This window comes from Engystomops pustulosus, unplaced genomic scaffold (assembly GCF_040894005.1).
Source record: "Engystomops pustulosus unplaced genomic scaffold, aEngPut4.maternal MAT_SCAFFOLD_94, whole genome shotgun sequence".
NCBI classification, from domain to species: Eukaryota; Metazoa; Chordata; class Amphibia; order Anura; family Leptodactylidae; genus Engystomops; species Engystomops pustulosus.
This window is the reverse complement of record NW_027284980.1, coordinates 1-117,520: the sequence shown is the minus strand read 5'-3', so window position 1 is coordinate 117,520 and position 117,520 is coordinate 1. Positions and strand designations below refer to the sequence as shown.

The window sequence follows — 117,520 nt, the reverse complement described above, 5'->3', positions numbered from 1 at the left end:
TTCCCACTGCACCACATAAAGAAGGCACTGACATTATAGAAATCATCTAGATAGGTAGTCAGTAATTACAGTTACATGTGACATGTCTTCTCCTTTAATACTGAACTGCACGAAGACTCCTCCTTGTTTTTACTCATCACTGGAGAATTCTCCACCAGATATCTTCAGCTCTGGGTGGCACATCTCCACACTGTGCAACTAAAAATATCACAGTCACTACAATATAAAGTCACCTGGATAACAATGTAAAATATATCCTAAATAATATTTACACAACTGACCACATTGTGCCCCCCACAAATATCAAATAACAAAACCATATTGTGCCCTCTCCATAAATCAAATATTACATTGTGACTCCTCAGTATAATACAATATACACTATAGCCATTATACAACTAATAATTTAAATTGGACAACATTCATTCCCATAATTTATTACAAAATACAGCATATAATTTCCGATTTATCATTTTATCCACACAGTCTTACGGTGCTCCTACTTATTATGTTTTATATAATGCTCTCCCTAATTAGTCTTCTTATATTTAGTGCCCCTCTTATCAAATACTTAATATGAAAGTCCTAACACAGCACAGTACTACTACTCCTCTCCTGTATATATGTACACAGCACAGTACTACTACTCCTATCCTGTATATAAGGGCACAGCACAGTACTACTACTACTATCCTGTATATATGGGCACAGCACAGTACTACTACTACTATCCTGTATATATGGGCACAGCACAGTACTACTACTCCTATCCTGTATATATGTACACAGCACAGTACTACTACTCCTATCCTGTATATATGAGCACAGCACAGTACTACTACTCCTCTCTTGTATATATGTACACAGCACAGTACTACTACTCCTATCCTGTAAATAAGGGCACAGCACAGTACTACTACTACTATCCTGTATATATGGGCACAGCACAGTACTACTACTACTCTCCTGTATATATGTACACAGCACAGTACAACTACTCCTATCCTGTATATATGTACACAGCACAGTACTACTACTCCTATCCTGTATATATGGGCACAGTACTACTACTCCTATCCTGTATATATGGACACAGCACAGTACTACTACTCCTCTCCTGTATATATGTACACAGCACAGTACTACTACTACTCTCCTGTATATATGTACACAGCACAGTACTACTACTCCTATCCTGTATATATGTGCACAGCACAGTACTACTACTCCTAACCTGTATATATGGGCACAGCACAGGACTACTACTCCTCTCCTGCATATATGTACACAGCACAGTACTACTACTACTCTCCTGTATATATGTACACAGCACAGTACTACTACTCCTATCCTATCCTGTATATATGTACACAGCACAGTACTACTACTCCTCTCCTGTATATATGTACACAGCACAGTACTACTACTCCTATTCTATATATATGGGCACAGCACAGTACTACTACTCCTATTCTGTATATATGGGCACAGCACAGTACTACTACTCCTATTCTGTATATATGGGCACAGCACAGTGCTACTACTCCTATTCTGTATATATGGGCACAGCACAGTACTACTACTCCTATTCTGTATATATGGGCACAGCACAGTACTACTACTCCTATTCTGTATATATGGGCACAGCACAGTACTACTACTCCTCTCCTATCCTGTATATATGGGCACAGCACAGTACTACTACTCCTATTCTGTATATATGGGCACAGCACAATACTACTACTCCTATCATGTATATATGGGCACAGCACAGTATTACTACTCCTCTCCTATCCTGTATATATGCGCACAGCACAGTACTACTACTCCTATTCTGTATGTATGGGCACAGCACAGTACTACTACTCCTATCATGTATATATGGGCACAGCACAGTACGACTACTCCTCTCCTATCCTGTATATATGGGCACAGCACAGTACTACTACACCTATCCTGTATATATGGGCACAGCACAGTACTACTACTCCTCTCATATCCTGTATATATGGGCACAGCACAGTACTACTACTCCTATTCTGTATATATGGGCACAGCACAGTGCTACTACTCCTATCCTGTATATATGGACACAGCACAGTACTACTACTCCTATCCTCCTATCCTGTATATATGGGCACAGCACAGTACTACTACTCCTATCCTGTATATATGTACACAGCACAGTACTACTACTCCTCTCCTATCCTGTATATATGGGCACAGCACAGTACTACTACTCCTATTATGTATATATGGGCACAGCACAGTACTACTACTCCTATCCTGTATATATGGAAACAGCACAGTACTACTACTCCTATCCTGTATATATGGGCACAGCACAGTACTACTACTCCTATCCTGTATATATGGGCATAGCACAGTACTACTACTCCTATTCTGTATGCATTGACACAGCACAGTACTACTACTCCTATGTTGTATATATGGGGAACAGCACAGTACTACTACTCCTATCCTGTATATATGGGGAACAGCACAGTACTACTACTCCTATCCTATATTTATGGGCACAGCAAAGTACTACTACTCCTATCCTGTATATATGGGCACAGCAAAGTACTACTACTCCTATCCTGTATATATGGGCACAGCACAGGACTACTACTCCTATCCTATATATATGGGCACAGCACTGTACTACTACTCCTATCCTGTATATATAGACACAGCACAGTACTACTACTCCTATCCTGTATATATGTACACAGCACAGTACTACTACTCCTATCCTGTAAATAAGGGCACAGCACAGTACTACTACTACTATCCTGTATATATGTACACAGTACAGTACTACTACTACTCTCCTGTATATATGTACACAGCACAGTACTACTACTCCTATCCTATCCTGTATATATGTACACAGCACAGTACTACTACTCCTATCCTATCCTGTATATATGTACACAGCACAGTACTACTACTCCTCTCCTGTATATATGTACACAGCACAGTACTACTACTCCTATTCTATATATATGGGCACAGTACTACTACTCCTATCCTGTATATATGGGCACAGTACAGTGCTACTACTCCTATCCTGTATATATAAGCACAGCACAGTACTACTACTCCTATCCTGTACTTATGTACACAACACAGTACTACTACTCCTTTCCTGGATATATGGGCACAGCACAGTACTACTACTCCTATCCTGTATATATGGGGACAGCACAGTACTACTACTCATATCCTGTATATAAGGGCACAGCACAGTACTACTACTCCTATCCTGTATACATGTACACAGCACAGTATTACTACTCCTATCCTGTATATATGTAAACAGCAGAGTACTACTACTCCTATCCTGTATACATGTACACAGCACAGTATTACTACTCCTATCCTGTATATATAGGCACAGCACAGTACTACTACTCCTATCCTGTATATATGGGCACAGCACAGTACTACTACTCCTATCCTGTATATATGGGCAGAGCACAGTACTACTACTGCTATCCTGTATATATAGATACAGCAAAGTACTACTACTCCTATCATGTATATATGGGCACATCACAGTACTACTACTCCTATCCTGTATATATTGGCACAGCATAGTACTACTACTCCTATCCTGTATATATGAGCACAGCACAGTACTACTACTCCTATCCTGTATATATGTACACAGCACAGTACTACTACTCCTATCCCATATATATGGGCACAGCACAGTACTACTACTCCTATCCTGTATATATAGATACAGCACAGTACTACTACTCCTATCATGTATATATGGGCACATCACAGTACTACTACTCCTATCCTGTATATATTGGCACAGCATAGTACTACTACTCCTATCCTGTATATATGAGCACAGCACAGTACTACTACTCCTATCCTGTATATATGGGCACAGCACAGTATTACAACTCCTATTCTGTATATATGTGCACAGCACAGTACTACTACTCCTATCCTGTATATATGTACACAGCAGAGGAACCACTACTCCTATCCTGTATCTATGGGTACGGCACAGTACTACTACACCTATCCTGTATATATGTACACAGCACAGTAATACTACTCCTATCCCGTATATATGGGCACAGCACAGTACTACTACTCCTATCCTGTATATATGTACACAGCACAGTACTACTACTCCTCTCCTGTATATATGAGCACAGCACAGTACTACTACTCCTATCCTGTATATATGGGCACAGCACAGTACTACTACTCCTATCCTGTATATATGGGCACAGCACAGTACTACTACTCCTATCCTGTATATATGGACACAGCACAGTACTACTACTCCTATTCTGTATATATGTGCACAGCACAGTTCTACTAATCCTATCCTGTATATATGTACACAGCACAGTACTACTACTCCTATCCTGTATATATAGGAGTAGTAGCCATGTAAGGGGGTTATATACAGGAGAGGATACAAGCCATGTGAGGGGTTATATACAGGAGAGGATACAAGCCATGTGAGGGGTTATATACAGGAAAGGATACAAGACATGTGAGGGGGTTATATACAGGAGAGGATACAAGCCATGTGAGGGGTTATATACAGGAGAGGATACAAGCCATGTGAGGGGTTATATACAGGAGAGGATACAAGCCATGTGAGGGGTTATATACAGGAGAGGATACAAGCCATGTGAGGGGTTATATACAGGAGAGGATACAAGCCATGTGAGGGGTTATATACAGGAGAGGATACAAGCCATGTGAGGGGTTATATACAGGAGAGGATACAAGCCATGTGAGGGGTTATATACAGTAGAGGATCCAAGCCATGTGAGGGGTTATATACAGGAGAGGATCCAAGCCATGTGAGGGGTTATATACAGTAGAGGATCCAAGCCATGTGAGGGGTTATATACAGGAGAGGACATAAGCCATGTGAGGGATTATATACAGGAGAGGATACAAGCCATGTGAGGGGTTATATACAGGAGAGGACACAAGCCATGTGAGGGGGTATATACAGGAGAGGATACAAGCCATGTCAGGGGTTATATACACGAGAGGATACAAGCCATGTGAGGGGTTATATACACGAGATGATACAAGCCATGTGAGGGGTTATATACAGGAGAGGATACAAGCCATGTGAGGTGTTATATACAGGAGAGGATACAAGCCATGTGAGGGGTTATATACAGGAGAGGATACAAGCCATGTGAGGGGTTATATACAGGAGAGGATACAAGCCATGTGAGGTGTTATATACAGGAGAGGATACAAGCCATGTGAGGTGTTATATACAGGAGAGGATACAAGCCATGTGAGGGGTTATATACAGTAGAGGATCCAAGCCATGTGAGGGGTTATATACAGGAGAGGATCCAAGCCATGTGAGGGGTTATATACAGTAGAGGATCCAAGCCATGTGAGGGGTTATATACAGGAGAGGACATAAGCCATGTGAGGGATTATATACAGGAGAGGATACAAGCCATGTGAGGGGTTATATACAGGAGAGGACACAAGCCATGTGAGGGGGTATATACAGGAGAGGATACAAGCCATGTCAGGGGTTATATACACGAGAGGATACAAGCCATGTGAGGGGTTATATACACGAGATGATACAAGCCATGTGAGGGGTTATATACAGGAGAGGATACAAGCCATGTGAGGTGTTATATACAGGAGAGGATACAAGCCATGTGAGGGGTTATATACAGGAGAGGATACAAGCCATGTGAGGGGTTATATACAGGAGAGGATACAAGCCATGTGAGGTGTTATATACAGGAGAGGATACAAGCCATGTGAGGTGTTATATACAGGAGAGGATACAAGCCATGTGAGGGGTTATATACAGGAGAGGATACAAGCCATGTGAGGGGTTATATACAGGAGAGGATACAAGCCATGTGAGGGGTTATATACAGGAGAGGATACAAGCCATGTGAGGGGTTATATACAGGAGAGGATACAAGCCATGTGAGGGGTTATATACAGGAGAGGATACAAGCCTTGTGAGGGGTTATATACAGGAGAGGATACAAGACATGTGAGGAGTTATATACAGGAGAGGATACAAGCCATGTGAGGGGTTATATACAGGAGAGGATACAAGCCATGTGAGGGGTTATATACAGGAGAGGATACAAGCCATGTGAGGGGTTATATACAGGAGAGGATACAAGCCATGTGAGGTGGTTATATACAGGAGAGGATACAAGCCATGTGAGGGGTTATATACAGGAGAGGATACAAGCCTTGTGAGGGGTTATATACAGGAGAGGATAGAAGCCATGTGAGGGGTTATATACAGGAGAGGATACAAGCCATGTGAGAGGTTATATACAGGAGAGGACACAAGCCATGTGAGAGGTTATATACAGGAGAGGATTCAAGCCATGTGAGAGGTTATATACAGGAGAGGATACAAGCCATGTGAGGGGTTATATACAGGAGAGGATTCAAGCCATGTGAGGGGTTATATACAGGAGAGGATACAAGCCATGTGAGGTGTTATATACAGGAGAGGATACAAGCCACGTGAAGGGTTATATACAGGAGAGGATTCAAGTCATGTGAGAGTTTATATACAGGAGAGGATAAAAGCCATGTGAGGGGTTATATACAGGAGAGGATTCAAGTCATGTGAGAGGTTATATACAGGAGAGGATTCAAGTCATGTGAGGGGTTATATACAGAAGAGGATACAACCCATGTGAGGGGTTATACACAGGAGAGGACACAAGCCATGTGAGGAAGTTATATACAGGAGAGGATACAAGCCATGTGAGAGGTTATATACAGGAGAGGATACAAGTCATGTGAGAGGTTATATACAGGAGAGGACACAAGCCATGTGAGGAAGTTATATACAGGAGAGGATACAAGCCATGTGAGGGGTTATATACAGGAGAGGATACAAGCCATGTGAGGGGTTATATACAGGAGAGGATACAAGCCATGTGAAGGGGTTATATACAGGAGAGGACACAAGCCATGTGAGGGGTTATATACAGGAGAGGATACCAGCCATGTGAGGGGTTATATACAGGAGAGGACACAAGCCATGTGAGGAAGTTATATACAGGAGAGGATACAAGCCATGTGAGAGGTTATATACAGGAGAGGATACAAGTCATGTGAGAGGTTATATACAGCATCAGCAGCGGCAACCGGAGGTCACAAAGTAGCACAATGATAAGAGTGTGGAAGTGGCGGCAGCAGCATCAGCAACAGGAGGCCACAGGTGGAAGCAACATGGAAAGCCACAGAGTGGTCCAATGACAGAGTGTGGAGGTGGCGGCAGCAGCAGCATCAGCTGCAGCAACAGGAGGCCACAATGATAAGAGTGTGGAGGTGGCGGCAGCAGCAGGAGCCCACAGGTGGCAGCAACATGGTGGCAGCAACAGGGAAAGCCACAGAGTGGCACAATGATATAGTGTGGAGGTGGCATCAGTATCAACAGGAGCCCCCAGGGTGGCACAATGATATAGTGTGGAGGTGGCATCTGCAGCAGCAGAAGCCCACAGCAGAGGAGGCCACATTGTGGCACAACGATGAAGTTTGAAATGAATTTGAATACATAATACATTACATTTTTCCTTAAAATATCAGGTCTTTGACGAAAAAAGAACTCCAAAGGTGGCACCAGCAGCAGCAGCATGAGGTCAGAGGTGTGAAGGTGGCGGCAACATGGTAGGCCACAGGATGGCACAATGATATAGTGTGGAGGTGGCATCAGTAGCAGCAGGAGCCCGCAGAGTGGCACAATGATATAGTGTGGAGGTGGCATCAGTAGCAGCAGGAGCCCACAGAGTGACACAATGATATAGTGTGGAGGTGGCCTCAGTAGCAGCAGGAGCCCACAGAGTGACACAATGATATAGTGTGGAGGTGGCCTCAGTAGCAGCAGGAGCAGGAGTCCGCAGAGTGGCACAATGATATAGTGTGGAGGTGGCCTCAGTAGCAGCAGGAGCAGGAGTCCGCAGAGTGGCACAATGATATAGTGTGGAGGTGGCATCAGTAGCAGCAGGAGCCTGCAGAGTGGCACAATGATATAGTGTGGAGGTGGCCTCAGTAGCAGCAGGAGCAGGAGTCCGCAGAGTGGCACAATGATATAGTGTGGAGGTGGCATCAGTAGCAGCAGCTGCAGGAGCCTGCAGAGAGGCACAATGATATAGTGTGGAGGTGGCATCAGTAGCAGCAGGAGCAGGAGTCCGCAGAGTGGCACAATGATATAGTGTGGAGGTGGCATCAGTAGCAGCAGGAGCCCGCAGAGTGACACAATGATATAGTGTGGAGGTGGCCTCAGTAGCAGCAGGAGCAGGAGTCCGCAGAGTGGCACAATGATATAGTGTGGAGGTGGCATCAGTAGCAGCAGCTGCAGGAGCCTGCAGAGAGGCACAATGATATAGTGTGGAGGTGGCATCAGTAGCAGCAGGAGCAGGAGTCCGCAGAGTGACACAATGATATAGTGTGGAGGTGGCATCAGTAGCAGCAGGAGCAGGAGTCCGCAGAGTGGCACAATGATATAGTGTGGAGGTGGCATCAGTAGCAGCAGGAGCCCGCAGAGTGGCACAATGATATAGTGTGGAGGTGGCCTCAGTAGCAGCAGGAGCAGGAGTCCGCAGAGTGGCACATTGATATAGTGTGGAGGTGGCATCAGTAGCAGCAGCTGCAGGAGCCTGCAGAGAGGCACAATGATATAGTGTGGAGGTGGCATCAGTAGCAGCAGGAGCAGGAGTCCGCAGAGTGGCACAATGATATAGTGTGGAGGTGGCATCAGTAGCAGCAGGAGCCCGCAGAGTGGCACAATGATATAGTGTGGAGGTGGCATCAGTAGCAGCAGGAGCAGGAGTCCGCAGAGTGGCACAATGATATAGTGTGGAGGTGGCATCAGTAGCAGCAGGAGCCCGCAGAGTGGCACAATGATATAGTGTGGAGGTGGCATCAGTAGCAGCAGGAGCCCGCAGAGTGGCACAATGATATAGTGTGTAGGTGGCATCGGTAGCAGCTGGAGCCCGCAGAGTGGCACAATGATATAGAGTGGAGGTGGCATCAGTAGCAGCAGCAGCAGGAGCCCGCAGAGTGGCACAATGATATAGAGTGGAGGTGGCATCAGTAGCAGCAGGAGCCCGCAGAGTGGCACAATGTTATAGTGTAAAGATCGCATCAGTAGCAGCAGGAGTCTGCAGAGTGGCACAAAGATATAGTGTGAAGGTGGCATCCAGGGCCGGATTATGGGTGGTGGGGGCCCCTGGGTGCTAACTGGTGGGGCCCTTCCATCAATGTCTTTGGAAAAGCCAGCCCCTGTAGTATATAGCCTGCAGCCCCTGTAGTATATTGCCTGTAAGCTCCTGTAATATATTGCATGCTAGCCCCCTGTAGTATATAGCCAGCCAGCCCCCTATATACCATCAACATAGACAAAGCTTCTTTACTGTGAGAGCAGTGAGACTGTGGAATTCTCTGCCACGGGAGGTTGTTATGGTGGACTTTATGTACATGTTCAAGAGAGGCCTGGATGCCTTTCTAGAGAGAAAAAATATCACGGGTTATGGGGATAAAACATTTATTTAATTCTTAAAGGTTGGACTTGATGGACTTGTGTCTTTTTCCAGCCTTATATACTATGATACTAGTATATAGCCAGCCCCCTGTAGTATATAGCCTACCAGCCCCCTGTAGAAAATAGCCTGCCAACCCCCTGTAGTATACAGCCGCCAACCCCCAGTAGAATACAGCCGCCAGCCCCATGTAGCATACATCTGCCAGTCCCATGTAGTATACAGCCACCAGACCCCTGCATTTGCGATCTCCCCCAGCGATGGCAACTGTGTCTCATTGACACAGCTGACATCCTAGACCCCTATGTGTGATGTGGATGGCCACGGGCCACTGCCCATTGTACAAAGAGACAGTCAGCGACTCTGGTGGGGGCCCCTTTAAAAGTGAAAGTGGTGGGGGCCCCGGGGCTCGAGCCCCGGAAGCCCCTCCTTTAATCCAGCCTTGGTGGCATCAGTAGCAGCAGCAGCAGGAGCCCGCAGAGTGGCACAATGAAATAGTGTGAAGGTGGCATCAGTAGCAGCAGCAGAAGGAGCCCACAGAGTGGCACAATTATATCGTGTGGAGGTGGCATCTGCAGCAGCAGGAGCCTGCAGAGTGGCACCTTGATATAGTGTGGAGGTGGCGGACAATTCCAGTCCCTGGTAAAGATAGTAGGAGGCAGATGGAGCAACTGGCAGCAGATGTGTGGCATCAGGCGGGTGGCAGCATCAGAATAGTGGCTGCCCAGTAGTCCATGGGAACCTCTACCTGAGGTCGGAAAGTGCTGTCTAAGTAGGCCACTACCTGCTGGTGCAGGATCTGCTCCATGTCCTGCTGCTTCTGCTGGTTGCGGCTACCCTCCTTAGTAGGCGGGTGAAGGAAGTTGCTCAATAAGGAATCCAGAGTTAAGCTGCTGCTGATAGAGCTGCCACTGCTCCTGCCCCCCAGCTCCCCACAGCAGCCGTGGCAGTAGTACGCGACCAATGACTGCCAGGAATCCCCCAGTCAGACCTGAAAGAGGATGGACAATGTCGCACATAGGCAGCAGCCAACTGTGTGCACAGTATTTCTTTATAGTATGCCAGTTGTTCCTTCCTCTCAGCAGAAGGAAAAAAGTCACCCATTTTTGCAAGGGTCCAAGAAGGTCCAAGAGGGTGGAGAGCCAAAAGTCGTACCTATGGTGGATGTTGACTATTCGGCTGTCACTAGTTAGGCAAAGCAGCATGCTGCGGGCCATCTGTGCAAGTGACTCTGAGGGACTCCTGGCCTTCATCTCCACTGTATACTGCCACGGTGCCTCTGGGTCATCTGCCTCGTCTTCTACCTCCTCCGGATGCTCCTGCTCCTCCTCTCTTTCACTTCCACTCACCTGAGTAAAAAAAACACTGATTTCACCAGACTCTGCTTATGCTCCAATGTCCTCCTCCTCATCCTCCTCCAGTTTAGCCCCCACCGGACTCATGTGGCCATGAGATGTAGTCTCCACTTCTCCAGTGCCCTGACCAGACAGATTTTGCAGCATGAGTTCAAGGACATGAAGCAGTGGAATGAGGTTATTCATCCCGCAGTCCTGGCGACTGACAAATAACGTGGCCTCTTCAAAGGGCCTGAGCAAACGGCAGGTGCCACGCATGAGCTGCCAGTGGCTGAGATCAAAGTTACACTGGAGCACTCCGGTCCACTTACATCATCAAAAAATCATTAATGGCTTTTCTCTGTTCATACAGACAGTCTAACATATGGAGGCTGGAAATCCAACGGGTGGAAACATCGCATATCAGACTATGTTGGGAGAGGCCGTTCTGACGCTGCAACTCGAGGAGGGTGTGCTTGGCTTTGTAAGAATGGCTGAAGTGCGTGCACAGTGTTCTGGCCATTTTTGGAATGTCTTGCAGATAAATGGAAGACTTCAGGAACTTGTTGACTACCAGATTGAACACATGCTACACCCAGCTCTCATGTGCTACATCATCGTCAATTTGCGTTTCCTGGTCACTGCTACACTCCTCACCGGTGTCAGTATACACAGCCTGCCTACTGCAGGAAGCAGCGGAAATCTGCCCCACCTCTTCACTGCCAAGCAGCTGCTGACTGTCCTCAAATACTTTGTCCTCGCTGAATAGTGGCGCTGAGCCCAGACCACCTAGTAGCTCTCTGGCTGCGTGAAAGGAACAGTACAGAGGCTGGTGGAGGACAGGTGAGGGTCTCTGACCTGCTCCTGGGCCATGCCAACTAATTGTTGTATCTAAGGAACCCATGCACATGCACAGTACAAGCAGCTGGACACTACAGACGGCACATGCACAGTACAAGCAGCTGGAGGCTACAGGCGGCACACGCACAGTACAAGCAGCTGGAGGCTACAGACGGCACATGCACAGTACAAGCAGCTGGAGGCTACAGGCAGCACATGCACAGTACAAGCAGCTGGAGGCTACAGACAGCACATGCACAGTACAAGCAGCTGGAGGCTACAGGCAGCACATGCTCAGTACAAGCAGCTGGAGGCTACAGGCAGCACATGCTCAGTACATGCAGCTGGAGGCTACAGGCAGCACATGCACAGTACAAGCAGCTGGAGGCTACAGGCAGCACATGCACAGTACAAGCAGCTGGAGGCTACAGACGGCACATGCACAGTACAAGCAGCTGGAGGCTACAGACAGCACATGCACAGTACAAGCAGCTGGACGCTACAGGCAGCACATGCACAGTACAAGCAGCTGGAGGCTACAGACGGCACATGCACAGTACAAGCAGCTGGAGGCTACAGGCAGCACATGCACAGTACAAGCAGCTGGAGGCTACAGGCAGCACATGCACAGTACAAGCAGCTGGAGGCTACAGGCAGCACATGCACAGCACAAGCAGCTGGAGGCTATAGACAGCACACGCACAGTACCAGCAGCTGGACGCTACACACAGCACATGCACAGTACAAGCAGCTGGAGGCTACAGGCAGCAGGTGCACAGTACAAGCAGCTGGAGGCTACAGGCAGCACATGCACAGTACAAGCAGCTGGACACTACAGACAGCACACGCACAGTACAAGCAGCTGGACGCTACAGGCAGCACATGCACAGTACAAGCAGCTGGAGGCTACAGAGAGCACATGCACAGTACAAGCAGCTGGAGGCTACAGGCAGCACATGCACAGTACAAGCAGCTGGAGGCTACAGAGAGCACATGCACAGTACAAGCAGCTGGACACTACAGACAGCACACGCACAGTACAAGCAGCTGGAGGCTACAGACAGCACATGCACAGTACAAGCAGCTGGAGGCTACAGAGAGCACATGCACAGTACAAGCAGCTGGAGGCTACAGGCAGCACATGCACAGTACAAGCAGCTGGAGGCTACAGAGAGCACATGCACAGTACAAGCAGCTGGAGGCTACAGAGAGCACATGCACAGTACAAGCAGCTGGAGGCTACAGACAGCACATGCACAGTACAAGCAGCTGGAGGCTACAGGCGGCACATGTACAGTACAAGCAGCTGGAGGCTACAGAGAGCACATGCACAGTACAAGCAGCTGGAGGCTACAGAGAGCACATGCACAGTACAAGCAGCTGGAGGCTACAGGCGGCACATGCACAGTACAAGCAGCTGGAGGCTACAGGCAGCACATGCACAGTACAAGCAGCTGGAGGCTACAGGCAGCACATGTACAGTACAAGCAGCTGGAGGCTACAGACAGCACATGCACAGTACAAGCAGCTGGACGCTACAGGCAGCACATGCACAGTACAAGCAGCTGGAGGCTACAGGCAGCACATGCACAGTACAAGCAGCTGGAGGCTACAGACAGTACATGTACAGTACAAGCAGCTGGAGGCTACAGGCAGCACATGTACAGTACAAGCAGCTGGAGGCTACAGGCGGCACATGCACAGTACAAGCAGCTGGAGGCTACAGGCAGCACATGCACAGTACAAGCAGATGGAGGCTACAGACAGTACATGTACAGTACAAGCAGCTGGAGGCTACAGGCAGCACATGCACAGTACAAGCAGCTGGAGGCTACAGGCAGCACATGCACAGTACAAGCAGCTGGACACTACAGACAGCACACGCACAGTACAAACAGCTGGAGGCTACAGGCAGCACATGTACAGTACAAGCAGCTGGAGGCTACAGGCGGCACATGCACAGTACAAGCAGCTGGAGGCTACAGGCAGCACATGCACAGTACAAGCAGCTGGAGGCTACAGACAGCACATGTACAGCACAAGCAGCTGGAGGCTACAGACATCACATGCACAGTACAAGCAGCTGGACGCTACAGACAGCACATGCACAGTACAAGCAGCTGGACACTACAGACAGCACATGCACAGTACAAGCAGCTGGAGGCTACAGGCAGCACATGCACAATATAAGCACCTGGAGGCTACAGGCAGCACATGCACAGTACAAGCAGCTGGAGGCTACAGACAGCACATGCACAGTACAAGCAGCTGGAGGCTACAGACAGCACATGCACAGTACAAGCAGCTGGAGGCTACAGGCAGCACATGCACAGTACAAGCAGCTGGAGGCTACAGACAGTACATGCACAGTACAAGCAGCTGGAGGCTACAGGCGGCACATGCACAATACAAGCAGCTGGAGGCTACAGACAGTACATGCACAGTACAAGCATACAAGCAGCTGGACACTATAGTACTGCCCCCTATGTACAAGAATATAGCTACTATAATACTGCCCCTATGTACAAGAATATAACTACTATAATACTGCCCCCTATGTACTAGAATATAACTACTATAATACTGCCCCCTATGTACAGGAATATAACTACTATAATACTGCCCCTATGTACAAGAATATAACTACTATAATACTGCCCCCTATGTACTAGAATATAACTACTATAATACTGCCCCCTATGTACAAGAATATAACTACTATAATACTGCCCCCTATGTACAAGAATATAACTACTATAATACTGCCCCCTATGTACAAGAATATAACTACTATAATACTGCCCCCTATGTACAAGAATATAACTACTATAATACTGCCCCCTATGTAAAAGAATATAGCTACTATAATACTGCCCCCTATGTACAAGAATATAACTACTATAATACTGCCCCCTATGTACAAGAATATAACTACTATAATACTGCCCCCTATGTACAAGAATATAACTACTATAATACTGCCCCCTATGTACAAGAATATAACTACTATAATACTGCCCCCTATGTACAAGAATATAACTACTATAATACTGCCCCCTATGTACAGGAATATAACTACTATAATACCGCCCCCTATGTACAAGAATATAACTACTATAATACCGCCCCCTATGTACAAGAATATAACTACTATAATACTGCCCCCTATGTACAGGAATATAACTACTATAATACTGCCCCCTATGTACAGGAATATAACTACTATAATACTGCCCCCCTATGTACAAGAATATAACTACTATAATACTGCCCCCTATGTACAGGAATATAACTACTATAATACTGCCCTCTATGTACAAGAATATAACTACTATAATACTGCCCCCTATGTACAGGTATATAACTACTATAATACTGCCCCCTATGTACAAGAATATAACTACTATAATACTGCCCCCTATGTACAGGGATATAACTACTATAATACTGCCCCCTATGTACAAGAATATAACTACTATAATACCGCCCCTTATGTACAAGAATACAACTACTATAATACTGCCCCCTATGTACAGGAATATAACTACTATAATACTGTCCCCTATGTACAGGAATAACTACTATAATACTGCCCCCTATGTAAAGGAATATAACTATAATACTGCCCCCTATGTAAAGGAATATAACTATAATACTGCCCCCTATGTACAGGAATATAACTACTATAATACTGCCCCCTATGTACAGGAATATAACTACTATAATACTGTCCCATATGTACAGGAATATAACTACTATAATACCGCCCCCTATGTACAGGAATATAACTACTATAATACTGCCCCCTATGTACAGGGATATCACTACTATAATACTGCCCCCTATGTACAGGAATATAACTACTATAATACTGTCCCATATGTACAGGAATATAACTACTATAATACTGCTCCCTATGTACAAGAATATAACTACTATAATACTGCCCCTATGTACAGGAATATAACTACTATAATACTGCCCCCTATGTACAAGAATATAACTACTATAATACTGCCTCCTATGTACAGGTATATAACTACTATAATACTGCCCCCTATGTACAAGAATATCACTACTATAATACTGCCCCCTATGTACAGGAATATAACTACTATAATACTGTCCCATATGTACAGGAATATAACTACTATAATACTGCCCCCTTGCTGAGAGGTTGTGTGCAGTGTGAGCTCCTGAGGTCTCCTCATGTCTGGAGCTAGCCCAGGGCGGGGCCACCCTGGGTGGGGATCTTCCCCATGCAAGGCCCAGGCTCCAAGGCCTAATCTGGGAAATAACTCCCAGACACCCAAACCAATGGATGAAAATCCAAAAGTCTCCAGTGCAGTAAGTCATGTCAGCGGCTGCAGTTCTGCCAGAAGTAGTGAAGATGTTGTGAAGAAAGAAGCAGCAGTAAGTTCCAGTTTGGTGAAGTCACCTACCAGTGTGAATGTGCAGCAGAAGCCAGTGAGTGGGAACACAATGTTGGGTCATCCAGGACAGAGGAGCGAGCAGGTTGTGCAGGAGCAGAGGAAGCCTCCAGCCCCGGCCTCACCTGTGCCGTGTACACCTCCATCATCCAGGCAGAGGAATCCTCCAGCCCCGGCCTCACCTGTGCCGTGTACACCTCCATCATCCAGGCAGAGGAATCCTCCAGCCCCGGCCTCACCTGTGCCGTGTACACCTCCATCATCCAGGCAGAGGAATCCTCCAGCCCCGGCCTCACCTGTGCCGTGTACACCTCCATCATCCAGGCAGAGGAATCCTCCAGCCCCGGCCTCACCTGTGCCGTGTACACCTCCATCATCCAGGCAGAGGAATCCTCCAGCCCCGGCCTCAGCTGTGCCGTGTACACCTCCATCATCCAGGCAGAGGAATCCTCCAGCCCCGGCCTCACCTGTGCCGTGTACACCTCCATCATCCAGGCAGAGGAATCCTCCAGCCCCGGCCTCACCTGTGCCGTGTACATCTCCATCATCCAGGCAGAGGAATCCTCCAGCCCCGGCCTCACCTGTGCCGTGTACACCTCCATCATCCAGGCAGAGGAATCCTCCAGCCCCGGCCTCACCTGTGCCGTGTACATCTCCATCATCCAGGCAGAGGAATCCTCCAGCCCCGGCCTCACCTGTGCCGTGTACACCTCCATCATCCAGGCAGAGGAATCCTCCAGCCCCGGCCTCACCTGTGCCGTGTACATCTCCATCATCCAGGCAGAGGAATCCTCCAGCCCCGGCCTCACCTGTGCCGTGTACACCTCCATCATCCAGGCAGAGGAATCCTCCAGCCCCGGCCTCACCTGTGCCGTGTACACCTCCATCATCCAGGCAGAGGAATCCTCCAGCCCCGGCCTCACCTGTGCCGTGTACACCTCCATCATCCAGGCAGAGGAATCCTCCAGCCCCGGCCTCACCTGTGCCGTGTACACCTCCATCATCCAGGCAGAGGAATCCTCCAGCCCTGGCCTCAGCTGTGCCGTGTACACCTCCATCATCCAGGCAGAGGAGAACATCTCTGGAGAAGCAGACCTTGCTGGAGAACCTGCAGCAGCCTGTACTGATCCGCTCTGAGCGCACAAGGTATGGGAGTGGAGGCAGCAAGGCCGAGACCAAACTAGCAGGGAGGCCTCAGGCTGCCACAAGTGCTGCTACTGGACAGTGTCATCCCCCCAGCAGTAAGAGCCGCAGCGCGCCAGAACCCAACAGTGGCGCAGAGGCCCGGACCCAGCAGAGTGCCATCACCTACCACCAGTAAGCAACCTGCAGCAACTCCATGTACAGCGGCTGAGCGTGCACCTGCAGCAACTCCCTATGTAGCGGCTGAGCGTGCACCTGCAGCAACTCCATCTGCAGCGGCTGAGCGTGCACCTGAGCTCCTCCTGGCTGATCAGATCACCTGAGTGAAGTTGGCCCCCCCACCTTGTTCAAATCAAACAAAATTGGTGTCAAACGTTTGTGCTACGTTTGTGCTGCAGAAATTTTTGTTTGTGCCGCCATAGTTTTCGAGATTTTAATGAAAGTTTCCAGAGGTCATCAGAGGTCAACCAGCCCCCCCACATTGCCCAAATCAAACAAAACTGGTGCTGAACAATTCTGCTACGTTTGTGCTGGTTTGTGCTGTGCAAATTTTTGTTTGTGCTGCTTTTGTTTTGAATATATGAACAAAAATTTAAAGTTCAAAAGGTCAAGCAGCCCCCCCACATTAACCAAATCAAACAAAACTGGTGTCAAATGTTAGTGCTACGTTTGTGCAGCAAAAATTTTTGTTTGTGCCTCTATAATTTTTAAGGTATGTTCAGGTGTAAAAAACAAACCTAGTGACATTTCCCTGGTTTGATCACCAGGGGGAGCTGGCAAACACATTATACTTTGGAAGAAATGAACTCTGATGACCTCTGCAAAAAAGTATGAATATATTAAAAATGATAGCGGCACCAACGAAAATTTTTGCTGCACAAACCAGCACAAACGTAGCACTAACGTTTGACACCCATTTTGTTTGATTCGGTTAATGTGGGGGGGCTGCTTGAACTTTTGAACTTAATTTTTTGTTCATATATTCAAAACAAGAGCAGCACAAACAAAAATTTGCGCAGCACAAACGTAGCAGAATTGTTCAGCACCAGTTTTGTTTGATTTGGGCAATGTGGGGGGGCTGGTTGACCTCTGATGACCTCTGGAAACTTTCATTAAAGTCTTAAAAACGATAGCGGCACAAACGAAAATTTCTGCTGCACAAACCAGCACAAAAGTAGCACAAACGTTTGACACCAATTTTGTTTGATTTGAACAAGGTGGGGGGGCCAACTTCACTCAGGTGATCAGATTCCAGCACTGGTAAAGAGACTGGGAAACCTGAAGGAACAAAAACTGTTGCTACAAAAAAACATTGACTGTGCCTACAAGCTCAAAGCAGCAAATCCAGAGAGACATGAGCTGTTAGACAAGAAGCTGACCACCCTGGCCAAGCAGCTCGCTGACAAAGTCGCCCAGACTGAGGCTGTCCTGGAGCAGATGGGTCGCCTGGCAGAGACCTACAGGAACCAGGAGCGCTTCCAGGCCCAGAGACATCATGGAGGGGCATCTAATCCGGCAACTGAGACCTGCGCTGGTGGTGTCCAGCAGACCCAGGGGAAACCTATACTCCAGCCTGCGACTTTCCCATACCAGCAAAGGGATCTCTACAAGAAAGATAAAGCCACGAATCAGCAACCACCCACAGCAGAGGCACCACAAGTCCCAGCAACCTGCAATCTGCAAAAGGATCACAGCCGTCCCTCTGATGCCACTAGAGCAGTGAAAACACCACATGTCCCAGCATTCAGCATGCAACGTGGACATCTGCCTGATGCTAGCGGTGGAGGAAAAGCACCACAAGTCCCAGATGACGGCTCATTGCAGCAGGACTGTGCACCTGATCCTGAAGGTAACACTGTGGCATCTGAGCAGGATCATCAGGACTCTGCTGGGACTGATTGTACTGACATTGGTGGGACTTCAGTGCCTGATACTGCTCATACATCAGTGCCTAATGCCTTTGCCCCTACAGTCTGTGGTACTGCCGCCCCTAATGTCTATGATACTGCCGCCCCTAATGTTGGTGATAATGCTGATTTATCTGCGTCTGTTCCTGTTACCAATGTTGATACCATTGTGTGTGATAATGTTCCAACAGAGGAAGCGCAGTCTGTGTGGGATGTTGCCATAGAGCAGGCAGAGCAGTGTATGGAGGCTGATGGTGGGGAGTGGGTAGTACAGTCTGATGCTCAGGACTTCCCCCCTCTAGTTGCTGAGGTAGCAGACCCTCAGAGTGCAGGAGCCCAGCGGCCCCCGCAGCGCCCCCAGACACAGCAGGGTACGGGCCCTCACCAGTCTTCTTCTGGCAACGCCTGGAGCCGGGGTGCACCATCTTTTTCATCCGGCTCTCATTACACCGGTCAGGCATTTAAGAGGAGGAATGTGGTGAGATTTAGGCACAGAGGGGCCAAGGAGGACCTACCTGACAGGCGGTTTGTGGTCAGATCACTATTGTGTGAACAAATGGGGTTCTCGCCAAGTGACATTTTGGCAGTAATTAACCTCCCCGATCGCCAGGGATATGACGTGAGCTTTAAGCTGATGTGCAATCTGGACCGGTTTTGGGCCATCTTCCCCAGGTTTAGAGATGCAGAGGGGTGGAATAATTTCAGCTTCATCCCCATCTCTAAACTTGGTACAGTCACTGTCACAGTCATCTTCTGGAATGAGTCTGTCCCCCAGCAGGATATTGTCATCTGGCTCAAGAGGCACTGTGACCTCATGTCAGAGCTCACTAAGACCCGGGATGAGGACGGGATCTGGACAGGAGGGTGGAAGGTCCTGGTGAAGTTAAGACAATATAACAACATAACCCAGCATCTACCCAACTCCTTCTTCATTGGCCGGGAGAAGGGAGTATGCTTCTATCCAGGTCAGCCCCGTAGATGCTTCAAATGCGGTAGAGTCGGTCACATCGCCAGTAATTGCTCTGTGGTCAAGTGCAGCCTGTGTGGGGATATCGGCCATGTGAGTGCGGACTGCCAGAACATCAGGTGTAACCTGTGCGGTGAGATCGGCCATGCCCACAGGGATTGTCCCAATGCCTGGCACAACATATGTAAGAGCTTCCCTGATGAAGACCTATTGGCAGGGGCAGATGACCTGGGGGAGGAGGAGGCTTTGTTATTAGGGTCAGATCAGGCTACGCCAGAACCTCAGCAGGTCCTAGAATCAAGTGATGCTGTACCAACACCAGACCAGCCTCAGACCCAAACCACAGAGGGAGATATGGAAGTTGTCCAGCAGGTTGCACCAACCTCAGTGCTCATTCCCTCTTCAGCCACAACATCTGCTAATAAGAGGAGGAAAAAAGATAGGTCCACCCGGAAGCCTGAGGGTGAGTGGACCACAGTTCACAAGTCATCAAAGATCAGAGTGGACAGTGGAACAGACATGACTATGACAGTCAATAGATTCAGTGTCCTCTCAGAGTCAGACGCAGAGGAGGAGCTAGAGAAGGAACTGCAGAGGATGGTGGCAGAGTATGATGAGGATCCCGATGGTGACCCCCCCTCAAAACGGAGACCCCATAGGGTGGGGCCAGAGTCTGAATCAGACATGGAGACGGGTGGTGAAGAGGAGGGATCTGATCCAGATTTATGATGATGGGGACACTCTCTCTGCTTCTTGTTATAGCTCTAATGGCGAACTTTAATCTGAAAATAATATCTAGCAATGTCAACAGCATTAGGGCAAGAAGGACAAGACATGCGGTGTATGAACATCTACAATATCTCGATGCCGATGTCTTTTTCCTACAGGAGACTCATCTTAATAGTCTTAGTTTGTTAAAAGAAGCAGAGAGAGAATGGCGCTCCGGGCCGTCCGTCTGGTCACTGTCTGTGGAGCCGTGTGCCGGGGTCTCCATACTGTTTAATACCCACGATGTCACCATTCACAGACTAACCGAGGTGTCGATGGGAAGATGTTTGGTGCTGGAGGTTACTAACCGAGGTAGAAGGCTCCGGCTTATCAACATCTATGGTCCACAGACAGTGACTGACAGAGTCAATCTATTTAATGACGTGAAGCCCTATTTATTTACATCTCTCCCAGTCATCATGGCGGGTGATTTCAACGCCACTAGGACATTGAGTGACAGACCCACCGGTAGACCTCTTGCTAGAGACTCTAAGGTCTTAAATGATATTATAACACAGTCAGGTTTGTCTGATGTCTTTGTGCAGGGTGGTAGAAAACCCAAATTTACCTACTCCTGTGCTGGGAGGTATAGCAGAATAGACCTGGCGCTGGTGAGTCCCACAGAGGTCATTGGGGATAGAAGTGAGAAGTCTGTCCCATACTCGGATCACCTGGCCCTATACTTCTACTTGGGTAATACAGAACGGCCAGATATAGGAAGAGGCTTGTGGAGACTAAATTCTACCCTATTAGAAGAGGTTTTTGTCCAGGAACAAGTCCACTCTCTTATACAGGGGGAATTGGAGAGAGTGCATTTCTATAATCATACATCTGACTGGTGGGAGGATGTCAAGGAGGAGATCCGGTCCCTCTTAAAGAGACTGTCAGTAAAGAAGGGGAATAGTAAGAACAGCCAGTATCTCAAGCTGCGGAAAGAATTGGAGTCACTGTATTCGGCGGGTGGGGATGACAAACAAAAGATTGACCGACTGAAGTCTGAAATAAAGCAGTATGAGTACAGCCGCTACACGTCCCTGGTAATAGAAAGAGATTACGGGACTCTAGGCGTCCCTGATCCGTATGAAAATTGCCAGGAACGTGTGGCCAAGAAATCAAACACAGGTCTCACTGACTCCCAGGGAGTTTTACAGGAATCTCGGGAGGGTATCCTGGGGGTGGTGAGATCCTACTATGCTGAGTTATTTCAGAAGAAGGTTTTGGACAAAGACAAAATGGCTCAATTCTTGGAGGCAACTCCAGGTCCTGACACTAAAGATTTGGATTTCTCTCCTTTGACAGCAGGAATAACAGAGGAGGAGGTTAAAGAGGCCATTGATAAGTTACATCTGAAGAAGGCACCAGGTCCAGATGGTATTACAGCTGAATTCTATAAGAAGTTCAGAGACCTCTTAGCCCCGATCCTTGTGGATGTATTTACAAATTGTCTAGAAAATCACCTGATGCCTCCATCCATGAGAGTGTCCTCCCTTATTCTGCTGTCCAAAGGTAAGGAGCCTAGTGACATCAAGAACTGGAGGCCGATCGCCCTCCTGAATGTCGACCGGAAGATTCTGGCAAAAATTCTGTTTTCTAGGGTAGTCTGTTTGTCCCCGGCACTGTTGGCAGGCTCTCAGTACGGCACAGTAAAAGGGCGGAACATCTCTAGAGCAGTCATCTCGATAAGGGAGATGTTTGAGAGATGTAAAGCTCTGAGGTGTGGGAGATATGTTGTAGGTCTGGACCAGGCTAAAGCCTTTGACAGGGTTGATCACGATTATCTATGGGCCACTTTGTCAAAGTACGGTATTCCGGGACAATTTATTGATTGGCTGAGAACTTTGTACAGAGAGGCGAAGAGCTTTCCTCTGATCAATGGTTGGCAGGGGGACACTTTTGAAGTAGAGGCAGGGGTGCGACAGGGCTGCCCTCTGAGTCCACTGCTGTATGTGTTTGCCATAGACTTGTTTCTGCGATCACTGCAGCGGTGTGATTTTCAGGGGGTGCCTGTCCCCCATTGCTTGCCCCTGGATGTTGTTGCCTACGCGGATGATGTGACTGTGGTGATATCTGAGCCTCGTGAGGTGGAGATGTTGTCTGCAGCCATCAGAAGTTACTCTGAGGCCTCCGGGTCTTTGGTCAACATTGAGAAGAGTCAAGCTTTCTGGACATTGGATACTGCTCCTGGCTTTGATCTGCCACAGTTCGCCAAGGCCTCCACCCATATTAACATCCTTGGGGTTAAATTCGGGAGGGAAGATAATGCCAAACTAAATTGGGAAGAGAAATTGGAAGCCGGAAATGCAAAGGTTCAGCGATGGAAGAACTGGAGGCTGACCTATAGAGAAAGGGTTACTCTGATGAAGACTTACCTGGTCCCTGTCTTCCTCTATGTCTCTGTCGTTTTTCCTTTGCCAGAATCTTTCTCCGCTAGGCTCTTTAGCCTGTTCTTCCAACTTTTATGGGGCAACAGGTTGAACCCAGTAAAAAGAGGGATCACCTACCTGCAGAGGAGAGAGGGTGGACTGGATATGTTAAATCCAAGGGTCTTTTTTGACTCCATGTTTCTGAAAGTTAATTTTGGTTGCCTGGACTCAAACAATGGTCTCCTGTGGGTAAGTAGTGTCAGGGACTGGATATTGCCTTTTGCAGAGTCTTGGGTGCGAGGCGGCAGTCTCAAGAGGGGCCGATGGACTCCTGGCTTCCTCCCCCAGTATCTGGTATATGGTCTGAAGTGTGTCAGGATGTGGAAGCTGGAGAAGTCCTACATTGTCAGTAACACCAGGAGAGATCTCTATACTAGGATATGTCGGGCTTTCTACCACTCGCTCTCAGAGACTGTGTGACCACGACCTTACAGAAGAGTCTCAGGTTCCTCAATGCGAAGCGACTTCCCCCCAAGTTGTTTGATATTTCTTGGTTGTCACTACATGGGAAGTTATTTGTGAGAGGGAACCTAAAGTTTGTGAGTGTGGCAGATAGGAAGTGTCCCCTGGGGTGTCAGCAGGAGGAGACGATGGAGCATTTCATCTCTGAGTGCTGGGGAGGGAGGAATATCTGGAAGGAAGTATCTGACCTGCTGAACATCCCGAGGCTGCAATTCCTCCAGTACCCGGACATCATCTATGGCGTCCCATCTCCAGATGGTGATATAGATCCGGGAACCATGTATCTCATAATAACTGTAATCAAATATTACCAATGGCATGCTAGAACCCGGGTGTCCCTACATAGTGAGGACTATAACTACACGGCTGTGGTATCCCAGATATTGTCTGAGCTCCGGTGGATAAAATCACTGGAAGTCAGAAAAGACCAGAGAAATAGGAAATTATGGAGGAATATATCTGGTGTTTAATTTCTATATATATTGATTTTGCATTTTTCTTTTTCCTTTCCAGCAGCAGCAGCTATGGACTCTAAGTTACATTTACTCTGAGTTTATATTTGTTTGATTCCTAATTGTGTTATACAGAAGAATGTATTTATGATTTTGTTTAATTGTATTTTGTTGGTTTTTACAACAGGAATATAACTACTATAATACTGCCCCTATGTACAGGGATATAACTACTATAATACTGTCCCCTATGTACAGGAATATAACTACTATAATACTGCCCCCTATGTACAGGAATATAACTACTATAATACTGCCCCTATGTACAGGGATATAACTACTATAATACTGTCCCCTATGTACAGGAATATAACTACTATAATACTGCCCCCTATGTACAGGAATATAACTACTATAATACTGCCCCCTATGTACAGGAATATAACTACTATAATACTGCCCCCTATGTACAAGAATATAACTACTATAATACTGCCCCCTATGTACAGGAATATAACTACTATAATACTGCCCCCTATGTACAAGAATATAACTACTATAATACTGCCCCCTATGTACAAGAATATAACTACTATAATACTGCCCCCTATGTACAAGAATATAACTACTATAATACTGCCCCCTATGTACAAGAATATAACTACTATAATACTGCCCCCTATGTACAGGAATATAACTACTATAATACTGCCCCCTATGTACAGGGATATAACTACTATAATACTGCCCCCTATGTACAGGAATATAACGACTATAATACTGCCCCCTATGTACAAGAATATAACTACTATAATACTGCCCCCTATGTACAAGAATATAACTACTATAATACTGCCCCCTATGTACAAGAATATAACTACTATAATACTGCCCCCTATGTACAAGAATATAACTACTATAATACTGCCCCCTATGTACAAGAATATAACTACTATAATACTGCCCCCTATGTACAAGAATATAACTACTATAATACTGCCCCCTATGTACAAGAATATAACTACTATAATACTGCCCCCTATGTACTGGAATATAACTACTATAATACTGCCCCCTATGTACAGGAATATAACTACTATAATACTGCCCCCTATGTACAAGAATATAACTACTATAATACTGCCCCCTATGTACAAGAATATAACTACTATAATACTGCCCCCTATGTACAAGAATATAACTACTATAATACTGCCCCCTATGTACAGGAATATAACTACTATAATACTGCCCCCTATGTACAGGAATATAACTACTATAATACTGCCCCCTATGTACAGGAATATAACTACTATTATACTGCCCCCTATGTACAGGAATATAACTACTATAATACTGCCCCCTATGTACAGGAATAACTACTATAATACTGCCCCCTATGTACAGGAATATAACTACTATAATACTGCCCCCTATGTACAGGAATATAACTACTATAATACTGCCCCCTATGTACAGGAATATAACTACTATAATACTGCCCCCTATGTACAGGAATATAACTACTATAATACTGCCTCCTATGTACAGGAATATAACTACTATAATACTGCCCCCTATGTACAGGAATATAACTACTATAATACTGCCCCTATGTACAAGAATATAACTACTATAATACTGCCCCCTATGTACAGGAATATAACTACTATAATACTGCCCCTATGTACAAGAATATAACTACTATAATACTGCCCCCTATGTACAAGAATATAACTACTATAATACTGCTCCCTATGTACAGGAATATAACTACTATAATACTGCCCCCTATGTACAAGAATATAACTACTATAATACTGCCCCCTATGTACAGGAATATAACTACTATAATACTGCCCCCTATGTACAGGAATATAACTACTATAATACTGCCCCTATGTACAAGAATATAACTACTATAATACTGCATCCTATGTACAAGAATATAACTACTATAATAAATCAAAGAAAAAAAGTTTACGGTAACGGCTCACCCGCAGTTGGTTTCAATTTTGCAAGTGGAGTAATCCGGCCGGGTGCAGAGGGAATTCCTGTGACGCTGGTCCGGAAATCCAGGGTCAGGTATATAGAAACAAACAATGGCAAAAAGCAAAGGAAGGGAATCCAGCATTCAACATCCGATAGATCCAAAGGAAAAAGACTCGCTGTTAAAACATGTCCAAAAATTTATTCTTCATATCCTTAAAAAACAGAGGAAAAATTCCAATAGTAGAACAACATGGAAGTAACATGAATGGTAATCGCACAGGACTGACCAAAAATACAGCGGTTACGCGTTTCGGACTATAGTTTGTTAGTCCTTAATCAAGTTGCTGTGTCTCGCTCCAGACTTAAATGAGAGTGGATGCTGTATGCACAAGCAGACTTCCGGCGTGGGAGTGCCACACCCTGTAGGAGGTATGCCCTTAGCTCGTTAGTGTGGATGGTAACAGGTGATGTTTACAAAAAATGTTAACAGGTAATGTTAACGATTACATGCAAGTATTAGTGCATTAGATATGATTATGTCAATATATGTATAACAAATCCTGTTTATGATTCAATCAGTGTGAATGATAAAGGGTAATGTTTACAAAAATGTTAACATGTAATGTTAACGTTTACAAACAAGTATTTGTGCATTAAAAATGATTATGTCAATATATATATATATAACAAATACTGTTTGATTCAATCAGTGTGGATGGTAACAGGTAATGTTAACGATTGCATGCAAGTATTTGTGCATTAGAAATGATTATGTCAATATATGTATAACAAATCCTGTTTATGATTTAATCCCTTGGGAAAGCGAGTGTCCAGATTTAGAATCCAGAAAGCTTCTCGCATTAATAATAATTTTTTCCAGTTGCCACCTCTATTTGGGCGTGTGACATGCTCGATGGCCGTCACTATCATTCCACTCATGACCCCGGCGTGTTTATCCTTATAATGTCTCGAGATACCAGATAGATTACGTGAGCTGGAGATAGTGGTAGGATTTGCTCCTGTTACATGCTCGCTGACTGTACAGCCTACATACTGGAGGGAACATTTGGTGCAGTGTATGAGATAGACCACATGCCACGTCTCACAACTCATAGAAGTTTTGATCTGGTAAGAAATATTAGTAGTTACAGAAACGAAAGAAGTTTTTTTAGGAATGAATTTGCAGATGTTGCATCTAGACCCGCCGCAACAGTAACTACCTTTTGTTTGTAGCCACGTTTTAGTTACGGTATTAGTGGAAAAGGTATTTGGGGACAAAATATTGCCCAGTGTTCTGGCTCTGGACGAAACAAAGGCAACCCCTTCGGATAGCACTTCCCTGAGTATAGTGTCATGTTCTAATATAGGTAGATGTCTCTTAAGGACTTTGATAATATCATAGAACTGCGTGCTATACTGCGTAGTGAAAGTGATTTTGGATCTTTTCTGCGGTGTGGACCCTTTAGGTTGCAGAAAAGATGAGCGGGGTCTGCTCCTCACTATATTAAATGCTCTGTTACAAAGCTTTTTGGTGTATCCTCTGGCTTGTAAACGAGTGGTGATGGTGTGAGCTTCTTGTAAAAAGGTTTTTTCTGTGGTACAGGATCTCCTAGCCCGCACATATTCACCTATGGGGAGATTTTTGATGGTGTGTGGAGCATGGCAACTGGAAGAATGTAGTATAGTGTTGCCAGATGTTTTTTTGCGGTAGAGTGTGGTTTGGACCTTGCCACTTGTAATGTCCCCGATTAAGTTAATGTCAAGAAAAGAAATTTGGTTCGGTTGATATTCATAGGTAAATTTGAGATTATAGGAATTTTTGTTGATGTAATCGACAAACAGCCCGACCGTCTCCTGGTCCGAATTCCAGACCAGGAGACAGTCGTCTATATATCTGCCATACCAAACAATGCAGGGTAGAAAACCCTAACCCTAACTACTATAATACTGCCCCCTATGTACAAGAATATAACTACTATAATACTGCCCCCTATGTACAGGAATATAACTACTATAATACTGCCCCCTATGTACAGGAATATAACTACTATAATACTGCCCCCTATGTACAAGAATATAACTACTATAACACTGCCGCCTATGTACAAGAATATAACTACTATAATACTGCCCCTATGTACAGGAATATAACTACTATAATACTGCCTCCTATGTACAAGAATATAACTACTATAATACTGCCCCCTATGTACAGGAATATAACTCCTATAATACTGCCCCTATGTATAGGAATATAACTACTATAATACTGCCCCCTATGTACAAGAATATAACTACTATAATACTGCCTCCTATGTACAAGAATATAACTGCTATAATACTGCCCCCTATGTACAGGAATATAACTACTATAATACTGTCCCCTATGTACTAGAATATAACTACTATAAATACTGCTCCCTATGTACAGGAATATAACTACTATAATACTGTCCCCTATGTACTAGAATATAACTACTATAATACTGCCCCCTATATGCAAGAATATAACTACTATAATACTGCCCACTATGTACAAGAATATAACTACTATAATACTGCCCCTATGTACAAGAATATAACTACTATAATACTGCCCCCTATGTACAAGAATATAACTACCATAATACTGCCCCCTATGTTCAGGAATATAACTACTATAATACTGCCCCCTATGTACAGGAATATAACTACTATAATACTGCACCCTATGTACAAAAATATAACTACTATAATACTGCTCCTATGTACAAGAATATAACTACTATAACTACTATAATACTGCCCCCTATGTACAAGAATATAACTACTATAATACTGCCCCTATGTATAGGAATATAACTACTATAATACTGCCCCCTATGTACAGGAATATAACTACTATAATACTGTCCCCTATGTACTAGAATATAACTACTATAATACTGCTCCCTATGTACAGGAATATAACTACTATAATACTGCCCCTATGTACAGGAATATAACTACTATAATACTGCCCCCTATGTACAGGAATATAACTACTATAATACTGCCCCCTATGTACAGGAATATAACTACTATAATACTGCCCCCTATGTACAGGAATATAACTACTATAATACTGCCCCCTATGTACAGGAATATAACTACTATAATACTGCCCCCTATGTACAAGAATATAACTACTATAATACTGCTCCCTATGTACAGGAATATAACTACTATAATACTGCCTCCTATGTACAAGAATATAACTACTATAATACTGCCCCTATGTATAGGAATATAACTACTATAATACTGCCCCCTATGTACAGGAATATAACTACTATAATACTGTCCCCTATGTACTAGAATATAACTACTATAATACTGCTCCCTATGTACAGGAATATAACTACTATAATACTGCCCCTATGTACAGGAATATAACTACTATAATACTGCCCCCTATGTACAAGAATATAACTACTATAATACTGCTCCCTATGTACAGGAATATAACTACTATAATACTGCCCCCTATGTACAGGAATATAACTACTATAATACTGCCCCCTATGTACAGGAATATAACTACTATAATACTGCCCCCTATGTACAGGAATATAACTACTATAATACTGCCCCCTATGTACAAGAATATAACTACTATAATACTGCTCCCTATGTACAGGAATATAACTACTATAATACTGCCCCCTATGTACAGGAATATAACTACTATAATACTGCCCCCTATGTACAAGAATATAACTACTATAATACTGCCCCCTATGTACAAGAATATAACTACTATAATACTGCCTCCTATGTACAAGAATATAACTACTATAATACTGCCCCCTATGTACAGGAATATAACTACTATAATACTGCCCCCTATGTACAAGAATATAACTACTATAATACTGCCCCCTATGTACAGGAATATAACTACTATAATACTATCCCCTATGTACAGGAATATAACTACTATAATACCGCCTCCTATGTACAAGAATATAACTACTATAATACCGCCCCCTATGTACAGGAATATAACTACTATAATACTGCCCCTATGTACAGGAATATAACTACTATAATACCGCCCCCTATGTACAGGAATATAACTACTATAATACCGCCTCCTATGTACAAGAATATAACTACTATAATACCGCCCCCTATGTACAGGAATATAACTACTATAATACTGCCCCTATGTACAGGAATATAACTACTATAATACTGCCCCCTATGTACAGGAATATAAATACTATAATACTGCCCCCTATGTACAAGAATATAACTACTATAATACTGCCCCCTATGTACAGGAATATAACTACTATAATACTGCCCCCTATGTACAGGAATATAACTACTATAATACTGCCCCTATGTACAGGGATATAACTACTATAATACTGCCCCCTATGTACAGGAATATAACTACTATAATACTGCCCCCTATGTACAAGAATATAACTACTATAATACTGCCCCCTATGTACAGGAATATAACTACTATAATACTGCCGCCTATGTACAAGAATATAACTACTATAATACTGCCCCCTATGTACAGGAATATAACTACTATAATACTGCCCCCTATGTACAAGAATATAACTACTATAATACTGCCCCCTATGTACAGGAATATAACTACTATAATACTGCCCCCTATGTACAAGAATATAACTACTATAATACTGCCCCCTATGTACAGGAATATAACTACTATAATACTGCCCCCTATGTACAAGAATATAACTACTATAATACTGCCGCCTATGTACAAGAATATAACTACTATAATACTGCCCCCTATGTACAGGAATATAACTACTATAATACTGTCCCCTATGTACAGGAATATAACTACTATAATACTGCCCCCTATGTACAGGAATATAACTACTATAATACTGCCCCCTATGTACAGGAATATAACTACTATTATACTGCCCCCTATGTACAGGAATATAACTACTATAATACTGCCCCCTATGTACAGGAATAACTACTATAATACTGCCCCCTATGTACAGGAATATAACTACTATAATACTGCCCCCTATGTACAGGGATATAACTACTATAATACTGCCCCCTATGTACAAGAATATAACTACTATAATACTGCCCCCTATGTACAGGAATATAACTACTATAATACTGCCGCCTATGTACAAGAATATAACTACTATAATACTGCCCCCTTGCTGGGAGGTTGTGTGTGAGCTGAGCTCCTGAGACCTCTGCATGTCTGGAGCTAGCCCAGGGCGAGGCCACCCTGGGTGGGGAGATTCCCCAAGCAAGGCCCAGGCTTCCAGGCCTACACCGGGAGTGAACTCCCAATCAATTCTACAGATGGATGTAAATCCAAAAGTTTCCAGTCAGCAAGACAATCGACAGAATGAATGTAATGTTGATGTGAAGAAAGTGAGTGCAGCAAAGAATGAAGCAAGTTCCTCACCAGCCCAGCGTGGAGGAGCACAGGTGAAGCAGATAGTCAGACCAGCAGCAGGTGCACAGCCCCCCACTCCTGCACCCAGACAGAGGAGAACGTCCATAGAGAAGCAAACCCTGCAAGAAAACCTGCAGCAGAGGGATGTGGTGACCAGCATGGCCGCTCCAGGCCGCACCAGATCTGCTGTGAAGCCACAACATGTCCCTGCAAAGGCCGGTGCAAGCAGCAAGCCTGGAGATGTGACTCACAAGGAGACCGGTGGATGCACTCAGCCTGGAGGACTACAGCGACCAGCACGGCAGGTGAAGGAGACCACCCGAGCGCCTGAGCTAAGGCTAGCAGAGGAAATCCCAGCACTGGTAAGGAGGATGGGGGAGCTAAGTCACCATAAACAGATGCTGCAAATGCAAATAGACTGCATGTACTCACTAAAAACTGTGCACCCTGAGAGTAGCGCCCTGTATGACTCCAAGCTGCACTCACTGAGCAAAGAGCTGGCGGTGGTGGTGGGAGAGATGGACTGTGTCCTGGAGAAGATGGGGCCGCTGTCTGAGTCCTATAGGAACAAGGAACGCTTTGCCAGCCAGAACATTGCATCCATGTCCAGACCCTCTGACACTGCATCAGTGTCCAGCATGTCCCCTGATGAGAGAGGAACACGTCCCATACTACAAGCACCAAGTTTTGTGTTTCAAGAGGGCGAGAAGGGAAAACAGCAGCTGCCAAGGTCTGCAGCCGTCCATCAGCAGGAGCATGCACCCGCACCACAAGTCCCAGGAGGCACTACACCGCAGCAGGCACAGGCACCACAAGTCCCAGGAGGCACTACACCGCAGCAGGAGCAGGCACAGGCACCACAAGTCCCAGGAGGCACTACACCGCAGCAGGCACAGGCACCACAAGTCCCAGGAGGCACTACACCGCAGCAGGACAGTGGACATGCATCTATGTGTCAGGATGATGTGGTGATCCAGGACTGTTCTGCTGCTGGAGCAGACACTGGGGACACTGGTGGACATCATGATGTTCCTGAGGGGTCGGGGGATGGAGGGGACCCTCAATCTGTATGGGATGTGCAGCCACCTGAGGATAACATAGAGGTGGATGGGGGAAAGGGGGTACAGGATCATGTAAGTGACTTCCCCCCTATAACATCGAGCCCCCCAGTTGAGTCAGGTCGCTCTAGCTCAGACCCTCCCCCCAATACCCGGAGTGAACCCCGTCATGAACCTCCCAGAAATGCCTGGAGCCGCGGCGCTCCCTCCTTCACCTCCGGCGCACACTACACAGGGCAGGCGTTTAAGAGGAGGAACATGGTGCGCTTTAAAAACAGGGGCGCAAAGGAAGATCTCCCAGATACGAGGTTTGTGGTGCGAGATCTCCTGTGCAGCCAGATGGGGTTCTCCCCAGATGATATCCTGGCGGTCATCAACCTTCCAGATAGACAGGGCTATGATGTCAGCTTTAAGCTTATGTCCAGTCTGGATAGGTTCTGGGACAAACTCCCCCGGTTCAAGGAAAAGGACGGCTGGAATAAATTTACATTTGTCCCCATATCCAGGCCAGGTACCGTGGTGGTCAATGTGATATTTTGGAACGAGTCTGTTCCCCCTCAGGACATTCTAGTGTGGCTCAGGCGCCATTGTGATCCTGTGTCAGACCTCACTAAGAACAGAGACGCCGACGGCATCTGGACTGGAGGGTGGAAGGTGCTGGTAAAACTGAGGCAGTACAATAACATCACCCTACACCTCCCCAACTCCTTCTTTATAGGGAGAGAGAAAGGCGTCTGCTTTTATCCCGGGCAACCAAGAAAGTGCTTCAAGTGCGGAAAGATTGGGCACGTGGCCAATATATGTACAGTGGTGAAGTGTAACCTGTGCGGGGAGGTCGGCCATCTCAGTGCCACCTGTGAGAAGGTGAAATGTAACCTCTGCGGAGAGATTGGCCACCCGCACAAGGACTGCCCGGAGGCCTGGCATAACATCGCCAGGGACTTCTCAGATGATGAGATGGTGCAGGAGGCAGATGCCTTAGAGGAGGAGGCCTTGGTGTCAGGGCAAATTTTGACCAGGCGGGAGGTACAGGGGTCAGGTGATGCTGTACCAGCACCTCAGATGTCGGATGGTGCTCAGGGGAGTTTGGGGGTGGTAATTCAGGAGCAGCCTCAGGCAGCCACCTCTGTAGCTCATGGTGAATATGAGGAGGTGGAAAAAAACAAGAGAAAGAAAAAAGATAAATCCTCCCGTAAACCAGAGGAAGAGTGCAACTTAGGTCCAAAAACCAGGAAAAAGTCCAGTGGTGATGCCGGGGTCATGGTCTTATCTAACAGATATGATGTTCTGTCTGAGTCAGAAGGTGATTATGAGCGGGAGTTACAGCGCATTGATAATGAGTGTGAGGTGGACACAGGAGACCCCCCAACTAAGAAGAAGCCCCCTCCTGTAGATACCGCTGAGGAGTCAGACATGGAGACTGGTGGTGTACAGGGAGACTCTGACTCTGACATATGATGATGGAGATCGCTGCTCTGCTCTTTATCGTTGTAATGGCTGGATTCTCTCTAAAAGTTGCTTCCAGCAACGTCAACAGCATTAAAGTAAGAAGGACCAGACACGCCGTGTATGACCACCTGAGATATCTGGACGCTGATGTCATCTTCCTGCAGGAGACCCGTCTGACCACCTTAGGGCATCTCCGTGAGGCTGAGCGTGAGTGGCGGTCTGGTCCTTCTTACTGGTCACTGGCTGTGGAGCCGTACGCCGGGGTCGCCATACTGTTTAACACCACAGACGTAACGGTGCACAGGCTGACGGAGGTCGCTATGGGGAGGTGCCTGGTGCTAGAAGTGACCATCCATGGTAGGCGGCTCCGGCTGATCAACATCTATGGCCCACAGACAGTGACAGAGAGAATCCAGCTGTTCAATGAGGTAAAACAATATCTTTTTACCTCAATCCCTGTAGTATTGGCGGGCGACTTTAATGTTACCATGACATCAGGTGACAGGTCCTCGGGCAGAGCAGTGGTCAGAGACTCCAAAGTACTACAGAGCATAATATCACAGGCCCATCTATGTGATGTGTTCACCCTGGACGGGAGGAAACCTAAATACACCTACACATGTGCTGACAGGAACAGTAGAATTGACATGGCGTTTGTAAGTCCTTCAGAGACTGTTAGTGGGATGATTGAGAGGGTCGTTCCATATTCTGACCATCTTGTCTTATTGTTTCACCTAGGCGTCACTAACCGTTCTGATATTGGACGGGGGTTATGGAGGCTTAATTCCAGCATTCTGGATGATGTCTATGTCCAGAATTGTGTCCACTCCCTTTTTCAGGACCAGCTCCAGAGACAGGACCTCTATGAAAACATATCTGACTGGTGGGAGAACGTCAAGGAGGAGATCCGGTCCCTCTTGAAGAGACTGTCAGTGAAGAAGGGTAAGAGTAAGTACAGCCAGTATCTCAAACTGCGCAAAGAATTGGAGTCACTGTATTCGGCGGGGGGAGGGGGGGACAAACAAAAGATTGACCGACTGAAGTCTGAGATAAAGCAGTATCAGTACAGCCGCTACACGTCCCTGGTAATAGAAAGAGATTACGGGACTCTAGGCGTCCCTGATCCGTATGAAAATTGCCGGGAACGTGTGGCCAAGAAATCAAACACAGGTCTCACTGACTCCCAGGGAGTTTTACAGGAATCTCGGGAGGGTATCCTGGGGTGGTGAGATCCTACTATGCTGAGTTATTTCAGAAAAAGGTTTTGGATAAAAAGAAAATGGCTCAATTCTTGGAGGCAACTCCAGGTCCTGACACTAGAGATTTGGACTTTTCTCCTTTGACAGCAGAAATAACAGAGGAGGAGGTTAAAGAGGCTATTGATAAGTTACATCTGAAGAAGGCACCAGGTCCAGATGGAATAACATGTGAATTCTATAAGAAGTTCAGAGACCTCTTAGCTCCAATCCTTGTGGATGTATTTACAAATTGTCTAGAAAATCACCTGATGCCTCCATCCATGAGAGTGTCCTCCCTTATTCTGCTGACCAAAGGGAAAGAGCCTAGTGAAATCAAGAACTGGAGGCCGATCGCCCTCCTGAATGTCGACAGGAAAATTCTGGCAAAAATTTTGTTTTCTAGATTAGTCTGTTTGTCCCCGGCACTGTTGGCAGGCTCTCAGTACGGCACAGTAAAAGGGCGGAACATCTCTGGAGCAGTCATCTCGATAAGGGAGATGTTTGAGAGATGTAAAGCTCTGAGGTGTGGGAGATATGTTGTAGGTCTGGACCAGGCTAAAGCCTTTGACAGGGTTGATCACGATTATCTATGGGCCACTTTGTCAAAGTACGGTATTCCGGGACAATTTATAGATTGGCTGAGAACTTTGTACAGAGAGGCGAAGAGCTTTCCTCTGATCAATGGTTGGCAGGGGGACACTTTTGAAGTAGAGGCAGGGGTGCGACAGGGCTGCCCCCTGAGTCCACTGCTGTATGTGTTTGCCATAGACTTGTTTCTGCGATCACTGCAGCGGTGTGATTTTCAGGGGGTGCCAGTCCCCCATTGCTTGCCTTTGAAGGTAGTCGCCTACGCGGATGATGTGACTGTGGTGATATCTGAACCTCGTGAGGTGGAGATGTTATCCACAGCCATCAGAAGTTACTCAGAGGCCTCCGGGTCTCTGGTCAACCTTGAGAAGAGTCAAGCTTTCTGGACATTGGATACTGCTCCTGGCTTTGATTTGCCACAGTTCGCCAAGGCCTCCACCCATATTAAGATCCTTGGGGTGAAATTTGGGAGGGAAGATAATGCCAAACTAAATTGGGAGGAGAAGTTGGAAGCCGGAAATGCAAAGGTTCAGCGATGTAAGAACTGGAGGCTGACCTATAGAGAAAGGGTTACTCTGATGAAGACTTACCTGGTCCCTGTCTTCCTCTACGTCTCTGTCGTCTTTCCTTTGCCAGAATCTTTCTCCGCTAGGCTCTTTAGCCTGTTCTTCCAACTTTTATGGGGGAACAGGTTGAACCCAGTAAAAAGAGGGATCACCTACCTGCAGAGGAGAGAGGGTGGACTGGATATGTTAAATCCAAGGGTCTTTTTTGACTCCATGTTTCTGAAAGTTAATTTTGGTTGCCTGGACTCAAATAATGGTCTCCTGTGGGTAAGTAGTGTCAGGGACTGGATATTGCCTTTTGCAGAATCTTGGGTGCGAGGCGGCAGTCTCAAGAGGGGTCGATGGACTCTTGGCTTCCTCCCCCAGTATCTGGAGTATGGTCTCAGGTGCATGAAAAAGTGGAGAATAGATAAGTCCTATCTGGATAGTAAGACCAGGAAAGACCTTTATATGAGTGTCTGTAGGACGTTCTATACAGTACAGCCAGCTCTGAGGGACTGCACGACGGCCACCCTGCAGGAGAGCCTGAAGTTTCTGAATAGTCTGAGGCTTCCTGCAAAGTTTTTTGACATCACCTGGTTATCTCTGCATGGGAGGCTCTTTCTTAGGGGCAATTTAAAATTTCTGAGCGTCTCTGAGCGTATGTGCCCCCTAGGATGTCAGCAGGAGGAGACTATGGAGCACTTTACCACCGAGTGCCAGGGAGGGAGGCAGATATGGCAGGAGGTGTCCCGCAGGCTTAGGATACCACGTCTGCAGTCTCTTAGATTCCCAGAGATAATCTATGGGGTAACATCACACATAACGGACATTGACAGGGGGACCATGTACCTCATTATAACCATCATAAAGTATTACCACTGGCACAACAGGACCCGTGTCTCCATCCACAGCGAGACCTTCCAGCACATGACCGCAGTCACACTCATCATGTCTGAGCTCAGGTGGATCCGATCCATAGAGATAGGGAAAAGAGATGGGAATAGAAAGTTATGGAGAAATATATGTTTGGACTAATGCATCGTGTAATTATGTTTAATCCTTTTCCCTTTAACCAATGATGGACATTTAAGTTACTTATTATACATTTATTTATTAATTTCAATGTATGATTTCTGTTAAATTCTGATTGGAATGTACCATGTATTTTGTTTGTTTCTACTAATAAAAATTGCCCCCTATGTACAGGTATATAACTACTATAATACTGCCCCCTATGTACAAGAATATAACTACTATGAGGTTATTTAGTACATTACCCTGCTTCTTTGAAAGCTGCTGTCACCTCTGGCCTTCTCCACGCTGTAAATCTTCATGGGGTCCTGGGTTCTGCCATTCAGCCTGCAGCCGGGCCCGCGCATCGGAGCGCAGCACATAGTAAGTGCCGACACTCCTCCACGCTACACAGGTCGCGCAGTGACGTCACTAGCGCGACCTGTGTAGCTGACATACAGGCCAGGCGCGGTGGAAGGAATAGCTACTCCTCCCCTCTAGGAGGGAGCGATGCTCTGCAGCCAGTACTCTGTGCTCTGCAGCCAGTCGCTCCCAGCAGACTGTTCTTGTACTGGAGCGGGCAGCCACAGGTGCGGGCCGGCGGCACATTACTGCCACTGTTTTGCACATGACTGGAAGCGCTGCGATCGCAGCACAGCTGTCACTCATGTGACAGTTAACTTCCTGAGCTGACAGGAAGCATCGGCGCCCATGTGCAGCGCCGATGCAACTAAGTCTCTGGTACCCGTTACTTACTGTCTGTGTCGGCAGACATATAGTCAGCTGGTGGAGGCCCTCTGGGGGGGCAAGATGGTGGGGGCCCCGGGGCTTGCGCTCTGGAGCCCCGCCTATAATCCGGCCCTGGTGACATCACATAAGCCTGGCGGTCACTGATTGGCTTACAGGTCTGCACATATGATCGGGGGGGGGGGTCCTTTCTCCTTCCCAGAGTTCTCTGCCCCATGTAACACATTGTTCTCGTGCCCATTTAGGTGAAAAAAGAGGAAAAAAAACAACTTAGTTCCCGCGAATCAGCATAAACTTTGGCTTTGTGACGAATCAAATTTTTCCTGAAATTCTAACTGAAGTTAGAATCTTTAGAATCGATTCTCCCATCTCTAGTTACACCGTCTTTAGTATGTAGATTCCTTATTATTACTGTTGAAAGATTATCATGTGCAGAACCCAGGGCCGGTTCTAGAGAAAGTGGGGCCCTGGGCAAAACTAAAAGTGGGGCCCCAAAATAAAACTATTTTATGACCAGTAACAGTCAGTAAGAGGCTCCTTTAGTATGGTAAAACAAACTGTAATATGGGAGAATTTTATAGGAGATAGATAAATGATAGGGAGGCTTATAGGCAGCATGGTGGCTCCGTGATTAGCACTACAGCCTTGCAGCGCTAGTCAATATCTGCAAAGATTTTGTATGTTCTCTCTGTGTCTGCGTGGGTTTCCTCTGGGTCCTCCGGTTTCTTCCCACACTCCAAAAAATTACTGGTAGGTTGATTAAACTGTGAGGCCCATTGGGGAGAGGGACCGATATTTTCTGAAAGCAGACACTTGCCCCATTTTCAAAATTGCATCAAAGATTTTATAGACAAAGGCGCCTTCATGCAATTTTGATTCAAATTGAAACATTTTATTAAAAATACTTAAAATTTGACTTTGATGGCAAAAAATTTGATCCAAACATGGACATTTGTAGAGTTCACAAACGTGCCCTATTGATATGTTCACATAAATAAATCCACATAATATCACTAACACTGTAATAACTAGATATCTGCTTTTCAGCTAGACATTTTTAGACAGTCACAACCTGCAAAATATATCAATAAAACAGAATAAAAAGTAAAGGCGCCATAAAACCTATAGAATTTTTAAAGCAGACAACCAGGCGATTAACATTCAAAATTTCCTCTAAAATCTGTACAAATCCAGATACTTATATAAAGAAAATCTACTTTCCTAAAACAGATGAAAAAGATGTGAGGAGATGATACAGACCCCACATGTGGATATTAACCAAAATATGCAGCAAAGGGAACTGCAGAAAATTCACACAGATGTATCATTGTCTGTTCCTTACACAATGGTGACCCAAATAATAACTATATATCCATAAACCCCTCTAATGAGATAATAAAGTCACTATTAGATGTCGCCATTGTATTATCCGCACAATAACAGGACCCTCCGCGCTTCATAAGAATGAGAACGTCATAACATAGGTGTAAATAATGGAGGATGATGGGAAATAAAAACTTTATTCCAGGACATGTGTGCGTTTTTGGTGTTACATATAACTTTATGCAGGATTAGAGACCCCTGAGGAAGCTAGGCGACTAGCGATACGCGTGGGGTCTTCTCCCCAGCTCTTCTCCTTCCCCCAACCGCATTTTACGACAGGACTTTGCCATCTTTACAGGTAAAACCGAGCGTGGACCCTGGGCTAGCGCCCACCACACTCTTTTTAGTATCTTGGGTTTTTTTCCCCCCAGACTTTGTACATTTGTACACTTAGTCAAACCGCACCTTGGTTTTGGGACATAGCGAGGTTTTTTCCAACTGATTCATCATCGTACATTGCCTTACACTTGTGCAGAGGAAGGGGCTCTCTGCAGGTAGGGGGAGCTGGTGGTGTGCAGAGGAAGGGGTTCTCTGCAGGTAGGGGGAGCTGGTGGTGTGCAGAGGAAGGGGCTCTCTGCAGGTAGGGGGGAGCTGGTGGTGTGCAGAGGAAGGGGCTCTCTGCAGGTAGGGGGAGCTGGTGGTGTGCAGAGGAAGGGGCTCTCTGCAGGTAGGGGGGAGCTGGTGGTGTGCAGAGGAAGGGGTTCTCTGCAGGTAGGGGGAGCTGGTGGTGTGCAGAGGAAGGGGCTCTCTGCAGGTAGGGGGAGCTGGTGGTGTGCAGAGGAAGGGGCTCTCTGCAGGTAGGGGGGAGCTGGTGGTGTGCAGAGGAAGGGGCTCTCTGCAGGTAGGGGGAGCTGGTGGTGTGCAGAGCAACCAGCACTATCATATGCTGGGCTGCTCTGCCTGTTGAATTTGTGTGCTTTGCACACTTTTTAATGGTTTTTATTGTTGTTTGTTCTTGCTGTGCTCTTTTTGCATTATTAATAAAATTGTATATCTTTGGTCATATAGCGTACATCTGTGTTCATTTATAACATACAACTTTATGGACATGTTCTGGTCGCGGTGTAGTCACATTAGGCGAAGAGGATTGAATGTTCATCGTTTCAGTCAATTTTCCCAACAAAAAATAACTATCACAAAATAAAAGGGAATAAGAGAGAATGGGCCACATTTATCACTTTTGTGCGCCTAAGTGCAGTAGTTGCGCCTAAATTCTGGCGCACTGTTTTCCAGAATTATCACAAGCTACAACCATCTGTGATAAGGTAATTTCCTGCCTCTTATTAATCACTTTACTTTAACACAGTTTAGGCGTAATGTTAGATTCGGGCAGTTACATGTGATCCTCCTACTAGCTCCTCTCTGCTTCTCCCACAGCCCAGAATGAAGATAACACTCACAGCAGCACCCAGGTGTGTGACACCCTGCACCCAGTTACCTCCTCAGCAGCACCCAGGTGTGTGACACCCAGTGACCTCCTCAGCAGCATCCAGGTGTGTGACACCCTGCACCCAGTGACCTCCTCAGCAGCACCCAGGTGTGTGACACCCAGCACCCAGTGACCTCCTCAGCAGCACCCAGGTGTGTGACACCCTGCACCCAGTGACCTCCTCAGCAGCACCCAGGTGTGTGACACCCTGCACCCAGTTACCTCCTCATCAGGGGCTTCTCCTGGAGGGGATCCCCCAGTGCTGGTCTCCTGCTGCACCCCTGTAATTCTGCACAGTATCCCCCTCAGATACACTGGTGATACTGTGCAGAATTACATGGGAGTCACTTGTCTGTACTATGTGCAACATTCTGCAACGTTCTCTTCTCTCTTGCTGTGAGCTCAGGATTCTGCAGAATGTTTTGTAAATAGAAGGTGATGAACTGTAAATAGAGTCTGCAGCTCCTGTCTGTAATGTATCTCATGTCTGTATTATCTGTACTAGTGTCTGCAGAGTATCTCCTGTCTGTATGATCTGTTCTAGTGTCTGCAGAGTATCTCATGTCTGTATGATCTGTTCTAGTGTCTGCAGAGTATCTCATGTCTGTATAATCTGTTCTAGTGTCTGCAGCGTCTGGCTGAGCTTTGCTGCTAGAAATGAGCTCTTCTGCAAAGGGGCTTAGTGCTTTCTTCTCAGATAACGCCAGCTTCGGGCTGGAGTGTTTTTGCGCCCGTTTTTGCGCCTAAATGAAAAGTCGCAAGTGATGAATATCATTAGGCGCATCAAAACATCTGGATTGCTAGGATAAATGAGGGAAAGCTGGTTATTTTTGCTGCGCAGCTAGTTTGGCATTTAGTCGCAAAAATGGCACAAAAACGGTGCGCCTGAATGAAAAGGCGCAAAAACAACAGAAAAAAACGATTGATACATGTGGCCCAAAGTGTGTTCTTAGATTTGCATAGAGAAGGGTTAAAAACATGAATATTAGTTGATATTATCCATTCTCAAAATGTAGTACTAGTAACATATAAAGTGAATATTTCCATTATCTGTGAGGTGCAGCAGCTCCTGTGTGCAGCAAATTCTCCCTGCAGCCTGATGGCTAAGAATCTGAAGAGGGGGAGACACTTCAGGGGGCTGTATCTCTGGTTCTGTGACACATAGAACCTCACTCCTTTTTTCCTATGAAAGAAGAGAGTCTCCTCTTTTATATGAATCTAAATCTGTGTTTCTAAAATGTAGGAAAACGGAGATATTTATATATAAAAATGGCACCTGATATTCTCACTTTAAACCTGAATATCTCTGGATCCCTGGCACCTAGAAACACAATTCAAGATTCATTTGAAAGAAGAGATTCTCCCCTTTCTCCCTGGGGGCCCTGGGCAATTGCCACCTTTGCCTACCCATAGCGCCGGCCCTGGCAGAACCTTTAATTGCATTTCCTTCATCATTAGTTTCTTCCAGTATGTAGCACAAAGTCTTAGAAAGATATAGATGAAAAACCAAAGTCTCCGTAAGGAACATGTACTTGTGATATCCGTACAGCAGTCACCTCCTTGGAATTTACTTGACTCAAAATAATTATTGTCATTTGCGTTCCCCTGGGAGTCATCAGAGCTTCTTCACTGAAACACTGTGATAGCAAATGGAGTTTTTTCTATTCTAGTTTTCCTTCAATAAAATTGGACAAATATAAATAAAACTATATAAATGAGGCATCACCGTAATCGTAGTGATCCGTAGAATAAAGATAATATATTATTGTTATGCTACAGTGAACACCCCCCAAAAATATGCTAAAAATCCAAAACAAGAATTGGTGATTTTATTTTCCTCCGCACGAAAAGAGTTAATAAAATTGCTTCAATAATCTAGAAACCCACTAAAATGAAGGGTTTTTTTTACAGTGCATCTCGTCTCGCAAAAAATAAGTCCTTATTAGTCTAAATTGCCAAAACAATAAATAAAGATTGTATAGCCTATTCCCAACGCGCGTTGTCATAGAACGGTCTAGCGGGTAGTGACTTGCCAACACGGTTCAGACACCGTGATGGGGGCAAGATGGCGGCTGTTCCTGACGGTCACCATCCTGTCCCATGGACCAGAAGGGTTACGCCCACCCCCCAGTTCATAATCGCTGCTTTTGGCAGACACACATAGACAATGACACATATATGTATGGCCAAAGGTCCAGATATTATCATGTGTTATTCATGCAGCATCCAGGCAAACCAGGCAGCAGCATCTCTGTATGATAGACAAGTTATATAATCATATTTATCTCTAATTATCTTCAATTTATATAAGTTTTCTCTTATGTAAACATCATAATGAATATCTCTATCACATTAACACCAGAAGATCTTTACTGCATTGCTGCTTCTTTCCTTTATCTTTTTAAAGAGAAATAGGAACAATGTTAAAAATAGAGGTTATAGATTTTGGCTTTCACGCAAAAGAAGGAATGTGAGACTAGTCCCAGGTCATGTTCTTCATATCATCCTCAGTATAGAAGGAATGTGAGTCTAGTCCCAGGAGATGTTCTCCATATCATCCTCAGTATAGAAGGAATGTGAGTCTAGTCCCAGGTCATGTTCTTCATATCATCCTCAGTATAGAAGGAATGCGAGTCTAGTCCCAGGTGATGTTCTTCATATCATCCTCAGTATAGAAGGAATGTGAGACTAGTCCCAGGTCATGTTCTTCATATCATCCTCAGTATAGAAGGAATGTGAGACTAGTCCCAGGTCATGTTCTTCATATCATCCTCAGTATAGAAGGAATGTGAGTCTAGTCCCAGGTCATGTTCTTCATATCATCCTCAGTATAGAAGGAATGTGAGTCTAGTCCCAGGAGATGTTCTCCATATCATCCTCAGTATAGAAGGAATGTGAGTCTAGTCCCAGGTCATGTTCTTCATATCATCCTCAGTATAGAAGGAATGCGAGTCTAGTCCCAGGTGATGTTCTTCATATCATCCTCAGTATAGAAGGAATGTGAGTCTAGTCCCAGGTCATGTTCTTCATATCATCCTCTGTATAGAAGGAATGTGAGTCTAGTCCCAGGTGATGTTCTTCATATCATCCTCAGTATAGAAGGAATGTGAGTCTAGTCCCAGGTCATGTTCTTCATATCATCCTCAGTATAGAAGGAATGTGAGTCTAGTCCCAGGTCATGTTCTTCATATCATCCTCAGTATAGAAGGAATGTGAGTCTAGTCCCAGGTGATGTTCTTCATATCATCCTCAGTATAGAAGGAATGTGAGACTACTCCCAGGTGATGTTCTTCATATCATCCTCAGTATAGAAGGAATGTGAGTCTAGTCCCAGGTGATGTTCTTCATATCATCCCCAGTATAGAAGGAATGTGAGTCTAGTCCCAGGTCATGTTCTTCATATCATCCTCAGTATAGAAGGAATGTGAGTCTAGTCCCAGGTCATGTTCTTCATATCATCCTCAGTATAGAAGGAATGTGAGTCTAGTCCCAGGTCATGTTCTTCATATCATCCTCAGTATAGAAGGAATGTGAGTCTAGTCCCAGGTGATGCTCTTCATATCATCCCCAGTATAGAAGGAATGTGAGTCTAGTCCCAGGTGATGTTCTTCATATCATCCTCAGTATAGAAGGAATGTGAGTCTAGTCCCAGGTCATGTTCTTCATATCATCCTCAGTATAGAAGGAATGTGAGTCTAGTCCCAGGTCATGTTCTTCATAACATCCTCTGTATAGAATGAATGTGAGACTAGTCCCAGGTGATGTTCTTCATATCATCCCCAGTATAGAAGGAATGTGAGTCTAGTCCCAGGTGATGTTCTTCATATCATCCCCAGTATAGAAGGAATGTGAGACTAGTCCCAGGTGATGTTCTTCATATCATCCTCAGAATAGAAGGAATGTGAGTCTAGTCCCAGGTCATGTTCTTCATATGATCCTCAGTATAGAATGAATGTGAGACTAGTCCCAGGTCATGTTCTTCATATCATCCTCAGTATAGAAGGAATGTGAGTCTAGTCCCAGGTGATGTTCTTCATATCATCCTCAGTATAGAAGGAATGTGAGTCTAGTCCCAGGTGATGTTCTTCATATCATCCCCAGTATAGAAGGAATGTGAGTCTAGTCCCAGGTGATGTTCTTCATATCATCCTCAGTATAGAAGGAATGTGAGTCTAGTCCCAGGTGATGTTCTTCATATCATCCCCAGTATAGAAGGAATGTGAGTCTAGTCCCAGGTCATGTTCTTCATATCATCCTCAGTATAGAAGGAATGTGAGTCTAGTCCCAGGTCATGTTCTTCATATCATCCTCAGTATAGAAGGAATGTGAGTCTAGTCCCAGGTCATGTTCTTCATATCATCCTCAGTATAGAAGGAATGTGAGTCTAGTCCCAGGTGATGCTCTTCATATCATCCCCAGTATAGAAGGAATGTGAGTCTAGTCCCAGGTGATGTTCTTCATATCATCCTCAGTATAGAAGGAATGTGAGTCTAGTCCCAGGTCATGTTCTTCATATCATCCTCAGTATAGAAGGAATGTGAGTCTAGTCCCAGGTCATGTTCTTCATAACATCCTCTGTATAGAATGAATGTGAGACTAGTCCCAGGTGATGTTCTTCATATCATCCTCAGTATAGAAGGAATGTGAGTCTAGTCCCAGGTCATGTTCTTCATATCATCCTCTGTATAGAAGGAATGTGAGTCTAGTCCCAGGTGATGCTCTTCATATCATCCCCAGTATAGAAGGAATGTGAGTCTAGTCCCAGGTGATGTTCTTCATATCATCCTCAGTATAGAAGGAATGTGAGTCTAGTCCCAGGTCATGTTCTTCATAACATCCTCTGTATAGAATGAATGTGAGACTAGTCCCAGGTGATGTTCTTCATATCATCCTCAGTATAGAAGGAATGTGAGTCTAGTCCCAGGTCATGTTCTTCATATCATCCTCTGTATAGAAGGAATGTGAGTCTAGTCCCAGGTGATGTTCTTCATATCATCCTCAGTATAGAAGGAATGTGAGTCTAGTCCCAGGTCATGTTCTTCATATCATCCTCAGTATAGAAGGAATGTGAGTCTAGTCCCAGGTGATGTTCTTCATATCATCCTCAGTATAGAAGGAATGTGAGTCTAGTCCCAGGTCATGTTCTTCATAACATCCTCTGTATAGAATGAATGTGAGACTAGTCCCAGGTCATGTTCTTCATATCATCCTCAGTATAGAAGGAATGTGAGTCTAGTCCCAGGTCATGTTCTTCATATCATCCTCAGTATAGAAGGAATGTGAGTCTAGTCCCAGGTCATGTTCTTCATATCATCCTCAGTATAGAAGGAATGTGAGTCTAGTCCCAGGTGATGTTCTTCATATCATCCTCTGTATAGAAGGAATGTGAGTCTAGTCCCAGGTCATGTTCTTCATATCATCCTCAGTATAGAAGGAATGTGAGTCTAGTCCCAGGTGATGTTCTTCATATCATCCTCTGTATAGAATGAATGTGAGACTAGTCCCAGGTCATGTTCTTCATATCATCCTCAGTATAGAAGGAATGTGAGTCTAGTCCCAGGTGATGTTCTTCATATCATCCTCGGTATAGAAGGAATGTGAGTCTAGTCCCAGGTGATGTTCTTCATATCATCCTTAGTATAGAAGGAATGTGAGTCTAGTCCCAGGTGATGTTCTTCATATCATCCTCAGTATATCTCTACTTACCACTATAATCACACTGTCAGAAGCGCCCTAGATGAGATGGCACCACTCACTATCCGAAATTTTCAACACACACGCAGGCAACCTTGGCAGACTGAACAAACTCGTTTCCTTCGGCAGTGCTCCAGGATTGCTGAACGTCTGTGGAGAAAATCGCGCACATCTGCAGACTTTCTACACTTCAAATTTATGCTAAAAACGTATAACTCTGCCCTTCACCTCGCTAAACAGGTCTATTTTACTAATCTCATATCCTCTCTCTCTAACAACCCCAAAAGGCTCTTTGATACCCTTCACTCCTTACTAACACCAAAGGTGCAGCCACCGGTCACAGACCTCGGGGCTGAAGATCTGGCCGCCTACTTTAAGGATAAAATTGATTGTATCCGCCAGGAAATAATTGCTCAATCCACTCACCCCTCCAATCCCCTTCCCTCCCATAACTTATCTTGTTCACTCTCTTCCTTTGAGCCAGTCACAGAGGAAGAAGTGTCCCGGCTCCTTTCCTCTGCTCGCCCTACTACCTGCATCAGTGACCCCATCCCCTCACATCTGGTACAGTCTCTCTCCCCAGCAGTCACTTCTCACCTAACTAAAATTTTCAATCTCTCTCTCTCTCTTCTGGTGTCGTCCCCTCTTCTTTCAAGCATGCTATTGTTACCCCTTTACTAAAGAAACCTTCCCTGGACCCATCCAATGCTACCAACTACCGACCAGTTTCTAACCTCCCTTTCATCTCCAAACTCCTGGAACGCTTGGTCTATTCTCGACTAACCCGCTATCTCTCAGCTAACTCCCTCCTTGACCCCCTACAATCTGGGTTCCGCTCTATGTATTCCACTGAAACTGCTCTTTCTAAAGTCTCCAATGATCTCCTCACTGCAAAATCCAAAGGTGACTCTTCTCTCCTCATTCTCCTGGATCTATCGGCAGCGTTTGATACTGTGGACCACCAGCTCCTCCTTAGGATGCTTCACTCCATTGGCCTAAAGGACACTGCACTCTCTTGGTTTTCTTCCTATCTCTCTGACCGCACTTTCAGTGTCTCCTTTTCTGGATCTTTCTCTTCTCATCTTCCTCTCAGTGTCGGGTTCCTCAGGGATCAGTCCTAGGTCCTCTCCTCTCAGTGTCGGGGTCCTCAGGGATCAGTCCTAGGTCCTCTTCTCTTCTCATCTTCCTCTCAGTGTCGGGGTTCCTCAGGGATCAGTCCTAGGTCCTCTTCTCTTCTCTCTCTATACTGCCCCCATTGGACAAACCATCAGCAGATTTGGTTTCCAGTATCATCTTTATGCTGATGACACCCAGCTATATACTTCTGCACGTAACATCACCCCTGCCTTAATCCAGAACACTAGTGACTGTCTCTCTGCTGTCTCTAACATCATGTCCTCTCTCTTCTTGAAACTTAATCTTTCTAAGACTGAACTTCTTGTCTTTCCACCATCTACTAACCTAACCAACCCTGACCTCTCCATCTCGGTCTGTGGGATCACTATAGCACCGAGGCAGCAGGCCGCTGTCTTGGGGTTGTGCTGGACTCTGACCTCTCCATCTCGGTCTGTGGGATCACCATAGCACCGAGGCAGCAGGCCCGCTGTCTTGGGGTTGTGCTGGACTCTGACCTCTCCATCTCGGTCTGTGGGATCACCATAGCACCGAGGCAGCAGGCCCGCTGTCTTGGGGTTGTGCTGGACTCTGACCTCTCCTTTTTACCATATATTCAATCTCTTGCTCGCTCTTGCCGGATGCATCTCAGAAACATCTTCAGAATCCGGCCGTTTCTGACATTTGAAACTTCTAAAATGCTAATTGTTGCACTTATTCACTCTCGACTAGACTACTGTAACTCCCTACTAATTGGTCTTCCACTCTCTAAACTCTCTCCTCTACAATCTATTCTTAATGCAGCTGCCAGGCTCGTCTTTCAGGCCAAACGCTACACGGATGCCTCCAGTTTGTGCCAATCACTGCACTGGCTGCCTGTCTCCTTCCGTATTCACTTTAAAATAATAACCCTCATCCACAAATCTCTGAATAATGCTGCACCTCCCTATCTCTCTTCTCTCTTCTCAGTCTATCGCCCTTCCCGTGCTCTTCGATCTGCCAGTGACATTAGATTAATCTCTACCTTAATTCAAACCTCCCATGCACGTCTCCAGGACTTCTCCCGAGTTGCACCAATTCTCTGGAATGCCCTTCCCCAGACTCTGAGACAAATACCCACCCTCCAAAGCTTCAAACGTGCTCTTAAAACCCATCTCTTTAGGCAAGCCTATCACACTCGCTAACTGCATGAAATGTCAACTCTCCCTTTACTAATCCATCCTATGTACTATCCTATCTGTTATCGGGCAAACAGCTGATATATACCAAGCTCCAGGCTTCTCTGCAGTCTTTTTCACCTAGGACCCTGTAAATAAGATGGCGGCTGATGGCTGGTTCAAGCAGCAACATCGTTGTTTAGTAAATTATTTATTAAATTATTTTATATTGTTCCCTTATAAAGAATGGCTGGACCATTATACAACCTCTTGTGTCACCCCCTCATCCTCATAGTCTGTAAGCTCTTGTGAGCAGGGCCATCACTCCTATTGTTCCATAGGACTGTTTGTTCTTTGTAGTGTAATATAGTTGTATATGTCCCCTATGATTTGTAAAGCGCTACGTAATTTGATGGCGCTATATAAATAAAGATTATTATTATTATTATTATTATTATTATTATTATTATTATTATGAAGAACATCACCTGGGACTAGTCTCACATTCCTTCTATACTGAGGATGATATGAAGAGCATCACCTGGGACTAGACTCACATTCCTTCTATACTGAGGATGATATGAAGAGCATCACCTGGGACTAGTCTCACATTCCTTCTATACTGAGGATGATATGAAGAGCATCACCTGGGACTAGACTCACATTCCTTCTATACTGAGGATGATATGAAGAGCATCACCTGGGACTAGACTCACATTCCTTCTTTACTGAGGATGATATGAAGAGCATCACCTGGGACTAGACTCACATTCCTTCTATACAGAGGATGATATGAAGAACATGACCTGGGACTAGACTCACATTCCTTCTATACCGAGGATGATATGAAGAACATCACCTGGGACTAGACTCACATTCCTTCTATACCGAGGATGATATGAAGAACATGACCTGGGACTAGACTCACATTCCTTCTATACTGAGGATGATATGAAGAACATGACCTGGGACTAGACTCACATTCCTTCTATACCGAGGATGATATGAAGAACATGACCTGGGACTAGACTCACATTCCTTCTATACTGAGGATGATATGAAGAACATGACCTGGGACTAGACTCACATTCCTTCTATACTGAGGATGATATGAAGAACATCACCTGGGACTAGACTCACATTCCTTCTATACTGAGGATGATATGAAGAACATGACCTGGGACTAGACTCACATTCCTTCTATACTGAGGATGATATGAAGAACATGACCTGGGACTAGTCTCACATTCCTTCTATACCGAGGATGATATGAAGAACATCACCTGGGACTAGACTCACATTCCTTCTATACTGAGGATGATATGAAGAGCATCACCTGGGACTAGACTCACATTCCTTCTATACTGAGGATGATATGAAGAGCATCACCTGGGACTAGACTCACATTCCTTCTTTACTGAGGATGATATGAAGAACATGACCTGGGACTAGTCTCACATTCCTTCTATACTGAGGATGATATGAAGAACATGACCTGGGACTAGACTCACATTCCTTCTATACTGAGGATGATATGAAGAGCATCACCTGGGACTAGACTCACATTCATTCTATACAGAGGATGATATGAAGAACATCACCTGGGACTAGACTCACATTCCTTCTATACCGAGGATGATATGAAGAACATGACCTGGGACTAGTCTCACATTCCTTCTATACTGAGGATGATATGAAGAACATCACCTGGGACTAGACTCACATTCCTTCTATACCGAGGATGATATGAAGAACATGACCTGGGACTAGTCTCACATTCCTTCTATACAGAGGATGATATGAAGAACATGACCTGGGACTAGTCTCACATTCCTTCTATACTGAGGATGATATGAAGAACATGACCTGGGACTAGACTCACATTCCTTCTATACAGAGGATGATATGAAGAACATGACCTGGGACTAGTCTCACATTCCTTCTATACTGAGGATGATATGAAGAACATGACCTGGGACTAGACTCACATTCCTTCTATACTGAGGATGATATGAAGAACATGACCTGGGACTAGACTCACATTCCTTCTATACCGAGGATGATATGAAGAAAATCACCTGGGACTAGACTCACATTCCTTCTATACCGAGGATGATATGAAGAACATGACCTGGGACTAGACTCACATTCCTTTTATACTGAGGATGATATGAAGAACATCACCTGGGACTAGTCTCACATTCCTTCTATACTGGGGATGATATGAAGAACATGACCTGGGACTAGACTCACATTCCTTCTATACTGAGGATGATATGAAGAGCATCACCTGGGACTAGACTCACATTCCTTCTATACTGAGGATGATATGAAGAGCATCACCTGGGACTAGACTCACATTCCTTCTTTACTGAGGATGATATGAAGAACATGACCTGGGACTAGTCTCACATTCCTTCTATACCGAGGATGATATGAAGAACATGACCTGGGACTAGTCTCACATTCCTTCTATACAGAGGATGATATGAAGAACATGACCTGGGACTAGTCTCACATTCCTTCTATACAGAGGATGATATGAAGAACATGACCTGGGACTAGTCTCACATTCCTTCTATACTGGGGATGATATGAAGAACATCACCTGGGACTAGTCTCGCATTCCTTCTATACTGAGGATGATATGAAGAACATGACCTGGGACTAGACTCACATTCCTTCTATACCGAGGATGATATGAAGAACATGACCTGGGACTAGACTCACATTCCTTCTATACCGAGGATGATATGAAGAAAATCACCTGGGACTAGACTCACATTCCTTCTATACCGAGGATGATATGAAGAACATGACCTGGGACTAGACTCACATTCCTTTTATACTGAGGATGATATGAAGAACATCACCTGGGACTAGTCTCACATTCCTTCTATACTGGGGATGATATGAAGAGCATCACCTGGGACTAGACTCACATTCCTTCTATACTGAGGATGATATGAAGAACATGACCTGGGACTAGACTCACATTCCTTCTATACTGAGGATGATATGAAGAACATGACCTGGGACTAGACTCACATTCCTTCTATACTGAGGATGATATGAAGAACATGACCTGGGACTAGACTCACATTCCTTCTATACTGAGGATGATATGAAGAACATCACCTGGGACTAGTCTCACATTCCTTCTATACTGAGGATGATATGAAGAACATGACCTGGGACTAGACTCACATTCCTTCTATACTGAGGATGATATGAAGAACATGACCTGGGACTAGTCTCACATTCCTTCTATACCGAGGATGATATGAAGAACATGACCTGGGACTAGACTCACATTCCTTCTATACCGAGGATGATATGAAGAAAATCACCTGGGACTAGACTCACATTCCTTCTATACCGAGGATGATATGAAGAACATGACCTGGGACTAGTCTCACATTCCTTCTATACTGAGGATGATATGAAGAACATCACCTGGGACTAGTCTCACATTCCTTCTATACTGAGGATGATATGAAGAACATGACCTGGGACTAGACTCACATTCCTTCTATACTGAGGATGATATGAAGAACATCACCTGGGACTAGTCTCACATTCCTTCTATACTGAGGATGATATGAAGAACATGACCTGGGACTAGACTCACATTCCTTCTATACTGAGGATGATATGAAGAACATGACCTGGGACTAGTCTCACATTCCTTCTATACCGAGGATGATATGAAGAACATGACCTGGGACTAGACTCACATTCCTTCTATACTGAGGATGATATGAAGAACATGACCTGGGACTAGACTCACATTCCTTCTATACAGAGGATGATATGAAGAACATGACCTGGGACTAGTCTCACATTCCTTCTATACTGAGGATGATATGAAGAACATGACCTGGGACTAGACTCACATTCCTTCTATACTGAGGATGATATGAAGAACATGACCTGGGACTAGACTCACATTCCTTCTATACTGAGGATGATATGAAGAACATGACCTGGGACTAGTCTCACATTCATTCTATGCTGAGGATGATATGAAGAACATGACCTGGGACTAGACTCACATTCCTTCTATACTGGGGATGATATGAAGAACATCACCTGGGACTAGTCTCGCATTCATTCTATGCTGAGGATGATATGAAGAACATGACCTGGGACTAGTCTCACATTCATTCTATGCTGAGGATGATATGAAGAACATGACCTGGGACTAGACTCACATTCCTTCTATACTGAGGATGATATGAAGAACATGACCTGGGACTAGACTCACATTCCTTCTATACCGAGGATGATATGAAGAACATGACCTGGGACTAGACTCACATTCCTTCTATACCGAGGATGATATGAAGAAAATCACCTGGGACTAGACTCACATTCCTTCTATACCGAGGATGATATGAAGAATATGACCTGGGACTAGACTCACATTCCTTTTATACTGAGGATGATATGAAGAACATCACCTGGGACTAGTCTCACATTCCTTCTATACTGGGGATGATATGAAGAGCATCACCTGGGACTAGACTCACATTCCTTCTATACTGAGGATGATATGAAGAACATGACCTGGGACTAGTCTCACATTCCTTCTATACTGAGGATGATATGAAGAACATGACCTGGGACTAGACTCACATTCCTTCTATACTGAGGATGATATGAAGAACATGACCTGGGACTAGACTCACATTCCTTCTATACTGAGGATGATATGAAGAACATGACCTGGGACTAGACTCACATTCCTTCTATACTGAGGATGATATGAAGAACATCACCTGGGACTAGTCTCACATTCCTTCTATACTGAGGATGATATGAAGAACATGACCTGGGACTAGACTCACATTCCTTCTATACTGAGGATGATATGAAGAACATGACCTGGGACTAGTCTCACATTCCTTCTATACCGAGGATGATATGAAGAACATGACCTGGGACTAGACTCACATTCCTTCTATACCGAGGATGATATGAAGAAAATCACCTGGGACTAGACTCACATTCCTTCTATACCGAGGATGATATGAAGAACATGACCTGGGACTAGACTCACATTCCTTTTATACTGAGGATGATATGAAGAACATCACCTGGGACTAGTCTCACATTCCTTCTATACTGGGGATGATATGAAGAGCATGACCTGGGACTAGACTCACATTCCTTCTATACTGAGGATGATATGAAGAACATCACCTGGGACTAGTCTCACATTCCTTCTATACCGAGGATGATATGAAGAACATGACCTGGGACTAGACTCACATTCCTTTTATACTGAGGATGATATGAAGAACATCACCTGGGACTAGTCTCACATTCCTTCTATACTGGGGATGATATGAAGAGCATGACCTGGGACTAGACTCACATTCCTTCTATACTGAGGATGATATGAAGAACATCACCTGGGACTAGTCTCACATTCCTTCTATACTGGGGATGATATGAAGAGCATGACCTGGGACTAGACTCACATTCCTCCTATACTGAGGATGATATGAAGAACATCACCTGGGACTAGACTCACATTCCTTTTATACTGAGGATGATATGAAGAACATCACCTGGGACTAGTCTCACATTCCTTCTATACTAAGGATGATATGAAGAACATGACCTGGGACTAGACTCACATTCCTTCTATACTGAGGATGATATGAAGAACATGACCTGGGACTAGTCTCACATTCCTTCTATACCGAGGATGATATGAAGAACATGACCTGGGACTAGACTCACATTCCTTCTATACTGGGGATGATATGAAGAACATCTCCTGGGACTAGACTCACATTCATTCTATACTGAGGATGATATGAAGAACATGACCTGGGACTAGACTCACATTCCTTCTATACTGGGGATGATATGAAGAACATCTCCTGGGACTAGACTCACATTCATTCTATACTGGGGATGATATGAAGAACATGACCTGGGACTAGACTCACATTCCTTCTATACTGAGGATGATATGAAGAACATGACCTGGGACTAGTCTCACATTCCTTCTATACTGAGGATGATATGAAGAACATGACCTGGGACTAGACTCACATTCCTTCTATACTGAGGATGATATGAAGAACATGACCTGGGACTAGTCTCACATTCCTTCTATACTGAGGATGATATGAAGAACATGACCTGGGACTAGTCTCACATTCATTCTATACAGAGGATGTTATGAAGAACATGACCTGGGACTAGACTCACATTCCTTCTATACTGAGGATGATATGAAGAACATGACCTGGGACTAGACTCACATTCCTTCTATACCGAGGATGATATGAAGAACATGACCTGGGACTAGACTCACATTCCTTCTATACCGAGGATGATATGAAGAACATGACCTGGGACTAGACTCACATTCATTCTATACAGAGGATGATATGAAGAACATCACCTGGGACTAGACTCACATTCATTCTATACTGAGGATGATATGAAGAACATCACCTGGGACTAGACTCACATTCCTTCTATACTGAGGATGATATGAAGAACATGACCTGGGACTAGACTCACATTCCTTCTATACCGAGGATGATATGAAGAACATGACCTGGGACTAGTCTCACATTCCTTCTATACCGAGGATGATATGAAGAACATCACCTGGGACTAGACTCACATTCCTTCTATACTGAGGATGATATGAAGAACATGACCTGGGACTAGACTCACATTCCTTCTATACCGAGGATGATATGAAGAACATGACCTGGGACTAGACTCACATTCATTCTATACAGAGGATGATATGAAGAACATCACCTGGGACTAGACTCACATTCATTCTATACTGAGGATGATATGAAGAACATCACCTGGGACTAGACTCACATTCCTTCTATACTGAGGATGATATGAAGAACATGACCTGGGACTAGACTCACATTCCTTCTATACCGAGGATGATATGAAGAACATGACCTGGGACTAGTCTCACATTCCTTCTATACCGAGGATGATATGAAGAACATCACCTGGGACTAGACTCACATTCCTTCTATACTGAGGATGATATGAAGAACATGACCTGGGACTAGACTCACATTCCTTCTATACTGAGGATGATATGAAGAACATGACCTGGGACTAGACTCACATTCCTTCTATACCGAGGATGATATGAAGAACATGACCTGGGACTAGACTCACATTCCTTCTATACTGAGGATGATATGAAGAACATGACCTGGGACTAGACTCACATTCCTTCTATACTGAGGATGATATGAAGAACATGACCTGGGACTAGACTCACATTCATTCTATACTGAGGATGATATGAAGAACATGACCTGGGACTAGACTCACATTCCTTCTATACTGAGGATGATATGAAGAACATGACCTGGGACTAGACTCACATTCCTTCTATACTGAGGATGATATGAAGAACATCACCTGGGACTAGACTCACATTTCTTCTATACAGAGGATGATATGAAGAACATGATCTGGGACTAGACTCACATTCCTTCTATACTGAGGATGATATGAAGAACATGACCTGGGACTAGTCTCACATTCCTTCTATACTGAGGATGATATGAAGAACATGACCTGGGACTAGACTCACATTCCTTCTATACCGAGGATGATATGAAGAACATGACCTGGGACTAGACTCACATTCCTCCGATGATGCTGTTCTTGCTTGTGAGGTCTGAGGGCCTAGTTTTAGGGTTAGTTCATCCCATAGGCCTTGTACAATGTGTGGAGAAGTTGTCTCTTTTCTTCCTCATGTAAGAAGCTAGAATGGGCGGCATTTATATTCTGGAAACAATAAGAAAGTAGGATGTTAGTGACAGCAGGTAGTGGGGGCATTTCTGGAGAGGGAGGGGGTGGGAGAAGTGTAATGACCTGCCCAATGCAGTTTCATTATGAAATATTACTCCTATTACATTGCATGTGTCTTATAGGGTCTGATCTCCTCTGTCTATGTTTGGTATTGCAGCTTCTTAACATCTGCCTGAGAAGGACATGTTTACATTGTGACCAATCATTAAATGTTAATGGAAGAAGGCCCCTTGTTGGGCAATGGAACTTGCCACCCCCCCCCCCACCCCCCCAACTATATATATATTACTCCTTGTGGCTGGAAAGTTCTGCTTTCTGAGTCCAGAGAATACCTTGGAGCACTGCTACAGCAGCTCCGCATCTCACCAACCTAAAACTACAGAAACTTGACTGAGCACCCTTTCCCATATCCCTGGACTGGTGTGATCCCTGGAAGCCCCCCTCTACCATCTACCAGGGGATCCTCACACATACATACACCGGAACTGCCCAAGGGAGAACTGTCTCCATCCATCCATCCATCCACGGAATCTCCCTCCTTTTCTTCCAATCCACCAGTCAGACACCTGCCCGACGTGGACAAGCCTTGTTTTTCCGGACCAAGCAACCATAACCCAGTCAAGTGCTAGACTGCGCTCAAGCCAGCCACTCAGGAACCAGGGACACCAGCCGCACCAAAGCCAAAAGCCGCAGAGGATCTGGTCAGGTCTCTTTGTGGTTTCTTCCTAAATAGTGGCATTGGAGGATCTGCACTGGTTACTCTTCTATCAATTTATTTTCTATTCTGGGCTACTTTTGTGAAAAGGCAAGTTTTAACAGGGTTCAGCAGGGTTAATTATGGGTTTACCATGGGTAATTTATGTCATTACTGGGGTTTAGAAGCTTCGGGGTTAAGGCGTGCTAATTAGGTGCTTAGCAGGATTTAGTGGGTTTAGTGGGCTTGGAATGGTTAAGCAGGGTTAATTAGGGGTTTACCAGGGTTTAGTGGAGTTAATTAGGGTTTAGGAAAGGTTAACCTGGGTTAAGTGAAGCTTCACTAGGTTTAATGCGGGTCAGGAGGGTTTATGATGGTTTGGTTAGAAATTTCTATTAATTGTAGGGTTAATCTACATGGGGTTACATATGGCAGAGCTTTCCCTCTGTGGCCTTACCATGCGCATGAAATCATCTTCAGTAAATCCCATGTACGTCTTTGCAATGTTATAGTCCGTCTGGAGTGAGGCGCCCATGGGAAGGGGTCCATCGCTATTGATAGAGTAGTTGGCTCCATCTTGTTTAAGCCTGGATTCGAAAATAACAAATATTAATAAGGTTTTATTAACAGGGTTAAAGGAAATCCACCATTACATCCATCATGGATAAACCAGGAGCACGTACTCATAAATCCAGGCACCGGAACTGTGGGAATCTTCTTACATTTGTTATCCGTTGCCTTCTTCCTACTAAAATCAAGTTTTAAAATTCTGCTAATGATCCTGAAGGGCTCCCTGGGTTAGGGTTAGCTGTAGCTTCACAGGCTGTTACATTTTCCCCCTTCCCCTCTGCTCCCTCGGCACTTCCCCCTCCCTCTGCCTGATGTAACTTAAATGCAGAAGAGGAAGTGTAACAGTCTGTGAATCTGCAGCTTTCCAGGGGCTATGTTACAAATAAAAGAAAATTACCACAGTCACTGGGCCACATCTCTGCACCAGGGTGTCGGACTTTGCACTATACTCGCGCTCAGTCAGAACGTGCACATTTATCATGCACTGTCCGATATTGTGTCCCACGCCCTATGTTAAAGGTGCACCAAAAAAAAGTGGGTGTCCTCTGTCTGAGCAGTGCAAGAGGCTCCAGATTCATGCAGAACGGGCACCACAATTCAGGAACCTGGGGCCCCCTGCACACTCTTCACTCCAAGTAAAGGGGGCCCCCATGGCTCAGAACACTAATGGCGTCATATCTCTTTATCAGGTCCCCAGAGTTCACCTTCTTCTTCCTGGTGCATGTAAGTGCATTGTCCGTGTATAATGCGCTGTGCGGGGAGTCACTAAGATCCTGCACCCGATATCCTGCATGTGTCACTTCCCCGCTCAGGTCCCTGGAGTTCACCTTCTTCTTCCTGGTGCATGTAAGTGCATTGTCCGTGTATAATGCGCTGTGCGGGGAGTCACTAAGATCCTGCACCCGATATCCTGCATGTGTCGCTTCCCCGCTCAGGTCCCCGGAGTTCACCTTCTTCTTCCTGGTGCATGTAAGTGCATTGTCCGTGTATAATGCGCTGTGCGAGGAGTCACTAAGATCCTGCTTCCAATATCCTGCATGTGTCGCTTCCCCGCTCAGGTCCCCAGAGTTCACCTTCTTCTTCCTGGTGCATGTAAGTGCATTGTCCGTGTATAATGCACTGTGCGGGGAGTCACTAAGATCCTGCGCCCGATATCCTGCATGTGTCGCTTCCCCGCTCAGGTCCCCGGAGTTCACCTTCTTCTTCCTGGTGCATGTAAGTGCATTGTCCATGTATAATGCGCTGTGCGAGGAATCACTAAGATCCTGCGCCCGATATCCTGCATGTGTCGCTTCCCCGCTCAGGTCCCTGGAGTTCACCTTCTTCTTCCTGGTGCATGTAAGTGCATTGTCCGTGTATAATGCGCTGTGCGAGGAATCACTAAGATCCTGCGCCCGATATCCTGCATGTGTCGCTTCCCCGCTCAGGTCCCTGGAGTTCACCTTCTTCTTCCTGGTGCATGTAAGTGCATTGTCCATGTATAATGTGCTGCGCGGGGAGTCACTAAGATCCTGCGCCCGATATCCTGCATGTGTCACTTCCCCGTTCAGGTCCCAGGAGTTCACCTTCTTCTTCCTGGTGCATGTAAGTGCATTGTCCATGTATAATGTGCTGTGCGGGGAGTCACTAAGATCCTGCGCCCGATATCCTGCATGTGTCACTTCCCCGCTCAGGTCCCTGGAGTTCACCTTCTTCTTCTTGGTGCATGTAAGTGCATTGTCCGTGTATAATGCGCTGTGCGGGGAGTCACTAAGATCCTGTGCTCGATATCCTGCATGTGTCGCTTCCCTGCTCAGGTCCCCGGAGTTCACCTTCTTCTTCCTGGTGCATGTAAGTGCATTGTCCGTGTATAATGCGCTGTGCGGGGAGTCACTGAGATCCTGCGCTCGATATCCTGCATGTGTCGCTTCCCCGCTCAGGTCCCCGGAGTTCACCTTCTTCTTCCTGGTGCATGTAAGTGCATTGTCCGTGTATAATGTGCTGTGCAAGGAGTCACTAAGATCCTGCACCCGATATCCTGCATGTGTCACTTCCCCGCTCAGGTCCCCGGAGTTCACCTTCTTCTTCCTGGTGCATGTAAGTGCATTGTCCGTGTATAATGCGATGTGCGGGGAGTCCCTAAGATCCTGCGCCCGATATCCTGCATGTGTCGCTTCCCCGCTCAGGTCCCTGGAGTTCACCTTCTTCTTCCTGGTGCATGTAAGTGCATTGTCCGTGTATAATGCGCTGTGCGAGGAGTCACTAAGATCGTGCACCCGATATCCTGCATGTGTCGCTTCCCCGCTCAGGTCCCCGGAGTTCACCTTCTTCTTCCTGGTGCATGTAAGTGCATTGTCCGTGTATAATGCGATGTGCGGGGAGTCCCTAAGATCCTGCGCCCGATATCCTGCATGTGTCGCTTCCCCGCTCAGGTCCCTGGAGTTCACCTTCTTCTTCCTGGTGCATGTAAGTGCATTGTCCGTGTATAATGCGCTGTGCGGGGAGTCACTAAGATCCTGCGCTCGATATCCTGCATGTGTCGCTTCCCCGCTCAGGTCCCCAGAGTTCTCCTTCTTCTTCCTGGTGCATGTAAGTGCATTGTCCGTGTATAATGCGCTGTGCAGGGAGTCACTAAGATCCTGCGCTCGATATCCTGCATATGTCGCATGTGTCAGTCAGAACGTGCACATTTATCATGCACTGTCCGATATTGTGTCCCACGCCCTATGTTAAAGGTGCACCAAAAAAAAGTGGGTGTCCTCTGTCTGAGCAGTGCAAGAGGCTCCAGATTCATGCAGAACGGGCACCACAATTCAGGAACCTGGGGCCCCCTTCACACTCTTCACTCCAAGTAAAGGGGGCCCCCATGGCTCAGAACACTAATGGCGTCATATCTCTTTATCAGGTCCCTGGAGTTCACCTTCTTCTTCCTGGTGCATGTAAGTGCATTGTCCGTGTATAATGCGCTGTGCGGGGAGTCACTAAGATCGTGCACCCGATATCCTGCATGTGTCGCTTCCCCGCTCAGGTCCCCAGAGTTCACCTTCTTCTTCCTGGTGCATGTAAGTGCATTGTCCGTGTATAATCCGCTGTGCGGGGAGTCACTAAGATCCTGCCCCGATATCCTGCATGTGTCACTTCCCCGCTCAGGTCCCTGGAGTTCACCTTATTCCTGGTGCATGTAAGTGCATTGTCCGTGTATAATGCGCCGTGCGAGGAGTCACTAAGATCCTGCCCCCGATATCCTGCATGTGTCGCTTTCCGCTCAGGTCCCCGGAGTTCACCTTCTTTTTCCTGGTGCATGTAAGTGCATTGTCCGTATATAATGCGCTGTGCGGGGAGTCACTAAGATCCTGCCCCCGATATCCTGCATGTGTCACTTCCCCGCTCAGGTCCCCGGAGTTCACCTTCTTCTTCCTGGTGCATGTAAGTGCATTGTCCGTGTATAATGTGCTGTGCGGGGAGTCACTAAGATCCTGCGCCCGATATCCTGCATGTGTCGCTTCCCCGCTCAGTTCTCGGGGTTCACCTTATTCCTCCTGGTGCATGTAAGTGCATTGTCCGTGTATAATGTGCTGTGCGGGGAGTCACTAAGATCCTGCGCCCGATATCCTGCATGTGTCGCTTCCCCGCTCAGGTCCCTGGAGTTCTCCTTCTTCTTCCCGGTGAATGTAAGTGCATTGTCCGTGTATAATGCGCCGTGCGAGGAGTCACTAAGATCCTGCGCCCGATAGCCTGCATGTTTCGCTTCCCCGCTCAGGTCCCCGAGAGTTCACCTTCTTCTTCCTGGTGCATGTAAGTGCATTGTCTGTAAATAATGCGCCGTGCGAGGAGTCACTAAGATCCTGCGCCCGATAGCCTGCATGTGACGCTTCCCCGCTCAGGTCCCCGGAGTTCACCTTCTTCTGCCTGGTGCATGTAAGTGCATTGTCCGTAAATAATGCGCTGTGCGAGGAGTCACTAAGATCCTGCGCCCGATATCCTGCATGTGTCGCTTTCCGCTCAGGTCCCTGGAGTTCACCTTCTTCTTCCTGGTGCATGTAAGTGCATTGTCCGTGTATAATGTGCTGTGCAGGGAGTCACTTAGATCCTGCACCCGATATCCTGCATGTGTCACTTCCCCGCTCAGGTCCCCAGAGTTCACCTTCTTCTTCCTGGTGCATGTAAGTGCATTGTCCGTGTATAATGTGCTGTGCGGGAAGTCACTAAGATCCTGTGCCCGATATCCTGCATGTGTCACTTCCCCGCTCAGGTCCCTGGAGTTCACCTTCTTCTTCCTGGTGCATGTAAGTGCATTGTCCGTGTATAATGTGCTGTGCGGGGAATCACTAAGATCCTGCCCCCGATATCCTGCATGTGTCACTTCCCCGCTCAGGTCCCCGGAGTTCACCCTCTTCTTCTTGGTACATGTAAGTGCATTGTCCGTGTATAATGCGCTGTGTGGGGAGTCACTAAGATCCTGCCCCCGATATCCTGAATGTGTCACTTCCCCGCTCAGGTCCCCGGAGTTTACCTTCTTCTTCCTGGTGCATGTAAGTGTATTGTCCGTGTATAATGCGATGTGCGGGGAGTCCCTAAGATCCTGCGCCCGATATCCTGCATGTGTCGCTTCCCCGCTCAGGTCCCTGGAGTTCACCTTCTTCTTCCTGGTGCATGTAAGTGCATTGTCCGTGTATAATGCGCTGTGCGGGGAGTCACTAAGATCCTGCGCCCGATATCCTGCATGTGTCGCTTCCCCGCTCAGGTCCCTGGAGTTCACCTTCTTCTTCCTGGTACATGTAAGTGCATTGTCCGTGTATAATGCGCTGTGCGGGGAGTCACTGAGATCCTGCGCCCGATATCCTGCATGTGTCGCTTCCCCGCTCAGGTCCCCGGAGTTCATCTTCTTCTTCCTGGTGCATGTAAGTGCATTGTCCGTGTATAATGTGATGTGTGGGGAGTCACTAAGATCCTGCGCCCGATATCCTGCATGTGTCGCTTCCCCGCTCAGGTCCCCGGAGTTCACCTTCTTCTTCCTGGTGCATGTAAGTGCATTGTCCGTGTATAATGTGCTGTGCGGGGAGTCACTAAGATCCTGCCCCCGATATCCTGCATGTGTCGCTTCCCCGCTCAGGTCCCTGGAGTTCACCTTCTTCTTCCTGGTGCATGTAAGTGCATTGTCCATGTATAATGTGATGTGTGGGGAGTCACTAAGATCCTGCCCCCGATATCCTGCATGTGTCGCTTCCCCGCTCAGGCCCCCGGAGTTCACCTTCTTCTTCCTGGTGCATGTAAGTGCATTGTCCGTGTATAATGCGCTGTGCGGGGAGTCACTAAGATCCTGCACCCGATATCCTGCATGTGTTGCTTCCCCGCTCAGGCCCCCGGAGTTCACCTTCTTCTTCCTGGTGCATGTAAGTGCATTGTCTGTTTATAATGTGTGAGGAGTCACTAAGATTGTGCAACAGATATCCTGCATGTGTTGCTTCCCCACTCAGGTCCCCAGAGTTCACCATCTTTTTAGTTGTGCATGTAAGTCCTTGGGCTTGCGGCACAATTTAAAAGTCAAATCCCGTTCTCAGTCTGAATCAGTCGGAACGGCACGCGCCCCAAATTTGGGACGAATAAAAGCAGCGTAGCTGCGACGGAAACCAATCGCCTGCGACACAATCCTAGCGCAGACACCAGTTAAATACCTGTCCAAGCCTGCAAACCCAGAAAAAGGTGCAAAGTCCGACTAAAGTGCTGAGCGCGACCCTTAGTAAATGTTAAATATCAATATAAATAAATATTTCTTGCAATTCCTAATTTGAGAATTAGGAACCACGATGATGAGCAATGTTTCAAAAAATCAGAAGCGATCCTTCGTTCCAGATGAAAATTAAAAAGCATTTAATGGATTTCAACAAAAATAGAGTAACAATATACAATGAAAAATATAAATAAAAATAAAGTTACAAAAAGTAAAATAAAAATGAAATTAAAGAAACCTGGTGTGGAGCAAAGCTGGAGAGAGTGAAGAGTCTGTGTGTGGAGACAAGGAGACATAAGACGGATGGTGATGTCCAATGATGTGTCTCTCCTATCTCCCTCACTCTCACACCGTCTCCTCAGTCTCTAGTATAGTAACTCTCTCCTATCTCCCTCACTCTCACACCGTCTCCTCAGTCACTAGTATGGTAACTCTCTCCTATCTCCCTCACTCTCACACCGTCTCCCTCAGTCACTAGTATAGTAACTCTCTCCTATCTCCCTCACTCTCACACCGTCTCATCAGTCACTAGTATAGTAACTCTCTCCTATCTCCCTCACTCTCACACCGTCTCCTCGGTCTCTAGTATAGTAACTCTCTCCTATCTCCCTCACTCTCACACCGTCTCCTCAGTCTCTAGTATAGTAACTCTCTCCTATCTCCCTCACTCTCACACCGTCTCCCTCAGTCACTAGTATAGTAACTCTCTCCTATCTCCCTCACTCTCACACCGTCTCATCAGTCACTAGTATAGTAACTCTCTCCTATCTCCCTCACTCTCACACCGTCTCCTCGGTCTCTAGTATAGTAACTCTCTCCTATCTCCCTCACTCTCACACCGTCTCCTCAGTCTCTAGTATAGTAACTCTCTCCTATCTCCCTCACTCTCACACCATCTCCTCAGTCACTAGTATAGTAACTCTCTCCTATCTCCCTCACTCTCACACCGTCTCCTCAGTCTCTAGTATAGTAACTCTCTCCTATCTCCCTCACTCTCACACCGTCTCCTCAGTCTCTAGTATAGTAACTCTCTCCTATCTCCCTCACTCTCACACCGTCTCCTCAGTCTCTAGTATAGTAACTCTCTCCTATCTCCCTCACTCTCACACCGTCTCCTCAGTCTCTAGTATAGTAACTCTCTCCTATCTCCCTCACTCTCACACCGTCTCCTCAGTCTCTAGTATAGTAACTCTCTCCTATCTCCCTCACTCTCACATCGTCTCCTCAGGCACTAGTATAGTAACTCTCTCCTATCTCCCTCACTCTCACACCGTCTCCTCAGTCACTAGTATGGTAACTCTCTCCTATCTCCCTCACTCTCACACCGTCTCCTCGGTCTCTAGTATAGTAACTCTCTCCTATCTCCCTCACTCTCACACCGTCTCCTCAGTCACTAGTATAGTAACTCTCTCCTATCTCCCTCACTCTCACACCGTCTCCCTCAGTCTCTAGTATAGTAACTCTCTCCTATCTCCCTCACTCTCACACAGTCTCCTCAGTCTCTAGTATAGTAACTCTCTCCTATCTCCCTCACTCTCACACCGTCTCCTCAGTCTCTAGTATAGTAACTCTCTCCTATCTCCCTCACTCTCACACCGTCTCCTCAGTCTCTAGTATAGTAACTCTCTCCTATCTCCCTCACTCTCACACCGTCTCCTCAGTCTCTAGTATAGTAACTCTCTCCTATCTCCCTCTCTCTCACACCGTCTCCTCAGTCTCTAGTATAGTAACTCTCTCCTATCTCCCTCACTCTCACACCGTCTCCCTCAGTCTCTAGTATAGTAACTCTCTCCTATCTCCCTCACTCTCAAACCGTCTCCCTCAGTCTCTAGTATAGTAACTCTCTCCTATCTCCCTCACTCTCACACCGTCTCCCTCAGTCACTAGTACAGTAACTCTCTCCTATCTCCCTCACTCTCACACCGTCTCCTCGGTCTCTAGTATAGTAACTCTCTCCTATCTCCCTCACTCTCACACCGTCTCCCTCAGTCACTAGTATAGTAACTCTCTCCTATCTCCCTCACTCTCACACCGTCTCCCTCAGTCACTAGTATAGTAACTCTCTCCTATCTCCCTCACTCTCACACCGTCTCCTCAGTCACTAGTATAGTAACTCTCTCCTATCTCCCTCACTCTCACACCGTCTCCTCAGTCTCTAGTATAGTAACTCTCTCCTATCTCCCTCACTCTCACACCGTCTCCCTCAGTCTCTAGTATAGTAACTCTCTCCTATCTCCCTCACTCTCACACCGTCTCCCTCAGTCACTAGTATAGTAACTCTCTCCTATCTCCCTCACTCTCACAACGTCTCCTCAGTCTCTAGTATAGTAACTCTCTCCTATCTCCCTCACTCTCAAACCGTCTCCTCAGTCTCTAGTATAGTAACTCTCTCCTATCTCCCTCACTCTCACACCGTCTCCTCGGTCTCTAGTATAGTAACTCTCTCCTATCTCCCTCACTCTCAAACCGTCTCCTCAGTCTCTAGTATAGTAACTCTCTCCTATCTCCCTCACTCTCAAACCGTCTCCTCGGTCTCTAGTATAGTAACTCTCTCCTATCTCCCTCACTCTCACACCGTCTCCTCAGTCTCTAGTATAGTAACTCTCTCCTATCTCCCTCACACCGTCTCCTCAATCTCCCTCTCTCTCACACCGTCTCCTCAATCTCTAGTATAGTAACTCTCTCCTATCTCCCTCACTCTCACACCGTCTCCTCAGTCTCTAGTATAGTAACTCTCTCCTATCTCCCTCACTCTCACACCGTCTCCTCAGTCTCTAGTATAGTAACTCTCTCCTATCTCCCTCACTCTCACACCGTCTCCTCAGTCTCTAGTATAGTAACTCTCTCCTATCTCCCTCACTCTCACACCGTCTCCTCAGTCTCTAGTATAGTAACTCTCTCCTATCTCCCTCACTCTCACACCGTCTCCTCAGGCACTAGTATAGTAACTCTTTATACACAAACTAACATTTCCCAAGTGAATATTTCCAATCTCCTATTGGTTCATGTTAGTCCGTATACCATCTGCGGACCAAAGATGATCTCATTCTACTTCATAAATATGTAAACTTCCCTAATTCACTTATATATACATATGTTATTAACTGGTTCACGACCGCCCGCCGTGTATTCATGGCGGCGGTCGGGTCCTGCTGGATGGAGAGGGCTCACGGGCTGAGCCCTCTCCATAGCCGGTAAGTCTTTGCTGCATATTGCCGGTAACACCCGCGATCGGTGCTAGCACGGGTGATATCACAGCGATCACTGCCGGCAGCCTCAAAAAGATAGCGGCACATGGGCTCCACCATTTTGCCTAGAATCGTCGCTCCCCGTGACGTCATCGGGGAGGGGCGATCAGTCTCCATGGTAACCTCGGGTCTTCCGAAGACCCAAGGCTATTTCGTTTTAACCCCTTCATTACAATGTGCTGATAGCACATTATCCCCATATACTGTAGTATGGCAGTATATGATAGGATTGATCAGACAACCTAGGGTTAAAGTACCCTAGGGAGTCTGAAAAATAGTAAAAAGAAAATTATAATAAAAAAACCTAAAAATTCAAATCACCCCCCTTTCCCTAGAACTGATATAAATATAAATAAACAGTAAAAATCATAAACACATTAGGTATCGACGCGTCCGAAAATGCCCGAAATACCAAAATATATCAACGGTTTTTCAATGCGTTTAACCCCGTAACGGAAAATAGCGCCAAAAGTCGAAAATGGAACTTTTTTGCCATTTAGAAAAATATTAAAAAATTTATAAAAAGTGATCAGAAGGTCGTACAGTCCTAAAAATGATATCATTGAAAATATTAACAAATGTCACAAAAAGACACCACCCACAGCTCCCTACAACAAAGTATAAAAAAGTTATTAGCGCCAGAAGATGGCAAAATAAAAAAAAACATCATGTAAATGTCTGAAAACATTATAAAACCTATGCAAATTTGGTATCCCCGTAATCGTACCGACCCAAAGAATAATGTAGACATGTCATTTGGGGCGCTCAGTGAAAGCCGTAATATCCAAGCCCACAAGAAAATGGCAAAAATGCATTTTTTCCCCATTTTCACTGCATTTGGAATTTTTTCCCACTTCCGAGTACATGGCATGGAATATTCAATACCATCACTATGAAGTGCAATTTGTTACGCAGAAAAGAAGCCCTCGCACAGCTCTTTACGTGTAAAAATAAAAAAATTATAGATTTTTGAAGGTGGGGAGTGAAAAATGGAAATGAAAAAACAGGAAAGGGCCCTTAACCGGTTACCATAGAGACGTGCTAGTATGAAGGTTGCCTCGTCTAGCAGATACCAGTACTCCATGGGAACTCTGAGAGTATAATGTACCATGACAAGCCAAGAGAAATGACAATAGTTCAGAACAATAAAGGAATTTACATTTTACCAAAGGAAACTGACCATATACCATCTGCCATTAAAGTACAATGGAATATCCACAACTATCTAATTCAATGGGGGTCATTTACTAAGGGCCCGATTCGCTTTTTCCCGACGTGTTACCCGAATATTTCCGATTTGCGCAGATTTTCCATGTATTGCCCCTGTATTGCGATCGGATTGTGGCGCACCGGCGCTGGCATGCATGCGACGGAAATCGGGGGGCGTGGCCGAACGAAAACCCGACAGATTCGGATAAACCGCCGCATTTAAAAAAAAATGTGTCGCGGGACACGCGCTTACCTTCACCAAGTATAGGATAGTGCACTCTAGCGGACTTCGGGAACTTCAACGCAGCAACGACACCTGGTGGACGTCGGAGGGACTGCCTTAGTGAATCGCTGGAAGACCCGAATCCACCGCAGAGAACGTGCCGCTGGATCGCGAATGGACCGGGTAAGTAAATCTGTCCCAATGTGTACTCTATTCTCTAAGGGGACCTGAGGGAGCCACACCAGCTGCACATAGTACACACCCCCTGCACATAGTACACACCCGGGCCAATTGTGTTTTATATCCATCTCTCATCTCTGATCTGTCTCATCTGTTTCTCTGTGTCAGATACTAGTAGAATGTTCAGAAGCGAAATAAAAGTGTAGATAAACCCTGTTCCCTGATCATCTAAGCACATTGTCAGCACACGGCATCTTCCAGCATAGAGGGATCAGGAAGTGTCTGCTCACACTCTGGAATCTTACACTGGCCATCACTGAGTGATAGGAGCCAAAACAGCAATAACACTGAGTAACATTGTAACTAAGAGGTTAAAAATGGTCAAAAATTTGAGAAATTTCTTTCATGGGAAACCCCTTTACAGCTGAGCTTCTAGACCAGTGTTCCCCGCTCTGGGACGTTGCTCATCGGACGGATGTAACCACAAAATAAAACAATATCATGAATTGTAATATGAGGTGGGGAGAGGACACTTACTTGATGAGGGGGTGCTTTGTAAAGTCGGGGTCACAAGCACCGGTGATGTAACTGGACCAGGGGCACATCTGCAAAATAGGACAATGTTCAGACAGGAATGAAGACAAGTCTCTAATCCCAGGACATACAACGTCCTCCGCACAGATCTCCTCTACACAATCAAACATCCCCTGGTGATTGGTGGCCTGCAGGTCAGGTGACCACGATACGACCAGGGGCCCCAGGGGGGAACATGGTAACACAGTCTCCTAAAATGGCTCACATGGGTTCATTAACAAGGAGGATTGTATGTTGGCAATGAAAGGGTTAACGTCATTCTGAGGTAATTTCACGTTCTGTGTTTCCCGCTTTTTTCCATGAGGTACTTTTGTGCCAGATGTTTCTTTTCACAGATACTGCCTGCTGATTCGCTGAAGGTGAATGTCAGCTGTGATTGGTGAACAGCTGGATCTATGGCAGCACTGTAACCAGGCAAAATATGGCAGGCAGTCAGCTGATTGGTAGCTGGCTGCAGTAACTTAACCCATAAATGGAGCAGTCAGCAGGGTGTCTGGGCCCCGCCCCAATGGCTTATTTCTCCTGACCGTCGCTTATCAGTGGGGGCTCATGCAGCGGAGACAGAGTTATATAATATCGTTATCTTGTTAATCTGTAGTTTTGAATTATTCTGTTAATTTATTTAATAAAATTATTGATTTCATTTTTTATTTTGGTAACCCAATAATAAAGCATTGTGCCCAATTATTAATCCAACATGGTTTATGGCCTCTTTATTTATTTTATAAGTGGGATTTGTGTTACCATGTGAATGCAGGTCAGTCGGCCCTGTAGATGTGTTTAGGGGTGACACGGGGTACAAGCAGTGCCTCACTGTGCTGTATATGTGGGGGCTTCTCATGTGACACTGTGGGTGTGTCTGGGGGTGACATGGGGTACAGGGGTAGGTGCAGTGCCTCGCTGTGCTGTATATGTGGGGGCTCCTCATGGGACACTGTAGGTGTGTCTGGGGGTGACATGGGGTACAGGTGTAGTTGTAGTGCCTCGCTGTGCTGTATATGTGGGGGCTTCTCATGTGACACTGTAGTTGTGTCTGGGGGTGACATGGGGTACAAGCAGTGCCTCTCTGTGCTGTATATGTGGGGGCTCCTCATGGGACACTGTAGGTGTGTCTGGGGGTGACATGGGGTACAGGTGTAGGTGCAGTGCCTCGCTGTGCTGTATATGTGGGGGCTCCTCATGGGACACTGTGGGTGTGTCTGGGGGTGACATGGGGTACAAGCAGTGCCTCTCTGTGCTGTATATGTGGGGGCTCCTCATGGGACACTGTAGTTGTGTCTGGGGGTGACATGGGGTACAGGTGTAGGTGCAGTGCCTCGCTGTGCTGTATATGTGGGGGCTTCTCATGGGACACTGTGGGTTTGTCTGGGGGTGACATGGGGTACAGGTGTAGGTGCAGTGCCTCTCTGTGCTGTATATGTGGGGGCTTCTCATGTGACACTGTGGGTGTGTCTGGGGGTGACATGGGGTACAGGTGTAGATGCAGTGCCTCGCTGTGCTGTATATGTGGGGGCTCCTCATGGGACACTGTGGGTGTGTCTGGGGGTGACATGGGGTACAGGTGTAGGTGCAGTGCCTCGCTGTGCTGTATATGTGGGGGCTTCTCATGGGACACTGTGGGTGTGTCTGGGGGTGACATGGGGTACAGGTGTAGATGCAGTGCCTCGCTGTGCTGTATATGTGGGGGCTTCTCATGTGACACTGTAGTTGTGTCTGGGGGTGACATGGGGTACAGGTGTAGGTGCAGTGCCTCTCTGTGCTGTATATGTGGGGGCTTCTCATGTGACACTGTAGGTGTGTCTGGGGGTGACATGGGGTACAGGTGTAGGTGCAGTGCCTCGCTGTGCTGTATATGTGGGGGCTCCTCATGGGACACTGTGGGTGTGTCTGGGGGTGACATGGGGTACAAGCAGTGTCTCGCTGTGCTGTATATGTGGGGGCTTCTCATGGGACACTGTGGGTTTGTCTGGGGGTGACATGGGGTACAGGTGTAGGTGCAGTGCCTCTCTGTGCTGTATATGTGGGGGCTTCTCATGTGACACTGTAGGTGTGTCTGGGGGTGACATGGGGTACAGGTGTAGGTGCAGTGCCTCTCTGTGCTGTATATGTGGGGGCTTCTCATGGGACACTGTGGGTGTGTCTGGGGGTGACATGGGGTACAGTTGTAGGTGCAGTGCCTCGCTGTGCTGTATATGTGGGGGCTCCTCATGTGACACTGTAGTTGTGTCTGGGGGTGACATGGGGTACAGGTGTAGGTGCAGTGCCTCTCTGTGCTGTATATGTGGGGGCTTCTCATGGGACACTGTGGGTGTGTCTGGGGGTGACATGGGGTACAGTTGTAGGTGCAGTGCCTCGCTGTGCTGTATATGTGGGGGCTCCTCATGGGACACTGTGGGTGTGTCTGGGGGTGACATGGGGTACAGGTGTAGGTGCAGTGCCTCGCTGTGCTGTATATGTGGGGGCTTCTCATGTGACACTGTGGGTGTGTCTGGGGGTGACATGGGGTACAGGTGTAGGTGCAGTGCCTCGCTGTGCTGTATATGTGGGGGCTTCTCATGGGACACTGTGGGTGTGTCTGGGGGTGACATGGGGTACAGGTGTAGGTGCAGTGCCTCGCTGTGCTGTATATGTGGGGGCTCCTCATGGGACACTGTGGGTGTGTCTGGGGGTGACATGGGGTACAGGTGTAGGTGCAGTGCCTCTCTGTGCTGTATATGTGGGGGCTTCTCATGGGACACTGTGGGTGTGTCTGGGGGTGACATGGGGTACAGGTGTAGGTGCAGTGCCTCGCTGTGCTGTATATGTGGGGGCTCCTCATGGGACACTGTGGGTGTGTCTGGGGGTGACATGGGGTACAGGTGTAGGTGTAGTGCCTCTCTGTGCTGTATATGTGGGGGCTTCTCATGGGACACTGTGGGTGTGTCTGGGGGTGACATGGGGTACAGGTGTAGGTGCAGTGCCTTTCTGTGCTGTATATGTGGGGGCTCCTCATGGGACACTGTGGGTGTGTGTGGGGGTGACATGGGGTACAGGTGTAGGTGCAGTGCCTCGCTGTGCTGTATATGTGGGGGCTCCTCATGGGACACTGTGGGTGTGTCTGGGGGTGACATGGGGTACAAGCAGTGTCTCACTGTGCTGTATATGTGGGGGCTTCTCATGTGACACTGTGGGTGTGTCTGGGGGTGACATGGGGTACAGGTGTAGGTGTAGTGCCTCGCTGTGCTGTATATGTGGGGGCTTCTCATGTGACACTGTGGGTGTGTCTGGGGGTGACATGGGGTACAGGTGTAGGTGCAGTGCCTCGCTGTGCTGTATATGTGGGGGCTTCTCATGGGACACTGTGGGTGTGTCTGGGGGTGACACGGGGTACAGGTGTAGGTGCAGTGCCTCGCTGTGCTGTATATGTGGGGGCTTCTCATGGGACACTGTGGGTGTGTCTGGGGGTGACATGGGGTACAAGCAGTGTCTCACTGTGCTGTATATGTGGGGGCTTCTCATGTGGCACTGTGGGTGTGTCTGGGGGTGACATGGGGTACAGGTGTAGGTGCAGTGCCTCTCTGTGCTGTATATGTGGGGGCTTCTCATGGGACACTGTGGGTTTGTCTGGGGGTGACATGGGGTACAGGTGTAGGTGCAGTGCCTTTCTGTGCTGTATATGTGGGGGCTCCTCATGGGACACTTTGGGTGTGTCTGGGGGTGACATGGGGTACAGGTGTAGGTGTAGTGCCTCGCTGTGCTGTATATGTGGGGGCTTCTCATGTGACACTGTGGGTGTGTCTGGGGGTGACATGGGGTACAGGTCTAGGTGCAGTGCCTCGCTGTGCTGTATATGTGGGGGCTTCTCATGGGACACTGTGGGTGTGTCTGGGGGTGACACGGGGTACAGGTGTAGGTGCAGTGCCTCTCTGTGCTGTATATGTGGGGGCTTCTCATGGGACACTGTGGGTGTGTCTGGGGGTGACATGGGGTACAAGCAGTGTCTCACTGTGCTGTATATGTGGGGGCTTCTCATGTGGCACTGTGGGTGTGTCTGGGGGTGACATGGGGTACAGGTGTAGGTGCAGTGCCTCGCTGTGCTGTATATGTGGGGGCTTCTCATGGGACACTGTGGGTGTGTCTGGGGGTGACATGGGGTACAGGTGTAGGTGCAGTGCCTTTCTGTGCTGTATATGTGGGGGCTCCTCATGGGACACTGTGGGTGTGTGTGGGGGTGACATGGGGTACAGGTGTAAGTGCAGTGCCTCGCTGTGCTGTATATGTGGGGGCTCCTCATGGGACACTGTGGGTGTGTCTGGGGGTGACACGGGGTACAGGTGTAGGTGCAGTGCCTCGCTGTGCTGTATATGTGGGGGCTTCTCATGGGACACTGTGGGTGTGTCTGGGGGTGACATGGGGTACAGGTGTAGGTGTAGTGCCTCTCTGTGCTGTATATGTGGGGGCTCCTCATGGGACACTGTGGGTGTGTCTGGGGGTGACATGGGGTACAGGTGTAGTTGCAGTGCCTCGCTGTGCTGTATATGTGGGGGCTCCTCATGTGACACTGTAGGTGTGTCTGGGGGTGACATGGGGTACAGGTGTAGGTGCAGTGCCTCGCTGTGCTGTATATGTGGGGGCTTCTCATGGGACACTGTGGGTGTGTCTGGGGGTGACATGGGGTACAGGTGTAGGTGCAGTGCCTCGCTGTGCTGTATATGTGGGGGCTTCTCATGTATCACTGTGGGTGTGTCTGGGGGTGACATGGGGTACAGGTGTAGGTGCAGTGCCTCGCTGTGCTGTATATGTGGGGGCTTCTCATGGGACACTGTGGGTGTGTCTGGGGGTGACATGGGGTACAGGTGTAGGTGCAGTGCCTTTCTGTGCTGTATATGTGGGGGCTCCTCATGGGACACTGTGGGTGTGTGTGGGGGTGACATGGGGTACAGGTGTAAGTGCAGTGCCTCGCTGTGCTGTATATGTGGGGGCTCCTCATGGGACACTGTGGGTGTGTCTGGGGGTGACACGGGGTACAGGTGTAGGTGCAGTGCCTCGCTGTGCTGTATATGTGGGGGCTTCTCATGGGACACTGTGGGTGTGTCTGGGGGTGACATGGGGTACAGGTGTAGGTGTAGTGCCTCTCTGTGCTGTATATGTGGGGGCTCCTCATGGGACACTGTGGGTGTGTCTGGGGGTGACATGGGGTACAGGTGTAGTTGCAGTGCCTCGCTGTGCTGTATATGTGGGGGCTCCTCATGTGACACTGTAGGTGTGTCTGGGGGTGACATGGGGTACAGGTGTAGGTGCAGTGCCTCGCTGTGCTGTATATGTGGGGGCTTCTCATGGGACACTGTGGGTGTGTCTGGGGGTGACATGGGGTACAGGTGTAGGTGCAGTGCCTCGCTGTGCTGTATATGTGGGGGCTTCTCATGTATCACTGTGGGTGTGTCTGGGGGTGACATGGGGTACAGGTCTAGGTGCAGTGCCTCGCTGTGCTGTATATGTGGGGGCTTCTCATGGGACACTGTGGGTGTGTCTGGGGGTGACATGGGGTACAGGTGTAGTTGTAGTGCCTCTCTGTGCTGTATATGTGGGGGCTCCTCATGTGACACTGTAGGTGTGTCTGGGGGTGACATGGGGTACAGGTGTAGGTGCAGTGCCTCGCTGTGCTGTATATGTGGGGGCTTCTCATGGGACACTGTGGGTGTGTCTGGGGGTGACATGGGGTACAGGTGTAGGTGCAGTGCCTCGCTGTGCTGTATATGTGGGGGCTTCTCATGGGACACTGTGGGTGTGTCTGGGGGTGACATGGGGTACAGGTGTAGGTGTAGTGCCTTTCTGTGCTGTATATGTGGGGGCTCCTCATGGGACACTGTGGGTGTGTCTGGGGGTGACATGGGGTACAGGTGTAGGTGCAGTGCCTCGCTGTGCTGTATATGTGGGGGCTTCTCATGTGACACTGTGGGTGTGTCTGGGGGTGACATGGGGTACAGGTGTAGGTGCAGTGCCTCTCTGTGCTGTATATGTGGGGGCTTCTCATGGGACACTGTGGGTGTGTCTGGGGGTGACATGGGGTACAGGTGTAGGTGCAGTGCCTCGCTGTGCTGTATATGTGGGGGCTTCTCATGTGACACTGTGGGTGTGTCTGGGGGTGACATGGGGTACAGGTGTAGGTGCAGTGCCTCTCTGTGCTGTATATGTGGGGGCTTCTCATGGGACACTGTGGGTGTGTCTGGGGGTGACATGGGGTACAGGTGTAGGTGCAGTGCCTCTCTGTGCTGTATATGTGGGGGCTTCTCATGGGACACTGTGGGTGTGTCTGGGGGTGACATGGGGTACAGGTGTAGGTGCAGTGCTTCGCTGTGCTGTATATGTGGGTTACACATTCCCGCTGGTTATTTACCTCAAAGTGGACACCCAAGTGGAGAAGCCTCTGGTACAGGTTTGGGTCTTCCACACAATGATAGCCGTGTCCGATCCTTTCTGCCTTCAGGAGGTCCACGGCCTGCGGATACAACAAGTGATGACTGTCTGCTCAACAACCGTTTCCTAGGATGACCCTGTAGCAGTGGTGGCGAACCTATGGCACGCAGAGCCCTCTCTGCTGGCACGCACGCCATCGCCCCCCACCGTGTGTGTTTTATTAATGGAGCCCCGGCCAGACCACCAGCTGCTGCTACGTGCCGGAGCTCCAGTGCTTCTCTGGGCATTACAATCTCTGCTCTGCTAACCCTCCAGAGAGCAGCTTCTCAGTGCAGGCTGCAGCTGACCTGTTATTATGGGTCACTGTCTCCCTCATTACTCCCTCCTCCTGAACGACATCCCCCCTGACCCTATAACGCACCCCATACCCTATAGCACATCCCCCTGACCCTATAGCACATCCCCCTGACCATATAACACATCCCCCTGACCAGAGAGAGACAGCTCACACACTGCCCGACTCCAGGAGAGAGACGGCTCACACACTGCCCGACTCCAGGAGAGAGACGGCTCACACACTGCCCGACTCCAGGAGAGAGACGGCTCACACACTGCACAACTCCAGGAGAGAGAGACGGCTCACACACTGCCCGACTCCAGGAGAGAGAGATGGCTCACACATTGCCCGACTCCAGGAGAGAGACGGCTCACACACTGCCCGACTCCAGAAGAGAGAGACGGCTCACACAATGCCCGACTCCAGAAGAGAGAGACGGCTCACACACTGCCCGACTCCAGAAGAGAGAGACGGCTCACACACTGCCCGACTCCAGAAGAGAGAGACGGCTCACACACTGCCCGACTCCAGAAGAGAGATAGCTCACACAATGCCCGACTCCAGGAGAGAGACGGCTCACACACTGCCCGACTCCAGGAGAGAGACAGCTCACACACTGCCCGACTCCAGGAGAGAGACAGCTCACACACTGCCCGACTCCAGGAGAGAGACAGCTCACACACTGCCCGACTCCAGGAGAGAGACAGCTCACACACTGCCCGACTCCAGGAGAGAGACAGCTCACACACTGCCCGACTCCAGGAGAGAGAGAGCTCACACACTGCCCGACTCCAGGAGAGAGAGAGCTCACACATTGCCCGACTCCAGGAGAGAGACGGCTCACACACTGCCCGACTCCAGGAGAGAGATGGCTCACACACTGCCCGACTCCAGGAGAGAGACGGCTCACACACTGCCTGACCCCAGGAGACAGACAGCTCACACACTGCCCGACTCCAGGAGAGAGAGACGGCTCACACACTGCCCGACTCCAGGAGAGAGACAGCTCACACACTGCCTGACCCCAGGAGAGAGACAGATCACACACTGCCCGACTCCAGGAGAGAGACAGCTCACACACTGCCTGACTCCAGAAGAGAGACAGCTCACAAACTGCCCGACCCCAGGAGTGAGACAACTCACACACTGCCCGACTCCAGGAGAGAGACAGCTCACACACTGCACAACTCCAGGAGAGAGAGATCTCACACACTGCCCGACTCCAGGAGAGAGACAGCTCACACAATGCCCGACTCCAGAAGAGAGAGACGGCTCACACACTGCCCGACTCCAGGAGAGAGAGAGCTCACACAATGCCCGACTCCAGGAGAGAGAGAGCTCACACAATGCCCGACTCCAGGAGAGAGACGGCTCACACACTGCCCGACTCCAGGAGAGAGACAGCTCACACAATGCCCGACTCCAGGAGAGAGAGAGCTCACACACTGCCCGACTCCAGGAGAGAGACGGCTCACACACTGCCCGACTCCAGGAGAGAGACGGCTCACACACTGCCCGACTCCAGGAGAGAGACGGCTCACACACTGCCCGACTCCAGGAGAGAGATGGCTCACACACTGCCCGACTCCAGGAGAGAGACGGCTCACACACTGCCTGACCCCAGGAGACAGACAGCTCACACACTGCCCGACTCCAGGAGAGAGAGACGGCTCACACACTGCCCGACTCCAGGAGAGAGACGGCTCACACACTGCCCGACTCCAGGAGAGAGACGGCTCACACACTGCCCGACTCCAGGAGAGAGACGGCTCACACACTGCCCGACTCCAGGAGAGAGACGGCTCACACACTGCCCGACTCCAGGAGAGAGATGGCTCACACACTGCCCGACTCCAGGAGAGAGACGGCTCACACACTGCCTGACCCCAGGAGACAGACAGCTCACACACTGCCCGACTCCAGGAGAGAGAGACGGCTCACACACTGCCCGACTCCAGGAGAGAGACGGCTCACACACTGCCCGACTCCAGGAGAGAGACGGCTCACACACTGCCCGACTCCAGGAGAGAGACGGCTCACACACTGCCCGACTCCAGGAGAGAGACGGCTCACACACTGCCCGACTCCAGGAGAGAGACAGCTCACACACTGCCCGACTCCAGGAGAGAGAGAGCTCACACAATGCCCGACTCCAGGAGAGAGAGAGCTCACACACTGCCCGACTCCAGGAGAGAGACAGCTCACACACTGCCCGACTCCAGGAGAGAGACAGCTCACACACTGCCCGACTCCAGGAGAGAGACAGCTCACACACTGCCCGACTCCAGGAGAGAGACAGCTCACACACTGCCCGACTCCAGGAGAGAGACAGCTCACACACTGCCCGACTCCAGGAGAGAGACAGCTCACACACTGCCCGACTCCAGGAGAGAGACAGCTCACACACTGCCCGACTCCAGGAGAGAGAGAGCTCACACATTGCCCGACTCCAGGAGAGAGACGGCTCACACACTGCCCGACTCCAGGAGAGAGATGGCTCACACACTGCCCGACTCCAGGAGAGAGACGGCTCACACACTGCCTGACCCCAGGAGACAGACAGCTCACACACTGCCCGACTCCAGGAGAGAGAGACGGCTCACACACTGCCCGACTCCAGGAGAGAGACAGCTCACACACTGCCTGACCCCAGGAGAGAGACAGCTCACACACTGCCCGACTCCAGGAGAGAGACAGCTCACACACTGCCTGACTCCAGAAGAGAGACAGCTCACAAACTGCCCGACTCCAGGAGAGAGACAGCTCACACACTGCCCGACCCCAGGAGTGAGACAACTCACACACTGCCCGACTCCAGGAGAGAGACAGCTCACACACTGCACAACTCCAGGAGAGAGAGATCTCACACACTGCCCGACTCCAGGAGAGAGACAGCTCACACAATGCCCGACTCCAGGAGAGAGGCGGCTCACACACTGCCCGACTCCAGGAGAGAGACAGCTTACACACTGCCCGACTCCAAGAGAGAGACAGCTCACACAATGCCCGACTCCAGGAGAGAGACGGCTCACACACTGCCCGACTCCAGGAGAGAGATGGCTCACACACTGCCCGACTCCAGGAGAGAGACGGCTCACACACTGCCTGACCCCAGGAGACAGACAGCTCACACACTGCCCGACTCCAGGAGAGAGAGACGGCTCACACACTGCCCGACTCCAGGAGAGAGACAGCTCACACACTGCCTGACCCCAGGAGAGAGACAGCTCACACACTGCCCGACTCCAGGAGAGAGACAGCTCACACACTGCCTGACTCCAGAAGAGAGACAGCTCACAAACTGCCCGACTCCAGGAGAGAGACAGCTCACAAACTGCCCGACCCCAGGAGTGAGACAACTCACACACTGCCCGACTCCAGGAGAGAGACAGCTCACACAATGCCCGACTCCAGGAGAGAGAGAGCTCACACACTGCCCGACTCCAGGAGAGAGACGGCTCACACAATGCCTGCTTCTGGAGAGAGAGAGCTCACACACTGCCCGACTCCAGGAGAGAGACGGCTCACACACTGCCCGACTCCAGGAGAGAGACAGCTCACACACTGCCTGCTTCTGGAGAGAGACAGCTTGAGTGTCGCCTAAAAGAGGGATTTATCCTTGAGTCATCTGCCATATATACCCCATGTCCTGAGGGGAGAACATTATGAGGTAACAGGGGAGGGGGGAGAACACATCTTAAAGGCAAAGATCGCCAACCCTGTTAAGTACAATAGTAGCCAAACGTTTACCCCTTTGCATCTCATAACGTCAGCCCCCAGTCTAAGGGAACCTCCCTTAAACAGTTCGGTGTACCCCCCACACACATGGCCTGGTGCAGGGTCCTCACCTCTCTCACCACAGAGGCCGGCCCGGCCTCCCCTGCATGGACTGTCCTGTGGATTCCACTTCTTACGGCCTCCTACAGAAGAAGAAGGAAAGGTTAATAGTAGGGAAATGGAGGGGAGGCAGATTGTTAAGGAGATCGCACTGGTTTCGGACGCCATCTTGACTACTGTCCGCCATCTTAGATACAGCGGCCATGTTCCCTGACCATTGTCAAGTTAATGTCATGATTCAAACTTCATTTTATGTAACCTGTTTGTTGGCCTGTCATTTAATGAGAAGCCAGTCTGTCCTTGATTATATTGTAATTCTGGAGTCACTTATCTTCTAATTAGTATAAACAATATCTGTGTACAAGGTCTCTGAGAACTGAGCACAATTAATTCACTTTTTTCCCAGAATGTGCTGATGTCCAATAGAATCGAAGTGACTTATCTCCTTTCATACAACACCCAAAATGCTGATTTCTCTGTATTAAAATACAGCTGGGGTTTTTTGCAATAAACAGTTTTGATTTGAGTGCATCGGAAGACCGGACTGTGTCTTTCAGTCTGTCATCTCGCTGCCGGCAGCGATCGCATCCTCCCTCAAAGGGTTAATTAGGACTCGCCTTACAAAAGTCAAGAGGGCTGTTGGGGCCCTGCATAAAAAATCCCTATCACAGATCCATGCTGGGGGTCACTAGAAATGGTACTTACCTCATACGCTTGTAGGTGTCCCAGGGAGGTTTCACTCTTTAACCCTTCATCTCCAGCCAGGTCGATGGCTACCACAGTGTCCCCCTGATACCTCTTACAGAGCTCCACAATCTCCGAAGACCACCCTGATGGAAGTAGAGAAAGGAGAGACCCTCATCTGTAACCCACCTACCCGGAGCATAGGGGCACAGCTAATGGCACGCGGCACAGCTAACGACAAGGCACGCGGCACAGCTAATGGCAGGGCACGAGGCACAGCTAGTAGCATAAGGCACAGCTAGTAGCATAAGGCACAGCTAATGGCAAGGCACGAGGCACAGCTAGTAGCATAAGGCACAGCTAGTAGCATAAGGCACAGCTAATGGCAAGGCACGCGGCACAGCTAATGGCAAGGCACGCGGCACAGCTAATGGCAAGGCACGCGGCACAGCTAGTAGCATAAGGCACAGCTAGTAGTATAAGGCACAGCTAATGCCAAGGCACGCGGCACAGCTAATGGCAAGGCACGAGGCACAGCTAGTAGCATAAGGCACAGCTAGTAGCATAAGGCACAGCTAATGGCAAGGCACGCGGCACAGCTAATGGCAAGGCACGAGGCACAGCTAGTAGCATAAGGCACAGCTAATGGCAAGGCACGCGGCACAGCTAATGGCAAGGCACGAGGCACAGCTAGTAGCATAAGGCACAGCTAGTAGCATAAGGCACAGCTAATGGCAAGGCACGAGGCACAGCTAATGGCACGAGGCACAGCTAATGGCATGAGGCACAGCTACTGGCAATGCACAAGGCACAGCTAATGGCAAGGCACGAGGCACAGCTAGTAGCATAAGGCACAGCTAGTAGCATAAGGCACAGCTAATGGCAAGGCACGCGGCACAGCTAATGGCAAGGCACGCGGCACAGCTAATGGCAAGGCACGAGGCACAGCTAGTAGCATAAGGCACAACTAGTAGCATAAGGCACAGCTAATGGCAAGGCACGCGGCACAGCTAATGGCAAGGCACGAGGCACAGCTAGTAGCATAAGGCACAGCTAGTAGCATAAGGCACAGCTAATGGCAAGGCACGCGGCACAGCTAATGGCAAGGCACGAGGCACAGCTAGTAGCATAAGGCACAGCTAGTAGCATAAGGCACAGCTAATGGCAAGGCACGAGGCACAGCTAATGGCACGAGGCACAGCTAATGGCATGAGGCACAGCTACTGGCAATGCACAAGGCACAGCTAGTAGCACGAGGCACAGCTAATGGCAAGGCACGAGGCACAGCTAGTAGCATAAGGCACAGCTAATGGCACGCGGCACAGCTAATGGCAAGGCACGCGGCACAGCTAGTAGCATAAGGCACAGCTAGTAGCATAAGGCACAGCTAATGGCAAGGCACGCGGCACAGCTAATGGCAAGGCACGAGGCACAGCTAGTAGCATAAGGCACAGCTAATGGCAAGGCACGAGGCACAGCTAGTAGCATAAGGCACAGCTAGTAGCATAAGGCACAGCTAATGGCAAGGCACGAGGCACAGCTAATGGCACGAGGCACAGCTAATGGCATGAGGCACAGCTACTGGCAATGCACAAGGCACAGCTAGTAGCACGAGGCACAGCTAATGGCAAGGCACGAGGCACAGCTAGTAGCATAAGGCACAGCTAATGGCACGCGGCACAGCTAATGGCAAGGCACGCGGCACAGCTAGTAGCATAAGGCACAGCTAGTAGCATAAGGCACAGCTAATGGCAAGGCACGCGGCACAGCTAATGGCAAGGCACGAGGCACAGCTAGTAGCATAAGGCACAGCTAATGGCACGCGGCACAACTAATGGCAAGGCACGCGGCACAGCTAATGGCAAGGCACGAGGCACAGCTACTGGCAATGCACGAGGCACAGCTAGTAGCACGAGGCACAGCTAATTGCAAGGCACAAGGCACAGCTAGTAGCATAAGGCACAGCTAATGGCAAGGCACGCGGCACAGCTAATGGCAAGGCACAAGGCACAGCTAATGGCAAGGCACGAGGCACAGCTAGTAGCATAAGGCACAGCTAGTAGCATAAGGCACAGCTAATGGCAAGGCACGCGGCACAGCTAGTAGCACGAGGCACAGCTAGTAGCATAAGGCACAGCTAGTAGCACGAGGCACAGCTAATGGCAAGGCACGAGGCACAGCTACTGGCAATGCACGAGGCACAGCTAGTAGCACGCGGCACAGCTAATGGCAAGGCACAAGGCACAGCTAGTAGCATAAGGCACAGCTAATGGCAAGGCACGCGGCACAGCTAATGGCAAGGCACAAGGCACAGCTAATGGCAAGGCACGAGGCACAGCTAGTAGCATAAGGCACAGCTAGTAGCATAAGGCACAGCTAATGGCAAGGCACGAGGCACAGCTAGTAGCACGAGGCACAGCTAGTAGCATAAGGCACAGCTAATGGCAAGGCACGCGTCACAGCTAGTAGCACGAGGCACAGCTAGTAGCATAAGGCACAGCTAGTAGCACGAGGCACAGCTAGTAGCATAAGGCACAGCTAATGGCAAGGCACGAGGCACAGCTAGTAGCACGAGGCACAGCTAGTAGCACGAGGCACAGCTAGTAGCATAAGGCACAGCTAATGGCACGAGGCACAGCTAGTAGCATAAGGCACAGCTAGTAGCACGAGGCACAGCTAGTAGCATAAGGCACAGCTAATGGCAAGGCACGAGGCACAGCTAGTAGCATAAGGCACAGCTAATGGCACGAGGCACAGCTAGTAGCATAAGGCACAGCTAGTAGCACGAGGCACAGCTAGTAGCATAAGGCACAGCTAATGGCAAGGCACGAGGCACAGCTAGTAGCATAAGGCACAGCTAATGGCACGAGGCACAGCTAGTAGCATAAGGCACAGCTAATGGCAAGGCACGAGGCACAGCTAGTAGCACGAGGCACAGCTAGTAGCATAAGGCACAGCTAATGGCAAGGCACGAGGCACAGCTAGTAGCACGAGGCACAGCTAGTAGCACGAGGCACAGCTAATGGCACGAGGCACAGCTAATGGCAAGACACAGCTAGTGGGATTGGCACACTTAGATAAATGGCATGAGGCACCGAGGAATATAATAATTCTGTTTCAGTGTCAAAGCAAGAATAATTTTTTAGTAATCCACAAATTTACAGGTAACAAATGAGAACAAGACAAAATGAAAGGAAAAATAGTCCTGTCGTCTCTGTGGGCTTTTATGTCCCAAATGAAGATCCGGCTTCCATCCTACAACTTTTCCATAAGTGCTTAAGAGCAGGTGATAAAAATGGTGGCTCTCGGACCTCTCCTGGACTCAGCTCCTCCATTGTAGAAATGTCTCTCTGGTGGACACGTGGTGGGTTAATCATAAGTGACTGACCATTTATATTGGGAAATAATTCTGCCACATCCCCCCCCTGTGGCCTGACTTTTTTCTGGTGGCTGGAGGAAGCCGGGGTCCTGACTACTGGAGTGGCTGGCAGGGCGACCTTGTGGCCAGTGATGATCACGGGCTTGGTATCAGGAACGGAGACATTGTCCTGGCAGGTCTCCAGCAAGCGGTGGTGCAAGAAAATGGAGGGAGAGGCTGAGGGTATAGGTTTCTCTCTGGGGCTTCCCTGATGTATAGATAGGATCCCTGGAGATAAAGAATGGGGAGCCCGTGGTGGTAAACAGCCTAATCCAGGCATCACTCTGAGGCACGTTGGTGAAGAATAACTTACAGTTCTTTATTAAGCAAACAGCAGGCAATGGCCTTAAACATCAGCAGACTTCAGGGGGTTAGAGGGTGCTGATTGGAGCAGGTCTGCAGGAAGGTGGTTGCTCACAGCCTGGTAAGGTATTTTCTAGCTGGGCTGAAGTCCTGATGTAGACCTCTCTTCTGGTGTCAGGGCAGCTTGCCATGTGCTCCCATAAAAAGGGGTTTTATAAACTCCCCTTGTGAGGCATAGAGCACTTTGTCCAGCCAGCTTACTCCTTCCTTATGCAACATCCCCCACCGGGGCCTAGCCTTTTCTCGGGGCCTGGAGTCAGCCGGGGCCCGCAGTACCTGAGTGGCTGGCGGTTGCGGCCTAGGCACGCTATTGTCACGGTGCTTGGTATGGGGAACCGGAGGGCTGTCCTACAGCCTGGCAGGTCTCCATCAGGGTGGTGTTGGCAAGAAATGATGAGGGAGAGGCTGCTATAGCGGATCTCCCTGGGGCAACCCTTTGGTGTCTAGAGGGTGAGTCTCTGTGTGGTGGACAGGGTGCCTGTGATGATGGCAGCTGTAGTAGCAGGGACCAGACGGAGGCAGAGGTTGAACAGAAACAACTTACAGTTCTTTTATTGGGAACCGACAGGAACATCAGCAACGTGCCTTTAACAAGATGGTGGAGTACTGGAGAGGTATTTGGAGTGAGCCACAGGATGTAGATCACCAGCCTGGATGCAATGGCAGGCTGGGAGGTAGCTGTGTCCTGGAAGGATGCTTCAGCTTGATCCTGGATATCTTCAGGTACCACCCTTGAAGGTATGATGATACCCCTTTCCTCACTACCTAGCTATTAGCTCCACTTCAGGCAGGGGCTAGGCTCTTCCTGCTCTGGTCTGGTGTGCTAGCTGTACAGACTCCGAAGAGTCTGTACTGGAGAGACTCCAGTCTGCTTCTGAGCTACTGCTCAGCTAACTGCTCTCTAGAATATTCTTGGCCAGGGGTTTTATTATCTCCCCTTGGTCAGGTGGTGGCTGCTCCTCCAATTACCTCTCAGCTCACAGAGACAGGATGTAACACAGATCATTAGATACTAGACTCTTACATCATACACAGATTAACTTCTGCCTTGCCAGGCAGGATTAACCACTGCAATGTCCCCTGTGTGATGTGGTGACATGCTATGGGGCTTATTCGCCATTGCATCGGCGAGGGTGTTGCATACCCCCGGGGCAATTGAAAGAGCTGCCCTCGGCTCGACTACGGATTGGGGCGAAAAGGTGGATACGGGCACTTCGGGGAAGTGCAGGCTATGTGAGGTGTAGGGACAAACCGCCCATGGTCCTGGAGACAGGCACCTGGGTTGGTGTCGGACTAAGACAAAAACATGTAAGTGCTTGACAGTTGGTCGCTGACGCCATTAAACCGAACTGTACAGTAGGAAAGGTGTGGTGTCATGTCCTGTAATCCACTCCTTGCACCAAGGCCTGTATATTTGTTATATCAACACTTCTTCCCTGGCGGCAATTATATAGTGTGTATATCTGCATTGCGTTAGCATATGCGACACGAGTACCTCCTGACTGACATCCTTACCCATAGTATGAGTGGCATCCAGGTGCTATCTCTGTAACACCCCCGGTCCCCTAAGGACCCGCAGTTTACGGACTACCCCCATGTGCAAACCTCGGTTTGGGGGATAAGGTAGCGGTCAGTGTTTTACACAAAAAGACGGTCCGACACAGCCACACTACAACCTGTAAAGCCTATGAAAGGGTTAATGCAGACTACTGGCATATATGACAGTGTGCAAACATTTTGGTAAATTCTCATTGGCTTAGGAGCCCAATGGGTACACATCTTGAACGTTACAAACGTTACAGAGGTAGGCTACTCAGGGTAGCAGGATAAAATGTCTCTTTACCTAGAAAGGAAAAGGCATAAAAGTGCATGCAGAATGTCCATACCTAGAAGGAAGGCATTAAGTGCAAAATGATAATAAATTACATGGCAACTTTTCCTTGGAGTTGGCAAAAGTCTCACAGAAGGTCTTTAATGACAAAGTCCATCTTCTGGGTACAGCCCTTGAGGTGGGGAAAAGTGCACTAAGAAGCAAAGGGTCTCCTCTATGGGTAGAGGGACAGAGTCCTTTGAAAAGAATCTCTGCTGTGGCAGAGGAAGGGGTGCTCTCATAGCACATGACAGTGGAAAATCTCTGGACTGAGATAAATAAGGGTAAGAGTCTCAGGACAGTTTCTGGCTCTTTGGGATAAGGACAGAAATAAATATTTACAATGGACATAGTACCTGGAGAGGGCTACAGCCCTTCAGGGGTTAGTCAGATGCACCTTCGCTGGGTTCAGCAGGGACAGGATCCAAAGTCAGTAGGGAATCCTGTGCATCCTCAGCGGGAGTAGGTGCCGGCTGGGGACACCCGGTGGCAGTAGCGGGTACTGCAGGTGCAGCAACATCCTCCGGACCTTCAGGGGGAGGAGCGCTGTCGCCCGGGGTGTCGGCTGTTCCAGCCGGGGGCTCAACTGAGCCAGGGACCACGGAGGGGTCCAGAAAGACATAAATAGGAACCTGCGGCAGCGCCGCGGCTCCTTCCAGCTCCGGTTCTTCTGGGGCCGGGTCATCACCCCACTGGTAACCGGCAAGCGGAGAAGTGGGCCTCGTTGGAACCTCCGGACAAGGTTCACTAGCCGGGATGTCATCTCCCACAGAAGAGTCGCGGGACCTGGCAATGCTCCCGGCAGGGGAGACGGTGGGGGTGGCGCCCTGGATCATGCCCGGCCCATGGATGGCAATGGGACCCGTACTCACAATTACCGTGGATGGAGCATTCACGTGGGTCACCGCCCGGGGACTCGCAGCCGAGGAAGAAGAAGTGTTCGGGGATTCCGGCCACTCGTCGTCCTCATACAGCTCGTCGTACGGTGGATAGCGATCCTCATCGGAGTCCGGGATCCGGATCACACCAGCCGCCCATGGTCCTCGGGGCCCCTCCTGTAGGGAGAACTCGATGCACTCTCCTGGCTTCAGATTGTGCAGGCTCTCTGGCAAGTCAGGCCTCTTGACAGACCGGCGGGGAATAAATACCTCCCGTCCGGTGTAGTCCTGGGTGGCGAAGCCATAGCCACGTTGCTTGTCGAAGAACCGGACCATGCCGGTGGTGCGGTTCTTTTCTACCCAGGCTCCAGCTGCAGACCGGCCGGCCATGTAGCGTTGGGCCTCCTTCTCCTAGCGTCGCTGCTCCGAGACAGTGTCTCGGAGTCTCTGGCAAACGGCCTCACCTCGGCCTCGAGGCTGCGGAGGTGCCGGTGCTGGGGCTCGTGGCTCCGGTGCAGGCTCGGATCTCCGTGGTGGTCGGGCAGGTGCCGGAACAGGAGCAGGAGCAGCCGGAGGATCAGGAACCGTCACAGCAGGGCGAGCAGGCCGAGCAGCAGGGACAGTAGGCCTCGGAGCAGGTGGCACGGCAGCAGTAGGCCCAGGCGCTGGCTCAACAGGAGTCGGGGCCTCCCCACGTGGCGCCTTCACGTGGGCCCGCGGTACCGGCATGGTAACCGGGAGAGGCACGAGGAACCGCCCGGGTGGTAATTGGTACTACGTCACCGTCTGGACATACCTCCTGGTGACGAATGCTCGGGTCAGTCCTCGATGCAGCCGGTGCCCAGCAAAGGGCCTCCGAACCGGCTGCGCAGAGACCACCACCATGGTCTCCAACACTTCGAAAAACTCGGGACGCTCCACAGAAGGGAATGGCGGAGGACCCCACATGATGCTGACCTCACTGTCCAAGATCCGCACGAGTTCTGGCGTTTCGTTGAGGCGGAGCAGGAAGTCCGCTTCGCGCCAGAGGGAGGAGTCCAAGTCCTTCCCGCCAAGAGCTGTGGCGGGCTCTAATTTTTCCTGCGCCACAGGAGGCGGGGTTCGCGCCCTTCGCGCATGGGTGGAGCTTGGTGTGTTGTCTGGGTTTCCCGCCAGTGAAGGTTTTGGCGGGCTGGAATTACTTGCTGCGCCACAGTTTCTGAGGTAAATTCTTCAGGCGCGGCAGCGCCGGATGTAGCAGAGCTGACACAGTTCTTGCAAGGATTAACCTCTTGAGTGCTGGAGCGGTGCTCGACAGCGCGTGGCAGCATTAACAGAGTTCAATCCAGAAACACACAATCACTTGGGCCTAAACCCGGATGGCAGCAGGGTTAGGCAGCACAGTCTTTTAATAAAGGAAAGTCTTTAGTGCCAGAATAAGGCACAGAAGTATATATCCTGTTCATGACACCACTTGCAACATCCCCCACCGGGGCCTAGCCTTTTCTCGGGGCCTGGAATCAGCTGGGGCCCGCAGTACCTGAGTGGCTGGCGGTTGCGGCCTAGGCACGCTATTGTCACGGTGCTTGGTATGGGGAACCGGAGGGCTGTCCTACAGCCTGGCAGGTCTCCAGCAGGGTGGTGTTGGCAAGAAATGATGAGGGAGAGGCTGCTATAGCGGATCTCCCTGGGGCAACCCTTTGGTGTCTAGAGGATGAGTCTCTGTGTGGTGGACAGGGTGCCTGTGATGATGGCAGCTGTAGTAGCAGGGACCAGACGGAGGCAGAGGTTGAACAGAAACAACTTACAGTTCTTTTATTGGGAACCGACAGGAACATCAGCAACGTGCCTTTAACAAGATGGTGGAGTACTGGAGAGGTATTTGGAGTGAGCCACAGGATGTAGATCACCAGCCTGGATGCAATGGCAGGATGGGAGGTAGCTGTGTCCTGGAAGGATGCTTCAGCTTGATCCTGGATATCTTCAGGTACCACCCTTGAAGGTAGGATGATACCCCTTTCCTCACTACCTAGCTATTAGCTCCACTTCAGGCAGGGGCTAGGCTCTTCCTGCTCTGGTCTGGTGTGCTAGCTGTACAGACTCCGAAGAGTCTGTACTGGAGAGACTCCAGTCTGCTTCTGAGCTACTGCTCAGCTAACTGCTCTCTAGAACATTCCTGGCCAGGGGTTTTATTATCTCCCCTTGGTCAGGTGGTGGCTGCTCCTCCAATTACCTCTCAGCTCACAGAGACAGGATGTAACACAGATCATTGGATACTAGACTCTTACATCATACACAGATTAACTTCTGCCTTGCCAGGCAGGATTAACCACTGCAATGTCCCCTGTGTGATGTGGTGACATGCTATGGGGCTTATTCGCCATTGCATCGGCGAGGGTGTTGCATACCCCCGGGGCAATTGAAAGAGCTGCCCTCGGCTCGACTACGGATTGGGGCGAAAAGGTGGATACGGGCACTTCGGGGAAGTGCAGGCTATGTGAGGTGTAGGGACAAACCGCCCATGGTCCTGGAGACAGGCACCTGGGTTGGTGTCGGACTAAGACAAAAACATGTAAGTGCTTGACAGTTGGTCGCTGACGCCATTAAACCGAACTGTACAGTAGGAAAGGTGTGGTGTCATGTCCTGTAATCCACTCCTTGCACCAAGGCCTGTATATTTGTTATATCAACACTTCTTCCCTGGCGGCAATTATATAGTGTGTATATCTGCATTGCGTTAGCATATGCGACACGAGTACCTCCTGACTGACATCCTTACCCATAGTATGAGTGGCATCCAGGTGCTATCTCTGTAACACCCCCGGTCCCCTAAGGACCCGCAGTTTACGGACTACCCCCATGTGCAAACCTCGGTTTGGGGGATAAGGTAGCGGTCAGTGTTTTACACAAAAAGACGGTCCGACACAGCCACACTACAACCTGTAAAGCCTATGAAAGGGTTAATGCAGACTACTGGCATATATGACAGTGTGCAAACATTTTGGTAAATTCTCATTGGCTTAGGAGCCCAATGGGTACACATCTTGAACGTTACAAACGTTACAGAGGTAGGCTACTCAGGGTAGCAGGATAAAATGTCTCTTTACCTAGAAAGGAAAAGGCATAAAAGTGCATGCAGAATGTCCATACCTAGAAGGAAGGCATTAAGTGCAAAATGATAATAAATTACATGGCAACTTTTCCTTGGAGTTGGCAAAAGTCTCACAGAAGGTCTTTAATGACAAAGTCCATCTTCTGGGTACAGCCCTTGAGGTGGGGAAAAGTGCACTAAGAAGCAAAGGGTCTCCTCTATGGGTAGAGGGACAGAGTCCTTTGAAAAGAATCTCTGCTGTGGCAGAGGAAGGGGTGCTCTCATAGCACATGACAGTGGAAAATCTCTGGACTGAGATAAATAAGGGTAAGAGTCTCAGGACAGTTTCTGGCTCTTTGGGATAAGGACAGAAATAAATATTTACAATGGACATAGTACCTGGAGAGGGCTACAGCCCTTCAGGGGTTAGTCAGATGCACCTTCGCTGGGTTCAGCAGGGACAGGATCCAAAGTCAGTAGGGAATCCTGTGCATCCTCAGCGGGAGTAGGTGCCGGCTGGGGACACCCGGTGGCAGTAGCGGGTACTGCAGGTGCAGCAACATCCTCCGGACCTTCAGGGGGAGGAGCGCTGTCGCCCGGGGTGTCGGCTGTTCCAGCCGGGGGCTCAACTGAGCCAGGGACCACGGAGGGGTCCAGAAAGACATAAATAGGAACCTGCGGCAGCGCCGCGGCTCCTTCCAGCTCCGGTTCTTCTGGGGCCGGGTCATCACCCCACTGGTAACCGGCAAGCGGAGAAGTGGGCCTCGTTGGAACCTCCGGACAAGGTTCACTAGCCGGGATGTCATCTCCCACAGAAGAGTCGCGGGACCTGGCAATGCTCCCGGCAGGGGAGACGGTGGGGGTGGCGCCCTGGATCATGCCCGGCCCATGGATGGCAATGGGACCCGTACTCACAATTACCGTGGATGGAGCATTCACGTGGGTCACCGCCCGGGGACTCGCAGCCGAGGAAGAAGAAGTGTTCGGGGATTCCGGCCACTCGTCGTCCTCATACAGCTCGTCGTACGGTGGATAGCGATCCTCATCGGAGTCCGGGATCCGGATCACACCAGCCGCCCATGGTCCTCGGGGCCCCTCCTGTAGGGAGAACTCGATGCACTCTCCTGGCTTCAGATTGTGCAGGCTCTCTGGCAAGTCAGGCCTCTTGACAGACCGGCGGGGAATAAATACCTCCCGTCCGGTGTAGTCCTGGGTGGCGAAGCCATAGCCACGTTGCTTGTCGAAGAACCGGACCATGCCGGTGGTGCGGTTCTTTTCTACCCAGGCTCCAGCTGCAGACCGGCCGGCCATGTAGCGTTGGGCCTCCTTCTCCTAGCGTCGCTGCTCCGAGACAGTGTCTCGGAGTCTCTGGCAAACGGCCTCACCTCGGCCTCGAGGCTGCGGAGGTGCCGGTGCTGGGGCTCGTGGCTCCGGTGCAGGCTCGGATCTCCGTGGTGGTCGGGCAGGTGCCGGAACAGGAGCAGGAGCAGCCGGAGGATCAGGAACCGTCACAGCAGGGCGAGCAGGCCGAGCAGCAGGGACAGTAGGCCTCGGAGCAGGTGGCACGGCAGCAGTAGGCCCAGGCGCTGGCTCAACAGGAGTCGGGGCCTCCCCACGTGGCGCCTTCACGTGGGCCCGCGGTACCGGCATGGTAACCGGGAGAGGCACGAGGAACCGCCCGGGTGGTAATTGGTACTACGTCACCGTCTGGACATACCTCCTGGTGACGAATGCTCGGGTCAGTCCTCGATGCAGCCGGTGCCCAGCAAAGGGCCTCCGAACCGGCTGCGCAGAGACCACCACCATGGTCTCCAACACTTCGAAAAACTCGGGACGCTCCACAGAAGGGAATGGCGGAGGACCCCACATGATGCTGACCTCACTGTCCAAGATCCGCACGAGTTCTGGCGTTTCGTTGAGGCGGAGCAGGAAGTCCGCTTCGCGCCAGAGGGAGGAGTCCAAGTCCTTCCCGCCAAGAGCTGTGGCGGGCTCTAATTTTTCCTGCGCCACAGGAGGCGGGGTTCGCGCCCTTCGCGCATGGGTGGAGCTTGGTGTGTTGTCTGGGTTTCCCGCCAGTGAAGGTTTTGGCGGGCTGGAATTACTTGCTGCGCCACAGTTTCTGAGGTAAATTCTTCAGGCGCGGCAGCGCCGGATGTAGCAGAGCTGACACAGTTCTTGCAAGGATTAACCTCTTGAGTGCTGGAGCGGTGCTCGACAGCGCGTGGCAGCATTAACAGAGTTCAATCCAGAAACACACAATCACTTGGGCCTAAACCCGGATGGCAGCAGGGTTAGGCAGCACAGTCTTTTAATAAAGGAAAGTCTTTAGTGCCAGAATAAGGCACAGAAGTATATATCCTGTTCATGACACCACTTGCAACATCCCCCACCGGGGCCTAGCCTTTTCTCGGGGCCTGGAATCAGCTGGGGCCCGCAGTACCTGAGTGGCTGGCGGTTGCGGCCTAGGCACGCTATTGTCACGGTGCTTGGTATGGGGAACCGGAGGGCTGTCCTACAGCCTGGCAGGTCTCCAGCAGGGTGGTGTTGGCAAGAAATGATGAGGGAGAGGCTGCTATAGCGGATCTCCCTGGGGCAACCCTTTGGTGTCTAGAGGATGAGTCTCTGTGTGGTGGACAGGGTGCCTGTGATGATGGCAGCTGTAGTAGCAGGGACCAGACGGAGGCAGAGGTTGAACAGAAACAACTTACAGTTCTTTTATTGGGAACCGACAGGAACATCAGCAACGTGCCTTTAACAAGATGGTGGAGTACTGGAGAGGTATTTGGAGTGAGCCACAGGATGTAGATCACCAGCCTGGATGCAATGGCAGGATGGGAGGTAGCTGTGTCCTGGAAGGATGCTTCAGCTTGATCCTGGATATCTTCAGGTACCACCCTTGAAGGTAGGATGATACCCCTTTCCTCACTACCTAGCTATTAGCTCCACTTCAGGCAGGGGCTAGGCTCTTCCTGCTCTGGTCTGGTGTGCTAGCTGTACAGACTCCGAAGAGTCTGTACTGGAGAGACTCCAGTCTGCTTCTGAGCTACTGCTCAGCTAACTGCTCTCTAGAATATTCTTGGCCAGGGGTTTTATTATCTCCCCTTGGTCAGGTGGTGGCTGCTCCTCCAATTACCTCTCAGCTCACAGAGACAGGATGTAACACAGATCATTGGATACTAGACTCTTACATCATACACAGATTAACTTCTGCCTTGCCAGGCAGGATTAACCACTGCAATGTCCCCTGTGTGATGTGGTGACATGCTATGGGGCTTATTCGCAAGCACTCCTTCGCCATTGCATCGGCGAGGGTGTTGCACTTACAGTAATGACAGAGCATATCATTGGTTAAAGACCTAATGAGGTGATCAATCTCACCAGGTAGCTAATGACACTTTGCAACACCTACCTATCCCATGCATTGGCAGGGGTGTTGCACTTCTTACCAGGCAGATGTCGCAGACAGCAGAGGATGGACCTGACCTTGATATGGAAATCCTTCTCCCCTTGTTTTAGCCCTTGGTTGATGAGTTGCACCACTTCATCTGGAGTCAGATCTCCCCTTTAACATCAAACATTCAAACTGAACTTTATTCACATTCTATTATAAGTTTTATGTAAAAGTAAACATCCCTTATCAAGGTCCCTGATTGAAGACACCTGCTCATAAGTCCCCAGCCCCGACCTTGCCAGGAGTTTACCACCAGGTTCCTCTCTACATCCATCTTCTTCATTTTCCATCACTAGTCTAAGTTCTGTATAATGGTATGGTCCATGGATTTGATTTTACGAGCTAGAACCCAGGGCCAGCGGCAGCACTAGGCATACCCGGGCAAGTGCTGGGGCCCAGAGCTGCTATTTTAGTTTCTTGATTTTTAATGCCGCCACATGAGTTCACTGCAAAGGGGCATTCTAAGGCTCTGTCGCCAAGGGGCCTACTGAAACCTAGAGCCGACCCTGCTAAAACCTAAGAGAAGTCTAAACACAGACTCAGATTGGTACTTTTATATGGATGTCTACAATATAGTTTTCCTTTTTCCTCATTTACTATGACGCCTCACTCTCTTATTCATCTCTATTTTGTCCTTTAAACAAGTTATCCTCTTTTGAGCAGGATGTAGGTGAGTGCAGTTCGCCCTTGTGTTCTGAAGTAATGTCCACCTGACTGACATGGTCTTACTGGCGCATTCCATTTTGTTTTTTTCATGTCTACACAGATAACTTCATTCGCACATGTAAATACCATGGACACATCCACTGACTATGGATACAGATACAGACTATGGATGGCATCAAGGATCCAGCACTGGTATGATTGGCTATCCATGGAGAAGATGCAGGTGTGAAGAAGCCTCATATTCCCACAACCAGCAATATAAAAATAATTTTGAAGTCTAGAGCTCTAGAGAGAGTATCTCGCCCACTCCCTAGATGCAAGCAGAAATGTAACAGTAACAATACCGTTCTAGAGCTCTTTTACATTACAGTGGAAGGTTCCTGGTCCTACAGTCAGAGCTAGAAGGAGCCCAGAAGACAACTTCTCTCTATGATTGTCCTGTAGGCCAGGAGACACTGAGGGTACTCAATGTTTTAGAAATACTTACTCTTTCTGCCCAAACTGGAGAGGATCCACCTTGCTGTTGGCGAAGAGGTGAGGATTGTAGCGGACCTCCACATAGACCACCCCTTCTTTGGCCTTAGTCTCCACAAATTCATAGGCAATTCTTTTCACAGCTTCACGGTCACCCCTACATAGGGAGGATGAAGAAACCTCATAAACAGTAAGACTCTTCTAAATCAATATCTATCTAGGAAGTGGAGTCTGATCTGTGGTAAGGTATGAGAGGGGGCGGGGGTCTACCTACTGTGTCAGAAAGAGGGTCGGATTGGCCCACTTCACATCAACCCCAGACTCAAAATTGTTACGGACACTAAAGCCACAGTTGTAGACAACTTGGAGGCTGCTAGGAGTTATTTCTAGGGTATAATGCAGAGGTCAGGAAGCTTTTTGGCTGATAGAGCCATGAACGCCGCATATTTTAAAATATTATTCCGTAAGAGCCGTACCATAGGCAAATGACCCCAGTAGATAGGTAGTCTCAGTGTCAGTGGTGCATCTGCGATCTACATCTTGGATCGCAGGCACACCCGTGCCCCACCCGTGCCCCTCTCCGCTCACCACTTTCCGGTTTCCGGACCTGGCTGGCCAGCGCGTTTGCGCCGGTACTCGCATACTCCCAGTAGTTAGGTAGCCACAGCACATGCCCCCAAGTAGATAGGTAGCCACAGCACATGCCCCCTGTATATAGGTAGCCACAGCACATGTCCCCAGTGTATAGGTAGTCACAGCACATACCCCCAGTAGACATGCCTCCCATTAGATAGATAGCCACCGTGCATACTCCCAGTAGATAGGTAGCCACAGCACATGACCCCCCAGTAGACAGGTAGTCACAGCAAAAAAAAAAAAGAATATTCACTTACTAGCACTCCCTGCTGCCAGCTCACCATCGCTCCCACACTCTTCTCTTTGACCCAAGCTTAAACGATGGCGGCGATGGCACCTGGGTTGTGCAAAGGATGTAGGCAGCGGTAACAGTGCAGCCTGTGTCCAGTGATCAGACTAAGAGACACACAGCAGCCATCACTATGTATTAAAGATCTGTCTGAGGGCCAGACGCAGCCAACAAAGGAGCCATATCTGGCTCCCGAGCCATAGGTTCCCTACCCCTGGTATAATGAATGATGACCAGGAATCCCAGGCTAAAACTTGTTCTGAAATATCCTTCCTGCTATATATTTGAGCTGTATTAAGTCTTTGGTACCAAGGAGGTGAGTACAGCTGTATTATATAACCCTAACGTTTACACCCACGGATGCCACATTTTACACTGAGCATTAGTTAGAATGGAAAGATGGGAAACGTTCCCTGTTTCCCTCTCTCAACCCTCCATAACTCATTTATCATTCTACAGCCTTCATCACGTGCATTTATTTGGGTCTTTTTAAAGTTACGTAGTGGACAGTTACACTGGTTTGATCAGTTCTGAGGAGTGTTTTTGCGCCTAAGAATGGGCCCATTTGGATCTATGAAACATTAGTGTCTGCCAGTCCACCTCTGGAGCCCACTAGCTTTGTGGCTATGGGGTCCACCATGATCCTTGTGTACCCATCCACCCGAGTAGACCACTATTTTTGTGACTATGGGTCCACCATGATCTCTGTGTACCCATCTACCCCAGTAGACCACTATATTTGTGGCTGTGGGTCCACCATCATCCCTGTGTATCCATCCACACCAGAAGACCACTATATTGGTGGCTGTGGGTCCACCATGATCTCTGTGTACCCATCCACCCCAGTAGACCACTAGCTTTGTAACTATGGGTCCACCATAATCCCTGTGTACCCATCCACCCCAGTAGACCACTAGCTTTGTGACTATGGGTCCACCATGATCCCTGTGTACCCATCCACCCCAGTAGACCACTATCTTTGTGGTTATTGGTACACCATGATCTCTGTGTACCCATCCACCCCAGTAGACCACTATCTTTGTGGCTATGGGTCCCCCGTGATCTCTGTGTACCCATCGACCCCAGTAGACCACTAGCTTTGTGTCTATGGGTCCACCATGATCCCTGTGTACCCATCCACCCCAGGAGACCATTATCTTTGTTACCATGGGTCCACCATGATCTCTGTATACCCATCCACCCCAGTAGACCACTAGCTTTGTGACTATGGGTCCACCATGATCCCTGTGTACCCATCCACCTCAGTAGACCACTATCTTTGTGGCTATGGGTCCACCATTATACTTGTGTACCCATCCACCCCAGTAGACCACTAGCTTTGTGACTATGGGTCCACCATGATCTCTGTGTACCCATCCACCCCAGTAGACCACTATCTTTGTGACTATGGGTCCACCATGATCCCTGTGTACCCATCCACCCCAGTAGACCATTATCTTTGTGGCTATGGGTCCACCATGATCCCTGTGTGCCCATCCACCCCAGTAGACCATTAGCTTTGTAGCTATGGGTCCACCATGATCTCTGTGTACCCATCCACCACAGTGGACCACTAGCTTTGTGACTATGGGTCCACCATGATCCCTGTGTACCCATCCACCTCAGTAGACCACTAGCTTTGTGGCTATGGGTCCACCATTATACTTGTGTACCCATCCACCCCAGTAGACCACTAGCTTTGTGACTATGGGTCCACCATGATCTCTGTGTACCCATCCACCCCAGTAGACCACTATCTTTGTGACTATGGGTCCACCATGATCCCTGTGTACCCATTCACCCCAGTAGACCACTAGCTTTGTGGCTATGGGTCCACCATGATCCCTGTGTACCCATCCACCCCAGTAGACAACTAGCTTAGTGACTATGGGTCCACAATGATCCCTTTGTACCCATCCACCCAAGTAGACCACTGTCTTTGTGGCTATGGGGTCCACCATGATCTCTGTGTACCCATCCACCCCAGTAGACCACTATCTTTGTGGCTATGGGGTCCACCATGATCTCTGTGTAACCATCCACCCAGTAGACCACTAGCTTTGTGACTATGGGTCCACCATGATCTTTGTCTACACATTCACCCCAGGAGACCACTATCTTTGTGGCTGTGGGACCACCATGATCTCTGTGTACCCATCCACCCCAGTAGACCACTAGCTTTGTGACTATGGGTCCACCATGATCCCTGTGTACCCATCCACCTCAGTAGACCACTATCTTTGTGACTATGGGTCCACCATGATCCCTGTGTACCCATCCACCCCAGTAGACCACTAGTTTGTGACTATGAGTCCAACATGATCCCTGTGTACCAATCCACCCCAGTAGACCACTAGCTTTGTGGCTATGGGTCCACCATGATCCCTGTGTACCCATCCACCCCAGTAGACAACTAGCTTAGTGACTATGGGTCCACAATGATCCCTTTGTACCCATCCACCCAAGTAGACCACTGTCTTTGTGGCTATGGGGTCCACCATGATCTCTGTGTACCCATCCACCCCAGTAGACCACTATCTTTGTGGCTATGGGGTCCACCATGATCTCTGTGTAACCATCCACCCAGTAGACCACTAGCTTTGGGACTATGGGTCCACCATGATCTCTATGTACCCATCCACCCCAGGAGACCACTATCTTTGTAGCTGTGGGTCCACCATGATCTCTGTGTACCCATCCACCCCAGTAGACCACTAGCTTTGTGACTATGGGTCCACCATGATCTCTGTGTACCCATCCACCACAGTAGACCACTAGCTTTGTGACTATGGGTCCACCATGATCCCTGTGTACCCATCCACCTCAGCAGACCAATACCTTTGTGGCTATGGGTCCAACAAGATCTCTGTGTACCCATCACCCCAGTAGACAATTAGCTTTGTGACTATGGGTCCACCATGATCCATGTGTACCCATCCACCCTAGTACACCACTAGCTTTGTGACTATGGGTCCACCATGATCCCTGTGTACCCATCCACCCCAGTAGACCACTATCTTTGTGACTATGGGTCCACCATGATCCCTGTGTACCCATTCACCCCAGTAGACCACTAGCTTTGGGACTATGGGTCCACCATGATCTCTGTGTACCCATCCACCCCAGGAGACCACTATCTTTGTAGCTGTGGGTCCACCATGATCTCTGTGTACCCATCCACCCCAGTAGACCACTAGCTTTGTGACTATGGGTCCACCATGATCTCTTTGTACCCATCCACCACAGTAGACCACTAGCTTTGTGACTAGGGGTCCACCATGATCTCTTTGTACCCATCCACCACAGTAGACCACTATCTTTGTGACTATGGGTCCACCATGATCCCTGTGTACCCATCCACCCCAATAGACCACTAGCTTTGGGACTATGGGACCACGATGATCTCTGGGTACCCATCTTCCCCAGTAGACCACTAGCTTTGCGACTATGGGACCACGATGATCTCTGTGTACCCATCCACCCCAGTAGACCACTAGCTTTGTGACTATGGGTCCACCATAATCTCTGTGTACCCATCCACCACAGTAGACCACTAGCCTTGTGACTATGGGTCCACCATGATCCCTGTGTACCCATCCACCTCAGCAGACCACTATCTTTGTGGCTATGGGTCCAACAAGATCTCTGTGTACCCATCACCCCAGTAGACAATTAGCTTTGTGACTATGGGTCCACCATGAACTCTGTGTACCCATACACCCCAGTACACCACTAGCTTTGTGACTATGGGTCCACCATGATCTCTGTGTACCCATACACCCCAGTACACCACTAGCTTTGTGACTATGGGTCCACCATGATTTCTGTGTACCCATCCACCCCAGAAGACCACTAGCTTTGTGACTATGGGTCCACCATGATCTCTGTGTACCCATCCACCCCAGTAGACCACGAGCTTTGTTACTATGGGTCCACCATGATCTCTGTGTACCCATCCACCTCAGCAGACCACTATCTTTGTGGCTATGGGTCCAACAAGATCTCTGTGAACCCATCACCCCAGTAGACAATTAGCTTTGTGACTATGGGTCCACCATGATCCATGTGTACCCATACACCCCAGTACACCACTAGCTTTGTGACTATGGGTCCACCATGATCCCCGTGTACCCATCCACCCCAGTAGACAACTATCTTTGTGACTATGGGTCCACCATGATCCCTGTGTACTCATTCACCCCAGTAGACCACTAGCTTTGGGACTATGGGTCCACCATGATCTCTGTGTACCCATCCACCCCAGTAGACCACTAGCTTTGTGACTATGGGTCCACCATGATCTCTTTGTACCCATCCAGCCCAGTACACCACTAGCTTTGTGACTATGGGTCCACCATGATCCCTGTGTACCCATCCACCTCAGCAGACCACTATCTTTGTGGCTATGGGTCCAACAAGATCTCTGTGTACCCATCACCCCAGTAGACAATTAGCTTTGTGACTATGGGTCCACCATGATCCCTGTGTACCCATCCACCCCAGTAGACCACTATCTTTGTGACTATGGGTCCACCATGATCCATGTGTACCCATCCACCCCAGTAGACCACTATCTTTGTGACTATGGGACCACGATGATCTCTGTGTACCCATCCTCCCCAGAAGACCACTAGCTTTGGGACTATGGGACCACGATGATCTCTGTGTACCCATCCACCCAAGTAGACCACTATCTTTGTGACTATGGGTCCACCATGATCCCTGTGTACCCATCCACCCCAGTAGACCACTATCTTTGTGACTATGGGGCCACCATGATCTCTGTGTAACCATCCTCCCCAGTAGACCACTAGCTTTGGGACTATGGGACCACGATGATCTCTGTGTACCCATCCACCCCAGTAGACCACTAGCTTTGGGACTATGGGACCACGATGATACGCAAAAGAAGGAGGGTTAGTAGAGATTGGGAGAAGTGACCCTGCCATACTCTAGGACCCATGTCCTCATACATCAGGTATCACTTACACCACCGCTGGCATATAGAAGTCAAACTTGGAGAGAAACTCGGTGAGGTTGCCAGCCTGACTGCACACCGCTGAGGATAAGAGAGATTCCCGATTATTGTACCACGGAAAACGGAGATTTTTCTTTCTTTGGTATAAATAGAAACAGATAATGGACTATAAATAATTTGAAAACTCTTATTAGGAAAATTAGGAAAAAGATAACATAGAACACATGACTGGATTATAATAGATCAACCATATGTATACAGTGCAGGGCTGTGTGTATGTATGTAATGTATACAGTGCAGGGCTGTGTGTATGTATGTAATGTATACAGTGCAGGACTGTGTGTATGTATGTAATGTATACAGTGCAGGGCTGTGTGTGTGTATGTAATGTATACAGTGCAGGGCTGTGTGTATGTATGTAATGTATACAGTGCAGGGTTGTGTGTATGTATATAATGTATACAGTGCAGGACTGTGTGTATGTATGTAATGTATAGAGTGCAGGGCTGTGTGTAGGTATGTAATGTATACAGTGCAGGGCTGTGTGTATGTATGTAATGTATACAGTGCAGGGCTGTGTGTGTGTATATAATGTATACAGTGCAGGGCTGTGTGTGTATATATAATGTATATAGTGCAGGACTGTGTGTATGTATGTAATGTATACAGTGCAGGGCTGTGTGTATGTATGTAATGTATACAGTGCAGGGCTGTGTGTATGTATGTAATGTATACAGTGCAGAACTGTGTGTATGTATATGATGTATACAGTGCAGGGCTGTGTGTATGTATGTAATGTATACAGTGCAGGACTGTGTGTATGTATGTAATGTATACAGTGCAGGACTGTGTGTATGTATGTAATGTATACAGTGCAGGACTGTGTGTATGTATGTAATGTATACAGTGCAGGGCTGTGTGTATGTATGTAATGTATACAGTGCAGGGCTGTGTGTATGTATGTAATGTATACAGTGCAGGGCTGTGTGTATGTATGTAATGTAAACAGTGCAGGACTGTGTGTATGTATGTAATGTATACAGTGCAGGGCTGTGTGTGTATGTAATGTATACAGTGCAGGGCTGTGTGTATGTATGTAATGTGTACAGTGCAGGACTGTGTGTATGTATGTAATGTATACAGTGCAGAACTGTGTGTATGTATATAATGTATACAGTGCAGGACTGTGTGTGTGTGTATGTAATGTATACAGTGCAGGGCTGTGTGTATGTATATAATGTATACAGTGCAGGACTGTGTGTATGTATATAATGTATACAGTGCTGGGCTGTGTGTATGTATATAATTTATACTGTGCAGGACTGTGTGTATGTATGTAATGTATACAGTGCTGGGCTGTGTGTGTATATATAATGTATACAGTGCAGGATTGTGTGTATGTATGTAATGTATACAGTGCAGGGCTGTGTGTATGTATGTAATGTATACAGTGCAGGATTGTGTGTATGTATGTAATGTATACAGTGCAGGGCTGTGTGTATGTATATAATGTGTACAGTGCAGAGCTGTGTGTATGTATGTAATGTATACAGTGCAGGGCTGTGTGTATGTATATAATGTATACAGTGCAGGGCTGTGTGTATGTATATAATGTATACAGTGCAGGGCTATGTGTATGTATATAATGTATACAGTGCTGGGCTGTGTGTATATATAATGTATACAGTGCAGGGCTGTGTGTATGTATGTAATGTATACAGTGCAGGACTGTGTGTGTATGTAATGTATACAGTGCAGGGCTGTGTGTATGTATGTAATGTATACAGTGCAGGGCTGTGTGTGTATGTAATGTATACAGTGCAGGACTGTGTGTATGTATGTAATGTATAAAGTGCAGGACTGTGTGTATGTATGTAATGTATACAGTGCAGGACTGTGTGCATGTATGTAATGTATACAGTGCAGGGCTGTGTGTATGTATGTAATGTATACAGTGCAGGGCTGTGTGTATGTATATAATGTATACAGTGCAGGACTGTGTGCATGTATGTAATGTATACAGTGCAGGACTGTGTATGTATATAATGTATCCAGTGCTGGGCTGTGTGTATGTATGTAATGTATACAGTGCAGGGCTGTGTGTGTATATAATGTATACAGTGCAGGGCTGTGTGTATGTATATAATGTATACAGTGCAGGACTGTGTGTATATATAATGTATACAGTGCAGGGCTGTGTGTATGTATGTAATGTATACAGTGCAGGGCTGTGTGTATGTAAATAATATATACAGTGCAGGACTGTGTGTATGTGTGTAATGTATACAGTGCAGGGCTGTGTGTATGTATATAATGTATACAGTGCAGGACTGTGTGTATGTGTGTAATGTATACAGTGCAGGGCTGTGTGTATGTATGTAATGTATACAGTGCAGGACTGTGTGTATGTATATAATGTATACAGTGCAGGACTGTGTGTATGTGTGTAATGTATACAGTGCAGGACTGTGTGTATGTATATAATGTATACAGTGCAGGACTGTGTATGTATGTAATGTATACAGTGCAGAGCTGTGTGTATGTATATAATGTATACAGTGCAGAGCTGTGTGTATGTATGTAATGTATACAGTGCAGGGCTGTGTGTATGTATGTAATGTATACAGTGCAGGGCTGTGTGTATGTAAATAATATATACAGTGCAGGACTGTGTGTATGTATGTAATGTATACAGTGCAGGACTGTGTGTTTGTATGTAATGTATACAGTGCAGGGCTGTGTGTATGTATGTAATGTATACAGTGCAGGACTGTGTGTTTGTATGTAATGTATACAATGCAGGGCTGTGTGTGTGTATGTAATGTATAGAGTGCAGGGCTGTGTGTATGTATGTAATGTATACAGTGCAGGACTGTGTGTATGTATGTAATGTATACAGTGCAGGACTGTGTGTATGTATGTAATGTATACAGTGCAGGGCTGTGTGTATGTATGTAATCTATACAGTGCAGGGCTGTGTGTATGTATGTAATGTATACAGTGCAGGACTGTGTGTATGTATGTAATGTATACAGTGCAGGACTGTGTGTATATATAATGTATACAGTGCAGGACTGTGTGTATGTATGTAATGTATACAGTGCAGGGCTGTGTGTATGTATGTAATCTATACAGTGCAGGGCTGTGTGTATGTATGTAATGTATACAATGCAGGACTGTGTGTATGTATATAATGTATACAGTGCAGGGCTGTGTGTATGTATGTAATGTATACAGTGCAGGACTGTGTATGTATGTAATGTATACAGTGCAGGGCTGTGTGTATGTATGTAATGTATACAGTGCAGGGCTGTGTGTGTGTATATAATGTATACAGTGCAGGACTGTGTGTATGTATATAATGTATACAGTGCAGGGCTGTGTGTATGTATGTAATGTATACAGTGCAGGGCTGTGTGTGTGTATGTAATGTATACAGTGCAGGGCTGTGTGTGTGTATATAATGTATACAGTGCAGGACTCTGTATGTATGTAATGTATACAGTGCAGGGCTGTGTGTATGTATGTAATGTATATAGTGCAGGACTGTGTGTATGTATATAATGTATACAGTGCAGGGCTGTGTGTGTGTATGTAATGTATACAGTGCAGGAATGTGTGTATGTATATAATGTATACAGTGCAGGACTCTGTATGTATGTAATGTATACAGTGCAGGGCTGTGTGTATGTATGTAATGTATATAGTGCAGGACTGTGTGTATGTATATAATGTATACAGTGCAGGGCTGTGTGTGTGTATGTAATGTATACAGTGCAGGGTTGTGTGTGTGTATATAATGTATACAGTGCAGGGCTGTGTGTATGTATGTAATGTATACAGTGCAGGACTGTGTGTATGTATGTAATGTATACAGTGCAGGGCTGTGTGTATGTATGTAATGTATATAGTGCAGGGCTGTGTGTATGTATGTAATGTATACAGTGCAGGACTGTGTGTATGTATGTAATGTATACAGTGCAGGACTGTGTGTATGTATGTAATCTATACAGTGCAGGGCTGTGTGTATGTATGTAATGTATACAATGCAGGGCTGTGTGTGTGTATGTAATGTATACAGTGCAGGGCTGTGTGTGTGTATATAATGTATACAGTGCAGGAATGTGTGTATGTATATAATGTATACAGTGCAGGACTCTGTATGTATGTAATGTATACAGTGCAGGGCTGTGTGTATGTATGTAATGTATATAGTGCAGGACTGTGTGTATGTATATAATGTATACAGTGCAGGACTGTGTGTATGTGTGTAATGTATACAGTGCAGGACTGTGTGTATGTATATAATGTATACAGTGCAGGACTGTGTATGTATGTAATGTATACAGTGCAGAGCTGTGTGTATGTATATAATGTATACAGTGCAGAGCTGTGTGTATGTATGTAATGTATACAGTGCAGGGCTGTGTGTATGTATGTAATGTATACAGTGCAGGGCTGTGTGTATGTAAATAATATATACAGTGCAGGACTGTGTGTATGTATGTAATGTATACAGTGCAGGACTGTGTGTTTGTATGTAATGTATACAGTGCAGGGCTGTGTGTATGTATGTAATGTATACAGTGCAGGACTGTGTGTTTGTATGTAATGTATACAATGCAGGGCTGTGTGTGTGTATGTAATGTATAGAGTGCAGGGCTGTGTGTATGTATGTAATGTATACAGTGCAGGACTGTGTGTATGTATGTAATGTATACAGTGCAGGACTGTGTGTATGTATGTAATGTATACAGTGCAGGGCTGTGTGTATGTATGTAATCTATACAGTGCAGGGCTGTGTGTATGTATGTAATGTATACAGTGCAGGACTGTGTGTATGTATGTAATGTATACAGTGCAGGACTGTGTGTATATATAATGTATACAGTGCAGGACTGTGTGTATGTATGTAATGTATACAGTGCAGGGCTGTGTGTATGTATGTAATCTATACAGTGCAGGGCTGTGTGTATGTATGTAATGTATACAATGCAGGACTGTGTGTATGTATATAATGTATACAGTGCAGGGCTGTGTGTATGTATGTAATGTATACAGTGCAGGACTGTGTATGTATGTAATGTATACAGTGCAGGGCTGTGTGTATGTATGTAATGTATACAGTGCAGGGCTGTGTGTGTGTATATAATGTATACAGTGCAGGACTGTGTGTATGTATATAATGTATACAGTGCAGGGCTGTGTGTATGTATGTAATGTATACAGTGCAGGGCTGTGTGTGTGTATGTAATGTATACAGTGCAGGGCTGTGTGTGTGTATATAATGTATACAGTGCAGGAATGTGTGTATGTATATAATGTATACAGTGCAGGACTCTGTATGTATGTAATGTATACAGTGCAGGGCTGTGTGTATGTATGTAATGTATATAGTGCAGGACTGTGTGTATGTATATAATGTATACAGTGCAGGGCTGTGTGTGTGTATGTAATGTATACAGTGCAGGGTTGTGTGTGTGTATATAATGTATACAGTGCAGGGCTGTGTGTATGTATGTAATGTATACAGTGCAGGACTATGTGTATGTATGTAATGTATACAGTGCAGGGCTGTGTGTATGTATGTAATGTATATAGTGCAGGGCTGTGTGTATGTATGTAATGTATACAGTGCAGGACTGTGTGTATGTATGTAATGTATACAGTGCAGGACTGTGTGTATGTATGTAATCTATACAGTGCAGGGCTGTGTGTATGTATGTAATGTATACAATGCAGGGCTGTGTGTGTGTATGTAATGTATACAGTGCAGGGCTGTGTGTGTGTATATAATGTATACAGTGCAGGAATGTGTGTATGTATATAATGTATACAGTGCAGGACTCTGTATGTATGTAATGTATACAGTGCAGGGCTGTGTGTATGTATGTAATGTATATAGTGCAGGACTGTGTGTATGTATATAATGTATACAGTGCAGGGCTGTGTGTGTGTATGTAATGTATACAGTGCAGGGCTGTGTGTATGTATGTAATGTATACAGTGCAGGGCTGTGTGTATGTATGTAATGTATACAGTGCAGGACTGTGTGTATGTATGTAATGTATACAATGCAGGGCTGTGTGTGTGTATGTAATGTATAGAGTGCAGGGCTGTGTGTGTGTATGTAATGTATAGAGTGCAGGGCTGTGTGTGTGTATGTAATGTATAGAGTGCAGGGCTGTGTGTATGTATGTAATGTATACAGTGCAGGGCTGTGTGTATGTATGTAATGTATACAGTGCAGGGCTGTGTGTATGTATGTAATGTATACAGTGCAGGGCTGTGTGTATGTATGTAATGTATACAGTGCAGGGCTGTGTGTATATGTAATGTATACAGTGCAGGGTTGTGTGTGTGTATACAATGTATACAGTGCAGGGCTGTGTGTATGTATGTAATGTATACAGTGCAGGGCTGTGTGTGTATACAATGTATACATTATGTATATATTGCCTTGCAGTGTATTTATTGCAGTCAATCACCTTGCAAAATGCAGGACAGTTTCTGGCCGTATAGATGCATCCAGATGGACATGAAGCTCCACCTGTAAAATAAGTGAAGGTCAGTGAGCTCCATCTCAGCCCCACAATTGGGGGTCACTTATCTTTCGTCTGGGGATTTGTGTCGGGCTAATTTTGTTTTGCCCGTGTTCTCGTTTGTTTGTCGAGTCTGGGGGTTTTCTGCACCTTTTAAAAAACAAATCACAAAAGGGTTGAAAATCCTTCTGCCGCCTCTTCTAAGGATTCACCTGTGGCGGCTCAGGATTTTATTTGCCACAAAGATGCGACTTTTTACTGTGATGCGACTTTCTCATACCTTCACATATGTATTCTAAGGATTTATCAGGTGCAACAATGAAAAACTCTGGTACAACGAACAATGCTAATCCTAACCCTAATTTAACTGCAAATATGCAAATGAGAAAAAGTCTAAACCGTGATATTTTTGCTCTCTAGAAAGGCATCCAGGCCTCTCCTGAACATGTACATAGAGTCCGCCGTAACAACCTCCTGCGGCAGAGAGCTCCATAGTCTCACTGCTCTCACAGTAAAGAACCTTTGTCTATGGTGATGGTAGGACCTCCTCTCCTCTAGGTGTAGAGGATGCCTCCTGTCTATGGTGATGGTAGAACCTCCTCTCCTCTAGGTGTAGAGGATGCCCCCTGTCTATGGTGATGGTAGGACCTCCTCTCCTCTAGGTGTAGAGGATGCCCCCTGTCTATGGTGATGGTAGAACCTCCTCTCCTCTAGGTGTAGAGGATGCCCCCTGTCTATGGTGATGGTAGGACCTCCTCTCCTCTAGGTGTAGAGGATGTCTCCTGTCTATGGTGATGGTAGAACCGCCTCTCCTCTAGGTGTAGAGGATTCCCCCTGTCTATGGTGATGGTAGAACCTCCTCTCCTCTAGGTGTAGAGGATTCCCCCTGTCTATGGTGATGGTAGAACCTCCTCTCCTCTAGGCGTAGAGGATGTCCCCTGTCTATGGTGATGGTAGAACCTCCTCTCCTCTAGGTGTAGAGGATGCCCCCTGTTTATGGTGATGGTAGAACCTCCTCTCCTCTAGGTGTAGAGGATGTCCCCTGTCTATGGTGATGGTAGAGCCTCCTCTCCTCTAGGTGTAGAGGATGTCCCCTGTCTATGGTGATGGTAGAGCCTCCTCTCCTCTAGGTGTAGAGGATGCCCCCTGTCTATGGTGATGATAGAACCTCCTCTCCTCTAGGTGTAGAGGATGCCCCCTGTCTATGGTGATGGTAGAACCTCCTCTCCTCTAGGTGTAGAGGATTCCCCCTGTCTATGGTGATGGTAGAACCTCCTCTCCTCTAGGTGTAGAGCAGTGATGGCAAACCTTTTAGACACCGAGTGCCCAAACTACAACTAAAACCGTCATTTTTCGCAAAATGCCAATGCAACAATTTAAGCAGTAACTTATTACTCCCTGCTCTTTCACAGGTTTAAATGGTATAGGCCCCTGAGGACACCAATACAGTAGAAAGAAGAATTAGTTTGGATCCTGGGCTGCCTGGGACTGCAAGAGGCCTTGAGTCCCGTCTGACAAACTCTACCCTGGGGTGATGGCAAGGGTGCCCATAAAGAGGGCTCTGAGTGCCACCACTGGCACCCGTGCCATAGGTTCGCCACCACTGGTGTAGAGGATGCCCCCTGTCTATAGTGATGGTAGAACCTCCTCTCCTCTAGGTGTAGAGGATTCCCCCTGTCTATGGTGATGGTAGAACCTCCTCTCCTCTAGGTGTAGAGGATGCCCCCTGTCTATGGTGATGGTAGAACCTCCTCTCCTCTAGGTGTAGAGGATGTCCCTGTCTATGGTGATGGTAGAACCTCCTCTCCTCTAGGTGTAGAGGATGCCCCCAGTCTATGGTGATGGTAGATCCTCCTCTCCTCTAGGTGTAGAGGCTGGCCCCTGTCTATGGTGATGGTAGAACCTCCTCTCCTCTAGGTGTAGGGGATGTCCCCTGTCTATGGTGATGGTAGAACCTCCTCTCCTCTAGGTGTAGAGCATGCCCCCTGTCTATGGTGATGGTAGAACCTCCTCTCCTCTAGGTGTAGAGGATGCCCCCTGTCTATGGTGATGGTAGACCCTCCTCTCCTCTAGGTGTAGAGGATGTCCCCTGTCTATGGTGATGGTAGATCCTCCTCTCCTCTAGGTGTAGAGGATGTCCCCTGTCTATGGTGATGGTAGAACCTCCTCTCCTCTAGGTGTAGAGGATGTCCCCTGTCTATGGTGATGGTAGAACCTCCTCTCCTCTAGGTGTAGAGGATGTCCCTGTCTATGGTGATGGTAGAGCCTCCTCTCCTCTAGGTGTAGAGGATGCCCCCAGTCTATGGTGATGGTAGATCCTCCTCTCCTCTAGGTGTAGAGGATGCCCCCAGTCTATGGTGATGGTAGATCCTCCTCTCCTCTAGGTGTAGAGGATGGCCCCTGTCTATGGTGATGGTAGAACCTCCTCTCCTCTAGGTGTAGAGGATGCCCCCGGTCTTTGGTGATGGTAGATCCTCCTCTCCTCTAGGTGTATAGGATGCCCCCAGTCTATGGTGATGGTAGATCCTCCTCTCCTCTAGGTGTAGAGGATGCCCCCAGTCTATGGTGATGGTAGATCCTCCTCTCCTCTAGGTGTAGAGGATGCCCCCTGTCTATGGTGATGGTAGAACCTCCTCTCCTCTAGGTGTAGAGGATGCCTCCTGTCTATGGTGATGGTAGAACCTCCTCTCCTCTAGGTGTAGAGGATGCCCCTGTCTATGGTGATGGTAGAGCCTCCTCTCCTCTAGGTGTAGAGGATGCCCCCAGTCTATGGTGATGGTAGATCCTCCTCTCCTCTAGGTGTAGAGGATGCCCCCTGTCTATGGTGATGGTAGAACCTCCTCTCCTCTAGGTGTAGAGGATGCCTCCTGTCTATGGTGATGGTAGAACCTCCTCTCCTCTAGGTGTAGAGGATGCCCCTGTCTATGGTGATGGTAGAGCCTCCTCTCCTTTAGGTGTAGAGGATTTCCCTTGTCTATGGTGATGGTAGATCCTCCTCTCCTCTTGTTGTAGAGGATGTCCCCTGTCTATGGTGATGGTAGAACCTCCTCTCCTCTAAGTGTAGAGGATGTCCCCTGTCTATGGTGATGGTAGACCCTCCTCTCCTCTAGGTGTAGAGGATGCCCCCTGTCTATGTTGATGATAGAGCTTCCTCTCCTCTAGGTGTAGAGGATGCCCCCTGTCTATGGTGATGGTAGAACCTCCTCTCCTCTAGGTGTAGAGGGTGTCCCTTGTCTATGGTGATGGTAGAACTACCACTCCTCTAGGTGTAGAGGATGCCCCCTGTCTATGGTGATGGTAGATCCTCCTCTCCTTTAGGTGTAGAGGATGCCCCTTGTCTATGGTGATAGTAGATCCTCCTCTCCTTTAGGTGTAGAGGATTCCCCCTGTCTATGGTGATGGTAGAACCTCCTCTCCTCTAGGTGTAGAGGATATCCCCTGTCTATGGTGATGGTAGAACCTCCTCTCCTCTAGGTGTAGAGGATACCCCCTGTCTATGTTGATTGTAGAACCTCCTCTCCTCTAGGTGTAGAGGATGCTCCCTGTCTATGTTGATGGTAGAACCTCCTCTTCTCTAGGTGTAGAGGATCCCCCCTGTCTATGGTGATGGTAGAACCTCCTCTCCTCTAGGTGTAGAGGATATCCCCTGTCTATGGTGATGGTAGAACCTCCTCTCCTCTAGGTGTAGAGGATACCCCTTGTCTATGTTGATTGTAGAACCTCCTCTCCTCTAGGTGTAGAGGATGCCCCCTGTCTATGTTGATGGTAGAACCTCCTCTCCTCTAGGTGTAGAGGATACCCCCTGTCTATGATGATGGTAGAACCTCCTCTCCTCTAGGTGTAGAGGATACCCCCTGTCTATGGTGATGGTAGAACTTCCTTTCCTCTAGGTGTAGAGGATGCCCCCTGTCTATGTTGATGGTAGAACCTCATCTCCTCTAGGTGTAGAGGATGTCCCTTGTCTATGGTGATGGTAGAACTACCTCTACTCTAGGTGTAGAGGATGCCCCCTGTCTATGGTGATGGTAGATCCTCCTCTCCTCTAGGTGTAGAGGATGCCCCCTGTCCATGGTGATGGTAGATCCTCCTCTCCTCTAGGTGTAGAGGATGCCCCCTGTCTATGGTGATGGTAGATCCTACTCTCCTCTAGGTGTAAAGGATGCACCCTGTCTATGGTGATGGTAGAACCTCCTCTCCTCTAGGTGAAGAGGATGTCCCCTGTCTATGGAGATGGTAGATCCTCCTCCCCTCTAGGTGTAGATGATGCCCCCTGTCTATGGTGATGGTAGAACCTCCTCTCCTCTAGGTGTAGAGGATGGTGATGGTAGATCCTCCTCTCCTCTAGATGTAGAGGATGCCCTCTGTCTATGGTGATGGTAGATCCTACTCTCCTCTAGGTGTAAATGATGCACCCTGTCTATGGTGATGGTAGAACCTCCTCTCCTCTAAGTGTAGAGGATGTCCCCTGTCTATGGTGATGGTAGACCCTCCTCTCCTCTAGGTGTAGAGGATGCCCCCTGTCTATGGTGATGGTAGAACCTCCTCTCCTCTAGGTGTAGAGGATGCTCCCTGTCTATGGTGATGGTAGAACCTCCTCTCCTCTAGGTGTAGAGGATGCCCCCTGTCTATGGTGATGGTAGAACCTCCCCTCCTCTAGGTGTAGAGGATGTCCCCTGTCTATGGTGATGGTAGAACCTCCTCTCCTCTAGGTGTAGAGGATGTCCCCCTGTCTATAGTGATGGTAGAACCTCCCCTCCTCTAGGTGTAGAGGATGTCCCCTGTCTATGGTGATGGTAAAACCTCCTCTCCTCTAGGTGTAGAAGATGTCCCCTGTCTATGGTGATGGTAGACCCTCTTCTCCTCTAGGTGTAGAGGATGCCCCCTGTCTATGTTGATGGTAGAACCTCCTCTTCTCTAGGTGTAGAGGATGCCCCCTGTCTATGGTGATGGTAGAACCTCCTCTCCTCTAGGTGTAGAGGATGCCCCCTGTCTATGGTGATGGTAGATCCTCCTCTCCTCTAGGTGTAGAGGATGCCCCCTGTCCATGGTGATGGTAGAACCTCCTCTCCTCTAGGTGTAGAGGATGCCCCTGTCTAGGGTGATGGTAGAACCTCCTTCTCCTCTAGGTGTAGAGGATGCCCCCTGTCTATGGTGATGGTAGAACTTCCTTTCCTCTAGGTGTAGAGGATGCCCCCTGTCTATGGTGATGGTAGAACCTCCTCTCCTCTAGGTGTAGATGATGCCCTCTGTCTAAGTTGATGGTAGAACTTCCTTTCCTCTAGGGGTAGAGGATGTCCCCTGTCTATGGTGATGGTAGAACCTCCTCTCCTCTAGGTGTAGAGGATGCCCCCTGTCTATGGTGATGGTAGAACCTCCTCTCCTCTAGGTGTAGATGATGCCCCTGTCTATGGTGATGGTAGAACCTCCTCTCCTCTAGGTGTAGAGGATGCCCCCTGTCTATGGTGATGGTAGAACTTCCTTTCCTCTAGGTGTAGAGGATGCCCCCTGTCTATGGTGATGGTAGAACCTCCTTCTCCTCTAGGTGTAGAGGATCTCCCCCTGTCTATGGTGATGGTAGAACCTCCTTCTCCTCTAGGTGTAGAGGATGTCCCCCTGTCTATGGTGATGGTAGAACCTCCTTCTCCTCTAGGTGTAGAGGATGCCCCCTGTCTATGGTGATGGTAGATCCTCCTCTCCTCTAGGTGTAGAGGATGCCCCCTGTCTATGATGATGGTAGAACCTCCTCTCCTATAGGTGTAGAGGATGTCCCCTGTCTATGGTGATGGTAGAACCTCCTCTCCTCTAGGTGTAGAGGATGCCCCCTGTCTATGGTAATGATAGAACCTCCTCTCCTCTAGGTGTAGAGGATGCCCCCTGTCTATGGTGATGGTAGAACCTCCTCTCCTTTAGGTGTAGAGGATGCCCCTGTCTATGGTGATGGTAGAACCTCCTCTCCCCTAGGTGTATAGGATGCCCCCTGTCTATGGTGATGGTAGAACCTCCTCTCCTCTAGGTGTAGAGGATGCATCCTGTCTATGGTGATGGTAGAACCTCCTCTCCTCTAGGTGAAGAGGATGCCCCCTGTCTATGGTAATGATAGAACCTCCTCTCCTCTAGGTGTAGAGGATGCCCCCTTGTCCTGGTCACAGGCCGAGGTATAAAAAGATCCTTGGAGAGATCCTTGTACTGTCTTTTCAGGTATTTGTACATTGTAATGAGGTCTCCCCTCAGTCATCTTTTTTCTAAACTGAATAATCCAAAATTTTGTAATCTGTCAATGGATTCTAGTTCCCCCATTCCCCTAATAATTTTGGTTGCTCTCCTCTGCACTCGTTCCAGTTCTACTATGTTTTTTTAATACACTGGTGCCCAAAACTGTACACAATATTCCATGTGTGGTCTGACCAGGGATTTGTATAAGGCCAAAACTATATCTTTATCATGAGAATCTAATACTCTCTTGATACATCCCATAATTTTATTTGCTTTCCCCTATTCCCAGCAGTCTCATTTTATATACCAATCTTTTAGACGGCACGGTGTCAAATGCCTTTGAAAAGTCCAGATATACAACATCTACATCAGGTCTAGTCTGGAGCTTACTTCCTTGTAGAAACCATTTAGATTAGTCTGACAGGACCGATCTCTCATAAACACGATGCTGACACTGGTTTAAGGTTATGTACAGGGAGATACTCCAGGATAGCATCTCTAACAAACCCCTCAAATATTTTCCCCACCACAGAAGTTAGATTCACAGGTCTGTAGTTTCCAGGATCTCGTCGTGTCTTCCACCAGGGATTTTCCTGGATGAAGACAGTCAAGAAGGTGACATTCAGTAGACTGGCCCTTTCCTAATCTCCTACCCCCATGTTATTCCTAAGAGGGCCCACATTCTCCGTTTTTAGTTTCTTATCATTTATATACTTGAAAAATAATTTGGGATTATTTTTGCTGTCCCTGTCAATATTTCTCTCAGTCTCTATTTTTGTGGCTTTTATCTGCTTTTTACAGAATTTATTTTTCTCTCTATAATCCTGTAATGCCTCATCGCTACCTTCACGTTTTAGCACCTTAAACGCCTTATCTTTCTCGCTTATTCCTTTCCTTACAAGATTAGTTAGCCACATAGGCTTTTTCTTGTTCCTTTTATGCTTTTTCCCATAAGGTATGTGTTTCTCACAGGACTTTTTTAAAATAAATGAGTAAAAGTTCCATTTTTTGGGGGGGCTTTTGTCTTTGAGAACATTGTCCCAGTCTATGCCTATAAGATCTTCCCTTAGTTGCTGAAAATTTGCCCTCCTGAAGTTTACAGTGTTTGTTGCCCCTCCACTAACTTTCTTAGTAAAGCGTAATACAAAATCAATTACATTATGATCACAATTCCCCAGGTTCCCCCCAACCTGTAGTTTTAATACCCTATCAGGCTGTTGGTTAGGATAGGTCTGTTGGTTCAGCAGTGCCCCCCCTCTTGTTGGCTCCAGGACCAGTTCCCACAGGTAATTGTCTTTTGTTGTTGACAAGAACTTGCTGCCTTTGAAGGACCTGCAGGTTTCTGCCCCCCAGTCAATATCTGGGTAATTGAAGTCCCCCATGATAAGTCCTTCCTTGTGCTTTGGAGCCGCATCCATGTCACTTCTCAGCATTTCCTCTGCTGCCTCCATTATATTTGGAGCCTTATAACAAACCCCTAGTAATATTTTATTATTCTTTTTCCCTCTCCTTATCTCCACCCATAGGGACTCCACATTTTCATTTGCGTTACTGATGTCATCTCCCAGGACGGGTTTGAGGCAAGAATTTACATATAAACAAACCCCTCCCCCTTGTATATTTATACGATCCTTTCTAAAAATACTATAACCATCTATAGTAACAGCCCAGTCATAGCTACTGTTGCCGACAGCAAAGTCAGTCCACTTCTCCATGACCTCCCTGATCTCCTGCTGTCTTTCTGGTGTGGCACATGGTACAGGTAATATTTCGGGGAAAACTACCTTTGAGGCCCATGAGCTTATGGCCTTAATCCCTGAAATCATTTTTAAGGACCTTCCACCTACCTGTTACTTTGTCATTAGTGCCAATGTGGACCATGACCGCTGGTTCCTCACCAGCCCCTTCCAGTAATCTGTCAACCCGATCCACAACATGCCGAACCCGAGCACCCGGCAAACAACACACTGTTCAGTGCATGGTCTTTGTGACAGATTGCCCTGTGTGTTCCTTTAATAATCAGTATGTATGAGAGGAGGACACCTGGATGTCATAGAGAGGAGGCACTGCTATACATTGCAGTCAGTGTATGACATCAGTATGTATGAGAGGAGGATACCTGGATGTCATAGAGAGGAGGCACTGCTATACATTGCAGTCAGTGTATGACATCAGTATGTATGAGAGGAGGACACCTGGTAGTGAGAACACTATAATGAGGACTGACTGATAGCAGTGACTACACTAGACTGAGGACTGATTGGTGGTAGTGATTACACTAGACTGAGGACTGATTGGTGGTAGTGATTACACTAGACTGAGGACTCATTGGAGGTAGTGATTACACTAGACTGAGGACTGATTGGTGGTAGTGATTACACTAGACTGAGGACTCATTGGAGGTAGTGATTACACTAGACTGAGGACTGATTGGTGGTAGTGATTACACTAGACTGAGGACTCATTGGTGGTAGTGATTACACTAGACTGAGGACTGATTGGTGGTAGTGATTACACTAGACAAAGGACTGATTGGTGGTAGTGATTATACTCGACTGAGGAGTAACTGTTGGCAGTGCCTACACTACACTGAGGACCCTACTCTATTGCCTACTGGGGGCTGCATGTTTATTAGTTACTGGATGCTGCATACTAGATGCATACTAGATGGCTATTGGCTACTGGGGGCTGTGTGACTATTGAATACTGTTTACATATTTGCTACTGGGGGCTGCATGATTATTGACTACTAGGAGCTGTTTAACTACCAGTTGCAGCAACATACCCTAACCTGTAAAATACCTTTTCTGAAAAATATGGCAAAGCAGTTTTCATATTTTGTATGATATTATCATGAAATTTTCACTAAGATATAATAGGGACATGGAAATGAAAACCGAATCCCCAGAATGGTGTCTCCTACCTTTGGCTTGTTAAAGGCAGTGAATGAGGTGTCCATTCCTTGTACAATGCTCTAGGACTTAAATGTCCTCTCTGCAGTCATGAGAATGTCCTCCCTGCAGTCATGAAGTTGACCCTTGTACTTTTATTGTTATCTGTGAACGTCACTGACAAGGAATCTGCTGAGTAGTCTCTGAGCTCCATCAACGTGACCACATTCTTGTCACTAACTAATCCTTTTCTAACAGAAAATACAAGAAGTCTGGTGGCCACACCGCCATGCTATCTCTCATGTGGGACCTTCCACATACGCCATACTTGTTTAGGGTTAGTGGGTTAGGGTTAGGGGGTTAAGGGTTAGGGTTAGGGTTAGGGTTAGGGGTTAGGGTTAGGGTTAGGGTTAGGGTTAGGGTTAGTGGGTTAGGGTTAGGGTTAGGGTTAGGGTTAGGGGGTTAGGGGGTTAGGGGGTTAGGGTTAGGGTTAGGGTTAGGGTTAGTGTTAGGGTTAGGGTTAGGGTTAGTAGGGTTAGGGTTAGGGTTAGGGTTGGGTTAGGGTTAGGGGTTAGGGTTAGGGTTAGGGTTAGGGTTAGGGTTAGGGTTAGGGTGTTAGGGTTAGGGTTAGGGTTAGGGTTAGGGTTAGGGTTAGGTTAGGGTTAGGGTTAGGGTTAGGGTTAGGGTTAGGGTTAGGGTTAGGGTTAGGGTTATTTAGGGTTAGGTTAGGGTTAGGTGTTTAGGTTTAGGGTTAGGGTTAGGGTTAGGGGTTAGGGTTAGGGGTTAGGGTTAGGGGTTAGGGTTAGGGTTAGGGTTAGGGTTAGGGGTTAGGGTTAGGGTTAGGGTTAGGGTTAGGGTTAGGGTTAGGGGTTAGGGTTAGGGTTAGGGTTAGGGTTAGGGTTAGGGTTAGGGGTTAGGGTTAGGGTTAGGGTTAGGGTTAGGGTTAGGGTTAGGGTTAGTAGGTTAGGGTTAGGGTTAGGGTTAGGGTTAGGGTTAGGGTTAGTAGGGTTAGGGTTAGGGTTAGGGGTTAGGGTTAGGGTTAGGGTTAGGGTTAGTAGGGTTAGTGGGTTAGGGTTAGAGTTAGGGTTAGGGTTAGGGTTAGGGTTAGTAAGGTTAGTAAGGTTAGTAGGGTTAGGGTTAGGGTT

General features: G+C 47.8%; 1 protein-coding gene across 1 annotated transcript; it reads right to left on the bottom strand.

Moving 5' to 3' along the window:
- Nucleotides 1-56,795: 56,795 nt before the first annotated feature.
- On the bottom strand, nt 56,796-116,507 carry LOC140106987 (adenosine deaminase-like). The gene is made up of 11 exons (XM_072131577.1): nt 116,408-116,507; nt 107,218-107,279; nt 100,741-100,866; nt 94,840-94,983; nt 93,682-93,797; nt 80,658-80,782; nt 79,964-80,035; nt 75,759-75,860; nt 69,326-69,393; nt 58,106-58,235; nt 56,796-56,930 (listed from the first exon to the last, which is right to left on the bottom strand). The coding sequence occupies exons 1-11, from the start codon at nt 116,441-116,443 to the stop codon at nt 56,841-56,843; spliced, it is 1,071 nt and encodes a 356-aa protein (XP_071987678.1). The 5' UTR covers nt 116,444-116,507; the 3' UTR covers nt 56,796-56,840.
- Between the last annotated feature and the right edge of the window lie 1,013 nt (nt 116,508-117,520).

Coding starts and splice junctions, on each gene's coding strand:
- LOC140106987 (XM_072131577.1), bottom strand. CDS start 116,443: ATGGACACCTCATTCACTGCCTTTAACAAGCCAAAG. Junction 94,984..100,740: donor TTCTATATGCCAGCGGTGGT/GTAAGTGATACC, acceptor CTCCCTATGTAG/GGGTGACCGTGAAGCTGTGA. Junction 75,861..79,963: donor CGGCCTCTGTGGTGAGAGAG/GTGAGGACCCTG, acceptor TTGTATCCGCAG/GCCGTGGACCTCCTGAAGGC.